This window comes from Toxotes jaculatrix, chromosome 22 (genome assembly GCF_017976425.1).
Source record: "Toxotes jaculatrix isolate fToxJac2 chromosome 22, fToxJac2.pri, whole genome shotgun sequence".
NCBI classification, from domain to species: domain Eukaryota; kingdom Metazoa; phylum Chordata; class Actinopteri; family Toxotidae; genus Toxotes; species Toxotes jaculatrix.
Genome location: NC_054415.1, coordinates 9870344 through 10007015, shown reverse-complemented (window position 1 = coordinate 10007015; position 136672 = coordinate 9870344). Strand labels below are relative to the sequence as shown.

Sequence of the window (136672 nt, the reverse complement as noted above, 5' to 3'; positions counted from 1 at the left end):
CAGGAGCTCTGTGACAGATGTTTTCCTGGGACACTTCACTGGGACACTGGGACATATAATGTTTGACAAACAAAGAAGTCAGGAAGCCAAGGAGGCACAAATGGTACCACTGAGATTAATCTTCTGTATATAATTCTAAAATGAATATTAACTATTCCATAATGTAATATTGTTTTTGAGCATAAGCTCAATATGCTGGGAGGTTATGACACACATGGGCATTCATGCTGATTTTACAGATTCCACCCAACCCCATACACATCTCCACACCAACAAACAGGAGTTGCTATTGGGTAATGCAGTGTTAGATCAGTCTTTTATTATTATATCATGGAGTGTTTTTGTATAGGTAGTATATTACAGACTTAACAACATGATTGCATAATACACTAACTCAGACTCAAGCACCTAAACTTTCTGTTTTATAAACCTTAATCACAAAACCTGGCAAGGAGAAAACCTGTGAGACGGATTTTACGACACCTGTGCTACTTTAGGTGATGCTGACGCCCACCAGCATCGATATCATCGCTCCATTCACTTTCCTAAGCTCCTTTGTAAAAGGTTCATCTCAAGAAGTCATGTAAGGTTATCTCCACCAAGGTACAATACCAACCATAATGAGGCTCAAGCACTGAGTGGAATAATAAGGGGTGGAATGCTAAGCTGTGCCCTTAGTTGGCAGCAAATCAGCTCTTACTCTCACATTTGCCATGTTAAGAGATGTCTTGCTTAAGCAGCCTGTTGACAATCCTCATATCATGCAGTAAGACATTTGAAGGAGATAATATAGCTGCTGTGATTCTATATCACAATGTAATATATATCTACTGTAAGCCTTTAAAGTAATGAAGGGTTCTATTCTGGATTTGCCTCTTTGTTAGCTTTTGTATGTCCTGCATGATTTTCCTGTTCTGCCTTTTCTCCGCTGCCATGTTGATTTAGAACACATTCATGCTTCAGTTGTACTGGACCACAGCAGAATGACTAGGCACCCAGACCCGTTCCCTGATCTGTTTCTTCTCCCTCTACTCTTTCTCCCTCTCTTTTGCTGGCTAGGTTCTGTCCTTGGCTCAACCTGCCCCCAAAACGAGTATACATTTGCATGCATTAGCGCTCTCCCGTGGCTTGCCTGCTACCCGCTGTGCCGTCGAGTCTGATTAATGATCCGAGTGTGCCACTTCTCACAGCAGCCGAGCAGGCCGCCCGCCTGCGCTCACATCAAATATCCGAATGCAGGAAAAAATTTCAGAATTTCATTTGCTATAACAAAAACAAAAACATATGCATGTTGCCTACATGCATTCACATGCGGATACCTACTGTATATAAAAGCATGTATGCATTTATATCTGGACACACTCTTGTGCATAATTATGAATGAGCACACACCGCTGCATGTCATGCAGTTACCAATATTTTCTGTATGAATGAACACACACTCACCTACAGAGAGCGCTGCCTCAGGCCATCACATTTTAAATATGATCACATAACTTTTTCAAAGACACCATTGCTCAGTGGTGGCGAGATCGTATTCTACCTATCAGCTCAGCTTACCTCTATAACACAGCGATAAGGACACAGAGAAGTTGAATATTACATTTCGTGGAAAGTTTTCTGAATCATAACCAGAGACACTTTATTCACTATATACAATAATTGCACATGAATTTGTCCTGGTGATGCTGCTTAAGTCGTATACGCATGATAAAAGGCAACGCAACATTAAATGCGCCGCAGGAGAAAAGTACTGGACATATTGTACACTGGACAGAGGCCTGCGGTCCACATGTAATTTTATAAAAACTCACTGAGCATTAAATCTCTTTGATTCAGGATGCTTGGCATAGAGAGTGGATGCAGCTGGAGAGTGAGGGGGTGGCGACTGTCCAACAGTGCACTGGACTAGTGTGCCATGACACAGCGTAACTGAGTAGATTGACATTTAAAGGACCTTTTTAGCCTCCACTATGTAAATTGAAAACCTATTTTATTAGATACACACACCGTAGATCATTTTTTACTGCTTCTGCGTGAAGATTATCACTTGATGTCAAGATTATATAGGGTTTAGTCTGTGATAGATCCACATTGTGCATTTAAAATTTTGAACAACATAAGTACATTGCAGGATCAGTTAATACAGTGTTATTTATATAATAGCTTCAGGATGTTGAAGCTACCAGAGCATCATTTTCCAGTGTGAACAAAACAAATACAAGAAAGAATACTCCACAGATCTGACATCAGTCACGGGGAGTGTGTTTGTGCATGTGTGTTTGCCTTATGTCTGTAGCTGCGTGGGTAAATCCAGACAAATTGACCAACTATGGCGGTCATTTGGAACAGCCACGCACACTGCTGTGTTTATTAGCCATTTGACATTTATTCCAAGGCAGAGGAGAGGAGGACAGAAAGGAGGAGAGAGGGAGGGAGATGGAAAGGACTGATGGGAAGGAAGGTTGGGGGTAGCCGTGGAAACCCTCCATGCGTCGGCCAATGCGTGAGCTGCTATTGGCGGAACGCTCGCCGTGTTCCTGCTAAAAACACATCATCTGATGCATGGAAGACACCTCTTACGCTCTCTCCCTCCTTTCTCTCCTTCTCTCTCTCTCTTTTTTTTTTGGCTCTCTTACTCAAGCTGTCTCCCACGAGCAATGCAGAGGCTTGCTTTTTCAAATGGAATCCCCACCCCCCTCCCCCGTTTTCAAAATGAGGGCAGAGAGAAAAAGAGAACAAGAGAGTGAGGGAGGAAGACAGATTTGAGAACAGGAGTCATACAGACACATTTAATTTTTACTATCTCACATGCCACTCGTGTGTGTGTGTGCGTGTGTGTGTTTGTCGGCCAGTCACGGAGGTAAATGAGTGTTCTGTTATTGTCACCACCACAGTGGTGACATCTCATTTCCCCTGTGTTTACATACAGTGCCCTCAGCCTGCCAGGCTTGAGATCACTCTCCCCCATCTCCAGTGTCACAGATGCTGCCTGCTGAGCTTGGACTGAATTGAACCCTTTGTACTGGCAGTAAAGGTCCCGCCTGTGAATTTTTATGTCAACAAATATGACTTTGGTGGATGTGTGTAAATGTTTTATGTGTTTATGTCGAGACAAAACAACCTACTGTTGCATCCTCTCCACCTCTATTTGTGTTAATAGAGCAAAAAATATGCACATGCAGTATTTCAGTCACTGTATAAAAGGGCTGGAGCTGATAATAGAGAGGGGAAAAAAGGAATTGCAGAGACTAAAATGGTCACTTAGCTGGCACTCTTTAGGTGGTGACTGTAGAATGTTACACAACGTTGTCATGGAAATAGGTACAGGTACAGTGCATGAGACTCTAAAACTGATCTGTTACCATGGTGAAGGCTACATTTAACCAAACATTGGATTTGTAGTTGCATTAATCATGAAGCTCCCTGAAACATATATCTCATTATACACTGTAACACTGTTTGCGCGTAAAACACAAACATTCCCACTGTTCAAGCATCTGCTACAGAATAATCACCACGATCCCGCACTGAGGATCCTTTCCATCCGCTCTAATTCTATGATATGAACCTGCTAATCTTCCACACTCTGTCTTATTTTGCATCAAAGGCATATTTGATCAAAGGATAATTGGAATGACACATCATACAAGACCTTTCACTTTTATCATTATCTACTCATCAAGAAGGGATGAAAAAACAGAGGTGTTTGTAGTACAGTGAATGAAAGGGAACCTGGCGTCTGTTGGTTCTGATGCAAGGCTTTGAGACACGTCCTGTCAGTCATCAAAGACGACCTCAAGCTGTGTCAAAAGTCGCTGCTGGCTTGACATTCCAGCATCAACATTTTGTCTAAATCAGCTGCCTTAAACCATTCCAGGAATATTATTTTATTCCAGCAGAACAGGGGATGCTAAGTAGCCTTTCCTTTGGTCTCATAAAGAAAAGTGGACGGTGAAAGGGCGAGGAAAAAGGTTGCCCGTTTTTATATCTATGTGTGTGACCTTGTGGGGAGGGGGAGTGTGTTTGGTGTGTGGTTAAATTTGTGAGTTGTTGTTTTTACTAATACTTAACATGTGTGTGTGTGTGTGTGTGTGTGTGTGTGTGTGTACAGGCAGCGAGACAGAAAGCAACAAAGCCAGGAGGAGGAAAGAAATAAAGTATAACTGGGAGAAAGAAAGACGGGGAAGAGTGTAAAATCCAAGCATCTCTTTTCTATTGATTCAATGCAAAGACAGTCGCCATGGCAACACAGCAGTCCCATTCTAAGTGGCTTTCACTCTCCGCCCCCTCTTGCTCTGCTCGCCGACAAGGTATACAGGCACCCGCCGACGCCGAGCGATTATGATATGTTTTCTCTGATGGAGTGTTGACAGGCGGCTCCTCAGCTTCCCATTCATTTATTTAACTTTGTCTGCATTCTGATGCAGCTTTTAATACACCGCTGCTTTGCTCTGATCTGAGAAAAGAAAGTCTGTCTTCTTATTAAAGTGACCTTTTTCCAAACCTGATACCTGGTGGGACAGGAGAAAAGAAGAAGTATGACTGGGCCTCTCAGTTGTGTGTTTGTATGTTTGTGTGTTGGTAAAGAAGATGGAGCTTGTGAGTGTGTGTGTATGTGTGTGTGTAGGGGCAGGAAGAGGAAGGAGGGCATGTCAAAGAGAGAGAGAGAGAGAGAGAGAGAGAGAGAAGGAGTGGAGAGGCAGTTATTCACATAAGCTGACAGCAGCAGGCTGAGGTGCTGTTTCCTCTCGCCTGTCACTCAAACTATAATCAATTGCTGTAAAAAGCAATGAGGGAAACTGGACTCAGGCAGCCTGCTCTCTCTGACACACACACACATGCACACACACGCCATTCACTTCCAAGTCTCTCTCTCTCTCTCCATTCTTTCTTTCGTCTACTGTACACCACACACACCCATCCTCTCACATTTCACTAGCCTTGTAGCTAGTGAACCATAACAGGCCTGTCTCTCCTTCCTCTCTCCTTGTTAGCTGCGAGAGAGAGGGAGAGATAGTTAAAGAGAGAAAGAGAGAGGAAGGGAGCGAGAAATAACTACTATACATTTTTTGAAAGAGGAAGACACTGAAGAAGGGGCTATATGCTTATGTGTGCATGTGAGTTCATGCTCCCTTAGAAGAGGGATAATAGCTGCTTGGCTGGGATGTAATTTCAGCTCAGTGAAGAGAGACTTGAAGCACTTTATGTGATAACCAGGAGATGCCTGATGCGTTCTAGGCACTGCATCTTCTTCTCCTCCTATGCCTGCCTTTACGACCCTGATTTTACAATGCAGACACTGCTCGTGGAACCTGTGTTACCATGGTAACTTTAGGGTTATACTATAGTGAAACTGTTGTCAGCCTACAATACTAAATAATTGCAGAACCATTTCTGACATTAAGACTTTTTCGCATTTGAGGAATAGTCAAAAAATTTCAAAAAGTACAATGACAACATAAATAAAGAAATTATTATGAAATCACTTTCTATACTATCAGGTCATCCTCACTGTCCACCCCAGTGCGGGAATTCAGCTTCTCTGTGCTGCATATAGGCAAGTGTTGTTGTCTCAGACCAGTCTCCTGACAGGAGCTGAATCAACCAGTAAGCTTGCCTGACCCACAGGTCCTGCATGACACATTGTTGACACTTCATTAGCTTTTCTTATGGTCCATACTGTCAAAGTAAAATGTCAACTTCCCGCACAAGGTATCCCACAAGATTGTCGAGCAAATTGCTCCTTATATTAATCATAATATTTTAATATTAATGGCCACATGACCTTTCCTCTGTATCACTACAAACTTTACATTTCTCACCTTTTCCTGTTCATAATTCCAATCTTTCTGTTCCTTTTATGCATAAGTATAGGAAAACTATCAGTATGTTGCTTATTGTGTTCAGCACTTTCATATAGAGTGTAATGCCCATACAACATGTGCATGTGGGACATCTAACCTCTCTAAATCCAACATCTCCAACAATTTGAGACATTTTAAAATGCCAGAGAAGCAAATATTTGCTTTTTAGGAAACAGCCGTGAAAATGTATTCACAACATCCATCCAAAATACTAAAAGACTAGTGTTAAGCCCCTTCCATTATCCAGACATAAAGAGAATATCATTTTGAGTGGGATTGTTCCTGGGTGAGATAATTATGCATCACTCTGTGAGATGAACCATTCTTAGATGAGTTTTAAAAAATGAACACAATGACGAGGTTACCAGAATCTGGCTTCTCACAGTGCACTGAAGCACTTTAGAAAATGTGGTTTATATCTTGAGTGGCTGTGTGCAGTTGTACAGTAAACCATTTTCACATAACTGAAATACAAACTTTCTTCCACAACATCCAGTGAACTGTGATGAACCCCGTTAAAAGTAGTAGCAGAGAAATTGCTTTTTGAAGAATATAATTTTGAGAAAACCAGTAACTTTATTACTTATTGGTCTGTTATAGGACACCATATTCTTTTTATGCGCTGTGAAAGTATAGTTCAATCTCTGGTTCTCACACACACACTCACTCACTGATGGGATAACATATTACTGTGTAAAAAATGTCCTCTCCTATTGCCCTGTTAGCACTGGAGGCAAATACATTGTTAGCAGCTCCCATGCTGTACCCTCAGTATGTGGCAGCATACACGTGTGTGTGTCTATGTGTGTGCGTGTGTGTAAACCAAAGCAGAGCAGCGCAGCACATACATGAGTGTGCGTGCTGTGTGTGTGACTCCCATTGGGAGTCCTGCAGAGAGAGCATTAATCAGGCTCAGGGGACCCCTGGGTTCAGACTGGGCCTTCTACAAGATGTGTGTGTGTGCATGTGTGTGTGATGCGGGATGGGGTGGCAGTGTTCAAATTGCTGGAAAGGGATGTGTGTGAAGTGGATACCAATACAGTCACATAAGGGTCATAGAGTTGGTTTTTTTTTAAAGTGTGACTAAGTGAGTGAATGAGTTGTGTATAAGAAACAAGGATTTTTTATTGGGTGAGTTTTTAGTACCCAATACTTGTAAGAGATTTGTGTCACCATTAATCAACATTTCCACTCTTCCTGACAGCAGTGAAGTAGGGGTGAGTGCTTACGTGCACAGTGTGTATCTTCCTTCTCATTCTTCTTTCCTTCATGCGTTTTCCAATACCTGCGTTTTCTTTACCTCATGTTTCCACATGGCTTACAGCTCCTCATAAATTATGTCTTTTTCTTGCCTCCTTCTGGCATAATCCTCTATCTCCTGCCCTCTTAATCCTTCTCCTCAACCCCTGGCAGCCTGTTCCATCTGTGTCTTACTCTCATCCATTGTATGTCATTAACCTCACATTGCATGTGTTTGTGTGTGTGTGTGTGTGTGTGTGTGTGTGTGTGTGTGTGTGTGTGTGTGTGTGCATTTACAGTAGGTATAGTAGCCTTGTGTGACAAGTCAAGAGGATTATTCCTGAGAATATCAGTGGGAGGAAAGAAAAAGGTTAAAGGGAGAAATAGTGTGGTCGAGAGGAGCGAGATGAAAGGGGAGGTGAGGTAGGGACACAGGATGAAAAAGTGAGAGAGATGAGATGAGAAAGTGGTTGGCAACAAGAGCATTAAAGAAAGGATGGTTGTTAAGAAAGTAAATAGGAGTGGATAACTGGATATAACTGGATGCGCCTTACACTGAAAGAGAGAAATTCTGAGATGAAATGCAATTTGATATTTTATTACGTCAATATCATGACGTGAGTGAGTCCTACAAAAATTGCCTGTGCAGGGTGAAATGCAAAGGTAAAATTGTGAAAAAGAAAAAAAGTATTTGCAACAGAGAGAAAAAAAAAACACAAGTTGAAATGAAAAGAAAAAAGATTAAAGCCGAATCAAAACAGAAAGACAGATCTTGCTCCATGTGTGACCTTTTCCTCAAAAAGAGAGATACATAGAGCGAGAGAGGGAGAAGGCTCCACGATGAAACCCATTTGTGTGAGTCTGGCTGCCAACAATATGTTGGTTCTCAATATGGTGCACTCTTTGTGTAACTGCCCACACACGGCCATATAATACAGTACACAGGCACACATTCGTATGCATCCGAGGCACACGTATTCCACACATTCTGCAGCATTTCACACGCCCATACCCTCACACGCCTACACATGTGAAGCCATCGTTATGGGCACAGATACGCATGCGAAAGCAAAGCTTCGTGTATATACACACACAGAGATGCACAGAAACACACACACGCGCATACGGTACGCAGGCACGAAACATGACACAGTTTACCTTGGCTCCAGACTCACTGAATGAATCACCCAGAAATCTGTCCCTTCTGTCCAAAACTCTTAGCCTCAAAATCCAGTTCTGCTGTAAAGAGCAGGCAACAATATCACTGGATAATGTTGCTCTGTCTCTATGACTTGTCATACAAAGGACAACGTTGTTATATAACAAATGTGAATAAAATCTTGTTTTTTTCAAAAATGACAAATGCATTGTACAGTGAATTAGGAACCAAAATGAATACTGTTAGTGTTGTTTTGATACCCTCCACAGCAAGGTTTAGCAACGTACAAAGGAATGTTGCAGGCACTCCCCCGTTCAATTCCCATTTTGCTAGTCTTATGGGAGCCTCAGGGCCATCGAAATGAACAGACACCGTGAGCTGTGTCTGAGTGATTTAACCCTTTTGTTAGACCAACATCACAGAGGGAATGAGAAGGGATCCAAGGAGGGAGAGACAGGGAGAGTGAAAGAGAGTTATATGGTTCTGTCAAATGTTGCTCTGACATTTAGGTCAGGCCAGAGCTCTAAATGGCATGCAGACAGATTTACTGAGGGCTTTCAGAGAGGCCAACTGCTTGTCTTCGGACTGTCACACACTCAGGGCCTGCCTGGTCATCACTAAAGCTTTTCTTAACCCTTTGCTACCTTTGCCTACATGCCAGTGTAAACCTTAAAGATTATGCTTTTTTTGTCCTTGATTTATCTGAGTGCACCATTACCATAAAAAAGTAGTTTCTAAACTTAACTTTTATTTACGTTTATGCATTTACGTCTTTTAACAAAGTGATTTTGTTGCTCAGACAGTGCAATCCATTTGGCCCTCTTTGCTCCAGTGCAACAGCAGGAGACTCTCTTGGGATGTACAGGTTTTGAATTCAAGTTAGAAGGTTCTGATGAGGCTCAGATTGTTTAGTGATAAATTTGCACATGCTTATTTTAGCTTGAACTGAACCCAACGAATATTTCAAAGAGAGAAAACTGTCTTTGAGGTTTTGCTGTTTCTTGGAATAAACTTCAGTTCGTCTGACACTACATTAGTGTTAAGTCATCAGTCAAAATGCTGGTGACTGCAGGCCTTTTTATTGGAAATGCATTGCTATGGAAACAGCTTTGGTATAATTTACTCACTGCCAGCTGTGAAACACTGCAACTGGAAAACGAACTTAGACTCATTTACTGCGTAATGTCTGTGGGAGCCGGGACTGGTAGTAGATGAGAGAGTGTTTTGTGTGTCTGTTTGTGTCTGAACACTTCTACTGAGTACACATGATGTCGGCTGCATTAGTTAATGCAGAAATCTCTCACAAACTAAAACAAACAGAATCACAGTTTTCGTTTTTGCATAATAATGGGAAAATTTCAATGATGCCGAACTTGAATGTAACGCAGTGTGTTTGAGGATGTCCCGGGGAATTTTTACATTTACAGAATGAGTCTGGTACTTTAAGAAGCTGATGCATTATGGGTTGTTTGTAGCCTTAGTGTTGCTAGGCTAGATAGTTTATACCATGTCTGTCTAAAGTGCATCTAGTACAGAAGATATCTGTGAACTCATGTTCTGTGCTTTTCTGCCATTACTGCACATAGAGACCAGACAGGGTCATTTGTGAAGTGCTAATGTTAGAAGTTAAAGACAATTTTTCTGTGAGCCCCAAAGGTCCTCCTTCCAAGAGCTTGTCAGGACAGCCACACCACTTAAAGGTAAGATTTATGCTGTGTTGGAGGGACTTTCAAACCATATGTTCAGCTTTTACCAGAGAAAAAGCGTCAATAATGTAGACTTATTGACTGGTACCAACAGAGGTAGTCTAAACACATTTTGACATGTCTAAATAATTAATGATGGCTGAATTCCATTTAACAGCTTTGGTTTCACACTGTAGGGCTTACATGGCCATTCTACATTACCATCTTAACACATTACTAACAGTAAACTACAGTATGCATAGGTTTCTAATGCCAAAATGAAATAAGATGCCATTAATGAATGATGCATTGTTGATGCAGGCAGAGGTAGCTGAATGATCTCTACATATGTTTGTGTTATTGACTGCATTTTTTCATATTGTTTGCTTTTGAGAGAAAGAAAGTAAAAAGTGGATTTCTGGCCTTGAAAATATTGTTGAACAAAAGCCAGTGGCAGGGATGCTTGCTTTCGTTGCAAAGAACAAAGAGCTGCCTGGTGCCATGTTTTTTTTCTCCAAGGTTCAGAAAGGGCCGCCAAAGGGAAATTTTCTCAGGAATGGCATGTCTCCTTGTATTAGGTGGCAGAGTCGCAGGACAGCACAGAGAAATAGCTCATCGTGATTCACTCTGCACTGCAAAAAATGTCCATCTTAGCAAGCTTCTTCATCGAGCGCTTGTGCTACTTTTCAAGTAAAATGGGGTGTGATTTTTTTAGGCTGAAAAACAAAACCGATCGCAGAGCATTTGTCATCCACTGCTGCCATCCGGAAACCTTGCAGAGAACATAGCGTGCACACACTTTTTTACCACCTTTTTATCTGCCTCAGTGGGATGCACTTTGTAACTCTGTTTTGAAAAGTGTTACGTAAATAGGGTTTAATATTAGATTATTCACTTTCATCGTGACTCCTTAGCTTTTTAGGGGTACCAAAACGCACCTATGCGCTCGCAACCTCTCCCTCCTTGTCGGTCTCTTCTCACCATTCCATATTTTGTGCAAAAAGCGTGACTAAACCTAAGGCTCGTGTGAACGCAGCGTTCCTTATGAGTGAAATATCTGCCCCTCCTCCACCTCCCATGCTCATCTTTCTCCTCATTCTTTTCTCACACCTCCTCGTTGCGATGAAAGAAACCCAGCCGACAGCACTAAAGATGACAAACAACTCTGTCATCTCACAGCATTGGTGCAAATGAAAGCACAGGAAGTAGGAGCACTGTAATGAGCGCTATAAAAGCATTAGATATATCGTGCAATGTGTTGTCTAAAAGTGGAACATATGTGTAGAAAATGCAAAAAAAGAAACTGATTTCAAATATTAGATTGAGAAAAGTTATCAAATCTGTTTAAAGAGGTAAATGATTTCACTGGGAAACAAATTTATTATGTTTATGAATACATAGTTGATGTTAATTGTACTGGCTGATAGTATGTGGCTGCCATCAATCAGTTGCACCTTCTCTCTTTAATCTGACAACAAACGCATTAAAATGTTAAGAACACAACCTGCAGCCTCATGGTACCACTCCACTGCTTTAATCTCAGACGAATCCTCTAGCAGTCAGTATACTGCAATTAGTGTTGAATGGGAGGTGACTGTGCCCCGTGCACGCACAGCTTTCAAATGCCAAGTGGCAACAGCAGAAAGCCTGGCTGTCTCAGTGATGCAAGAGCCAGCGGACATCTGGGAATGTCGAGTCACTTAAGGGTAGTCAGAGACGGAGGCAAGGCTGAGGCGAGGGGGAAGAGCAGGCATATAGATTTGTTGGGAGAGAGGGAGGCAGAGATGGCAAGGGGAGGAGGTCTAGGGGAGATGAAGCTGGCAAGGTTGAAGGTCGCAGGAGAGGAGCACAGGGTGCCGACAGGGAGACCGCGAAGGCAGAATGGAGAGATGGATGAATAAAAAGTGGTTCCCTAGACCGGGGGAGAGTGTGGACGATGCATTCTGTCAGGTCTCCAATCTGTCAGCAGAGTGCCTCTGGTCCCCTCAGGCCGCATAACATGGCCCTGCCTCATTTTGCGCTCTCATCCACTCGCATACCATGTCCTCATGCACCCTCTTGTCCCCAGCAGTGCACTTCACTGCACAGTGCTGTTGCCACGGGGATAAAACATAGATTATTATGCGGTTGTCACCTTCTGTGTCAAACTACTTATCATGCAAAATTACATCTAAGTTTGGGATTATGCAGATGGTGTCAAAGGTTTGCTTGAGGTGATCACACGATCCCTATATTGTTTTAGAACAAACAAAAACCATTAGCCATGATTTTGGTTTCAGAGCTACTGAACATGCAGTGGATTCTTTGAAATGTGGAGCTACATTGTCATCTGCTGGAAGAAATGTAGCATTGCAACTATATCTTTGGAAAAATAGTTATTTTTCCACTCAATCCTGTTAGCATACACTTAAATCCAAAGTGTCTAACAATATCATGACAAGATGTTTTTTTTTAAATCATGGGTAGGAGTGGTAGTAGTATTCTCTGAGCGTAAACAAGAGTTTTTTTATCTGCCTTAAAGCCATTATGTATAATTTATTCCTCATTTTCTCTTTGTTGTAAAATTAAAACCCCCATATTATCACAAGACATCTGTAGGAAGACGCAGTAAATGCTTTAATCTCCTAAAGCTTTGATGACTGACATTGGAGAACCGGAAGATTGTGTCTAATATAGGAATGCACTCCTGAGAATCTCTCTCACATGATGAGTGCCATCCTTATTATAGTTTGCCTCTCTATCCTCACATATGCACGTACACAGAAACACATTCCAACAGACAAAATCCTGTATACACACTGTAATGTGAGAGGGCGAATGATGAGAGCTTCAACTCAGTGTGTGATGATAGGCTCTCGTTTTAGTCAAGGCGCAAGGTTCAAGTGTGATCCAGTGAGTCAATTAACTTGTCTTCCTCTGCCACCTCAGTGACCCTCAGCGACCTGATATAAACCACTCTAAAAGCTATCACAGTGTTTTCACTGCTGAAAATTACTGTTTTAAAAAGTCAAGTCTTGAGTTTTATGACACGTTTTTTCCTTATAATGTAATTTTAATTTAGAATTAAAGTATTTCTGTTCTTTTTTAAGGTACCATGTTACAGTTTGTATAAAGAAAATCAACATTGTGTTTCACGTAATCTGCAGTTTTATACTGAAATCTTTTCGTGTTAATATTTTTTAATATGACCAGCCAGGGAATAAGGCAGACAGATTAAATAGCACATCACTGTAATCACATGAATTTTGGACTCTAAAGTTACTGTACCTCTCAGTGCCATGTGGATTTATAAAACCTGCAACCCTATCCCTTTTCCTAGTGCAGTTAAAAATAAATTAAAAAAAGAAAAAAGTAAAAAAAGAAAAATCTGTATATGTATATGTATATATTTATAATCCTTACATGTTGGCATGTGAGCTAGTCTGTAATACAACAAGTAGCCTTGCACCTCAGCATAACTTCAGCTCATCAGCATTCTGTCCTTGTGTCTCACTTTCTTCCCGTCACCGCTACTTTTTGTCTTTACACACTACAGAAGCTGTGCCAGGTTTGTACTGTGCCTCCTCAGAGCAATGCCCAGTGAAGAGCAGCCTTCTGCTGTGCCAACACTGGCTTTTGGCCAGTTTGCTAAAGGTGCCAGCATGGGATTGGAGCCAGCTTACAAAAGGTCAACATACCCCAGACGGGATCAAGTGACTTCTACTGAACTGCAGTGTCACTCAAACTGCCACTTTATCGCACACAGTGTCACACGGTGAGACCGCTCTGCTTGTGGTGCTCCAGCAGATAATATGTAGAGTGATACAACAGGCTTAACAGTGCTGAGGCAGATCTGAGACAATGTCTGTTGACATTATTAGTTGTTCAGTGTATTATATTATAAAACTCCATTTCTGAATATAAGTGTTAAGTGCCATGTAAATATATTTTGTGTGTTTTTATGTTTTTTTAGGTCTGGACATGGCTACATCTGGCACATTGCCATACATCAAATGCTTGCAGGGCTGTTCAGTACATGCAGATGGAAGCATACACAGAAGTGAGTGCACACAACTGACAGAAACATTATCATATATAAGGTGTAATATATATTCTATTTTTGTTTCTAATAAAAGACTGACTGCATGAAACACTATTTATATGACAGGGTATAGAGGTATCAAAAAATTGAATGAATGCTATTGATTTTGCTCAATAACTGTAAAAATTATAATAATTTACCATCACAAAAATTCCCTTATATAGAGGGAATACCATTCCCTATTACTTGTTCACACTGGTTGAACTTGCATGATATATCTGGTCATTTGAGTTTCACTGGATGGATTTAGTATATTCAACATACTGTGTCAAAACTGTAACTATAAAGGGTTTCCCCAGTGGTGTATATCTGTTTTATAGAGGCATCTGTTAAGAGCCATAAAGTGGACATTACAATGTCAAATGGCTGAATTTTAACCTGTTGTGTTATTAACCTTGTAAAAAAAAGTATGCCTTTAGTAAGTCAAATGAGCAGCGGGATGAAATGAACTGTTTGCTATATGAAATTGACTGAAATCCAACTCCTGTCAGCAGGCACTAAAATTGAAACGATAAATGACTCCTTAGATACAGAGGCGAGGATGAGGGCGTGCTCACTTTCAAGACCTACTGCTAAGGTTCAAACAGTTTTAATCATTTTATAATCAAAGCGTAATTCTGCTGATAAAAATATAACATCACAGAGAACCACAGAAATGTTTGATTTGTACCTTCCTAAGATTTTTTCCTTTTTCTTAACGTTACAAGTTCCTCTACTAAACGACTAAATCACCTTTACAGAAATCTTCAAATCCAAGAAGAATGAACTGCTGACTGTTCCTCTGGTCTTTGAACATCATCAACTCAGGGTCAGTGAGTTATCACATGAGTAATACTGAGAGAGTCAGTGGCAGTTACAGCACAGTTTATCTGTGAACGACTGCCAACAAGGATTATGACTTTTTCCTATCACACTGCATGTGAGGAAACTGTAGATGAATACTGACCATTCATATGAGGTATGAACTCTTAAAACTGCACAAATCCACCATGACTGCACAGGTAGGAGTTGTTTTTTTGCAGATAAAAAAAATATTGTTATCTGGACATATGGTTAGATACAGAGCAAATCAAAGTTTAATAAAATATAAAATATTGAATGTAAAAGAAATTAGATTAACCGACAATTTATGTTGTGTGTAAAAGACCAAAAAATTAAACACTGTGTCTTTAGTCACATGTATTTTATTTTACTGAAGACTTTGTTCCATTTGGTACATTGTAAAGTAATGTTGGGCCCATAAAACACAGCAAATATACACACATCATTCTGCATTCATGAATCTGCATGAACTAAGACAACCACAGAGGGTCACAAGACAAATTTAAAGGGCCATGAGACGTAACAGGAGATGAATTAAGTGAAGAAAGAAAAAAACCAATATTTTTTTGCTGCACCAAATGATGTTATACTTTCCTCTAATCATTTAAATGAACCAAGAAAACAAAAACGAATCACTCTTTGCTTGAACTGGTTGTAACCAGTAGACAAATACAATGAAAGTCGGGAACCACTACACTAAATTCATTTAGAGTTAGAAAAGACACAACCAAATATAAAAACACACAACCAAACACACGCTGCTCTTGCTGATTTGTTTAGTTGCACCCATTTTTGTAGCTTACAATCACAATGGTCTCACCAGTCTGAACGTGTAATGAAAGTATGAAGATGTGGAAGACATTACAGTTCCTTTGACATCGATGTACTGTTGTTTGAAAAGTGCTACGCACTGCACTCTTTAACGCCTTCTCTTCTCTCTGCGAACTCTTGGCTTATCCCCTTGTTCATCGCCAGCCGATGTCTCCTCCACTTATAAAACCACCAGCACAGTGAAAATGTGTAGAGCGCAAAGAATGCTGGGAAATCATAGAAGAAAACGATGACAAAGAATCCAGCAACTAAAAGGGCGCAGATTAGAAGTCTGGTGATGTGACTGAGCGTGTATAATACACTCCACCACACGAGAACATCAGACTCTTTTAATTTCTCAGAGGAGGAGCTCGGGCGTTTGTGAGATGGGTGTTCTGATCGATTAAAGTTCTCCTTGTGGGCGACTACACTGCCTTCTATTTGTCTACCTGTCTCCTGACGGTTGACTGATCTTTCTTTTATTTGAGAGTAGTTTTCCTGATCCTTTGGAGAGCTGAGAGTTTGGGCTGATTCAGTCAATGACTGCCTATTCAGAGCAGCTAAAGTGGCAGCGAGATCTTGACTGAGATCAGCACTTGAATTCAAATCTGTGTGTAATTCAGAGAGAAAGTGGGTTTGCTCTATTGTGCCGAGCGATTGATTTCTTTCTTTTGGGGAGTATTCATCGCTATTAGTCACTGTGGTGTGCTCCAGGCCTTGACAGGGACTTATATTTGGATCCGTTGGTAATTCTGACAAGGAAAATACACCCGAATCAAAAGTGTCACTGAAGTCTTTCTCACAAAGAAGATGGCAATCACGTGTAATATCAGGTATATCTGTCAGCCTGCCCCCCATTCCATCAACATTAGTTGTGTCTCTTATAGAGGCCTGCACTTTCCCAGCACCAAACACCTCTTCCCAGATCCCCCTGACCAAATCTTCTCCAAATCTTTCTATGAACATCGCCTCCAGTCTCGACTCTATCACTTCAAGTGCTACAGTATTTTCTGCCGTAATAAGTTCTTTTGTTCCCTCTGACAATTTTTTAGATTCAACACGTGGAGAGCTCTCAGCTTCTACTGACAACTCTTGTTCTTTCAATTCAGCGGGTGCGTTCTTCCTCTCCCTCTGAGGGTCCTCCACGTTGCCCATCAACACCCCCATTGCTTCTATTTTCAGCTCTCCAATACTCTCTCTCTCATCTTTGTCTGTCTGACTCATATCTTCCTCTATTCTTTCTATTGTCTCAGGTTGGTGTTGAAGTTCTTTTGAAGTGTCTTTCTTTGCAACATTCTCCTTCGCCTTAACTTCTTCTGGTCTTATTTCACTGCCTACATCCTCCTTCTGACCCTTCGTAACGTCCTGTGATGATATCCATCTCAGTTCTACCAGCTCAGTGGGGTCTGGGTTGCATTTATCTTTTGGAAAAGGTCTGAATGTATCACGGTCACTTTGGAAGACTTTCATCCCTTCCCTTGATTCCACAGTGTGTCTTTTCTGTGATGATGGGTTTATTTCCTGTTGCTCCACATTTATTCCACTACAACTCAAGCTTTTACCTTCTTCTGTCTGATTTGAGACTAATACATGTTCCCCTGGTTCAGATGTCTCTACATTTTCCTCTGCTTGTTTCAGTGTTGAGTCCTCCTCCTCTTTCTGAACATCCAATTCCTCCCCTTCTAGGACTGGCCGCAAGTGTTCATTATTTACTTCTGAAATTATTGATGTGTTTCCCCTCTGCCAGGCTGATGCTTCCTCATCTAATACAGCAATAATTTCAGCTTCTGCTCCAATTTGTCTCTTTGGTTCTTTTCTTTTTTTCCAATAGTAATTTTCCACCTGTGTCTCTCTGAATCCCTCCAAGTCTTTGTTATTTGATGCCATATCCTTGTTTTCTGATTCATCCAATTTGAATTCACTTTCCATTACTAGGCATGGTCTGAAATTTTCCTCACATGTTTGGTTTGGATTGAATTCATGTGCACGTGACTGTGCAGGTCTTATTTCATTTTCATCTCCCTCATTATCGTGTAATGGATTTTCACTCTTTTGGTTCAGCCTGAATTCCTCACGTTGCTTTTCATCTGCACACCTCTGGGAGATTTCACACTCTTGTGTTTTATGTGGCCTAAATATCTCATCCTCCGCTGATACTTTATTTTCCATGCAGTTCGTCATGAGCCTTTCCTCTGCTCTTTGTCTGGATGTGGAAAAGACAAACCTCTCCCCATTCTTTGTCCCCTGTCTGATTGTCTCACTAAATGCCAGCGTGTCATCCGTTGCATTGTGTGCTGTACCTGTAACCTCCCCTTCCCCGCTGGAAGAAAGACCCTCATCCAGCCCTGCTCCCTGTGAGATCCTATCAACAGTGTTGGCATTCTGAGACTCTGGCATTGCTGTCATGTCTGTTGTCTTCGATTCCCCTGAGCTTGTTACTAAGTCAGCTGTGTGCGGTGTGAAGGGCTCGTCTCCTCCTATTCCTTCTGCTTCTCCTATTATTTCTTCTCTTTCTCGCTCACAGATTGCATACTTGTGACACTCAGCTGTGCTGTCAACAGAGCCCTTGGACACAGGCGTTGCCCCCTTGAGGCTAAATTCCTGCGAAGTGTCTGTTACAGAGTTTGTCTGTGACCTTTGGGATGCATCTTGTGTCGCTGTGTTGTCATCTCTTGGACTGCTGACACATGCCTCTGCTGGCTGGTGGTCTTCGGCGTTCAAGGTGACATTAGCCAACGGTGTTTCGCGTTTGCCTGACAGCAGCTGACATGCAGCTGAGGTGTGTGCGTGTAGGGTGGCGGGTGTATCCGTGCCCACCTGAAATTCTTGACTGCTTGCTGCATATTGGGTCTGAGGCTCCTTATCATTTGAGGGAGACACTGACGCTGCTGTCTGCAGCCACTCTGACTCTGGAACACCAGAATGGTCCTTACAGCTCGGCCCATTAAGAAATTCCTGCCATACATCACTCACTGAGGTTTCTTTATCTGTGGTATCATCTGTGCCATTAAGAAAGGTCTCCCACATATCATTAACAGAAGGTTTGTCTTCTACGTTTTCCTCTGACGCTTTTGACAAGGTCAGTTTTGCTCTTCCAGTCCAAATGTCATCCATATCAGCAGCCCCCCACCGCTGCGGTTTGTCATTGTTCCAGTCCAGTGTAAGCAGAGGAATCTGATGGTAGGTGAGGACCTGTGGACTCTCATTGAGTTGTTTCTTTTGGTTACAGAGAAATCTGGCAGAGCCACCCCACAGGGCTGGAACGGGCTGAGAAATCTTCTGGCCGTTGGCTGAGTCATGTGGATAAGCTTTCGGTACTTGTTGTCTCCTCCGGGAGAGGCACTCCTGCACACGTGCCAAACGTGTTGCTCTGTGCCGGCTTTTTACGCTATCCACCTGTCAGAGAGGCCAAAGGTCAAGCCAAGTGTTTATGCCTGGATGACTTGAACCGTAACCAGAGGCTACCAGCACAGTGTATTGTTAGTCTGTAAATCCTAATATTGTATACTTCATGATAAAAAATTTGTGTCACGGCCCAATCAACGAGTATTCTTTGATTTTTTAACATCACTGTTATGATGCAATGATTGGCAACAGGGCTGCAACCTAAGCACATAAGCCTATTTTTGTTTACACCATCAATTTTACTGCAAGTTTACAAGTTGCAGGTTGCATTTATTATTAATAGTTTGCACGAGTAATTGCAGACATGTTCTCGAGTGTCAGGTTAGCTGAAGTTCCATATCCTTTTGGGACTCACTCAGCACTGTGCAGTATGACATGCATCTCTGGCTCAGTTGTCATTCATACCTTTGAAAGAGCTCACTGATTTTTCTCATTTAATATCCACAGCTTACATCTATCTGGAGACAAATAAGAGCAGTGTTTGTGTGGCGCACGACATCGGACTAGCACTGATCACTAGTTTGGTGAGCAGTGTGTGCTTCTGCGCGACGTGGACTTCAAGAAGAGTCTGCGACTCCAAAAGGTAATAAATGAAGCTCACCAAAGGTTTGTGTTCTTCACGGTATAAAAATGATTGTATCTCTGCACTGTCCACTGTCTTTCTGTCAGCCTCCTCTGCTTTATGAGTGGCCTGTGCTTCTGCAAAATAAATGACAAACGCAAGGGATCAAAGTTTGCCTGCACACTTAGATAAATACGCACAGTTATGTACATGCACACATGCACACACATTGAGATAGTAAGTATACACACCTGCACAAACTGTTGCTGTGTTAACGGTCTCCTTGGTCCTCTCCTCTGCGCTTCCCCTCCTGTGGTTCAAAATAAGTAACAGTAGCAAGCTCACAGATACTTTTACAGATAATACACAACTATTAAACGGCTGTTCAGGTGTATTTTCTTCTGTTAAGTGGATATAAAAAAAGAGTGGTGGCGGTGGAGACGGCTAAACCACACCAACTTTTCAGATTAAAAGGGTCACCCTTACTGGCACACTCTCTCCACTAACCACCATGCCCCATAATGCCTCATAATTGTTTCTATAACTTTCCCATTTCTCCTTTAACTATAGTACATCTCGTCTTTATGACCATAGTTTAGTGAAATGGCAGAGTAAAGAGGGGGTCAGTGCTTTCATCTAGTCTGTGTATTTTATCAAAGAGACATCCTTAGTACCTTTTATACTGTTGTTCTTCTTCATCTCTCCTGTACTATACCTGCATCACTGTGATACACTTTAATAGGCATCCACAAAATAGGCATTGTACTTGTTTCAGCGCAGTCAGCATGTACTTGTGCCAGCACCCTTTGAAACGTGTTTGTCTGCTGCATTATCATATTTCCATATCTTTTAAACTGCAGCAAATCAGAACCAAACATGCATAAATACAGAAAAAAAGAACTACTATGCCTAAAGCAGGAAAAAGGTGTTATGTAAACTGCTGTCAAAGAGGATAAAATACGCATATGTGTCTCTCTCTTCCACACTGTGACGCCATGGAAATCTGGACAGACATCTGACCTTAAATGGGGAATATGTGTTCCACAGTCCAAACCATCCATTGCTGAAAAGTTACATAACAGCTTACTGTAAACACACAAAGGCCCAGCCAGAAAGCAATATTAGCTTGTGCTTCCACTTAATGAGAAGAACAGCACAGTTCAAAGACTGACATAGTATTCCTACTACGGCAAAAGACAATTATTTTGAGTCTTTTCCTCTTTCTGGTTGATGTTTGCCAGGCAGTGACAGTAAGATATTGTAATAATTTTGTGTCTATGAAAAGTTTCCCCCTGATTGATCCTGGCTCCCAACCTACATTTCATTTGAATATTGATCACCATGCAGCGACATCTATTGTTGACGTACGAGGGGGTGACGTGACTTCCTTCAGCAGTGGCATGTTTAAAAAAAGATTCAGCATCAGATTCTCTCACCTGTTAGCTTTGAGACAGCTCCTCTTGCTCTTGTAGCTGGTACTCTCCTCTTGCATTTGAGGCCCCGGCTCCTTCGCTTGTCCTTTCTGGTGGCAGAACAGCACATAGTTCATTTCCTGGTTGTTTGCCCAGAAAGTTCCCACCGATGTTTCATACCGCAGGCAGAAATCCACCCTGGTCCCGTCTCGTTCAAAGGAAGGAATCAGAGTATACTTGAAAGTAAACCTGTCTGTTTTCCTGTCACTCGATCCAGGCACATATTCCGCCAACAGGTCGAAGTAGCTGTTCCAGCAATCCAGAGAGATCCGGGCATAAACGGACTTACTGTAGCTGAGGTTGACCACCCTGACGATGCCGCGGAGCGTGGTGGTTCCTGGGAGAAGCTCGATGCTCTCCAGCTCAACCTTCTGCACCTGTAGCCTCTGGTCCAGCTCCTCTGGGGACAAAGGGACCGTAAACAGACAGGACAAGTAGACTTCCTCTAAAGGATGGGTTACTTCCCTCTCAGGAGACTGGCTGACCTCTGACTCTGTCCCTTCAACATTGTCAAACTCCTTCACTGATACCAGGTTGAGGCCAAATGCATCAGCGAATGACACTTTCCTGCGAACAACTGGAGGGGGCTCAGGTTCAGAGTCCTCGTCTGTTTCCTCGTCTGTGGTGGAGCCCATGGGAGACGAGGCCTCAGTTCCTCCCTCTTCCTGATCCCTGCTTTTTTCCTGCTCCTCCTCCTCCACCATCACCCCATCCTTTTCCAAGGGCTGGAGATACAGAGCCTCCATAATGTGCTATGGTCTGAGAGGCAGCTGTCTGCCTGTCCTGCCGTCTGTCTGGCTTGGAGGGTGGCACAGACCAGAGTGCCCCTAGCCTGGCTGCGGTGATACTGTAGAAGGGAGAGCAGGGAGAGGACGTGACTTGACAGATGGAGTTCGGTTACAGCTGAACATTGTGAGTCTGAGCCAGGTCTATTAATAGGACACATATAACTAGACCATGGCAGGCCGGTTATCCTCTCAGTTATCCTCTCACAATGTGTTTGCTAGTTACAAAATAAATATGTGAAAATAGAGTTTTGACAAGGCACTGTAAAGTAAAACTAATGTACTTTAATGTATTGCATCATCATCTTTGTTTTGTGACTTCAAATGTGAAAAAATTCCAAAATCCAAACTAACAATTTGCATTTTGACTTCACTATGTTTGTGGCTGGGACATGAATTTTGAACTAAGTGTAATGGTATGATACAGACCAGTGATAACACAGACTATCATATAACCAAAAGTTTGTTCCTTTATTTTACATTATTTTATTAAATTGTGATCTATCCTGTGTGTGTTCATATACAGCCTGGCAGCTATAAGCTTGATGAAGATGGAGCTTCTTTCATGACACTGAAATACAACTTTCTATTTTTATTCATTAGCTTGAACAATATTTTTTATTTGATTTTATTGCATATTGAATAACAATGCAGCAGTGATTCTAAAGTGACAAAGAATGTCAAAAATTAAACTTCATGTTCATGTACATTTCTAAAATACATATATAAAAAAAAAAATTGGTTTCAGTTTCCTGGTCCATCGAAAGCCCTTACATGAAGCCGGAGCACGAGGACACTGTAGTGAACAGGTCTGCAATTGGAGGACCACAGTTCAAGCACTTGTGTTGTCAAGGGTCTGCTCTGCTCATGTGCAAGACAGTGTCACCCTCTGTGCTGCAGGGGAGCTGATGCTGACCACTGACTTCCACATGCAGAGTGCAACAAAAGAGAGAATTTCCCCATTGAGATCAATAATGTATCAAATGATTGTGTGTTGGCATTTTCAGTATGAGTATCTACGGGTCCTCTCGCATCATTGCCATTAGAGACAGCCTTCATTTTTTAGGTTCACTGCATCTTGGAACAGAAGACTGAACATTATTGTGTTCTTCCTAGCAGACTGGACTCTGTGTGTGGGTGTGTGTATGTGTGTGTGTGCACCGGTGTTTCAGATAGGAAGTTCAATTAAACTAATCCGTGATTTGCAGTGTAACTATACCCCTGAAAATCCATTATATCTTGTAAATAGACTTTAGTGCTGGATATACAATCCTTCACAGGTAGGTTTTGTCCTGAAAAGACCTTTTGTTTTGCTTTTTGAAGCCAAAGAGTTTCCTCTTAGGACTTTTAACTGCAGCTTTTAGTCTTTAAATAGTATCAGAAGTTTTTCAAACAAACCAGTGTTAAAAAACAAAACACAAAATATGTTTGTTTTTTCCCTTTTTGAGGGTAACTTTATTCACATTTATCAGGAACACAACAAACAAAAACAATCAAAGCGCTGAATCCACGCCTTTTCAGTGGTCTTAACAAAAATGTTTTTGTTTCTGTTATTGTGTCGACCTCTTGAATCATCCAAAGGACAACTTGCATGTCTGTAGTTTATCAGTAGATGGCACTATGTGATCAGAATTAAATACATCAGACTTCCACATTTGAGCCCAGTGAATCTGCATTTTCAGTTTGCACTTTCTGTGTGATAATGAGCTGCAAGTGGTGCAGATAATGTTAGAAAAAAAATCAGTCAGTCAACATGGAGGGAAAAATGAAGAATAAGAAAATTTCCATTCCATTTACTGTCCTTTGTCTAAACTGTTCTCTCGGACAGGGTCCATTACCAGCGTTGATCAGTAGGTGGCAGCAAACGACCACAATTCCTTTATGCCTACTTTCCCTTCCCATCCTCATCATTTCCCAGATGCTGTTTCCTCCTGCTTCTATTCCTGATGGATTTTTTTAAACAACAATTACGATTTGTAATACAAAAAATGCAAAAATCTAAAAGACTAACTACAGTGGACATAGGGTAATCTGACTGACCTGTCCTTCCAAAAATTTTTAAATTGTCCAATCAAATAGAAAACAATTCTTTTGCAAACCTTGGTGAATTTGAAGACATTTTGGAAATAAGGTAATGGTTCAGGAATATCCAGCCTGTCCAACAATGTGAGGAAACACTTTTACAAGCAGTGCTGGGGAAGGATTAACCTATAATAATAATAATAACTAATAAGAAGAATTTTATGTTTTTAGTGTCTCCAAAATGTTTGGCCTTATTAACGTATTTAATTCTTACTGACACACAGAGTAATACATCCCGGCTGCAAACTGTGTTTCTTTCATTTAAAGAACCAACTAAAAGCGTCTAATCCACACAGAAACCACATATCTCACAATTAGTCATAAGCATAAGGCACAAATAACAAATTAAATATGATATTTTAAAATGTTGACCGATGAGAGGATGAGTCCAGACACTTCTCGCGTTTCTTACATTTTTAAAAACTTGACACCCCCCCCCCCCCCCCCCCCCCAACACACACACACACACACACCCTCTCCTCAGCTGATAATAATCTGATCATTCATTTCTTGACCGTGAACGTCTCAACGATTTGAAAAAAAAAAGATGAAAGAAAAGAAAGACGAGATAGAAGAAAGCAAACCATTTTAACCACAGCTCAGGCTCAGTGTATGACTGGCTTCGGATCTACTATTAAATGAATAAACAGGCTTAATTACCTTGTGAGGGTAGAATGACAGAAAGGGTAAGAAAAATTCCTTCAGTCAAACTGTGCATCTTGTTATATCTTCTTTTTTTTCCTTTTAACAAAGTCTGTGTTTGGCTGTGATTTTATTTGACGAAATTTAGAATAAATTCTGTGTAGCCTAAACTTACACACGTTTACATCAAAATACGTAATTGCGAATTTTAATACTATTAATCATAATATCATTTTTCTGTATGCACACACTTCTAAACGACTGTTAATAAGAATATTTTTCTCTGCAAAGCTACAAATAAGTAAGGTCCATGTAAAATGGTATTTAAAAATTAAGTCTAATTTAATATGTCACAAAAAAAGAAAAAAAAAGCCATTGCTGGTGCTGAACGTACGGTTTACAGTCTGACCTGAAGGATGCTGAAGCTATAGTCTGTTCAGCTTCCTGGTGATGATATTTACAGTTTACACACATTTGATCTTCATTTTTACATCGATGTCATTTCCACGATTACACATTTTCTATATGCAGGATTATGAAAGTCTTAGAAGAATATTTGAAAGTAGTTTCCTGTACGAATATGACAAGAAAAACACAACTTTTTTTAATAAGAATATTTTATAAGAATATTAAAGAGTAAAATAACGTTTGATGTCAGACTGTGTGTGGTCGCTATGGAGAAGGCTACCGCGGAAAAAATAGAAGTTCTCGTAGAAATATTACAGGCACATTAAGGAAATATATATATAGAGAGAGATTTTTTAAATATATAGTTCCCAATAGCGAATGTCTTTGCAATAAAGCGACTTCTTGGCGGCTTCCATCATATGAAGCCAAGTTTCTCGGATGCAGCACCGAGCGTGCTGATCACTGAGGTCGGAGGGACCGTCCCGTTACTGGAAGGTGACCGGTTCAATCCCCGTTAATAACAAATACGCGAATATCTCTCTACGAGACGCTTAACACTCCGACGTGCGCGGCCGCCAAGAGAGTAAATACTAAAGCCCGTGAAACGTTTGAGGTGGGGACAAAAAAAAGGAAAAAACAAACTTTTAAAAAATACTTTTGTTTACATAGTAGGTGGCCCTGACGTCACACGGGGTCGCAGTACGCCCAAAAATAACAACACCTCCGCGCACAAGCAAGTGCCTCCCCTGGGGGGGTGGGGTGGGTTGAGGGGGGGGGGTTTCTAGTCCCAAATATACTTGCTTGCTGGGATACGGCTTGATGTGTGTTTGAATCGTAACGAAAAGAAAAAAGAGAGAAAAAAAAACAAGCCGCTTCTTCCTCGCATTGCGCGTCATTCAAACAGGACTAAGTGTACTGCTTTTCCCTCTGTTGCATTAGTAATAACAGCGGCGTTGACGGGAGACAGCAGGAGAGAGAGAGAGTGTGTGTGTGTGTGTGTCTCCGACAGCGGTGCCCAGCGGAGGAATATTTGAGCTTTTTATTTACTCTGCAGCTTGTTGTTCATTTTCCCTGCGTTATGGTGAACTTGGACAGTCACGTGCGAAGATCTCTGCAAGTATAGAGGACGACGACTTCTCACCTGGTGTGTCCCTTTGACTTTTACCGTGAGGGAAATATACCTGCCATTTTTTTGCGGTAAGTTTTTCAGCCCAAGAGCTTATTTCTCTCCGCACTCTTTGACTTTACTTGTCTGTCCACTGCACTTGAATTAGGAAGTGGGACCGCCGGCCACAAGTTTGTCCTGTGTTGTCCTGCGCGTTGCAACTTGGTCTTGCAACATTATTATATTACATTATAGGTTGCGTTGTGGACTTCCTGTGCTTTTTAATTACCGAGCAGCTGTTAACGTATTTCACCTGGCAGAGTGTTCGCCTGTGGGTTTTTTTTTTTTTATGTCAGGAGCCTCAGACCAGCACTGTCCAAGCTTTGCCTGGTCTGGACGCTGAACACTGACTTTGAGGGGGGAAAAAGCCGTCTTATTGTCTCCTGCATATTGTGACCTTTAATTCAGTTTATAATTGCGGTTTGCAAATTGTAGCCCGCAAGCGATTGTTTATTATTTACCACCAAGTGCTTAATGATTTGTTTGAAAACAAATGTTTAAAGCGTGTTCTGTACAGATATGGGCTAAATTAGGTCATATTATTGATAATTGACCAGTTAGATTTTTATTTGAACTCAACGCGCCTTTAACAACATATAATGCCAGATTACGTCTATATTAATGTTACTTAAAGTTATTTTACAACCTATTTAGTGTTTGCTGTAATTCATTGCTATGTTGCAATAATGGTTAAAACCAAAAGTAAAATGGGAATAAATTACATGTAGTATATATCGTTATATATATCTTTATATATATATATATATATATATAGACAGATAGATATTAAATCTAAGTGGCATCCTAATTTTCTTATTTATCAAGTAAGCAAAGATGAATGCAGTTTTTTAAAAAATCCTTTAGTGTTTTATCCATGATGCTATCACCTTTGACACACTGGGGTTGAATATACTTTTTTCTGTTAATGCTCCTAGTTTTAAAAACCACTGTCTCGGTTTCTTGTGCTCAAGTTTATACACTAAAAAAAAAATGCAATTAGATTTCAAAAGCGTAGGCTGTAGTTGTTTAAAACGATCAGTTTTCAATGTTTTATCTGCATCATCACAGTATCTGCACGATCAGTAGCTATGGTTATCAGCAGTCAACACCTTACCGTGCTTGCTTGCTCCATTTTTATATCCCATCTTTTTTCGTTGTCCAGAAACAAACAGAGTTGCTGGTAGCATATCGGTTTTCATGATGATGATTAACCTAAAATTCTGCCTAATTAAGCGTAACACCAAAAGCTCATAAAAGCTTCTGCTGAGTTCCTCAATTTCACTCTCTGTGTCTTGCCACTGTTCTCTTGCAATCACTGTGGCCCCCAAAAAATCAATAGATGTAACTTCTTTTTTTTTTTTTTTGCAAAGAAAGGCTAACAAGGTAGTGGGAGCTGCTGAACTCTTCGGGCCTGTCCTCTGATCAGCTTTCACCCCTGGATTAGCTGGATCGACCCTCCTTGTTCAAGCCGCAGGGTGCACAGGTGTTCCCTCCTCGGTTATGCAGGTGTGGGCCAGTTCCCCCCTCACTCAGTAGCTCTCACTCTTCAAAGGCCAGGCGGCAATAAATGCCCCTAGTGAAATATGTCAGCGACAGTGCACAATCAGCCCCTTTGTTGAAGTTCCCCAGTAATCATTTCTTAAAGCGTGTTTGAAACAGTCCATACCTTCTTGTTTACTTGTTGTCAGGGTGGCGTGTGCGGTAAGTAAGGTCACTTGATTTTGTAAAACAGGATGCATTCTTTTTTCCTCCCAAGGCAATGAGAGAGATGGAGAGAGACTTGCCATTAGTCTCCCTCCAAGACTGACCGTTGTTGGGAGCAGTGCACTTATTACCCCGACTCTCCCCACTCTGCGTCCATTTTTTGATTGCTGCATTCATCATCGGGCGGTCGTGCTCTACATTATGGTAATAGGAAAATGAATGTCCTCCACAGGATTAATGTGTATACCCTGTCATACGTTTCAATCATTTATCAAAATTAAGATTCAGCTTTCAGCTCAGTGAACACTGGTTGATGCATGATTTTTATCTAAGATGTGGAAATTGTTGCTTGCAGCAGAGCTGAGGCAGAAAATGCTTTGTGTTTGGAATTCTCAGGGTCTCGTGAAAACTTTGCTTGCGTTTGCTGTGAATGCAGAAACTCGCCCGAACTGACAGTACAGGCTGCCTGCAAGATGACAAGGTGCAGTTAAGGAAAAAGTCCAGAAAGTGGATTTTATGCACAGATCACATCAATTCTGTTTTCAGTCCTACTACTTCTAAGGCAATGAAACACTTGCTCACTTTTGGATTAGCTTTTGAATTGCACCATCACCCATCCCCCAACACCTCTGTAATGAAACAGACTGCTCGCTCAACCCTTGAGGTGTTGCTGCTTTTGGGTGGGTGGGGGGAATATGGGAATGGGTAAGAAAATCAGGGGAGTGGTGCACCAGCGTCACTTTTCTAAACATCTCGCTGAGCCCATCCACATAACCTACACAGTGTACTTTCACATATTGCTAACTTGGCCCTGTTACTAAGCTTAAGGCAATTAGATGGCAAATGTTCAGGTTTTATCCCCGTCAACTTCATAGAAATGTTTCCATGACAACCTCCATGCAAGTTAAAGCAACCAGAAGTGATCAAGTCCTTTCTTTTTTTTTTTTCCTCCTCCCCTTCTCCCCCTCCCTCCCACTTCAGTTCCCTCCCCCACGTAAGAATGGAATCTGTGTTGACAGTTTTGGCCTTTAATGGCACTTTTGTGCCGCGCAAAAGTATTTGTTTACCAGGATCATATGCTGCAAGCTGTCAGCCTCGGAAAGATTGACTTCTCAAGATAAAAGAGTGTATTACATGCTTAAGAGGCCACCCTTTTGCACTGTAATTATCCACATCACAGTAATGATGTTTTGTGTGCCCCAGTTACTAAGAGTCTTGAGACAGCTCAGACTTTTTTAGTTACGCTCTGGGTCACTTCTTAAGCCCGACTTCGACACTGTTGTCGAGCAAGAGACGTTGTGACTGTTTGGCCGGAGAAAGCTGTGCAGGGTGGGGTCAGGGGATGAGGATTAGAAAGGAGATTGCAGACTGCCCACACAGGGGTGAGTTAAGACCTATCTGAGGAAAGAGTCAGTCTGTTCCTTTTTCACACTGGCCATTTGTTTCATCTCAGTTCATAGCCACATGTAGAATTTGTTTGAGTTCATCCTTATGGGTTTCATGTTTACTTGTCCTAGTTTAAAAAAAGACCGTGTGGTTATATGTTTACCTAGAGCAAAACAATCAAGTGTCAAAATATCCTGCAAATATCTGATGATTCTAAAGCTGCAAACAAATGACCCGACTCACACAAGCCAAAGAGTGTAGCTTTTGGCTTGTGCGTGTGTCAGATTCTGAAATGGAGAGAGGGATATTCATGCAGAGTTATAAAACAAACTTTTGGTTTGCGTGAACAATATTTCTTTAAAGCTATGTAAAATAATTCATGCCTTCTCTGAAGGTTTAGAGTTCACCTCTTGGCACCACAGTCTTGACCGTGACCTTGTACTTAATAGTCTCCCGTTGAGCTGACACTCCAAACTGCCATAAGCTTGGCCTGTAACACTAGCTGACCTATGAGTCTGTTTATCCAAATAAACTATGTACTCATTTGAATCACAGTACACCGACAGCAGCCGCAGACCTTGCATCGTTTTTTGTTATTTTTTTTTTTAATTTTTTTTGCCATCATATTTTTTTTTTTTTTTTTTTATCCTTCCTTGCTGAGTTAACAATTGCATGTTTACTTGCTGGTCAGTGTGGTGTGAAGGCATGGCAGCTTTTATTCAAGTCACGGTCAGATGGACAGTGTTCTGCTGTGAAAAAATGTGTTGGTTTTGGGGTCTTGCCCTGAATTAAAGATAGAAGGTCACTCATGGTAAAAGGCAAGGTCACTGTGGCTCAGACTGCATTCAGCCATCAGCCTGTCACTTGTAAACACCTCATGTGAGACAGCGCTGAGGCTCACAGTGGCAGCCGTCTCAAGCAGCATTTAAAGGGCCTTTTTATTAAGACATCTCGTGCATCTTTTAGCAATGACAACATCATTTGACTCTTAGTGGTGTGATAGATATGTCGCACGTTTGACAATACAAGTGAGGAAAAAGTAAATGATGTTTCCAACCTGGTTAATGTCTCAAATTGACAACCACAGTAAAATGATCTAGAAAAATGATAAGTTTTTAATGTACGCATGACCCTGACAGCTGAGCTTCGGCCACAGAGCATCGATTGACGAGTTGTATCCTGGTTAGAAACTCAGTTAGTGTGTTCACTGTGCCTCACATCTCCAAGGACCTTTCCTCTTTACAAAGAGAGACACAGAGAGAAAAGGAGGAAAAAAATGTTTATTTCAAACATGTTGTGTAAGGAAAAAAAAAAAACATGTTGGGGGGGGGGGGGGGTCGTGACAGTAACAGTTTTTGACAGGCACATTAGGCTGCAGAAAGAGCATCCAGCTCGGGGCTGAGGGCATATGGTGCTGCCTTCTGCTGGCGTAGCTCTAGACCAGGTTACAACACTCACGCAGGGTCACGACTGTCTCAGGTTTGTTCCTTCTGTCTCGCTCACCTAAATAAAAACAGGAGATAAACTGGGGGGTTGGGTGGTGGTGGTGGTGGTGGCAGTGGTGTTGAATGGGCTCGGCGGGCAGGGGTGTCGTACAGTAGCTTTGTCTTTCAGCAAAGGACAAAAGGAATGTTTCCAGTAAAACCCTGTGGGTCAGGACATCATTTGGTCAAAATGTGGAGGGGAGACATTTGACATTTTCAGGAACGCATCATTTTATGTTTGGGTTGCTTCAGAGCCACGTGCTCCACTCCGCAGTTTTTGTGTCTGGCATGGAAATATACATTTGCATAAATCATAATTGCAGTTATCTAGTTACAGGCAAGTATAGTGTAGTGATTTTATCTTCTTTCACCATCTGAACACCTAGCTCGTGCTCTTGGATGGCAACCCATAATCCTACTCTAAACAATGGCCATGTTTTCACCACATTGGCTCTACTAGGTTTTCTCGTCTGTAATGTGGAGAGGATGGACTTGGATAATGTGTAGGATGACGCAGGGCTCTGGTCTCAAGACAGCGGATCGGTGGGAGGGTAATTACAGGCTACTGTGCGGCTCTCTGGATTTTCCCTGGATCACAGCTATGGGCCTTGAAGCTCAGCCTCCAATGCTGCTCTCTGAGAACGAAATAAAATGGCCACAACATATGGACCCAGCAAAACAATGGTTTATTTTTATTATATTTGATGAGTGGTTTTTAATTTAGATTGTCACTTCTGGCAAGCAGCGGGGCAGATGGTGCAGTCTTGAGTGCTCATCAGAGCCTAAATACCTCCAGGCAGCTGTTGGTCATAAACTTTTTCTTTTCCTGCATATTTTTTTTTTCTCTCTCTGCATTTTGTCTCTTTAACGCGGCTTGGGTCAAAAGGAGTCAAACCTGTTACAACACCTGTTTCTGCATATGCAAATCTGTTGTTTTGTCATTTCATTAGGCAAGGCAAAAAGACAAGGGTCCCTTGTGGTTGCAAATGCGACTGGCACTGGGCCCAGTTGGCATGCTACAAAGCAGAAAGATGCTCGAGGCGGGGTGAGGGGAGGGACGAGGAGTGTCTGTAGCAAAGCGACTCAGCCATCGGATGCCTTCACATTACAGCTCAATCTGGATGGGCTCCTAAAATTCGGAGTCAGAGTTGTCTTGGATCTGAGGAGGCAGTAACTCCTCCCATTATCTGTCTTTATCTTCTCTGTGAAGAGTATGTGCAAGTGAATGACAAAGGACGTGCCCAGTAGCCAAAAACTGGCACACGCGTGTCTGGCACACGCCGCACGCCTCCCTCCCTCCCTCCCTCCCTCTCTCCCTCCCTCCCTCCCTCTCTCCCTCCCTCCCTCCCTCCCTCTCTCCCTCAGTGTCCTCTCCTCTCTCCCCCTCCTCCTCCTTCTCCCATCCTCATCCCTTCATCATCTGGCGCTCTCCCGCAGCGCACGCCTCTTAACCACATGTGCCAGTGCCGGGCGCGCTCTTGCTCCGGGGCTAATTGTTCACTGGTAAACTGCATGCTCGTTGGTGGGGGTCTCCCCTTCATCCAGACACACTGCTACAAAGCTGGATGGTGGCAGTGATGATGGCGGTGGGAGGGTGGGGGGTACAGATCATGATCTCTCCATGCAGTTTATTTTCTCCGTATAAGTCTAAAGATTGTCGGTTGTAATCCGGCCTGTGCGCTGAATGCAACAAATACACCATGAAATTAAAGGTTATTGCAGGAGCGTAATGCAAAAGCTCTGTTTGAGATTACCAAAGCTGTTTCCAGACCTGGGGAAAATGAGAAGGGGAGTCAGCAGAATAAGTTTTTTTCCCTATTTAACAGTCCAAGAATCTCTCTCTTCCTTTGATTACCGGATTGATTTGCCATTTTTAACACACACTTATTAATACTCTTTGATTTCCTCACAGTACAGTTGAATAAAAAGCCTTAAGGACACTGCATTTAGACTTAACTTTGAAGGTGTTCCCTTAAAGTTGAAATGATATGTTGAATTTTTGGCTCCGTTTGGTTTTCTTTTCTAGTTTAATAGTAGAACTAACCTGTGGCCGAATCCAGTTTAATCCATTGTAACTTGTTCTAATCTAGTGCTATTGTGGTCTTTTTATGAGTGCTTTCCTCCACCTAGACTTAGGAGATAGATGGATGAATGGAAAGACCTAAGACTAGTCCCTGTGCTGAGCTAATCTCATCTGATAACTGAGGCCTTCCTCCTCCTCCTCCTCCTCCTCCTCCTCCTCCTGTTTCTCCTTTCTTTTCTCCCCCTCTCCGTCCTCCTCCTCCCTTCTCTGCTGTGGCTTGGTGAGTCTGATTTGTAGGCCTGCTCCTCTCTCACCACACAGACGGCATTAAAGCCAGGCCCCACAAGCCCCCTCTGATATAGGAGAGTTCATTAGAGATGTGCCTTTGATGGGCAGCCTTTTCATGTGACTACCGGTTTTTCAAATACCTTGATGTAGAAGCTTAAGAAGGCATTGTGCAGTAAGCCCTCCTTTTGATGCGACTTATTTAGATCTGCATAGTAAATCAGGGGGGAGTAAATAACCAGCCAGCAGATGGAAGCAAGGAGATAAGGCACCAGCGAACAATCGCATTTGTATTTTGTTATGATGTTGACAGCAGCTAAAATTCACTAATCTAGAGCCACTGATCTGCATTTCAAAGAAATCTCATTTAGCAGCGGGGAGGATAAAGTTCCTCTCATTGTGTCTATTTTATTGCATTCTTCACTAATTTATCTGCCCACAGATTTAACGTGCAGGGCTTGGTGGTAGGAGCCGGCGTCCGCGCGTTGCATAGGGGGTCTTAAATACTGTGAAAGCGGTTACGTCTAGACTGTGAGCTGAGGGTAATTACACGTCTGACCATGAATAGAATGAGTTTGAAGACTCATCTTTCTTCGGGCGGGCCTGAATTGCTCGACTAACACTGATAAGGAGCATTTGGTCCCTACAGAAATATTGCCAGTGACTTTCCATAATGCCCCCCCCCTTTTTTCCAACACCAGGGATGGTATTTACTTTTAAGATAAAGTTATTGTGTACAGTAATCTGACTTGTTAGCATAATGTCCTCTTTCATCGCAGGACCCTCCTTTTTCTGCAGTGTGGAGGTATTTGTGGTCCGGGTCTTAAATAGTTTATCTTGACTTAGTGCGCGAGCGCTTTATGTAAATATCAGCCTATAGCATTATTAGGCCTTCATGAATACTTGAATGCCTTTGCCATATTTATAAGTTGATAGAATTTACCAATGGTTTTATATTTGGCATAAAGGTATGTGTGGTATTTGTAAATCCCCACGAATTGGAGGTCATACAGACTAATAGCATTCCTAATGCTTTTCCAGTGAATAAAATATGACATGTGCACAGCCCAGAGGTGCTGTGATATTGAAGTCTACTCACCAGCAAATGATTTGAAGTAAAATGGCATTAACTTGAAATAATGTTTTATATCTAAATTGTTTTTAAAACTATTTGTTTTGAGGCTTTTTGCAAAATCTCATTTCATTTTTTTTAGACTTTTATCCTTAGAACACTTTACATAAATATATACTTTATTTCTATGATGTGCAGTATGTATATGTGCACAATATAAATGAATCATATGATTTCATAAAGCCCTATTTGGTTCTAAACTTGTCAAACCTTTTCATGTCTGTTTTTCCTCAACATACAGTTCATTGGTTGGTGCCCACCCCCACTCCTCAAACCCTCTCACCCCACTCTGAGTAAATGTTGCACGGCAATCTGTGCAACATTTTCCACAAACTCAAAACAGTGAAAAATTATAGCAGTTGGCATGTTTTGTTTTCAGCTGTGCTCTTTGAGCTGAGGGCTTTTTGTACAGTTCAGAGAGCACATTCCTTAGGATTCAGCAGTCGCTGGTTGCCTGTAGGGGTCATTGGAATTCTGGGAGAATAAAAGGGAGGGGGGAAAAAAAAAAATCTCAGAGAGGAACATCCAGGCCATTTTGTGCCCCTCATGCCCCCGGCAGCAGAAATGTGCCTCCACCACCCTCCTCTGTGAGGCGAATTAAATTTATTTTGCCTAATGCTCTAAATGTGATGCATGTGCAATAAAAATGTCCAAGGTAATCTGTAGCTGCATTTGTGGTATTGTACGTTCTTGCTGTAGTTGTGTGATTAACACAAAAAATCATCAATACTAATGGTCTGTAAATTATACGCATGCCATAGGATGTGTACTCAGATGCAGACAGCTCAGTGGAAGTACATGAGAAATCAATTGTGTCAGGTTAACAGTGTGATTTACTTGGCGTTGAGAGCTTGAGCCTTCCAGGCACTGCACCTTTTCAACTTGAGAGTGTGTGTGTGTGTGTAGCTTGTACTGTACTGTACTTGCCTGTTTGTGCATGCACTCACACACACACTTATGCTTCACAGCAAAATCCAGGTGCACTTTGTTGTTCCAAAGTTTATTGCTTTCACCTACAAGCCATACAGAAAATAGTTATGCAAGACACAGTCTAGCCCACACATGTCCACACCAGCACTGAATGTGCCTAGGAAACATTAAAAAAAAAAAAAAGATCAGAGTGTCATGAAACAGATTTGGACTAATGGTATACTTCACTGTTTTGTCTTATCTCAGATAGCTGACATCGCTGGACTCCTTCCATTCCTCTGACGGACAACAACAGCAAGTTCTCTCCCTTAGGGTGAGTATTTGAACATGGTTTCTTCATGTCCATCTGTCAAAGAATCCTTAACCTTGAGAAAGCTTAGAGTAGCATTAACAGTGTCTCTTCAAGGATCAGTGTTAAAATTAACAGTGACCTACAATATATTCTGAAGCTCATTCAGCTTTCAAAGTAAAAGTCTTACAAGAAGTAGTCTTTCTGGTTTGAATAAAATTATAAACGGTAATTTAATTTTTTTTTTCATCAAGACACCAACTGTGTCTCTGGTTGTGGTATTACAGTACTGTTAGCCCGACTGTGTGTTGGGTTATTGTAGTAGCTAGTGGAGGTCAAGGGGGCTCCATTCCCCCTCAAATGTAACAAATCTTCATCTTGTCCACCTTGATAGAATTCCCCCTCCACTGGGCAAGCTTTCAGTTGTGCCTGTTTGGTTTTCACACCCCAAGGATTTTCAATCTACTCCAGCTTAGAAGTTATGATATGCATTATGGCCGACAAATGTGGGCAAGCTTGGATAACAGGTTTTTTATTTATTTTGTTGATGTCTTGATTGAGATTTGTAGCAGAACATAACAGGATAAAGTGAAGAGGGTTTATATTAGCTTTAACCTGATGTTATTGTGCCTTGTGTGTGTGTGTGTTGCTTTATGCTGGTTATACAGAAACTAGAGGAGGCAGATATGCAGCTTTCTTCAGTGTCCTGCTGTTACATTTGGTCCAAATGTCTATTTTTCCTCTTAGGATGAAATATGCACATGCACACACTGCGCCCGTAGAAAAAAGCAGACGACACACACTGTAAAGTCTAAAGTGGTAAGTGAAAGTAGTTTTCATTGTCCTTGCATGCCTGGTGTTATGTTTTCTCCCAGATTATTGTATAAACTCTAATGAGCCACATCAGTCATAACTGTTGGTGGGGTTTGGCTTTAGAGCAACACAGTCCTGGGTGCTGAAATGACAAAACAGCAGAGCCAGGTACTAAAAAAAAAACATTGATTATATGGTCTGGAAGGTATTAATCTGACTCTGAGAGGAAGAGAAGAAGGTGTATACAAGACGTTGCACATAATTTACCATTTTGCATAATATAATGTGTTTTTATTCAACTCACATTTCAACTAGAAAGGGTTGTGTTAGGACCTAGACATGTATTTCTCAAGCACACTGTTGTTTTATCTGAATATTAAACTATGGACACACATGAGTGAAGTTAAAGATGATACCAAATAATAATATCTTTTAAATATTAATTATTTGGTTGATCTTGCATCTTTGTAGATCTGCAAAACCTGGACATGATCAAAGACAGCTCCCTTTATAAAGCTAATCATACAACATGGTGTTTGCCACCAGGTCACTCTGCAAATGAGTGTGAAGAATCTCAGGTCACATAATGAGAATCACCAATTATATCCAATGAGTGAAACCTTTCATTTGAATGGTTAACATGGAGGTGAAGAATGTGTGTGTTTGAATGGAATGATTTTCCACAGGTATATTTCATGTACTGTTGGTCAATAATCAAACATTACAGCAAGAGTGATTTCAATTTGTTTGTCTAAATATTCAAACGTAACTTTGTTTGCATAGGTTATTTTGGGTTTCGGTCTGAAAATTGCTGTCCACTTGCTTCGAATCCATAGGTTTATTTAGATAACCTGCCTCCAACCTGAAGGAGAAAATCAATTTGTCTTACCCCACTGTCGTGAATTAGTGCCTTTGAGGTAAAGATATGATTAAAGTGTTTGGGCAGGAGCAAAGATGCTGAGTAGCTTGGCTGTAGAACCAGGTCCACCTCCCCTAGAGTCCTATGTTTCCAGAGCGAGTCCAGATTTCCTTTTCCACCTAAAAGAGATTTAAATATTAGTTCTTAATTTGTCTAGTATTCAGTTAAATCTTCAAAGATGAACTCTTACTGCATATCTGCTGGCCTAAAAAAAAAAGTCCTTCTAATCATTACAAAAAAGTGTAATTGCCCCAACAGTGCAAGCTGTACTTCCAGTGTAGACATATATAAAAATCTACAGCAATTAAGGGTATCTCTGGCTGCTTTAAAGAAGCTGCAGTTCGGACTGAACAGCCCTCTGCTCACATTTCCAGTTTGAAATTGATTTCTTGTCATAGATCAGAGACCTCTTGTCATTCCATTTCCAATCCTCAAATGGTTTCCCTGAGCCTGCCAACCGTCGTCCCTGTGAGTGGGCAAACAGGAGGAACCTCAACGGGTCTTTACCCTGGGCACTCAGAGCAGTCGAGGGGGTAGAGGCAGAAATCAAAGGGACTTGGATCATTCCCCATTGGCAACCTCCATTGTCTAGCTGATTTGGGATTGGTGGAGAAGGTGAAAACTGCGGGGTGGGGGACGTGGGGGTGGATGGAGATCAGGCAAAGCAACCCCCGTTTTTTTTTTCCTAATCTTTATCCACCATTAACCCCAGTGCCCCAGTGTGTGGCTGAGATCAGGGCCATTGGTCAATCCCCCATTCACTGCCACCCAGAATATTTTAAAGTTAAGCCCCCTCGCTTAACAAAAAAAGTCTTACTCATCAAAGGTTTACTTTTCCCTCTTTCCCTCTCTTCCTTCCTTTTGCTCTCAGTCCTAAGGATCTGCTGCTGTTCTTCATGCACTCTTCTCTCTATGGTCCGCTGTTTTGTCTTCACACTTAGGCGAGGGGGAGGGAGAGAAGTTGGAAGTTTTGGAAGTTCCCCAAGTTTCCATATTTCAGTTTAATGAGGTTTGGTTTGGGGTCTGATAGTGTCGTGCTGTGAGCAAATTGGAGCAAAAGTGGATGGACGAATGACGTCCTGCCCTTTCCTGATCTCTTGGATTAGGAGCTGTCCCGTTTTTAAATAGACTCCGGAATTGTACTTACATTATTTCCACTAAGGAAATATTTTTCACACCTGATACGTATATTCTAAGCTTTTTTTTTTTTTTTTCCTTTGGCCCTTCTTTGCTACCCCATGTGAAACCCATCGCACCTCCAAAATAAAACCATAACTAGCCTGAATTCAGTCCAGATTTCCCACTTCAAATGAACATTTCAGATTCTCAGTCTTTCTCTACGCTATATCTTTTCTCAGCAGTTGTCAGGTATTTATATTGCACAAATCTGATGTGAAGGAGAAATGACTGAGGGACAGAACAGAAAAAAAAACAGAGTATGTGGAGATGCAGGGTGGACGACGAGGAGTGAAGAAAAGAGATTGCATGAAGAGTGTTTGTCCAGAGTGCACAGTTGCCATGAGAATGGAGGTAGAAGGAGGGGAGGTGAGGAGGCTCAGAATGAGTGCTGCCATCATTCCTTAAGGAGAATATAAAGAGGCTCAATGAGTCTATTGATCCTCATGGCTGTCTGTGCTATTCCTCTTTACCCCGCGCTGTCTTTCTTTCTCTGTCCAGTTGTTTCTATAATGCCTGAGCTTCATATTTTGCAGACGAATGTGTGATTTTGGAAATTATCATCAGAGCAAAAATGTAAATTTGCCCTCAGCAGAGGTGGCCTCAGTATACATTGGGGCCCCTCCAGTGTTTGTGTATATGTACACCTCATATTAGAGATGACTGATACTCTGGAAATGACTGATTGCAAATACTGCATGCACCAGCTTAATTTCTATAAACCAGTGGGGATCTAGTGTTTCACATGTTATTCTTTCCCTGCAATTTAATTGGAGAATTCTTGGGTGCAGAAGCTGGACTCGATGGCATCTCTCCAAGAGCCTGAGATTATTGTGAAACCCAACCTGAGGCAGGCATGACATCAGAGCGGCCTGACATTAGTTTGAACTCCCTATTTCAGGTGGGAAGAATTATGAGTGGCTTCATTCGCAGGTGATCGTGTCCAATGAATCAGTCGCACACAGTCGTGCATTCTTCTCCCGAGGTCTAAATGCTGGTTGTCTTGACAGATTGAACTCGTGTGTTATCACCAAACTGTCATGCAGCCTAATTTTTCAGCCTGCACACACAGCGCTACGTTTATGTTAGCCCCTTACAGTCAAGTGTGTTTTTTTAGGGATATTGTCATTATGGCATAAAATAAGTCTTGACCATTTTAACCTACTGATGAGCACTGGTGAGTTCTGTTTATCTCGAGGACTGTGTGTTAGGTTACGGGGTATATCCATCCGGAGTTGCCAACGTATCAGTGCTAAATTATTAAAATCTGGGACATTTTCAAAACCAAACGTTAAGTTAATATTGTCACATAGCTTCAGAGCAAATTTGGACAATGGGATTTTGGCTTCCAGTGATGAAATAAGACTCACATGGTTTAACTAATCAGATACAAATAAGGTTTGCATGAGTGTAAATGCTTCTTTACTCTTTTCCATGTTATGTATTTAATGAGATTTTGTTTCATGTGCCTTTAAATGGAATGACAACAGCATGCAAGATGGAATACATTTCTTTGCACATTAACTTTTAATATATTTTATGTTTTAGTTATGGAAACAACACATTTTATTATTTTTTACATTAAACTGCTAGATGAGATGGAGCCCTCCTCCACTGTAGCACATGCTTTTACTCTTTGTCTCTCTATTTTTTCGTCTTTTTTTTTTTTAAGTAAAAGTTTCAAATCAAGCCACACGGTCACAGCCACTGAAAAAGCTTTTACTCCAGAGGCAACGAGCCAAGTCCTTTGTTCATAATGATCATTTGATCACGGCATGAAAAGGGATACAGAAGGCAGCGAAACCCTACAAGAGCTTGGAATCTGACTTCCTCATCACAAACCGCAAGCCTAGACAGTGCAACTGTTACTACCTGGTTGGAGGCGAAATGGGCAGAAAGCATCCGTGTGTGGGGAAAAACACACACACTCACACAACATGCTCGATTTGGGTCATAGAGCTGACAGACAGTGGAATGTGAATGTGTGTATGTTGACAAACTCCACTGCACTCTGAATGGGGTTTGTGATTACACCTCATCATGCGTGCTGCATCGGTCCTGTCCCCGGCCCCCCCGATCCTTCTCCCTCTCTCTCTCTCTCTCTCTCTCTCTTTTTCTTCCTTTCTCTCTGCCATTCTCTTCCCTTTCACTCCCTCTCTCTCCCCATTTCTCCCTCTCTCACCGCAGTGCCTCTTGGGCAATCATGTGGTCACACTACCTGACTCCTTGCTGCTCAAGAGTGCAGTTGACAAAAACAGCCCGAGGCCCGTCATGTGGAAAAGATTCAGTCGGCACACAGCATACATTCTACCCCCCACCCTACAACTCCTCACTTTCTCCCACTAAGTAAGTGAAGCACCGGGGTGTTTCCTTCTTCTGCTCACCTGTGAAGGGAAATGGCCTGTCTTTCCTCCTGTCTGGGTGTGTGTGTGCGTGTGAGAAAGTGGATATTTTTGTGTTTGTAACGCTCTGGCCACAGAGCGTGGATGCCGCTTTAAAGCGCTGTGTGTGCACAAGTGTGTAGGGGTGTATGTGTGTGTGTGTGTGTGTGTGCTTTCGCCAACCCCTCTCCCTCCCACACTGTGAGAGGTGCAGGCAGTTTCTCTTTGTCAGTTGAGTTGCACTCCTCATGTCATGTAACATAAAGCTGGAGGTCAGTGAGAGCTCTCAGCTGTCAGTCAGCTTGGTGGTCCTGGCCTGTCGAGCTGCTCACCTGTGTTTATTGGACAAGACCTGCTCCGTGCTACCCAGGGAGAGCACCCTGTCTCCCTTCCTTTTCTTTTTCTCTTTCCCTCTCCCGTGTTTTCTCATTCACTTTGTTTTTGTCTGTTTCTATCATCCCCTTTGTCTGTCTTTCTCACCCTTTCTCCCTGTCTCTCAACACAATATCGCTTTTCATTTAGCTTTTCTCTTTTATTTTCTAAATCCATCGCTACTTTTCCCCCCAGTTCTTCTCCCCGCTGTCCTGTATAGTTTATTTTTTCTGGCTTTCTTGCCTGCTTCTCTTTTTCTACTATCCTTTTGTTTCCCTTCTCCCTCTTCTCCTGCTGTCCGTTTTTATTTTGTATTATTTTGGGACCTCTTTGTCAGTCCTTCGGTTTAAAGCCGCTCCGTCTCTTTGGCGGCGGTGTTCATCTTTTCTCTGCACCTCGCTGAGCACACGCACGAGCATGCACTCAACGCAGCTAGACCACTGATTGAAACTTGTGTCTCAAAGTTGCTAATGTTCACTGAAGCATTATATTGTAGATAAAGTAAATAAACTAGGTTACTTTGGGAGAAATCTCTGGAATAGACTGCAGTGATTGGGCAGATGGCACACATGTAGCCAGGCACAGAGGCTTTCTCTCCATCTCTCTCACACACACACACACACACACACACACACACACACACACACACACACACACACACACACACACACACATATAAACAGACACACGTGCATCAAGTGAATGGCTGAGAAGGTGTCAGTGATGTTGAGGTGTGAGGGGAGCACAGGGTGGGGAGATATTTTCTATGGCTCAGGAATTTCACAAGTTTAATGTTTTTTGAGGAGCTCTCTAGAAAAGCAACAGTTTGCAGTGGAGTGGCTGCTTATACAGTCAATATACAGTCTATATATAAGCTTATAATGCAAAGGGCATTTATTTTTTGCCACACTTAACCAGATAGCTTTCACAGATCAAAAAGTTATTAATGCACCCTCAGCCCAAAGTCCTGATCATTTAAACTTCTTTTATTCACACTCTCTTCACTCTGAACTCTGTAATTCTGCTTTTCTTCTCATAAGTTCCTTCGAACCATTGTCCGTCAGTTTAATTCAAGTGAGGCAGGTAAAAACTTATTAGCCGGGCTAGTTAGCATACTGGTTAAATGCGAGGGCTGGCTCTTTGTGGTGACGGAGTTTTAAACCAGTGTCCACTGAATGATCCCTCAGTTTAGAGTTCTAGCGAGGCAGTAAAGCCACACATCGAAAAGAACCCCGCATTCATATTTCCATCTGCTGTTATATAAAACTCCCTTGTATTCACCGTGCTTCCATTCTGTGCCCTAAAGTGGTATAGGTGACATGGTAATACATTTGCATTGTGCCCAGTGATAAATACTCTACCAGGTCTTACTCACTCTGCTGCTTCCGAATGTGTCCGGACAGCGCCTGTATTGTCAAAGGCACGGGGGTCATTCAAAACTCAGTCTCCCTCCCTTCAGCTTTTTGTCCAATATTTCTGCGCGGGTGATAGTTTTCTCATTTATTTAGTGAATAGTCGGCGGGTGAAGAAGAAAGAGAGTTTTACATTATGGAAATGATGGAATGGGTTATAATCTCCCACATATTCATCACGGCAGACATTGGACCCTTGTGATACCGTCCTCCATTTGGCTATTGTTCCCGTTCTCTTTCCGCGTACTGTTCCCCTCAATGGGCAAAGCAGGCTTTAATCCTGTCTCTCTTTTGGAATGACAATGTTTACTAGCTATCTTTCAATAAGGAGCTAGGAGCATGACACACATCCCTCTGTCAGTAAATGCTGCCTGAATGTGCGAGGTCTAGCTACAAAGGAAAGGTATTGTTAGTTGTCTGAGGGTAGGATGGGAAGGAGAGGACAGTCCGACAAAGTGACTGGACATTTGCGTGTATGTTTTTTAACCCCTAAACCTTCTAAAACTTTTACACCTGGCCTCCCTGTCTCGTACTTACTGTACACATTATATTACAGTTAAAAAATAAGCCCTGCACAGGCCTGTCCGTAAGACAACGCACTGACATGGCAATGTTGGGTAATTATTGTATGTAAGTAGGGATTAGGGTTGTGGATGTTGACAGTGAAGTGGCTCTCAGAGCGTGTGTTAAACACACCTTTGTGTGGATCAGGCACATTCTTGCAAAGCAGGAAGATGTCTGTACATAAACCCCCTCCTCTTCTTCTTTCACATTGCCCTTGTCATATATTTACAGTTCACCAGTTAATATGGGCTTATTTTTCTCACTTATTTGTCTGTTATTGGGAAAAGGAAGTACAAGCTAATGAGATTTCTAAATCTATTGTGTGTGTATATATATGTATGTGGTTGTGTATATATACATATATATATGTCTGTGCTTGTACATCTGCATGTGTGTACATACATATATGTGTGTGTGTGCATGTGTGTCCGTGTGCACATACACATACGTGTCTATATAAGGTGTTTGTCTTGCTTTATTTTCCTCCATTTCCTTGACAGCATTAGGGATTAGTGCCATAGCTGCTAACAGTCATTAGTGTGTTTTCTCTATTGTGTCATGCACTGTTTTCTACCACCACCACCACCACCCCTCCCCAGCCGTACCTCCTGCATGTCTCCTCCTTTCATGCCGAGCGAGAAATGAAAAACAATCGTTATGACCTCCAGCGACCCCCCCTGACGCACAGTCAGTTAAATGGTTTGTAAGACGTTTAATTACCAAATGGTATAATCGTTATTCATCTCATCATTAGATGTATGATATTAAGTGAATTGCCTCCCCTGGGTCTCTGTGTTTCACAGATCAATAGATTTAGATGGAGCTTGAAGGGGGTGGGGGGCTGGGTGGGCAGTTAAAACACTTCTGAGGCCCCTGATATGAACACATGCATTGTTTCTGTGATGCACGGTGGTGACATTCACTCATTTATTTATGCAATTAGCTTTTATATAGGTTTAATTATGCTAATTTCTATGTCTGCACCCAGGAATGGCAGTACGTCACTTTTTAAAATGGATTTACGGCTCCTGGGTTTATTTTGATGGTGAAAGGACTTGAAACAATGGACAAGGTTATGGCACCACCGACTTCCCATCGGCAGAGTGCTTGCGTTTGCACTTTGGGACACTTTGTTGGTATCACACATTGTTTGAAGGCTTTGTGGAGATTGCTAATGCAATGTATACACCTCTGAGGCCCAGTAGCCTGCAGCTTGATATCGCCCCTATTCCCTGTGTGAATATGGCTGAGTGGTGATCAGGGAGTTGCTGCACCACAAGCTGCTATTCACTGCAGCCGGCACTACTAGCCTGAGTTAATTGTCCATTATCTACTATTATCTAAGCTTTCTCTCTCTCTCTCTCTCTCTCTCTTTCATTCTCTCTCACTCATGATTCTAGCCGTCACCACCAGTTTCACTCGCTCCGTATGCTGTATCCTCTGCTTTTTTTTTCTTTTTTTTTTTTTACCTACTCTAGCAGCCTTATATCAGTGTTGTAGCCAAGTCCTGAGTTCAAATAGTAATAATGATTCCCTTTGTTCCTGTGGTACCTCGAACAGGATTCTGAACATGAAGTCAGTAATGCACCATGTTCACTCCTTGTCTTATCATCTAACTACTTGAGTGGGTGGTGCTCTTGTGTCTAATATTCCCATACGCAGATGTACAGAATACATTTGGATTACACCTTTTAAAAAGTATATTTAATAAGTGTTGGGTAACAGTGATGAGGTGACTCTTTGACAAGAAAAATGTTCTCTTATTGTGGATAAATAAATGCTATTAATCGAAGTTTAACCAAAGACGACCTTCTTCTTCTGCTGCCTTCAGTTTGATAAGGTGATAGATCTATCTGCTGAGGTGTTTGAGGAATCCTCAGAAATTTCACTTGATGGCACTGTTTTCCTTTTTGCTCCAGCTGAAGCAACAGGGCATGTTTTATGTATGCTGGGCACAATGTGAAAAGCCTGGCTGTGCCACAGATATGTGTGTCTTCCTTTCTCTTCCTGTCCCTGGGCACCAGGAAACAGGCAGGAACCCTGACAAACAATAAAATCATGTGCTATATTATTTTTTTTAAAACATTTGTTATAGTTCAGATAAAATTGTTGAAAAGCAAGTTCATGCTGGCACAGTTACTTTACAGTGCGTTCATTTTCTGTGTGTTTTGGAGCACTTTTGTTTTTTACTTTTGTCTTTTCTTTGAAAAAAGTTGGAGGGCTTCTTTAATCTTGTCTGCTTGGAAAATATAATGTATATTTTAATGTAAATCTAAACTTAAAAAAAAAAACAGGAATTCTGTCACTGTTCAGGTGTGTAAATTGATTAAATTGTATTTCTCCTGTGCTGCCAGGCGTTGCTTTAATAATTGCATCAACAAGATGATACATACTATAAGGCCTGGAGTGTTTCTGCAGTTGATTTAAATCTACACCTCCCTTGAACTACTGCTTGATATAGTTGGATCTGTTCCCCCCAAACACACACATGCACTTACACTCAGAGTCATTCATGCATTTTAAAGGGCTTTCATTTTGTTATAGTTTATAGTTTAGAAATAAATTAAAAGTATTAAAGCATAAAACAGTAGTTGAAAGGGACAAATGGCTGCCCTTTGTCCATTACTCTCACTGCTGTCTAACAGGGAGGCGGGATTAAACTGAGTTTAAATAGGGATTGGATGGATGGATTGGGGGTGTGTAGGGTGGTGGGGGTCAAGATCATATTAAGTGCTCACAAAGCAAATGGTTCAGCATTAGGAAGTGTTGTTCTGGTGGCCCTGCCTCATGAGCAGCCTGTAAAGACGCAATACATCACAGTGAAAAATAACCCGAGCTTGTATTTCAGCATCGTGCGCATCATAAATAAAGGTGTGCCTTGTATAATTGAGGCTTGTGCATGGGGAACTCGGCTGGAGATGAGAAATGGAAATCTGTGTACTGGTAAATAGATAATCACACAAAAGTAATTGAGGTTTTCAAACCCCAATCTAGTCTGCCAGCATGAGCTCGTTTGCATGTTAATCACGTCAGTGATTTCCCTTCATCACAGGGAAGTCCGCGCACACTTCCATAACCAGCTTTTAATTGCATTTAAAATGTCACAGAGGTGGAACACATGTAATTTAGCCAGAACTGTGTCCAAATTAATGGGTACTACTGAGACGCTCCATTGGACAGGGTTGGAAATGAGAGAGGCTGTCCATTGTTTGGGTCTTTATTAGAGATGCCTCCAGTCTTCCAGGCTCTCCATGATAACATCTCTACAGTACCTTTTGAAGTTTATATCAAGACCTCAAAATGAAATCTGACAAGCATTTTGTGAACGACTTAACACTACAATAGATGCCAACTTCTTGCAAAATAAGCCAAATGGATGGACATTAAAAAGGTGGAAAAAGAAACATCAAAGGGAGAGACCGCAAAGTCAAAGTGTTGGGTTTTAAATGGGGAAAGAAAGGGAGGAATAGTTTATTTTCTTTCATCACCAGGTGTTCTTTGGCGTATAAATTACCGAGATGATGTTTCCATAACACAGCTTAGGGCACTCTAGAGAGGGGAAACCTGCAAAACAGACCTATTTAATTTTTCATAGAGGTGGACCATCAGGAGCAATAAGCCAATATTCCTCTTCCCCTTTTCCAGATGCCTTCTACACCACTGTATCTTACCAAAACCCAAACCCCTCTTACTTTTTTCTCTTTTTTTTTTCAAATAAGAAAAAGTTCTGCCGAGACCTACATGAAAGGCAGGAACTGTTGAAATGTTAATTTTACCATCTGCTGTCGAGGCCTGCTACCTTTTTGTGTGTGTGTGTGTGTGAATGTGTGTGTGTGTGTATTTTCTTTTTTTTCCCTGCCTTCTTTAATTCCCAGTAGTTCTGTTCTGTTTCATGAATGTGCTGCTATTTTGGCTGTTTGAAGTCATGGGGTCTCTGCGAGCATGGCTTTGACTGGCTGGAAAATACAATGCCACATGGTGGATGGCGGAGACTGTCCCATTAGTTTCCTGTTTAGAGCCCGGTCCCTCCTAGTAACCCTGTTTCGTATACCAGTCCCAAGGTTCCAGTTACGCTCCCATGCCCACCTCCAGTACACAGAGTGTCAGTCTCTCTTTCTGGGTTGAGCTTGCCCTCTCTCTCTCTCCTCCCTGAGTCTGTACGTCTTTGGGGACCTATTTAGTCTGTTTATCTTAATGCTGAGGATTTTAATCACTCGTTTACAAGACCTCTAGCACCTTTATTTAATAAAAGTTTTTTTCCTCTCAGCACACATTATTGCTAGTTTTTCTGTAAGCTCAATAAACCCCAGCAAATCCGAGCTAGAAATGAAATTCTCGACAATTGTGTTTCTCCATCTTTTCTCGTCCTTTCTTCTCATCACAAAAGTTGACACTTTTAAAAGCAAAAGTATATTGCCAAGTTTGCTGTGAAAATTTTGCCAAATGGATAGATTCCATTGTGAGATTTGATAGTTGGCAATTAGGGTGAGACATCCTGTGTGCAGAGTTGCTTAGCATTTTCCTTGGCCGGGACCAGATTGTTTAGTCTGCTCTCATTGTGAGCTGTTTCTGAGCTGCAGTTGACGGTTGTTTGCAGAGCGCTGGGGGAAAATGTGAGAGGGGCCAGTGCCTTTCTCTATTTATTTATTTTCCCCGTCCTTGGAGCTGGAATCTGATTTGTGTTCATGTTTCTCTATTCTCTCTGAGCGGTTTTTAAGTGTGGCTGCTGAAATCTAGACTCTGTATGACCTCACTGCGCGGCCTGTGTTTCATTAATGACCAGCCCTGTGGTTTGGGGAGAGGAATATTTTTCATATGACACCGCCTTGCATTAGCGTGGAGCGGCAGCTGCACAACCACAAAACCATCCAATTTTGTGGCTTTGAAAGGTGTGAAAAGTTCAGCTCCCTATAGCAAGCCTTGCATTTATAATTATATTCAGCGTATGCAAGAGTGCGCGTATATGTGTCAAGGAGCGGAACTACTGAAGACTTGTAAAAGAAACAAAAAAAAAAAAAAAGTCACCTGCTAATGAAACATTTGTCTTTCATTCTCCTTGGCAACTTGTAAAGTAAATAGTGGAGATATATTTCAGAGTAAGACATTTACACACTTACAGATTTGACATGCTACGCCGTGGAGAAGCCACCTAAAATAACAAGCAGAAATTCAAAGTGAAATAGGTAGCATTTTGACAGCTTGATTCATTTGTAATAAATATTTCATTTCAGCGTGGTTTTATGCTTGTTTGGACCCTTAGAGTCTCTAATACAAGCAAGTCTTTTTAAGTCTTTTTTTTTTTTTTTTCAAGTGCCACATCTGGCATAAGAGGTATTTCTTCACAGATTGATTGATTTCCCAGGCTTTGTTGGGAGGGACTCACGCAAGCCACACAGCAATTGACTAAGAAGCATGCAACAATTCACAGACACACGTAGCAAGCCTCTGCACCCTCCCCTCTAAAAAAAAAAAAAAGAAAAGAAAAAGCCCAGACACTAGACTACTGTAACTGTTTGGTACCTTGCAGGATATTGAATATCCAAAAGGAAACCTCAGATTTGTCCCGTCCCAAAACAAAGAGCCCTTGTGCTGCCGCTCTCCTCTTCTCTCTCCCTCTCTCTGTAAAACCATAATGGTACTGTCATCATAACACAACAAACACAACTTCTCTGAATATACAAGATAGCTTGTGTATATTTCCAGATAATTCCTAGCCATTCATCATGGCACTTCTCTTATAGCCCTGGCAGCGTTAAGTGTTGTGTTTGTCAGCTTGAAGGCTAGAGGTGGAACAGGGAGAGATTGAGGTTAGTCACCAAGGCTCAGGGAGAGTGAACAAAGGAGAAGATTACCTAATAGTCCTGCTATGTATTTGAAGTGGAGCCTGCTGTTTGTTTGGGGAGGTTTTGGGGCTGGATGTGCAGGGAGATGTCTCACAGGCAGCTGATGGGTACTTTTAAGCTGTCAGAATCATCCCCTTTGCCATTTGTCTTCCTGAATAGATGGCAACCGGCTACGACAGAGGAAAAAGGCAACGCAGAGAGAAAGTTAATGATGTTTCCTAAGTTCGCAAAGTGTTGAAAATGTTGCCTGTAAGTATAATTGTGTGCCTTTGTGTAAATTAAGAGTCACCCGTGATGATGGCTTGACAAGCGTTTTAAGCTACTGATGCACGCTCCACACACTATTTTTGGGGTCTAGTATTATGAGATCTTTAATGAGTCTGCTCTCTACTTGTGTATGTTTGTAAACAACAGTCTTGCAGATTGTCACTGGGAAAAATGTTCTGTCTCATGCTCGCACCAGAAACTAATTCATAGTCACAGCACAAAAATCATCAGCTTGGTGTAAACCACTTAATTACATGCCAAGACTGCATAAAACAAACTGAAACAGGGATACTTGTGTGCATCTGTGAGTAATTTATTTAATTTGTTGTATAATTTTCTTAGATTAACCTCATTAAGAGAACGCATTAAAACATAGCGTCAGAAAGGTACACCAATTTCTTGATAAAGCAACATACTGTGAATGTCTCACAAGACGAGTCAATTTTGTGAGCAATACACTTTTCTTATTTAAATTTCTTAAAGCCAATTTTTGGACAGTATAACACAAACTGTATTCTGTAAATTGCAGTCTTCCTTTCTCCTGTGATTCTGAACAAACAGTTACAACCCTTGATTCTCTGAAATCCCTGCCAGCCGTGTCTGTTTTGATAAATTGTACATCTAGTCCTATTTTCAAAGTCATCAGCGATTGCTTTTTTGCCACTCAGAGCACTGAACATGGACAGCTTTTAAAGGTAGTGAGTACGTCTGATAAGTGGCTCAATCCTTGTAATAAACCATTTTTACTGGAGGTTTAATAGCTACTGTATAATGAATTATAATGTATTCTCTCCAATTGCAAATTTCCTCTAATATTGTCCTTCTGCCGTAGCAAAAAAGTCCATCTGAATATTATTGTGACCAGCTTTTTAAGAATACAAATCAATTGCATGATTTTAAGTAGTTAGATTCATACTTTTGTTGTAAATTCCCCCCAATGCCAAATGGAATGGTGCTTGTATAACTGGAATAGCTAACCAATTTCAAAGTAGAGACATTTTTCATCCCAAAGATGATTCACTGTGTTTGTGGTACATCATGGTCAGTTCCAAGTCAACTGTATGTGTTAGTATAAAATACAACTGTTCATCCGAACATTTCAGCCTAGTTTGAACTCATTGAAAAGCAATAGGCTTATGAATCATCTTGCTGTTCCAATTTAATGGAACATACCTTTCAGTGACAGCATGTACCAGCACATCATCAAAGTGAAACTTCCAAAGTTCCGCTTAACTTGTTGCTGAAATAGTTTCTCGTTTTCAAGAAAATTGCAGTGCGCCAAGTCTCAAGAAGTGTATCAGGGAATCTTCCCTGAAGGAAAAATTGCCACTTGCATACTTGTCTTTGACCAAAGTGAAGCCCTCACCCACTCCAGGGGAACATCTGCTGTTTAGGAAGATATAAAGGAGTAATTTTATTACTCGGTACATCTCCCCTCAGAAGCCATTTCATTTCTCCTTTCAGCCTCCACAGAAGCCATTATTTGATCTCATATTCCAGAGTATGACTGCCTCAAACTGGTTGGACTCCGTTTATTTTCATTTGGAAAACACATTTAGTGTTGGAGGGGTGGCACAGGATGGAAGTGGAGAGCAGGGGGCTCTGGTGTGGAAGGGACTGAGGCAAGTTTCTCTATCACATGTTAATGTCCTCCTGTGGGGATTTTTCACTGTGCCTGATTGTCGGAAGCCAAGCTTTATATTTCGTTCTCTCAGTTTAATCAGCGTAATCAAGAAAAATCATTCAAATATGTCGACTTCTGCTCCTCTCCTCCTTACAAATACTTCCTTGCAAGGAACTGTTAAGTTTGCATCCATACAGTGAAACTGATACAGCTGGATACCCTTTACTTTAGTGCTTTGAAACTGCAGATCATTGGAAAACTGTGCCATTTATTAGGGAGCCCACTTAGGCAGCCCAGATGTAGCTGGTCACTTGAGAGGGAGACGTCCTCATAAACTCTGAGCCTTTAGAGCGGGCACAACACCTAACTGCAGAGTCTAAAAAAAAAAAAAAACCTACCCTACCGCCCCCACCCACCCACGCACTTCCTTAACTTCCACATCTTTGGCTATTTGCTAAATCCTGAACCAGTGCAGCTGTCTGGAGGAGCCCGAACCTTATAAGAGGTCCCCTCATTTCCTGAAAATCCTTCTCCCTCTTTTATTTATCAGCGTCTGTGTCTGTCTCTAGGCCTGCGCCTGCAACACCTATATCCTCTCCAGCCTGTGCCTGGTGACAGCACAATGAAAACATTTTTGTGAAAAGTGTTGTTTCAGTGCTCCGGAAGTCCCGCTCACCTAAGTAGTTCCTTCTCCATGTCTGTCTGTCTCAATTTTTTTTTTCTTTTTAAACAGGGGGACGGAGGGGAATCATAACCTCCACTGGGCTCAGTTCCACACAATGAATTACCTCCAGATGTAATTCCTATCCCCCGCCCTTCGCCCTCAAATTAGTGGCTAGTAAAAATTAGGTTTGAATTAGCCGCGGTGTGGAGAATAGAAGAGTTTGAAATTTCCATATAATGAGTTTATTATTCTTTGCTGGAATGCCATTTTCCTGAATTAATTTGATCAGGGTTTTTTAGGTGTAATTGGTGTCTAGCTGAATGGTGTTTTAGTCATGAATGGATAGCCACTGTGTCAGCAGTAAGTCAGAAGGCCGAGGTAATCGGAGGACTCTGAAGTCCGCTGTCCAGAGTTAAGAACAGAACGCTCCACGTCTCAGTTGCTTCTGGAGATGATTCCCAAACTTTCCCCCATTATCTAATTCATGGTCAGTGTTTACTATTCCTCTCATCCTGAATGGAAGTATTTTTCATTGCTACTTGCAGATGCATTGACAGGATCCCTTGGACCTTAGATAGTGGTTGTTGCATAGCATATACAGGTGTTGTGCGCTTTTGACTGCCAGTGGAGCTTGTCTTGCTGCCATTCAACTGTGTAGCCATGGTTCTGGGAATGATAATCTCTTTGGCAGAGCTGGAGCTGTGGGATCCTCAGACACTACAGATCACTGTCATAAACGGGTCTCAGATTCATCCCAAACAGGAAATCTGAATGCATGGGACGACTATTGTTTCTCACATTTCTTTTTTTTAGCTGTTTCTTCATCTTAATGACATCTCACTGGCCAGGAACATTAAAAAAAACAACAACTGAGTAGCATGTGCTTTTCTCTAAGTAGGAATCTAATTTAAAGTGCAGCCGCCTTAACTGTATGATAATATCTACTACTGTGAAAAAAGGGAAGTTGTCCGCCATGCTCTGCTCTTTCATCTAATTCCAATCTGCTGTATAACAGGTAAACTGCTGTGAGCCGCACTTGCTTGTTTAAATTTACCCGTCTCAGCCGAGCCTTTGATTTCAGCAACTCGTTTAATTCAAATACGCTTTTGAAGAAAGGCTATTTTTCTTTTTTTTCTTCTTCTTCTTCTTTTTTTTTTTTTTTTTTTTTAGGAAGGGGGGTTGGGCACTGGAGGCAGCTGTGGTGTTGGGAAAATAAGAGGCGGCACAGGAGGGCCAATTTAACCTGGAGTGTCTGTCGCTAGTCTACAAGCTCCTTCGTTTCAAGAGGCCCGGTCAGCTTGAACTGTCTGACTTCTGTCATTTCGATCTCTTTTTATTTTTCTGCTGTAATGTATACTTTAATTCCCGCCCGCCTGCCGTCTGTGTGTAGCGGCGGTGTCGGCAGAAGCAGCTGGAGGGGAGGTGCAGGTATCATTAAGCCTTGGAGAGGCACCAGCGGAACACTGCTGAGTGCTATACGTGGCTCCTCGCAGCGCGTGTTGATATTTCTGGGCCCAGTGAATGTACAGCCTGGTTTATTTTCAATAGGAACCCGAGGCCGGGCTTGGCCGGAGAGGGCTCCGGAGCCCCCCCCCCCCCCCCCACTGCTTACTCGGGCTGTTGATATTGAGTCAAGCAAACACTCTCTCAGGGATGTCCTGTTGGGCTCTGAGCCAAAGTCGCAAATGGAAGTCACATGTGGAGACTCCCAGAGGAAGGCAGTGAGGCCTCAATTCACACCCATTGCAACTACTTTTTTTTTTTTTTTCTTGTATAAGTTTTATTAAAAGCAATACTTGTACACATATTAATAATTTTTTACACCAGATTACTAAGCCTTACATTTATGTCTTATTCACTGATTTCGAAATTGAATATTTCTTAAGATAGCTATAATTTTACAAACAACAAACATAATAAAATCAACATATTTATTAATTTGATCGAAATCAGCCCCCCCCCCCTTCATTCACTGTTCAAATTTTTTTTTTTTTCCCCCAGCAGTGAAATACATATGCAAATATATTTGGACACTGTCATTATCAGCCACTTAATAGGCATTTCATTAGGGATTTTCTGAATGCACGGTGCAAGGCAAGTTGCCATGGATACCCTGGTGCTTAAGTACAGTATATTAAAATGGTGCTGCCTTCCAACCACTTATATAATCACCGGTCCATAATGGTCTCTGCTCTCTGGCCATAAGCAACATATCGTGTGATCAGCATTGCCCAGGACTAAAAAGAGCCCTACCCCCTCATTATGCCTTATTTGGCTCTTTAATTAATTTATTTATTTGTAGTGGCTCGTGAATTGTGCTTGTGGAACATTTGTGTGACGACTAATGAATGGTGCTGACGTGTGTGCTCTGTTTCATATGTGTGGTGCTTTGCTCTTTGGAAACACCGGTTATCACTGTGTGGGAGTTGTTAGGGGGGGGAGTTGAGCATATTTTAGCGGACGGTAAAATCACTTCATTTTTTTTTTTTTTCCCCGACTGGCACTTAAATGTGAGAATGGACGAAAGAGGAGGGAAGTCAAATGGATAACCTCCCAGTGCAGAGTGAACATCACTGATGTACTTGGCCTCCAATAAATACAGACCTCGCGGTCACAGGAAAGCCACAGAGTCTTCTCCTCTGTGTGCTGTTCTCTTTGTCTTTTGTGCTGATTCCACATGTGTATGTTAACAGGTCATACATGTTTACTTAACTCATTCTAGATTACACTCATTTATATCATGAGTGTGCACCTTTTGTTGACTGGTTGTGAAAGGGTTAATTTGGAGTGATTCACACTGCTGAAGGCTGGGCTGACACTGACTGACAGATGTTATGGCAGTGCTTGTACTTTGTGGTGGCTTGGTAGCACTGGAGTGATGGTGGCAGGAGTGACGAGGGAAACCGCTGCGATGGTCGCTTGACTTTGTCTGATGCCCCAGAGGCAATGCACTTCATGGTGGTTTTAATTGAAAATTAATAGTTAGCTGTAGTGTGTGTGTGTGTGTGTGTGTGTGTGTATATGTGTGTGTGTATGTGTGTGTGTGAGTGCATGTGTATAGACTCTGGAAGTGATAGCAGTGCCGGGAGATGGGAAACAACATCCGTCGCCAACGTTGTCATGGCGTTGCACTGCATCTCAGATCACTGCTCCCCCCACTGCTGCTGCTCCTGCCAGGGTTGGTAACCAGCTGCTGCCACCATCACCCCTCCCCACTGTACCCACTACACATGTCTAACCCCCCCCCGACTCCCTCTCCCTTTCTCCTCTCACTGTTCTGTTGCCACCACATCAAGACGCTGGTGGGCCTGTTTGTCTCCGTTGACCTTGGCAGCAGAAAGCACTGGAAGAAGAGACATAGGGAATAAATACCTGAAGGGAGGAGGCACACAATTGTCACAGATGTGTAGAAATAGGCATAGCATTCCCCCTAGTGAAGCGAATGTTTCTAAGGCCAGGGGCCTCTTGTTTGTCTTTTCCAGTGAGGCGCTCTGAGTAGTTTATTAAAGGGGCTGAAGGAGCTTTCTAGCCTGAAGCCCTTTGCGCTGAAAGAGAAATGGGAGAAATTACTGGCATAATGTGGATGCTTAGAGCAATTAACAGCAGTTGTTTAATGTTAGCCTCCTTTGCCTCTCTCTCTCTCTGTCGCTGTTTTTTCACTCTTGCTTTTGCGCTCTTGTCATCTCCCTCTCCCTCTCCCTCTCTCTCTTTCTCTCTCTCTCTCTCTCTCTTTCTCCCGCTTGTTTCAACTCCCACTGTCTCTCTCACTCTGCCATGATTGTTTAGTGTTTACCCTCTCTGCCTCAGAGCTCAGACAGTTGACAGTAATGAAAATGCTACATCTTTTGGTCTGTGTTGGTCTCTTAATAATGATATCATACGGCTGAAATATGCTCCAGCGGAGCCGGGGAGATAATGTACTATTCAGAGCCTGTTAAATCATGCCAGCGCACCACTCAGAGCTGCAAGTTCAAGTGGTCTTTACCCTGCGCTAGGGGCTACATCTTTTCCTAAATAAATCTGTCATAGTTGCCCTGGGCGCCTCTCTTTAAAACATAAAAGTTCTTGCACTCCCTATAACCTCGTGCTGTGGATGCCTGCACATGTGTGTGTCTGTTAGTGTGAATTTAATTTTAGAGTTGCATCTCTGCCAGATTTAGATGTGTGTTTGCATTTGATTCTGTTGTGGATATGGCACAAACTTATGTAGGCAGATGTTAAAAAAAAAAAAAAAAAAAAACATAAAAAAATAGTCCCTTCTTGTACTAAATCTCTCAGGCCCATGTGGCACATCGAGTTGGTGGCAGATGGACTGGCTTTCTGCATCTGCTGTGTGCAGACTGGGGGCTTTGTACTCCTCTCTCCTGGGGAAGACCGAGCCTTTCTTCTTGCCAGTAGATTCCTGTCTGTTGGAGCGACTAAGAAAAACATCTGTGGCATGCAAGGGAGAGAGAGGGAGAGAGAGAGAGAGGGAGAGAAAGGAAAGGAGAGAGAAAGAGGAGGGAATTTAAAAAAATGACTAAAGGATTGGCAAACACCATTAGCCCTAAATGTTTCATCTCATTGCCTGTTGTGCATTGTTTACAGTAGGGGAAACATGTCGATACATCGCATTCAGCACATCTGAGCCCAGCCCAGCTTAATTCAGCTCGCTTCAGCTTTCATCGGCTTCTTTAGCAGGCGGTGGGGACTGGTGGTTTTTGCGGTTCTTGTTAGAGATACTGAATTCATTAGGAGAGACTTGTTCAAATATCTGAATCTTCATGTAAGACATCTGTACAGACACGTTTGCCTTTTATCCAAGCTTTGAAAAACTGTGACTGTGGGGGAAAGCTGCGAAATGTTTGTCAGCTTGTGTTTCACTTTTTAATTTTTTTTTCTTTAAATTTAATACCTTCCTTTTCCATAGAGAATGAATTTTTAGTTTGGACAGGCAGATTGTTTCAAGCTTAAAAATGTAGAATTGACAGCTGTGTAGACAGTGGCGATAACACAGTAGCAAAAGAGAGTGGAAAAGCATCATCTTAGCATTTTGTCTAAGAAAAAGTGAGGGAGCATTCGGCATGTGGAGGTCTCCCCGGTTCTGAACCTTTGTGGTCCCCCTCCCCTCTCAGATTCCTCTACAAAACGCCTCTCCTGACCCCCCCCCCATACACACACGTACACACACACAGATACACACCCCCCAACACATACACACACACACACACACACACACCAGTCCTTTGCCAACTCTCACCACCCTCCGCCCCCTCCACTCTCCACTCCCCACGACCAGCCCCCCTACCCCACCGATCAAGCCACTGGTTTTTGTGTACTATTGGTCCTCGGGCGTCAAAACAATCCAGCGGGGCTGCCTGACTTGTTTTAATTAGGCAGCACTGAAACGGCAACTGTCTCTCAGACGTGACCAGGCAGAGGTGCTCTCCCCTCTCACTACTGTAAATACCGCTGTAAATACTTCTCTGGTGATGTCTTTGACAGTAAGCGTCAGCTAGTTTCTCTCTACTTTTTTTTTCTTTTCCCCTTTTTTTCCACTTTTGATGCTCTTTTCTACTAGTGGCATTTCCCCCCCTCTCTTCATTTTTGATACACACTAATGCTTCCAGTCTTCTGAGAATATTTCTTCAAATGCTTCTTACGGGGGAGAGTGGATTTCTCTCTCATTGTTTAAAAGGTAGGTCATTTTATCTGTCACTCTCTCCTTCTCTCCTTTTGCAGTACTTGTGGTATCGTGGCAGTGCTTTGTGATAGCGTGTTACTTGGTAATGCATGGATGTGATACGGCTAATTGTTTTTAAGAGCCCTATACACTCTGCCAGAGCACAGTGTGGAGGCTACCGACTGCCGCTCAACCCTTTACTAATCCCATTCAGACGCTTTACATCTACACACACAGACACACACACACACACACACTCTTTGACATGCTCACAATCGGAGCTGAAAAGAAAAGCAGTGAACTGCACTAAAATAAAGCCAGGCACACATACCTTTGTGGCAAATGCACCTCTCGTCGCGGCATCCTCCAGCTCTGCTTCTGTCTCCGTTTCCCTCCCGTCTCAGCGATGCCGGCTGCATAGAGCAAAGCAGAGAGCTGGTCCGGCAGGTTGTGTGTAAGAGTGTGTGTGCGTGCGGTGCTTGTGTGTGTATGTGTGTGCACTTGCACAGGAGAGAGAGAGAAACAGAGAGAGAGCGTTCAGAGAAGCAGATGTGCGATTAGAGTGAGAGCAGCGCGAGCAGCCTGGTAAGCATGCAGGCGAGGTACAAGGGGAGAGGCGGCGAGCATCCTGCGAGGAGTCACGGTACTCCCCGTGTGAAGATCCCCTCGCACTCTCTCTCACATACACACACTCTCTCTTTCACACACAGGACCCACCCACACACACACACACACTCACAGAGTACTTACACTCAGTCCCTCTTAAAAATTTGCACCCAAATATACAGATAAACATTTTGTTTTCTTTATACTTAACTTTTAAAAAGTAACTGATCTAGATTTGTGGAATCAGATTTAAAGACAGTAAAATTGAGATCTAACAAGTAATTGCCATGTGTCTCGTCCTCAGTAAAGTGGGGAAGGAAATAATAAGTAGTGTTTTCCAGTAATTGTGATATATTTCATCAGTGGCAGGCATAAGAAATGATGGTCTAATTATTTCCAGTGTTGAGAGAGAAAGAAGCTACCGTGTCTCTGTCATAAATTTCCATTTTGTACACTACCCCCCCCCCCACACACACACACACGTACTCCCTCCACTATAACCTCTCCCACTCTTTTCCTTCTCTCCCCCAACTCAAGCCTCTCCTATTGGGCCTGCATGTCCGACCCACACAGGGGGCCCCGGTCGGTAATTGCCCCGGTGACAACTGGAAATGATAGAATAATTGTCAGGAGAGGCGTCTGGGCTTTCTTTTTTTTTAATGGGACGAGGGTGATTTAAGTATGCATGAATGGCACGGTGGTAGTGAGGCGGCGAGAGAGGGAAAGAAGAGGAGAGGAGAGAGAGAGGGAGCGGGGGGAGCTGGGGCGGGGGCTGGGTGGTGGGTGGCGGGTGTCGGATGAGGGGGGGGGGGGGCTGGCTTGTTTATGATGCCATCCCCCATAAACACGGCTGAAGTGATGACACAGATAGTGTTGCCTCTCCACGCGGTGACACCAGTCGACTTGTGGCCGTTGCTGCTACACACCCTCGGCTGTGGCAGAGGCAAGCACTCTGTTCTCTGGTCAAGCTCTCTGGCACTCCTCACTTCCAGGTAAAAAAAAAAAAAAAAAAAGTCAGGCAGACTCTGTCCATCCATCCATCTCTCCATCCATCATCCATCCATCCAGCCATCCACCCATCAATCCTCTGTCATCCGTAGTCGACTCCAGGCTCATGGCTGTGTTTAATGGTTGTGTTTTATTGCCGGGCTGTGTCTCCTGCCTTCCCCGCTGGTCGTCCCACTGTGTAACCGTGCAGCCTTGGTCTGCGGGCTCTGTTAATCTGCTGCTTAATTAGTGCTGATGAATGGCTCAGTGTGTGTGCCCGTATGCGTGTGTGTGTGTGCGTGCGTGTGTGCGTGCATGCGTACAAGTAAGGGTGTGCGTCCGTGCACAGATGTGGCTTTGCGTTTGTGTGTGTCTGTACGAGTGAGTGCATGCGCGTGTGAACTCACTTACTGTGGTATTTCTGTTCTTGTAGTAGTTGGTCCGAGTGTTTTTTAGATGTTTCTGCTTGCTCGCTAAGCTAATCATTGATCATTAAAATCAAGAGGGCAGAGATTCACCACTATGGTTAAACAGAATAAAAGGGCACAGCCACTGCATAACCTCTCATAAGCTAATAACAATCAAATATTAATCAGCTGCAGATGTGTGTTTTGAGAGGGCAAAGCTTTTACTTGAAGTTTGACTTATTTGTTTTTCTCCTGTCTCTTGGTTTGAGAAAAAAAAAAAAAAATCCCAAACTCTTTGGAGCAGATGTTTAGTTTGAAGAGGAGAGAGGTCACAAGACTGATAATCGGTGAAGCACTAATTATCTTTATCAAAGGCGAGTGGGATAATTTGTTTACTTAAATATTGATGAGGGTGAGCAAGGCATGGTATTGGGCTATTGTGGGCATATTATTAACATTTCATAGGGCTTTGTGCAGGAATGCGAAAGGGACTCCTCTTCATAATTTAATACCCTAATGCATAATGAGCTATGTGATTAGTTCACATGGAGAATTGGCCAAACTCCATTTTGAAGGCAGATAATTTACATTGTTCTCTAGAGTCTGGCATATAATAGGTTCTTTAGCGCAATAAAATTAAATGCTACACATTTTATATTTCAGCTTACAAATCCCCCTGGCAATATTCAGTTTTGAGTCTTCTTTTTCTTCTTCATTTTTTTTTCATCTGTCTTTTTTGGTTTAAAAAAAAAGAGGAGAAAATGAATTTTGAAATTGTTTAACTAAAACACATGTTTACCTACATGTTTTATTTAGAATGCACACTGGCCAATTAACACTGTTCATTAGCAGAGCTGCGTTATTTGTTTTGAAAGTTTAACCAATCACTTTGTTATGCTAATTGTGATGTAATTTAATTTGAGTTCCCGTAATGATGATGCCGCTATTATCCACATAAATGATGCAGTTAAGCAGCACGGCCTCATTTGCATGTGCTTGAAGGGAGAGAGGCTGAAAGGAGTCGGCTCCCGTATCACTCTGCTTTAATTTTCCACCTCTGTTCACTCCTGCCCTATGGGTCTTCCTGGCCTGTCGCTGGCTATTGATGATCAGCACTTTTATCTGAATTTTTTTTTTTTAATGACAAAGAGGCCTTTATTTGTCTGCTAACATATTCCTAGAACTGCAGTGTAGGGAAATTAAATAATGGAAATATGAGACTATTAAAAAATGCAAATGATTATTTTATTTATTTACATTTTTTTCAGTCGATGTATCACATGTTAAGAGGACAATTGATTTGTATGCCCCCACCACACAGCTACACACAGATGCGAGCCCCTTCTCATTTTTATTGGTTCTGTTTTGGATGGTTGTGGGGGGAAGAGTGGCTTCTTGAATTTAACATTTCCATATCAAAGTGGTGCTTTGTTGGCGAGGGCTTAATTTTTAATCTGTTGATTCCATCATCATCTTTGGTTTGGACGTTATTCAGATGTGGGTTGAATAGTCATGTGTGTTTTTTGAAATGGAAAGGTGCAGTCAAGCAGTCAGGCACTCCACACTCTCAACCAGTCTCTGTATATTTTTGTGAAATCAATTTCTTAATCCTACGAGGAGCAGGAGGGATCCTTTCTTCCGAGCAGTTTTAAAGTCCCCAACCGGGCATGGACAAAGTGTGACTAAGCCGGTGGTAAAGGCTGCCCATTATCTATTTTGTCGTGGGTTAGACTTTGGTAATTTTCCTGTGGAAAGATTATTTTTTCTCCTGACCAGTCCCCCCTCCTGTTATGCTCCTAATTGGTTACATAAATCTTGTCTGGTATGAATGAGGAATGTTGCGGTGTTGTCAACTGCAATCTTCACCCTTATTTACCAATTCATTAAGATCTATCGATGCAGGACTGCTGAGGGGGAATGACAACATAAATCAGAGCTGGAGACATAATGGCCCTAATCAACCAGAAATAACTGGAAACGTCACAATGAGCTATGTCTCTGTAGCTGTGCCGGCCGCGGCTGGCTCCCCTGCGCCTGTCCGCTGGATGTGCCGTGCTGTGGAGAGGACCGGAGAGTCAGGCCAGCAACTGTCATTAGCTCCTCTGATTTTTCTCTTCTCCCTTTTCTCTTCTCGACACCAGACTGGTGTAAAGAATTTGTCCGTTTTCTTCTTTTTGTTTTACAGCTCGCACGCTCAGTCCTGATCGCTTACAGAATAAACGTCTTTTCTAAGTGGAATACTTCCACACATGAGGTCTATAAATACAGTTAGGTCGGAAGTACCCTGCATTCACCGGCGCACCTCCTCTACACTTGGTAAAGATGATTGGATGAGACAATGAGGCCTCCCCTCTTTATAGGTCAATTAGCCCTGATTAGGTGGGCCGAGTTAATTAATGGAATTGGCAAATATGCAAATGAGAGCCGACTGATCGGCTTTCGTCACTGTCTCCTGCTTCAGCGGAGTGAGGTGCCTGATGGGTAACATGTAAATGATATGGGACGAGCCTAAATGCTGGAGAAAACTAGTTTCTCTCCTCCTCTCCTTCTCCTCCTGTGAGGGGTGTGCTGTGCTACAGTAATGTTTTTAAGAAGTGTGTATTTATTGCTGCAGCAGTGGTTTTGTTCAGTTTTTTTTTGTCAGGCAAAGGCAATTGGGCAAACTCTTAATTAATCTTATATTAAATTTTATCCTAAAATATTTTCTCCCATTTTTTACTGAATGGGTCCTTGTTGGTTTTAATTTAATATTTTATTGTTAGCCTAACCCCCCCCCCCCCTTTTTTTTTTTTATTAGTAATCGGATAGTTCGTGTACAGTAACTGTTGTGCCATTGTCATATTTCAGAGCTGGTTGTATTCATATTAAAAAATGAATTTGTATTAACATAGTATCATGAGCACTATTCATGAGTGCCTCTTGCAGTTGATTCTGAGGAGACATTGTGCAGACCGCACAATTGAACATGCACTTTACACTCTTTCCTCTGGTTTTCTTTGTCATTCCCCCCCCCCCCCCCCCCCCCCCCCCCCTTTCTGTACTCCACAAACACTGACTCTTGACACACACTCACACTCCATTCAGGGACACTTACACACTGTGGCAAATAGTCTGTCTTTTATCTTATTCTGTCTCATCTCCTTATTGTAAATAGAAGAGAATTAAGTTCTGAACGTTCTTGACTGAATGTCTCCTATCACAGAACTACAATTTATTGTCAGCTCAAATGAAGAATTGAAATATGACTGAGGTTTTGTCAATGTAGGGCTCATTGGACAGGAGATAACCACATTTGATTCTGTTGCTTTGAATAATGTTAATCCTGAAAAAAAGCAAAGTCCATTATTCATATTCATCTCTTTTCATTTGTCCCCACTCCTGATTTTGTAAATATGATTTCTTCAGCCCCCTCTTTTCCAAAGCAATCTTTATTCACCGGTGAAGCACTTTTGAAATTCCTATATCTGAGAGCAGAAACCATTACCATACACGGGTTTATAAGAAGTAGTCATTAATGCTCTTTTATGGTGGCCCTTTAGTGCCAAAAAGGAAGCTTTTAATTCTAAGGCACGACAGTCTGGCTTGCCTTACTTAATCCGGGGGACTGGGTTTTGTCGAACATAGCTTTCCAAGTGGTCGTTTTTCCATCACCGACTCCAAACTCACTGCTTGAAGCAGAAGGCTGTAATAAACTGTGTGTGGTGTCCCTATGCTGTGACAACTCACTACCAGAAGAAATTACAGTACACACCCAAGTACAAACAAACATATGATCATAATCAAAGATTTGTTGCAGGCATAAATTTATGGTGCCCCGTGCGTAAATGTATGCAAGGCTCCTGATAAAGTTATTTAAAACTTTTTTTTTCTTGCTCTTTATTATTTAGTCTTAGATTAAATTTATCACTTTAAAATGCAGTGGTTTTAAGCACCATTTTTATAGTCAGCACATATGTGGCATTTTGATTTATTAAGCAATCTGAAGTATTGAATATGTGAGCCCTTGCCCTTGCCCAGTTACTTCTTTATTTTGTATGCATAGCAACTTATGGCAATGATGAATTAATTTCACTCAAGCACAGAATCTGTGATTATTTTAAATGGTAACCATATCTTGACTTGATCAGAGAGCTGTGAGGAGTCAGCAGACTGTGAAATGTAATTTCTATTATTATTATTTTTTTTTTATTTTGATCTCACAAACCAAAAGAATTCCAGCCAGCCACCTGAAATGTGAGCTGATAATGAATGGACGTCTGGGATCACAGATTTACCGGTCACTTCTTTCTTTTCTTTTTCTTATCCCCCCTTTCTTTTTTGTCGTCCTAATGAAAATATTTTTTGCAACTCATGCATATAAGATGAGGGAATGGATCAGTGTTCTAGATAGAGACACAGCGGAGAACATCCTCATACTGAAAATGGATAGCCCAGAGAGTCTGAACGAAACCAGTGTCAAGCCTGTTGTGTGTTAACAACGTATCGTGTGTGTGTGAGAGTAAGTGTGAGTGTGTGTTAAATTCCCCAGTGTTCCCTAGACAGTGTTGGAGCACAGCAGACAGCTGTGTATTCCCACTAGATGGATGGCCAGTGTCATAGTGTGTGTTTACTGCACATGATAGAGCGGGAGACAGGCCAGGTAATGAGGCTACATTAAGGGCTTTTAGAGCTCGCAAACAAAGATGGAGGGCTGCTTCTTTCCCCTTTAATGATAGGTGTGTGTTTGGTGTGTATATGTGTGTGCGAGAAAGAGAGAGAGTGTGTGTATGTGTGTGTGAGGCAATGAAAGGCTCAATTCTCCTTACACCTTTGTTGTGTCATTTCTCGGAAGAAAGAGGAGAAATTCTCCCAATCTCTGGGCCAAATGCGTCGTCAGGACCCTTTCTCAGATTCCGTACCTGATGGAGGAGACAGATTTGCGTAGTGTAAGATTGAAGTGTAAATATTTGCTCAAGCTGAAGAGGAATAGCAAGCAAGGGTATGGTTGCACAAGGAATGAGACAAAAGCTGGAGTTGGTCTGAAGCTTTGCAAATAAAGTGTCTGTGTCTGTCCTTGCTTCATCAGGAAATACCTTTCTTTCTACTGTGCCTCCACCTTAGTAGAAATGTTGGAGCCATCAGCGATCGTTGTCAACAGTAAATTTCGAGAGCGCGGAGTTATCTCCGTCTCTCGCTATCTTTCCTCCACCCCACTACCTAAACACTTAGTATCACTATCATCTTCCATCCCAAAGCTATACATCTACAGAATTACCAGCGTATTACCAGGGCAATGACAGCCTTCCTCTCTGTTTCCGATCATGATAATAAGTAGTTTAGGTTCTCCCTCATTGGAAGATTGTGGCTTGAGGAAATGGCATCAAATAGCGGGTGTGTTGAAATGCAGGACACCGGCAATTTATGGGATGTCAAACACACGTGCGGGCAAGCCGGCAGCCTCACTCATGCACCGACTCAGATCAGAGCCAGGGCCCCAGTCGATATTGTAGCTCGGGGTGGCGTGGCTCCTTCCGACCCAATTGGTTTAGGACAGGGCTGAGCCGGGGTCAGGGCTGGTAGCCCTCAGGGAGAGAGGGTACGGGGCATGGAGAACCTGTGGTAGGAACACACATACACAAATGTAGATACACACCGGCATACAGTCACACCCTCAGGTGCTGAATATTGTCACTATCTGTCTCTCTTGAGTATTGAGTGTGCGTCTACGTATATGTGTGTGTGTCTCTGTCTGTGACAGTTCCATCACCCCCACAGTCAGATCCGCAGCTCGGTAGCCCGCTCATCATTGCAGCCTGGCTGTGTTTCTAATTGACATTCTAATTGGCAGATTTGAATGCCGCCTTTAGATGGCTAATTAATTTATCTCACCGCTGTCATTAAGGTTAAAGCACCATCTGATCTCTGCGAATATACTTTGCATATATCTGCATTATCATTATGCTGCAGTTAGACGTATTGCACAGATTTTATTTTGGAGGAGGGAGTGAAGATTATAGCGCAGAGACTATTGTTTGTGTATGAAATTCAAATTATGCCTCTCATTTTTTTTTTTTTTTTTGACTCAAGCTATATTGTCTAATTTCTTTAATTTAAAAAAAAAAAAACTATTTCTTTAAATGATATTAATGTTTTATACATCGGTAATCACATAAAAACACATTAAAAGCAAATTTCATTGGTTTGTTAATATCAAAGTAGCAATTTTCCTCGGACTTCCACGGTAGTTTGCATTGCATTCAGATATTATTAAAAATCCTTATTTCCTTGTCTCATATATCTTCAAGTTTTCTGAACATCCATCGCCGGTCTAAGAAAGAAAGCACAAAAAAAAAAAAAAGGGAGAGATCCAGGCTCCATTAGAATGTTCATAAAATCGTAGTAAAGGCAATCAGACAGTCTTTCTCTGAATATTTTAAACATTGGGCATGTAAAATTTATGCCTAATTTGAATACTTATTAGCCGGCTGATCTCGGCTGCAGCCTTGAGTTTCTTATGCTGAGATTCATCACCGGATTGGATGTCACATTGTGCCAGTCTCTCTCTCTCTCTCTCTCTCCCCCCCCACCTCCACGCACACACAACTACCTTCCTCCCTCCCTCCCACTCACTCTCCTTTTCTCTCTCTTTCACTCTCTTATTCTTTTCCTCTGTCTCCCTCCGTCAACCTCTACCCTCTCCTTTCTCTCCCTCTCTCTGTCTTTTTTTTTTTTTTCTGTGTCTCTCTCCATCAGTAGTGAGCGGTGTGGTGTTAAACAGGGGCCTGTTTGTTCACAAGCACGCCTTGTCCTGGCCTCTTCCCTATTTACTTGTGTCCCGGGCAGCTGTCGCCCTGCTCTGTGTAACTGCTCAGCCCTGTTTGTTCTCCCTGCCTGGATCCTGTTTATCCTGGCTGTAGACATCCTTTAAGGCCTGTCCTGTATCTGCCCCTCGTCAAACACACACACACACACACAAGCGAGCACACAAACACAATGAAGGACATGTACACACTTCTATTAAAACTGGTCAAAGAATACACATGATACCCATGTGGGCTGGGCACAAATGCACACAAACACACACACACACACTGTCTTAATCATCTGTCCCCTCTTTTGTTGCGTATGTGTGGATTATCTTGCGTTAAGTTGCTCTTGCACATAAAAAAAAGAAGCTGTAAAAAAACATTGTTAATGTGAAAGTGGCAAAACTGCTGTTGAAATTGGGGATGAAAATAATGACGTGCCTCACAGCTTTTGAAACTTCCTCCATAAGGTAGCGATAGTTACTGTATTTTTTTTTTTTAATCATTTGAATTTTTTATTTTAAACATTAAAAATAATTATTTTCATAACAGAGAAAAGCACAAAATGCATAATTTTGGGGTGCATTTTGAAAAGCCGTTTGTTGGGTCTGAGTGTCTTTTATTTATTGTGAAAGTGTCGACTGATGTTGGTGGGGCTCCTCTCTGCCCCGATGAAGGTACAGAGCATTAAATGCAGGGGAAAATGATAAAACATTTATTACTGGAGAGAGAGGAGGTAATATGCATAATTTATGCTGTTTTTAGCACAATCATTAGTGATATTTGTGATAGATTTTTTTCCCCTTTCTTCCCTTTTTCTCTATCTCGCATCAGTTTTCCATATCTAATAAAATATCTTGTATTTATTTACTGTTGTTTAAAAAAACATTTTTGTCTTGGATTCTAAATTTCTCACCCCAAACTTTGACTGCAGCTCAACATCTGGTTTAATTGTGTCCTGTTGAGAGCAGCAATTAATTTTTTTTTTTAATGTCACAAAATAAATGAATATATGAGGTTTGATTAAAGAAAAGGGGGGAACAAAAAGGAGTCGAGCCAATAAATGACACATGAGCATCCTGCCTCTATGGAAGCCTGCGAGGCAGATTTTATTTAGCCACAGCAAAGATGACAAACCCATTATGGTGTTCATCACCAGCCTTGCACCATGTGATTTGGTGCCTCCTCCTCCTCCCCCTCTTCCTCCTCTTTCTCCTCACCCCCTCCCCATCACCAAATTTTAATTTTGCATGATTAGCTTTGCGTCATTAAGCAACTTCATTCAGATGCGACACTAAAAATCTGACAGCTTGAAGACGTCAGATATTTTAGGATAACCCACGCTTCTGTTTTTCTGTCTGTGGTGCCTGGCTGTCTGAAAGTGTAATGGAGATATTAAGAAAGCATATGCTTATTTATGAATCACATATTTGATCAAGCATATTTTTTTTTCTTAGAAATGTATTTTTATTTTTAAAAAAATAGTAATGACAGCAATAAGAAAACTTTATTTCATAAAGCCATATGCTTTGATGATTCATGCCCAAATTTTAGTGGATAAAAACATTTGCCATGTTTAGGAACCCCTCCCATTTCAAATAGCACCAGGACGTGCATCTCTTTGTATTGCTTCATTTACACAATGAATGCATAATTGCTCCTCCTGCATCCCCCCTTCTCCTTTCCCCCCTCCCTCTTCTTTAAATGCTTTAATTTGCAGAGGGGGACTGAGGGCTTGATAATGGAAGCGTAAAAAAAAAAAAAAAATAGGAGGGAAGAAGGGGGGAATTGTAACAAGAAGAGCCCTAACCGGTGCCTCTTAATCACTTCTAGGTTTTAAATCATGATGATGCAGGAGTCGGCCACAGAGACAATAAGCAACAGTTCAATGAGTCAAAATGGAATGAGCACCCTAAGCAGCAGCCAATTAGAGGCTGGCAGTAGAGATGGGAGATCAAGCGCTGGTGACACGAGCAGCGAAGTAAGCACAGTCGAGCTGCTGCATCTGCAACAACAGCAGGTAAGTTGTGTTTCTCCCCCGTCTCGTCTCTGTGCCGCTCTCTCTCTCTCTCTCTCTCACTCTGTTTTCCCCTCGCTCTCCCACTCTGCTCTGCTCTGCTCTCTTCTCAGGCAGCGCTGGGGTTTTCTACATAGGCCGGTGGCACAATGAGATATTGTGTTTTTTAGTCTTGGTTTTTTTTTGTGTGTGTGTTGTTTAGTAGATGGAAAAAAAAACATTGTTTGTATAATCGGCTGTTTGTGTTGTTGGTAAATTCTCTCGTTAGTTTGTAGTGCTGTCGGCACGTTTTGCCTGAAGCTGTTGCCTGCAGAGTGATGAAAATGTGTTTTGCAGTGACAGTTTTAGTTGGCTGTGGATTTTGTTGTGTTTTTTTTTTTTGTGCTGGCATTTCAGTTTGTATTTATAGAGAACTCGTTGCAGCCATGTGAGGCCATGTGAGAGAGATAGTGTGTGTGTGTGTGTGTGTGTGTGTGTGTGCATTCAAGTGTGTGTTTGTGTGAGCGTGCACAAGAAAGAGAGTGAGATAGACAGAGAAAGGAAAAGAATGTATGTGTTGGATCGTTGTATGGACCTGTTTTGGTAGTGTGTGTGTGTGTGTGCGTGTGTGTGTGTCTGTCATGGCAGGGCTGTATCCACCAGAGGGCCTCCTAATTCGGCACTAGTTGGAGGCTCACACACACACACAGATACAGATGCTCTAACCACAGACCCACCAGTGACAGACTGTTTCACTTTGACCGCTTGACTTTTGAAAGACTAATTTGCACGCAGTCTCTACATCTCACTCTGCTCATCTAGAAAATCATTTAGTTTTTTTTTCACCCCACTTTGAGATCATTTCTTCTCTGACTGACTTGATTATATCCTTCCCTCCTTGTTGTTTATTTATTGTATTGATTTTTGTGAATTGTCGGTTGGAGGCTGATCCCAAACATCTGATGCTCTGTTCTCAATATATCTTTAACATTTCCTTCTTTAATATCATGCTTTGTTATAGTGACTCTATTCTTCTCTGTCAGAGCAAGTTGAGGATGAATGAACTACCGTGGGGGGGAGTGGGAGGTGGTAGTTGGGGGGCAGGAGTTGTGAAAGTCAGTCGCCAGCAGAGTAAAGGAGTCAAGTGTCTCTCGTGTCTTTTCACGGTGAATGATGGCTTTGACAGTTCGCCAAAAGAGCAGTGGGAGATGAGGTCGGAGGGCTGTGCTTTGGGGTGGATGGGGGACAGCGCCGCGGGTTTGTAATGATGTGTGCTGTCCTTTTGGCTGGATGGGAATTTTCATGCAAGCGTATATATTTGTGTGTGTTTATGCTTGTGTGTATTTTCGGCAGCAGCTGAAGCCCCGTGGTCAGCTGGTGGCCGGGGCAATACAATAGATGCCGATGTGTTTCTGTGTGTGTGTGCAACTCTGTGTGTGTGTGTGTGTGCGTTTGCAGAGGTGGGGGTATTCAGTGTAGCAAAATGAAGCATGTCCTGCAGGCCCACCACCACCACCTCTTCCATCCCCCATGCCCTGATCCCCTCCCAACACCCACCCTCCATCCACAGCACAACACCAGTATGTCCTGCTGGTGGCTGCATCGGCATCATAGTGCTGTGGCCTCAGCCCCCCCCCCAATTTATCACCACTCTGCCACTCTTCCCACACACACACTCACACACACCTGATTGGGGTCAATTCTCTCCTTCTCTCAGTCATCAGTCTTTCACATTTGAAGGTGTTGGATAGAGGACTGCTTTCTATCTACACTGATACTCCTCAGATAAAGGGTAAAATAGGAAGAGATAGAGAGCAGGACAGAAAGATACTGTCAAAGTGTTTTACCGTAGAACAACACTGCGGGTTGCATTACAGAACATGTACATGTTGTTATGGAAAGGGCTGTAGAAGGACTTTGTTAAAAAAAAAAAAAAATCTCTTGGGCATTTTTTAATTTTAGATTTATTTGAGTAATCTTCAACACAATTCATTTGAACTATTCTAAATTAAAATACATGTATAAATGAGAAATAGCTTTGAGACAACTGAGAAATGTTTGTGACCTTCATTTTTATTGAAAATTGTCTAGATCTGAGCAATAGATTTATTGATCTAATTATGAGACTAAATTACTAAGATCAGTCTATTTGAAATAAGTACAGAAAACTGTGTGTGTGTGTGTGTGTGTAAATGTAAACTCTGAAAGTCTAAAAACAATGAACGCAGCACAGTTAAAGATAAAAAAAAAAAGAAAAAAAAAATGCCACAGCACTGAGAGAGAAAGCGATGTAAGCATAAAGCGTCTAGTTAAGTCTCTGAGATGGACGTATGGTGAAGAGCCCATGGTAGTGGGTGGGTGGGGTTTGTGTGTGTTGGGGGGGGAGTATGACAGTGTGCACCTTGTAAAGAGGCCAGCCCAAGCCTTCTCCCAATCCAGAGACAGACACATTGAAATGAGCAGTCCAGCTAACAGGTCTCTGGAGGCTTTTTAAAACAGGGGCCCTGTGCTGTTAACTTCACACACACTTCCTGTGGCGCGTTCACGCTGCATCCCTTTGGAGAAAGAGCGTGGTCCGAGGAAGAAGACGAAAGCATTTGCTAGCGTGTTCATCTGAAGAAGGTGATTGTGATGTAGGGAGGTGTGTGTAAGTGACTGACAGCTTGCATGTGTGTGTATGAAGCGTAGATATGATGTGGTCATATATGCACGTGTCCATCCATGCTTGTAAATTTTTTTTTTTCTTCCTTTGCGCCTGCGTGCAGTAAAAATTTCCAGTCCATGTCTGCTCTGAGTGCATTTTGAAGGAAGGCTGTTGGGTTTAATTTTCCACCCATATTTGGAATGACATTGAGTGGTCCGGTGGGTATAGAAGCTCCAGTCTCTCATCACGCTGCTGGGGGGATGATTAATAATAAGCACTGATGAATTCTCCACTGTCCCTGTGGGTTGTGCCATTACCTAGCAGCTCCAAAATACCACCTGCAGCTATAATTAGAAAAGCAGCATCTTAAGGTCTCGTCGCCTTAGATTCGACCAAAGGCTTATAGGACACAGACAACAGACTAAGTTACACAGGAGCAATTTTTTTCAATTTAAAATATTGATAGTTGAGTTTTTACCTCTAACTAAACAAATAATGCCCTTGCTGTTGTTATTGAATCGCAAATCCTGTTTATAATCCGGACGAATTTCCAAGTGAAATTCACACACACTGTTATCCCATGTATCTGAATAATAACCATTGTGTCACAATTGAATTTCCAGCCCCTAATTTCTGTCAGGGTTTCATCACCCCATCCCCAAGGTTGTCTAAATAGACCTAATTTGATTTGAGATCACAGATTAGATACTCACTGTATCTGATTGCAATTTGCCAGCTGCAGATATGTATCAGAGCAAATGATGAATGTTGCACAACCCTAATTACTATGCTAAAATGATCACTATAAAAGCTCCCTTGTTTAAAAAAAAAAAAAAAAAAAAAAAAAAAAGGAGCAAAAAAAAAGTGTGCTGGGCTTATATTACCAATCAATTTATCATTGGCCCTAGTCAGTTCTGTGTTTTAATATTATATGCTGCTATGTACCTACGTGAGAGCCATGGATTGATCTTTTGGATCTATACCATAATGTCCATAATGAGCCTGTTAGTTGATTACAGTGGTCTGTAGACTTAATCCTGCCAGGGTTATCAGTTGGATTGATGAGCCAATACTCAGGACCGCTGGCCCCTCTAAATGGGCTCACCACTGTAGGAAGCGTATTGATATTCAGAGCAAGACGGAGGCCCCGGCTTACGTATTGTGGTCAGGTCAGTCGTTTTAACCGAAGACCTTTGGATGGCTGTGGGGACAACCTTCTGTTACTGGAGCCTACGACTCATCCAGATCACTCACTCATTAAATTCAAAAATAGTTGGAAAATGTTGGCTTCAAAGATTAAAAATATTGTTGTGCATGTTATTTAACAAACAACAACAAAAAAAATATTGTTTGCTTTTCATTTATTTATTTATTTTTTAAGTGAAATGAGTTCTTTCCTTGTTTGTGAGGGACAGATATTTCTTTACTCTTGCACAAAAACGCAGTTTATAAGTGACTCTAGCAGAGGTGTACATGTTGGTAAACTGGTTAGGTATGCATTTTAGTGTTTTTTTTTTTTCTGAGGCACATGATGCAGCAAAATGCAAACTATCCAACCCCATTTAAATGACTGCAACATCTTGACAGAAATTACAATAAGTGCGCCAAGGTGCCATCTTTCTTCTAGGCTACCCCTGTCGCTACACGAGAGCTAGGCAGTGGTCCAACTTGAGAGTGACAGCAATTAACCTGCCTTCCTAGCTGTTTAGCTGGAGGAAATAGAAGGGATGAGAAATCTGACAGCAAGTGATGGGAAATATTTAGGGTTTAGGGGCAAATGAAATTTTCCCCAAAATGAAAGTCATTAGGGAGAAAGTTACCCCACAGACAAAGGACAAAATGACAGTGTGTGTATTTGTGGGTGTGCGTGTGTGTGTGTGTGTGCGTGCACACTCATTTGACAGAGCTCACCTCCTTCTTATAACAGCTCAGGTTTGTTGTTTAGTGTGGATAAATACTCGCAGTCTCAAAAATACTGACACACAGTCTTCACCCATCGTCACCTCCCACAAACAAGCCTAAAGCATCTTTCACTCTCTGCCCTTCACCTGCCTCGCTGTCTTTCTCACTACCGGGTTTGAGAAGACACACACACACACACACACACCTAAGATGCAAATCTGGGCTTTGCCCTTGAGCATAATTTAAAGGCCTAATCACCCAGACTGTCCCTTTGGATGGAAAAGGGAAGGAGGGAGGGAGGATGGTGTCTCTCATTTGCACCCTTACACAAAGAAGCTCATTAGGTTTATCTTTCAGGCCTGAGATTGCCCCACTCAACTGTGTAAATAAGACACTGGCCCTGGCCTGATGCATCAATCACCTCTCAGGACAGGAGAAAGGCCTCCGCTGAAATATGAACGATTTCATAAAGGAGCCTTTTGTTAACCATCATCATCTGTGTGAAGATAAGGTTTTTTTTCTGTAAAGGCTGGAGAAGCATTAGGGAAGCAGCATGTGCTGTATGTCTTTGTAAAATTATTTCCCTTTTCATTGAAAAGAGCTCTTTCCTGGCAATCCTTGTGTCTGACTTATTTACAATGAAAGGCTTCCCTTTTTTTTATTTCAAGCCTGGCTATCGGCAGACAGTCCCTACAGAATAGTACATACAGGCCTGTGACATATAGGCCTGTAGTTTCCCCCTTTGCGATGACACTAAAGATATAGGGTGTGAATGACAGCATAGCTACTGTTTGCTCACCCTTCCCCAGACAAAACACAGTATTATTCTATTATCTATCTAGACACCACCTCTTCCTCCTCCTCTCCCTCTGTCTCCCCTTCTCCCCCTTTTTTTCTCCTCTGTCTCATTCTTCAGCTCCTTGAAACCTGGACTGTCCATCTATGTTTAAGACACATTACATGTGGCCTCCTGGAATTTACAGTGGCGCTCTCCCAGTAACTCCATTTCGTGCGGGAGTCCCCCGAGAGCACGGCGAAATGTCAAGCTGCAAGGCTTGAAAAGAGAGACGAGGAGAAAGGGACAGCAAGCGAGGGGGAGAGCGAGTGATGAAGGAATTAAGAAGAGAGGATGAGAGAGATAGACAGTGAAATCTGCTGGAAATAAACGCTTATGGGTATTTTATGCTCAAGCAGTTGGGAGCTGTGGTGAAGGCAGAGCGGTCTGCAGGTCGAGTGAAGCACAGGTAGAAAAACAGATCATACTATGAGTGTGTGTGTGCCTCTGTGTGCATACTTGTGTTTGTACACAGGGAATCAGATCAGGGCTACAGAGGTCACTTGCTGCGACAAGCTTTTTTGCTCCTTAGAAATCAAATATAGAGAAACACAGAAACCACATGTACATGAACATTTTCATATATTTTAATGGCAACAGTTAATGCATTAAATGGAAGTCAGTTGATGTTCAGAATAGATCAGGCCTTTTGTTTGACCTGACACATTTCTTTTTCTTTTTCCTTTTTTTTTTTCCAGTGTAGCACATTAGCTCGGTGATAAAAGAACTGGGCCAGGGTTAACCACCTCAGTGTAAATAAGAGGCAGTCATTCAGTAGCACATACTGCGGCCAATAGTCCTGCAGTCTCTAGCCATCCTAGCGCAGGCCAGGATCAATGGCCACTTCACAACTCATTTCCTTTTACGCCTCCCTAACTGCCCCGCTCCAGCTCTGGGAAATAAATGGCACTGGATCTATAAGTCCACTCACACAAGCACAAACACATATACAGGCACGCGTACACACTCATACAAACACACACTCTGAAGGAACTGAGCAAGTGCCTCAGCTCAATACCCTCCACAATAATTTATTTGCAAACTGCCTTGGTGGTGAATGGCGGATCATCTTTCGTGGCCTCACAATCGAAAACAAGCATTCTGTCATTGTTTGTTGCCACTCCCCTGTCGTTGGCTTAAACAGAGTACCAGTCATTAATATGGCTGGGTGGAGTTTTACTGTCACACACAGCCTGAATACATACATGTAAATGGCTCTGTTTGGCTCTAATGTGGAGTTAACAGGAGGATGGAGAAAACACGTGTGGCGGGGTGCTTTCCGATGCATGCAAGGTAACGCATTGCTGCCTGCTTCTTTCTCTAAATGGTTCCCTTCCCCCCCAAAAAAGGCAAGTAGCTTATAGTCATTTGATAGGCCACGACACCGCTATCCATTTAACAGAGCTTAAAAATCCTACATATGCATATGCCGGGGTGTCTTAAGCTGACAACCAAAAGACAGGATTTGCTAGAAGGCAGCTTTGGAGTGTTGTGAATTTAACAAGCATGTCTAGTATTACAGTTCCTCTCCGCTTTAGCCATGAATAGTAACAAATCAGACTCTGAAACGCATGCCTGATGGTTTGTTGTGTATATCCCCCCCCTCCCTTCTCTTCTCTAACTAATATTAAAACGACTTCAAATCTGGTTAAGAAGATGACTAGCAAGAAGTAGTAGCATCTTTAATGTCTCTGGTGCTCTCCTTCTCTAATGCGGGCCCAGAATCTCTGCTAAGAGATTCCAGGTATCATCTTTTTTTATGTTGCACTTGTTAACACTCTCTGCTGCTCCGATTACCTTCATCCCTGACCCATTTTTGAATATATAAATGGCTCTATCCTTCTCCCATGTTGTTTGTAGTTGTAATGCTACCAGGCTGCAAGGGGAGATGCTCTTTACGCATTGCCTCCAAACACTGTATACATATGTAAGAGAGCCAGCCGGGCTCTCAGCCCCTCTCCTCTTCACAGCTTTTCATACAAATGCAGTAAATAAGCTCAGGCCGTGGGGAATTGAAGGCTCCAAACAGACAAACTGACTGACATGTCACTTAGCGCTGGCTTTGGCTCTCTTCACTGCAGGCTTTAGAGCTGAAGCTGCTGGATTTTGTAGTGTATGAGTCAAGGTCAGGTCCTCCATTTGCTGTCAAGGTGGACTGACATCTGTATCATGGACAAGTTTACAGTAATGTCACACATATTATTTGCTATATTTTTGTATGTGTGGAGTTAGAATAAACAGTTTAGCATATAGTGAAATCCTTTGGGAGGAAAAGCTGAGTATTTGTTTCGGGCAGGTGCAGAGAATAAGATGTACTCTAGTCTGAGGCTAATGATGGAAGTCACACTAGGAATCCATTGCAGCAGAGATAGACAGGCCCTCCTCTCTGCAGCCTATGTTCCCACTCAAACAGCCTGCCATTCCTCATCAGGACCTAACCACTGCTTATTTACCCACACTCTGGGACTTAACTCGCACGAACTGATCAGTGATAGCAGTGGAAAGCTGCTTGTTCCACCCTGATAAAAGTGACGCCCATGAGCATATGCAGAACATGCTTTGTGGGCAAGGCGCAGCACTTCAAGCTTGACTAGACACTAAGCTGATACTGGTTTCACGCTTGAGTCCATGGTGCAGAATCTTCCAATGGAAACCCAGAGATTTGATTGTTTCTGCATATGCATTTATCAGAAGTTTACAAGATAAATATACATTAGCCAGGTGGCTTGACCATGCGTGGTATTATTTCAGCGATGCTATTCTTCATGCATTCCTTTTCACCTGTTTGGACTTCATCATCCAATTCAGCGTGAACCCGATAATCATAATTTGCTCAAAACTTCAAATGGATTTGGAGTTTTTTATACCGTTAGTCTTTCCCAGAAACTCTCTCACAGCGAGGAAATACTTCTTTGTTGGCAGAAGTTTGAAATGTGTGAGGAGAGAATCCCTCTCCAATTCACTGGAAACTGCTTGGGGTTTTTTTGGGGGGGGGGGTTGTTTTTTTTCTTTGTGCTCCTTCCATATTCTTTGTGTCAGCTATCAGTGTGTCTACCCGCTTGTGTCGGTACAATGACATAATTGTCAGACTCAGAAGTTGCGGTCTCTACAAAATGTGTAAAATAACCCCCATCCCCCTCTTGGCTTAGTTCTTGCTTAATTTAGTAATGCCTTCACCACAGTCCTAAATGATATGTCATTTATCTTTCATACAAATTTCAACTAGAGGTTTTATTTTTTTTAATAGCCACTGTAATTGTTCTGTCCTTGTATGGAGTGCTATGAAGGGAGTGATCATGCTTTTGGCACATTTATCAAAGCCCAAGAAAAAAAAAAAAATTACAGAAAGGAGGCCCTTTCCTCACATAGCCGGACTAAGTGTGCAACAGAGTGATAAATTTTCTTGTTAGGAGAAATTACATCCACTAACTTGAGCTACTTCAGCATGAAATTGAAAAAGAAGCATTTCTTGTGAATTTCCATTCTTGATTCAATGAAAGATGTAGATTAGCCCTTTGGAAAAGGCGGTGAATAAGAATGAAACTAAAGAAGTATGACTCTGCTCACGCTTGCTTGTTCTTAGAAGCGTGATATAGGATGCTGTTGGAAAAGGCTTTGTTTATGGAAGTAAGGCTCAGTCAGGCTTGTTGCAGATTAAAGAAAAAAATGTTTAACATCTCTCTCTCTTCTTCTGTGTGTGTGTGTGTGTGTGTGTGTGTGGTTTATGTATTCCCACAAAAACCTTATGCATTTTTACATTCTTATCACTGGGACCCTCCAAGCTTCTTTGCCCACCTTACCCAAGTCTCTGTCTGTGCCTGTGATAGCTCCCTCCCTCCACTTCTTTCTCATGTTTCACACACACATATAAAATGACAAACACACAAACACATTTCACCAGACCCAGCTCAGTCTAGCATCCTATTCTGGTGAGGGTGGTGTTGGTGGTGGTGGTGGTGTGGAACACTGATTGATAGACACCGGGTGTCACAGTGGAAGGCAGATAACTATATCTTCTACAGCTCACTTAAAGGTCAAACACACATCGCTGTAATTGGAATATTCACAAGACAACCACCAAGGTACAATGAGGTGAGGAAGAAAGGAGGAGGAGCAGAGGAGAAGATAGGTGTTACATGCAAAGCAAAGAGAATGAAAGAGGAGAGGGAGAGTGAATGTGATCCATGGCCCTTCCACAGGCAGATGTAGTGGCTATTCATTGAGTTGATCTTTGGGGGAAGTGTGGTATTCATTGAAAGATCTATCACCCTAAATGGAGCGCAACCTCACTGAGGAGACTGGAGGCTAATGGCAAGATAGAGTAGTCACATAAACTTGTATAAAACTATGTAACGGCCACTAGAAGTCCCGACTCGCTTCAGTGGCTGGAAACAAGAATTGATCTCCTTTTATTTCATATAAGAAAGGTTGAAAAAAAAAACCCACATCAAATTAAAAATGGTCTGAAAAATGCTCACAATTAAAAATGTGCTGTTTATAGTATGTAGAAATACGTGTTTTGTGAAGTGTATGTCACTAAAGCTGCAGGGAAAATTCAGGGCTGGCCATGCAGTGGACGAGGGGAGGTCTTTTACAGCTAAGGTCAGGGCGATCTCTCATCGACCCCAGAACAGGGGAACACTTAGACTCAGCACTTAACCTCAGCTCTGCAGGAAGAGACAGACAGACACTCATACTATTGACCTGCAACTGCAGATCTCCCAAGACGGGGTCTCATACACATGCACTAAACAGGCATACAGGCTTGGGTTGCTTGTGTCAGTGCACAGGCAGATCCAAACAGTGTGGATTATAAATGACATCAGCTCCTTTTTAGCCAGTTTTGGGTGTCAGAAAGATGGATGACAGTGCCACTCACGAGCTTTCCTGTTTTTCCTAATCACTGTTTTGTGTTCCTGTGTAGGTTTTGAGTGTATATGTGCCTGGTACCTGTTTTGTGTGTGTTTATCAGTGGTTTAATGAAGGGTAAATGCACTTAAATGCAGTTTACCTACCCAGAGTGCAGCAGCTGACATGAGCCTATGCTTTCCCCCAACCTTTTATTTGCCTGTCTTTGTTTGTGCATGTGTCTTATGTACAGTGCACACATGCACATATTAGCGTCTGCGCGTTCATCTTTTCAACAGCGTCTGTTGGTATTTGGCATTCTGCACAAAACCGACTCTTCCGCGGCAGCTGCTCGCTCTCTGGTGCCACAGTCAGATTACTAGTCGCCCCTGGCCATGTTTTTGGAGTGAGAGCCTCTTAATAAGGCCTTGTCAACAAAGACAGACACAAGCTCCATGAAAAATAGTTTCATTCTGTGTCTGATCCTCTGACAAGAGTGATGAGAAAGCTGTGTTTAAGTTCACTCGACAGCTACAGCAATATGGTTATTTTTTTTATACTTAGTGTCATAGTGTCATAAGTTACTTGAGCATATTAACCTTACTCAGTTTGTAAGTGTTCAGATAATTAGTGTACTACTTATAAGAAAGTAGGTCTAAGCAGCTGAGGCCTTCTTCCAATCCCACAATCCCAGTTTTTCCACTGGGCTCAGCCTCTCTTCCAAATGAACTATGGCTGGCCTGAATGCAGCATTTCATATCAGATATTCATCCAGCTGTGTGACCTCCACTCGCCTGGAACTGTGAAAAGGAGAGGGATCATAATCACTTGAAGAGGAAATCAAGCGCTTCAGTAGAGAGAAAGAGTGTGTAATACAGAGAGAATGTGTGTGTTTGTGTTTTTTGTGTGGCTGCAGGGTTGGTGGGGGGGCTGCACAGTTGAACACTCATACCTCATGCCAGCTTTGCTTTTGCAAAGAGAACACTTGACCTCATACACACACACACGCACACACACACACACTGTCCGCCTCACACAAACACACACACACACCTTCCACCCACACAAATACCTTCCCCCGGTCTCTTCTCTCTCTGTCTGTCTCTATTTTTCTTCCTCTCCGTCTCTTTGTGATAGTATATTGTGCAGGTTCTCAGTTGTCGGGCTCTAAAGGACTTCCCTAAGAGCAGCAGTAGATAAAGAGCATTGCTGAATGGGGCCTGCTGTCACCTTATCTAAACGTAGCAATACAGCACAGGTCAAAGTAAAGACTTGCTAAAGCCACCAGCAGAGACAGGGAGTGAGGGAAGCAGGTGCATTGTTGGGGCAAATTGGATTTCATAGGTAATGAAGCATGGAAGAGGTGCACTGAGACAATGGACATAAGAATGTCTGAAAACAGAACCAGTTATGACTTTTGTAAGACTAAGAGCTAATAAGGATTTATATAGTCATACCACTTCATGGTCAGTTTTATCCTCCAGCTTTCAAACTTGATAAAAAATAGTCAAAGTACACTTTTTTTTTCAATATGAAAAGGCGGTCTTGTTTTAAATTCCATTCCAGTTTTTGTGCTCCGTGTCAAAGTTCAGCTTGAAGGTTGCTGAAAATGTTCACTCTCTCTCACTAGAACAGATATATCTTTGTATTTGCACAGAATATTCATGGCGATAACAGCAGGAGGCAGGATGTTAGCGAGTGTTAGCGGCTGCAGTGAACAACACCGGGCCGTGCTCTCTGTTATTGCTGGCACGGCCTCCCAGCGTCTCAGCAGACACATACGTATTGGTGTGTACGCACTCTTCAACTCTCTCTCTCTCGCTCTCTCTCACACAGACATAAACACACACACTTTATCTGTGATGGGCAAAACAGACCCGTGTTTTGTCTTCGTTAGTGGAAAAATAAGTGCGAGGTTACACAATAGAGCTAGACACCCCCGAGCCCCCTCCTACTACCACCACTCTCCTCTCCTATACAAGCTTTCTTCCTGGGGTAGGAGCGAGCAAATTCATCTTGTCAATCCTCCCGGGAGGGTGTAGCTATGCAGCTCTGTTTACTGTGGCAGAAAGTTAATATAAATTTTCATCAGTGGGGGAAGTTTACACATATGATTCTATTTGTCCTTCATTATTAGCACCTGAGTCTGGGGCTGGGTAGGCATAATTGTCTACAGACACAGGCCAAATAGATGCAAGGGAAAGGCAAATAAGCACACCCCAAAATAATTTGATGCTTGTGTGTTACAATCCTCCACCCTAGGAATTTTTAATCTAGAGAATCAATAAACAAGGGGCGAGAGACGTGGGAGAGATGGAGGTGGTGGTGTTGGTGGTTGGGGGGGGGGGGGGGGGGGGGGTGGAAACTGAGTGGAAGAAATGAATAATGTGATATGAGCGTGTGGAGAGCGGGCGGGAGGGGAGAGAGGTGAGAGAGAACGAAGTTGAGTTGAATTCAAAGTGCAGCAAAAAGGTGGAAAGGAGTTGAAGAGAGCAAGTGATCAGTATGCAAGGTTTAGGGAAAAAAAAAAGACACCAAGACAACAGAAATGAGCGCAAGACTGAGCCTGATTTTCATTTTTGGATGAAGCACCTTATATGTAGTTACAGAGGAAGCTGAAGTAGCTGAAAATACCGAGATAGAGATAGCAGAGCGGGACACAGAAGTCCATTGTTCTGCTGGATAGTTTTACCTCCGTCCTGAGGTCCAAGCAGATTCTCCATGGACCTCCACCTCCCTTTCCCTCCCTCCCTTGTTCACTGCAGACTGTTGATTTATTGAGTCATACATTAAAATGCTCATTACTCCTACATACTTTCCAAATTCTCTTTTTCTCCCTTCTTTCTTTCTTTCTCTTTAGTTTCTCTTTTTCTTTCTAGTTTCTCGTGGAAGCACCATATGAGAAATCACCCAGAGGCTTCTGCTGGGACTTTTGGTTGCCCACTTACCACCATCCTATCAGTCATTGGATCTAGATGATCAAATGGGGAGGGAGCTTGGGTAGAGCTGAGGAGTGGCAAAATGACACCCACCATGCATCATTTTGATTTGCTTACGCACTTGTCAGTCAAGAAAATGTAGCTTCTTTAAGCCATAATATTTTTAAGTGCACCATAAGGCATTTTCACTTGCATTTGACCAAAAAAAAAAGACTGCACTGAGCAAAGGTGACTGAATCCACATGTGTATTATGCTCTGTGGAGGCTTTTGTGGAGGCAGTAAGGGAACTGAATCTGCAGCCATTGTTGAGGCACCAGCACGTCATCACCAGCTCTGACCTTTATGAAAGGATAGGAGTCTTTCTGCTCCTTTGGCTGAGTTACTCAAATTGAATGGAATCAGTAGGAGCGACAGAAGCCAACACACATCAAGCACTGGCCTGATCACAAACCAGTTGTAGTAACAGCTTTAATTTACCAGTGAATATCCAAAAGATAGAATCATCACATATATTTCTTTTCCATGCGCCTTTTTTTCCAGTGCCTACCTGTGCTGGAGGAGTCATTGTTGCCCTTTGCTCCACAGCCATCTCCAACAGTGTTTACAAAACAAAGAAAGATGTGGAACAAAACTCATCTCACATTTTAGCTCTTATAGACACATGCTCTATTATCAGTAGTGCAATAACACTTCTGTTTCTGGACGGTTTCTATGATCTCAGCACCACCCAGCTGCATCCCTTCTGTTCCTGCATGAAGACTGTTTAGAGCCTCTGCTGTTCAGACGATGTTCCCTGGTCGCACTTTGCTTGTTTTCACAAACTCAGGACCCACTTTTGTATTCAGACATTGTATGGGACGTCTTATCCTTCTCCCCTTCTCTTCTCATTTGTCTATCCTCTCCAGCCAGCCCCTCCAAATCCGTATCCATCCATCCATCTGCCCTGAATCCACTTATATAAGAAGATAGGGTGTAAATATTTTGGTGTGGAGTGTCAGCGCATATCTCCCCTGCCAGCGGGCCAGCAGACTCAGTCCAATCAGCCATGTTTGTTTGTTCAGCTTAAACTGTTTGTGCCTTGTTTTTCATGGCGTGCAACCCCCCCACCCCCCACCCGGCTTGATAAAGTGTCACACTTTTTCTTTTCTGCCTCTCGTTTTTCCTCCACCCCCCCACTCCCTCTTTGTCTGTGTTTCCTGGAAGCAAAGATAGATAAGCCTGGTGGTGCAGTGCTGTGTATGTATGTGTGTGCACTTATGCACACACCAGTGTGTGTGTGTGTGTGTGTGTGTGAGTGTGTGTGTGTGGGAGTTGTCAAAGCTGTCAGCATGACTGGAGTTGTTCTGGCCGACAGCCTAGTGTTGAACAGCAGCCCTTTACTCCCTGTAACAAACACACAGATGTGTACACACGAAACATCTGTTCTGCACACCACAGAAAGACTGTGTCATCACGATGCCACCCATTTCTTATTGATCAGCAATTGATATGCCATGTTTACGGCTGCTTTCTGGAGCATGGGATCATCCTGTTGAGGCCACGGTGCTGTGGAGATGTACCTGTTGAGGGCAGCTTATTTCACACCTGTGTCATCATTCCAATATGTGCTACAGCCCCTAATAACGACAACTCCCAACGTGACCTGAGCCAGGAAGTGATCTGCACTGTCCAAACATAATGTCACAGCCCCTCAGATATATCCAATCCCGATGTCATGGCTGCATATCGTTCTGTCTCCAGGTGGATTTGAAAGAGTGACATTCTTCGTGGATGGTTTATTTCTTGCTCGCACCCCACCTCCACCACACACAATAAGCAATCTGGAGATTCGTAATGGTTGGGCCCAGTATTGCGGGGTCTGCTAATGTATTTCATGCTTGTTTAAGATCTTTGCATGCTCCTTACAAAGGTGCATTGTGATATGCGTTCCTTATTACCCTGCTCTGTATAGACTCCAAACACTGGGACATGGGAGAGTGGAGGATAGAGGGAGGGATGAATGGGTGGCTGATATGTTTTTTTTTTTTTTCCAGTTTCCTCTCTCGTCCCCTCTCTGTCAGTCTCCTCTCACTCTCTCCTTTTCTCCCTCTCCAGTGATCTCTGCATGCCTATTAATGTAGCAGAGGAATGCCTGTGTAAACATTCTTGTTTCTCAGTCCGTTTCGCATAATAGTTGCCTGTATCGCCTTTCTCCTGACCTCACTATCTGAAACCAATTACACCAGATCCATTTGGGCTGAATCTTATTTTCATAAGGATCCCCGTGTTGCGGTCTCGGTCGCTCTGTGTGTTATTTTCCCTCGTCTTATTTTTTTCCTCTTTTCCAACCTCAGTGATGGATATCAACATCAAATATGCCTCTGAGTGCCTTGTTATTTATATAGCAGGGCCTGGCTCTTTTTCTCTTTCTCTCTCTCTTTCTGTCTGGCTTGCTCTCTCATTCTGAAGAATGTGTCACATTGTGCTGTTTATACAATGTGTGCATTAATAGACTGGGGATGTCATTTTTCCGTGCATAGCAACCCAGGTTAAATAGACGCTGCTTCTGCACTCATCTGTGTTTTTGTCCGCTCCAGCAGCTCTTCAGCAAACTTTTGATGACTTTCCTTGGCATTTGGTGCTTTTTGTGCTTTGAGATGGGCTTCAGCTTGCCATCTCTGTGGAGTGGGAAGTGGGTGGCACAAATTGGTGCTTTTTACTGTAATGGCTGAATACTCAGAGCCACTGAAAGTGAGGGGACAGGACTTTTTTTTTTTTTTCCTCCCTTACCTTTCACACTGTCACAGACTCTCAGAAAAATGGCTAACCCCACTTCCACAGGAGAGGTGACAGACAGTTTCAGGCATGACAAACCACTCTGGAAAAGTTTGCCCGGTGTTGATAAGGTCTGTGTTATGTTTGGAGAAGTACTCTTTATGCAGTCTGAGCAGACTTCTTTTCTAATAAGCCTGGTGTAGTTGATCTCTCAGCTTCACCCCTCTGCGTCACCTCTCATACCTTCACCTCCCTCCATATTTACCTGGCATGGACATTGGAAGTGCAGTTAAAAACATCTCTTTCTTTGTACTCCTGCCTGTGTGTAATATATTGAGTGGCTCTTTTGACTTTGGGTATAACACAGCGAGTCATTATTGATTCACACATGGATAAACATTTCCTCCAGACAGCTACCTTGGGCTGCTCTCATCAAGCAGCCTTCCCTTCTAACTACAGTGTGCAGGACTCAATAAGCCTTATAATTACTTTGATTCACCAATCATGGTGAGATTAATTAGGCCCTGTGTTTTAATTAGCAAAGTGATTGGCTGCATTCAAGGAATTTGTTTTGTCTTTTGTGTTCAGTTAAAGGAAGCGAAAGTCAAGCAATGTTTGATTTTTAAAAAGTCCACAAACAGCAACGCTTCACGCCTGTGTGTGTCTGCGTGCTGCAGGTGCTCGGGTGTCATTTAGTGTGTGCTACAAGCAACTTTTTCTATCTGTGTGTGTGTGTGTGTGTGTGTTCTGAAGAAAGGCCATGTCTCAGCTTACAGATGTGACAGTACACACACACACACACATATAAACCAATGGCGACTAGGCTCCTCTTACCAAGGAGACAGATCAATGCAGTTAGGACCCAGTGCCAGTGTAATGTTTGTTTACTTTAGTTCAGAAAGTCTGGCTCCTCCTGAGCAGCCAGACAGACAGACCCCCCACCACCCTCAGCACCACCACCACCTCTCCAAGCACCTACCCCCCCAGCTCTGTCTTTTCATAATTGATCAGGGGGGTGGCTATGTTCCCTGAGGGGTTAAGACGTGGCAACTTTTTTTTCTCTCTCCCCTCTCTCTCATTTTTTTACTGCCTCCCTCTCGCTCCCTCTCTCTCCTGTCTTCTCTTCCTGTTTGCTCAGGATCTCAATGTACTAGTTCAAACATTGTTCCCACCAGCTGGCAGAGCTGCGCCATATGCACGCCCTGTCAAGGCAGCTGTTGTCATGGATACTGGCAAGCACCAGAAAATAAAATGAGCACCCCTGATTCCTGAGGAAGTGTCACTCTCCATCTGAGTTTTATTTTTTTTTTCTTATTTCTTGCTTCTCCTCCTACTCGTCCTCTTCTTTTTTCATCAAAAACAGAAACACCTGTGAAGTTGTTGTGTTGTGTGTGTGTGTGCATATGTGTGTTTTTTTTTTTTTTTTTTGTACCCCTCCTCTCCCACTTGATGCTCGTGGGCCTGAAGAATACAAGGTATACGGCTGTGTGGAGCCGCAGCAGTAGTGCACAATGTTCTTTTCTGCCAGACTCTTTCATCCATCTGCTCTTGAAGAATTGGAGTGAAGCTGCTAGCCCAGCTGCCACCGTACCTGTGAAGCTGGAGCTCGCTCGTCACACGCATTCAGTACACACAGCCAGGCAGGAGGAGATCTGTAATCCCATCAAACCCTAGAGAAATAAATTACGCCACATCGCAGCCTCTCTGATTCTTATCGTCTCCATGTCTGGCAAACACATCAAAGGGTGTTGATGACAAATTTTACAATTTACAAATATGATTTTTCTCTTCGTGCCATGAGTAAACAGCTGTGAACTAATTTCATCAAGGCAGGGAAAGGTCTCTCTTTCTCTATCTACCTACCTACCCATCTCTCTCTATCTATCTATCACCCATCCTCTGCTCATAAGCACCCTTAATGCATAGTGTAAAACCTGGGCTGCTAGTTAATTCACTCTAAATGTAATCTGATGTTGATTTTGTCAACTTTAATTACACCTCCCAGAGACACTTCACATGGTGCTGCCTCTACTTCAAATTGATATTATGAATATGCAAATGTGGAAGTAATTTGCAGAGAGAAGTGGGTATTTCAGTTGAGCACACACTAGACAGGTCAATTCTACTGACGCTCTGCCATTTTTTTTTTTTTTTTAGCCCAGCAACCCTCCACCCTCTTCTTCAGGGGTGCTCTAGACAAATTGTATTTATCCTTGATCACAGCTCTGTGAATTGTTACTAAAACGTATCCTCATCGTGGTGTTAACCACACCAGAACATGTGGCGGAAAATACCAGGTGATATTTGACAGGGTTTTCAGTCAGAGATGACTGTTTTGTCCCAGAAAAATTTGAACCATCTCTGCTGTCAGTTTCAGGAAATCTAATAGTTTATTTTCAGTGTCTCTTTTCCTCCCTCCCTTCTTCCCCATCTCTCTTTCTCTCTACTTTTTTTCACACTGTCTTTTGTCTTGTGCTCTTTTCTTCCCAGGCCCTACAAGCAGCGAGGCAATTACTCTTGCAGCAGCCAGGCAGTGGCCTGAAATCTCCAAAGAGCCAGGACAAGCAGCGTCCACTGCAGGTAAAGCAGCTCCCCGTCTAATCTCTTAAGTCCATCCATAATACATGCTCCTCCGAAAAGAAGATTTCCTCTGTTCCACAAGTGTGTTTGATTTGCCAACGCAATCCTCGGACCTGTCATTGGAATCCTAAAGCTGGACAAGCCAGTCCCCGGGAAACTAAGCGTCACATAGACACAAGAAAAACACAACAGAGACAGATCAAATCAGAGAGCAGGGTTTTTATCCATAGGGCGTCTGTCCATTTTCAAGTATTCATTTTATGGTCTAAAAATACTAGATGTATATTGTCCATCAACCTGGACAATAGTTAAGACTTCAACTATGTCCAAAGGTTATATGGTGGGATGACAAATTGGTGGACATTTTTGATCCATATACCTTTCTAACTAGATCCATAGTGCTGTTGACACGGAATATCCAGAGGTTAGTTATTATTTGCAAAGACATGTCAGCTTGACTAGTGGGTTACACAGACAGCTAATTTTAACTGCCTGTCAATTTCACTCTTCGACGCTAATTTACCTTATTGATTCGTAGAGCTGTCTATTTCTGTTGTCAGTGATTTGAAAAAGGTCACACTTGTACACATATGCACACACACACACACAAGCAGTTGCACGCGGAGTACACACTCTCACATATATACACATTAACACATAGCCTGCGATCCTCCTTTCTTCCTGGTGTTAAGACTTTTTTCACACCAGCAAGGCTTTCCATTCTGCTCGTTTAAGTCAACAAGACAGTTAGTTGGTTTTCCTGCCTCAAATTATGTAAGGCCCCTTGACATCTGCTCTGTGTTTTTATTATTAGTATTTTTTTATTTAATTTATTTTTAGCCATTTGAAATTGAAGTGTGGGGAGTTTGTGCCCTCCACTCGGCTAATAAGTAATATCAAGGAGCAATGGTTTACCTCATTAGAAGCTCTGTGCATTTCATTAATGATGGGAAATTGGCGTTAACCTCACCCGTTGATATTTTCACAGTCTAACAATGGCGACACCTTCAATTGGAGTCACACCCCTGTGTACCTAATTACGCACTGGCGAAGAGATAAGGTTGGCAAAGACTCAGTCATGCTTTTGCATTTAAATAATTCAACCTCATCAAGCGTTGATATTATCAGTATATTCCCACAAAATGGAAACGGAATTATGAACATATTTTTAAAGACTGTTTATTAGAGTATATATATATATATATATATTTTATTATTGATTTAGCTGTGGGAAAAAAAAAAGAAGTGTTCATTAAACAAGCGCTCTCTGCAGCCTCTGTTTGAGGTTCTGTATGCCAAAGTGAATCGATTCAAACAAATGGGATCCTGATCTACAAATGCCTCCATAGTCACCAAGTACAATACATACATGGTAGGAAGAACAATATTGAATGAGAGCAGTGTGGGTGCATGATAACCGTCAGCCCATGTCCAAGCCCCAGCCTCTAATAACACCAGCAGATGGTAAATATTGAATATTTACATTGCTTACTCCATCCTTGCCTCGTGTTGGTGATATGAATCAGTATGAATCAGAGGGGCCTGCTGATCGGCCTGTCCTCAGCTCCCAACTAATCCATCTGTTGATCCAGCCTTTATTAACATCCTCACCTCTTTGTTCCAAAAAGTCTCCATGCACAGCATCATTGGAGAGGCGCTGCTGACTCTCTCTGTGATACACACCAGCACAAACAGGGCTTGATGCATTCTGGTTCGAGATCATTTCTACAGTGGGAATGTGCTACTGCGTGCCCTTGAATCCACTCATTTCAAATGACATTTTAGCTGTAATACTTCATTGTGCAAATATCAGTATAAAGCGGTAGAAACTCTTACTTGATTAAAAACCCTTGTTTTGCTATTCTTATTGTTCTATTTCTTCCTTCTTGTCAGTACCACTTTTTTTTTCTTTTATTCTTGTCTTGAGGGAGTTTACCCAATAAAGCTGCATTATTTACCTGGATTATGAGGCCACAATGGCTGCTATAGTGCAATATTTTATTAGCTTCATGGCTTGATAAGAGTCAGCGGCAATCAAGCTGCATGTTTTCCACTGGAGAAATCACGCGGATTGATCCCCTTGTATGATTAGCATAGTAGAAAGTGTGAAAGGGATTAATATTACCATGACATCCTGCTTATGGCAGAGACACTGATAAATCCTCTGCCAGTCTTTTTTCTCTCTTCTTGTTCTCCCATCTTTGGTATTTAAGTGCAGGAAATGATCCATAGATCATGGCATGTAAATTATTTAGTACACAAGCATCTAAGTGCCTCAGCTTGCAGTTTTAATTACGCGTATTAGCGGCTAAAGGCTCTCGCCTGACTAATTCTATCCGCTTGCTCATCGCTGCTTCTCAGGAGTTGATGATGCGGAGGCAGGCAGCTCTGGCATCCACATGCACGCACACACACATGTAAAAAAAAAAAAAAAAAAGAAAAAAAAAAAAACAGTCCCACAAACACACATACAAACACACACACAAGCTGCTTCTCCACATTTGCGTAATGTGACAGGTCTATTATTACACAGTAAGCCCACGGGAGCACTCAATAAACACCTATTTCTCCCTGTAAATCCCCGTGCCTCCGCCATGCTGCTTACACGGCTCTCCCAAGGCACACAACACCCTCTCTTCCCTGCTCCATTCTCCTCTGCTCCTCTCTCCCCTCACTCTCCTCCTCTCTGTGGCAATATCCCCCCTCTGAAAGGCATTTATACACTGACATTTGGAATACAAATAAAGAAACGCGGACAAGGAGAGGCGGAGAGGATTACAGAGGCCTATGAATCTGACAGTTGTTTCGCTCGCACACACACACACGTGCATAATGCATCTACACACAGCCTGCACTCATACACAAACACAAGCACAATGACTCTTGCTTAAAGTTCTTACACTGCCAGAAGTGACTTAGTGCAAGTCGTTTGTTAGTGGCTCTATTGATCATTATTGATAAGGAACAGGGCAGAGTTGGACTTCAAGCAGCTTAACACTTGGTGGGCTGGAGGAAGATTCACTAGAACTCACTTGAACTGCAGCGAGGGCTAAGGCAACCCAGACACCACCCGGCCACCTTACCACATCTCCTCCTCCTAACATGTCACCCTGAGGCTCTCATTGTGACGCAGCCACCACATCTATATGTCAGGCAGCACATATAAAACAGGTGGAGTGACCCCCTAACCCTGTCTCATGAGGGCTTGACAGTGTGAAGGTTCTCCCTGACCCTTCTTTCTGTTTGCAGTTATTGTCCATCTGATCTTACCCCAAGTTAGTATTGCGACTGCTGCTTTGCCCCTTTCACACTATCAAGCTGTGAATACCTTTTTACGAGACTAATAACCTCCATCCCATCTGTGCAACACTCGACTTTAAGTATGAATGAAAATATTTAAGGTTTTGTGGTTGGTTTATGGATAGGAAGAGATTTAGCCCTGTTTTCTGTGAATTCTACAGCTTCCTGCCCAGGCCAGTCACATTGGCTGTGGGCACTGGGCCATCCTAGGAAGTGTCACACTTTTAAAGGTCAGGTCTACACGTCTCACCACTGAGCCAATATTATCTCCATAGCAGCTCTCATCTGCTTATTGCCGTTCATCCGGAACACACACACACACTCACACACAGATGCAGGGAAAAGGGCTGCGACGCTAGGTTTCAGTATAGCTTAGCTGACGCCAGCTCGCATGGCTAAAGGATGGTAGTTCACATTTACATTTATGAATATATCTTTCCACTGCATCCCCTCTGGTTGGATCTGAAAATAGAGAAAAATTATCACAGCGAAGGGAAAAAAGAGAGGGGGAAAATATTATGTTATTCATGAGGAAAACTTCTGTTGACTCTGAGAGAGAAAAAGAAAAAAAAAAACGTCAGCACATTTTAAGTCAAACACCCTTGGTTACTGCTTTTGTAACCAGAAAACAAGATTTTTTTTTTTTCACTCCCCATCTCCCTCCCTACCTCTCTTTTTTTCCTGCATTTACAACACCTACAGGACAAGATTGCTAAATTGCGAGGACAGAGCAGGTTCATCATTGTGATGCAAAAGAAGTTGAAATGCAACCCCAAGGCGAGGTAGCTGAGTTTGGGGGATCAAGAGAAAGTGAGAGGGAGGGAGGGATAAAAAAAAAAAAAGTAGCTCAGACCTTTGATGTAGCAGCAACAAATTTACCTTGTGACAGAAGATACATGGGTGCAATAAACGAGTTATACCAGCCCTTACACATGCAATCTGATGATTCTGGCCAGGGTGTTAATTGGATCCTAACCGGCAGATCTGATACGCCTGGGCCCCGGTGGTGAGGGGGAAAGCCTTTCCAAGTGATGAACTATAATTCACTGAGCTGCTTGAAGCACTTGTAATTTACTGTGTGTCACTGATGAAGAGGCTGATCCAGTGGAGGCCATATTACCTGCAACATCAGAGGGAAGTGCCCCCCCCCCCCCCTTACTTGTGCTCTCTCTCTCACTTTCTTTCTATTTCAGCACTCTCCTCTCTCTGCACTTTCTTTTTTAATTCTCTCCCTCTCACACTCCCCCTCCAACCGTCGCCCCCATTTACTCTTGAAATATGTACACCTGCAGGGAGGCATCAGTCGGGAGTGAATTGTGCCAGTTTAATGATAAAGGTGTGACAATTTGTACTGATAATGACACAAACAATGTGCACAAGCTATGTCGCCCAGCTACACTGGTGTACACCACATTCGAGAGGCTTAATCAATGACTATCTGCATGTAGGGATAAATCAATATGGAAATTGTCCTAAGCCCATCTCAGTCTCCTCAGGCTTTTTATTAAAGGCTTTTACATGATGGGTCTTTATGTTATGATAAATTGCACTTCCCATGCACTGTTGCCACACAGCTATGGAAATTGATTTAGGAAAACATTTAGTAATCTACTTAGCTTCAGTCCTGACAATCCAGAGTATTGATCTCCCTAAGCTGAAAACATGACATGCATTTGAGTGAGTGTAGCTTGCACGCATACATGTGTGTGTGTGTGATTTGTACATAGTAAGCACATGTACTTCTTGCGTACCGCACACTTGAACTTAAGAGTGAGACACTTGCCAGGCCAGCTGCCCTGTAGCCTTGGTGGTCCTCCACTGGAGAGTCCAAGCTATCAATAATCGTGTGGCAGTAATTGGCTAGTAAATGAGCAGTGTCAGCTGAAAGGGAGCTGAGAGGTCAGAAGTCCACAAGCTACAAGGGGTAGGGTTGGGGGGAGTCTGAGTTTGGGCCCTGCGCCCCCTGGGATGCTCAGGAGACTGAGATGAAATAGGGAACGGTGGGTGGCTGTGGCGAGGTTTCTCCCTTTTTTTCCCCATGGTTTCTTTCTCTCTCTTTCCGTGTGTAAAATGAAGCTAGTGGCTTAATTAGCAGTGACTCACCCTGCCAAGGATCCACAGTAATTACCGACTAGGACCCTTCCATTTTTCATTGCATTTATCTTAGCTGTGTCTGTAGCGCAGCTCAGTCCCTTGTCCAGTGCTACAGGAACAACTTCTGCTGTTGATAACCGCCCCGTGTTCGCTGCCCCCATAATGTTTATGGCCGACGCGTAATCAGCAGTTTCCCCACGTGCTTATTGCTGCTAAGTGAATTGTACAGAAGGAAATCGAATAAAAGGAATTCCTCAGTGCTGGACTTTAATTGTTTAAGTTTGAACTCTGATACACCACTTATCTCCTGCTTTAGGTAATTTGTGTTCACTCATAAAAACTCTTTGCTCTAAAGATAAAGCACCACACAGCGGAATGCTTGTAATTGCTGGAAGTTTGTCCATTGGTCCGGACAGTTGGAGGCAGGCGGCTGTGTTAGCCAGCCAGCGAGCACCGTGCAGTAGAGATGTGATGTTTTGCATTTAATGCCAGAATGCCCAGTTTAATCAAACATAACAAGGAACTTGGGTGCCAGCTTTGCCTGGAAGAGATACCTGAGCTCTCTGCAGAAGAGCTTGACCTTTTGCGAGCCTTTGGAGAGGCTGGTTACAGGCTGCGGGTGTGACAAGAGTGGTGTAATGATCTGCTTGTTCTAGTGAGGGTCCCACCAGTGTTTTCACATCAGGAGCCAATTTAAAGGTCCTTTGTTTTGCTCTCCAACTCTGAGGGCAAACCACATGACTTCAAAGTTCATGTCAATACAGCTCATCCTTCACTTTAAGACAAGGGACATAAACAAATAAGGGTTCAAATGGTGAGCACAGTTTAAAACGACCATGTTTCTTACAAATGTCCTTTTATGCAAGGGGTGGCATTCAAATGACTTGTCCAAAGCTCATGTGGAGGCAACTCTTTTCTCTCCAAATTTGCACTATTAAAAACAGGAGAAGCACCTTTTCTATTATTAAGGTTCCCAGTGGCCACATCAGCTGCAGTTAATTTCAAACAATTTAATAAATCACATTAATATTTTTTGTGCACCAGCACTGGAAATATATCCTTTTTGACTACAGAGAAACAGAGCCATAGCCCAATTGGATATCATGGCTCCTCTTCTATGAAAAAGAGTCTATTCACGGTGTGTGGATGTTTATGCCATTGCCATCGTCTAGTAAATGCTCATTAATTTTATCCCTTCGTGGCAAAATCATTTCTAGGAGAGGCAATTCAGCCTCCTGTTCCTTTCAATTCACCGCTCACGTCAATCAAGCCCTCGTGCAGTATCCCGCAGAATGGAGGTGTTATATTCCTGCAATTATCATGTCATATACTCGAAAATGTAAATGAACGTGTGTGTAAAATTAAATTTATGGGTTGTCAGTGAAGAATAAGAACCAGGAGAGCAATTACTTATCTGCTTTCATCTTGGAGCCTCTGATACGTCAAGCAGAAAAGCATGCAGTTAAATGCTGGAATTAGCATTATGCTGCACTTCACAATGGACGTGGGCCAGTGCCTTTTCTCCCCTCTCTTTCTTCCTCCTGCCTTTTCTCCCTTATTCTTCCCCTCTTTTTGTTTGGAGCAGTCATGAAATGAAGATGATTATCACCCATTACATCTCTAAAAAGCTAATGAAAGTGTAAGAGGAACTTCCCACTTTCAGAACCTAGTTGTTTGCTGTGTTGATTTTTTTTTTCCCCTCCTCTTCTTTGTTGAAGTCTTGTTTGGTTTTTATTCATTGTTGCTGAAATGCTGCATTATTAATTTACAGGTATCTGACTACGAATGCTCACATTTCACCACTTAGACAAAGAAGAAGCTGTTTGTGAAATTTATTTTTAATTCCACTCTATATATGGATGTGCATACATTTGTGTTAAATCCAGCATGTCTTAAGCGTGCATCCCTTTTGTGAACCAAAACATCTTTGAGCCAGCATCCAATTAATAGTCTTAATGAGTGCATCTCTCATGTTGTTTCTCAGCTGCACTCGTCCCATTGTCATGGCATGCAACACAAAACGAGGAGTGACTGCAGGGGTAATTACTTACCTAGCAAATGTACCTTCAAGGGTTAATAACATTGAAGGTGTAAGCACAGCATTTGCATAATTACACACAGACTGTTTAATTTGCAACTTTTGACGGCTTTTGTTCAGCACCTCGCTTATTGTGAATGCATTTTCTTTTTTGCGCTCTCGCATTGAGGAGTCCAGAGAAGAAAAGAGATGTACCACAACATCCTCCTCCTCCTCCACCTCTTCCACCTTAGATGGAGTCCCTTCTCTCTAAGACCCTAATGAACAATGGAGGCAGGATTTGTTTGAATATGAATATGAATGTGCAGCGGGGCCGGCTGGAAGTTGACCTTCAGCTGTGATTTTCAGTTCATCAGGATTAGTCAAGGCGGGCGATCAGGAGCCACTAATGCATAATGACTTCTAAAATGAAAAATGTGTAGTGACCATGCAAATGTCTCGGCTAATCAAAGAGGGGGGAAAACCTGGGGTGGGGGGTAGGCGTTGAGGAGAGGAGAGCTAAACAAGGACGTGTCAAGGCCTGACAGAGAGAGAGAGAGAGGGAGAGAGGGAGAGAGAGGAGGAGAGAGAAGGAGGGAGGGAGAAAAGACATGCATGGAAAGTAATCAAGGCAGCTTGATTAGATGGCGATGAGGACAGGGATGTTTTATTGGCCCCTTGACACACCATATAGGCTAGTTACTGTCATGGCAGCTCTGTGCCAAACACTGTTGCAATTAGCGTCAGTGAAGGTGTTACTACATGTTGACATTTTAATTGTCTTATAGTAGCATAAAACTTGTCTGTCAAGATTTTTTTGTTGACAAGATGCAGAATCCAGGCCTAAGAAATGTTACATTAGTCCACTGTTAGAAACATCAAACCAGCAGGGTATTGGATGCTAAATCATTCACTCAGTGTTGATTTTATTTTCTTTAACTCAAAAATAAACACAAATCAAAAGTACTGTTTTCAAAGTTCAAAAGTTGTTCAATTTTTAAGCAGCCACAAGGAGCTGAAACTGTGCAATACGACTGTTAGCCCGCACTCCCCTGTTAAAATGTGTGCTCACAATCAAAGACCGTGGAGAAACGTGTCTTTTTCGATTGATCTAAAGCCTCAGAAGTCGCTTTCGCTGCCTTCTTAGAAGAATTTAGCAGAAATATAGTATATGTATATATCTTTGTTTTGTTTTGGTGAAGTTCTTCTACTGCGATTTGACAGCTCGTATTTTAATGATTATCACATACATTTTTTTGAAAACGGCACGTCAGCAGAAAGGAAGAAACAACTGTGCTTTTGACTGCTTTTGTGAGAAAGTAAAAACTTGACAAACTTCACTGCAGAGGGCATCTAGTAAAAAAAAAAAAAAAAAAAAACGCATTAAAAAAAACTCCCTACTACTTAAGTAGAATTGTTCATGTCTTTTTTTTCCATATTTCTGTCCCTTCCAACATAAAAATATTGCTTAGGGTGAACCCCCAACCTCCCAGCCACGACCCACCACATCACGCTGATTGTGCCTGCCATGTGTCCACTTCATCAGTGTAGTTTTAATCAACTTTAGAGTTGTGCATTTTCACGCTGTTTTACAATAGCAGCACTAATAGGCATGCTAAAGTGGGGGAGTTCAAGGGTCCTGCTAATTAAGGTCTACGTCTATTTAAATCCCTTACTTTTCCCAGCGGGGTGGAGGCAGGAAAATAAGATGAGCAACACAAAGGCACAGCACCCATCTGTCCTTCAGCATCTCCTCTAGGCTGCCAAGCGTCACGGCCAATGGAGGCCTGCTCTCCCTACCTCTCAGTCACCAATTACCACACTCCCAGTAGATCCATGCCAGTAGGCCTGACGCACTTCTCTGATGCTCTATTTTTCTCACTTTCTCCCTTTTTGCTCATCTCTCCATCCGTCTCACTCCTGTGCTCTCATTGTTTACTCATCTCTCCTGCCCTTTGTCACTTTTCTCACCCATTTTACCTCTCCATTGTACCCAATCCTGTTTATCACCCCCTTACTGTCTGTTTCTGTCTCTCATTCCACCCTTTCCTCCCTCATCCTCCCTGTCCAGGTTCCAGTGTCGGTGGCCATGATGAGTCCCCAGGTGATCACGCCGCAACAGATGCAGCAGATCCTCCAGCAGCAGGTGCTTTCCCCCCAGCAGCTCCAGGCCCTGCTCCAGCAGCAGCAAGCTGTTATGCTACAGCAGGTACACACACATTTACACACACACAAACACACTCACACCTAAATGCATACACACCTAGACAAATATTTAGGCACAAACCCTCTGGCGCATGCAGATGCACACATGCCTAAATGCAAGCCGTGCCCCATGAGCAGTTTCTGAAATGCAGCTGATGCAGACAAACACGTAGTGATGTGGGTGCACAAACAGAAACTTAGAATTGGACATGATTAACCACACCTGCACACACATACACAACCATGTACAACAGTAACAACACACACATCCAAATCTAGTCTTACAATCACACTTTATTATTTTATTACCTCTTTATTTCACCCTTAAAACACCCTCATTTGGTGTCACTGTTTGGTTTGTGTGCAAACATGTACGAAAACACACACATACACACATACACCCCACACATCCCTGAGTCACTGCTGTGCCTGCGTGTGTGTGTTGCAGCCACCAGTCGCTCATGCCAACTCACCGCAGCCCAGTGTCCTTGACACGCTTACCGAGAGGAATCTGAAATTGACGCACTTGTTCATGTCACCTCTAATTAACTGTCTCTAGTGTGTTGCTGGTTCAATTCCCTGACAAGCATCCATCGGGGACTGAGAGAGTAGGGCAGAGTTGGATTGAACAGCAGAAGCTGAATGATAGGTGATGGATGATGTAATATTTGGAATCAGCTTGAGAAAGCACACACTTGGCACAGTCTCGTGTCAGAGTTGAAATACATTTCTCATTCATAGATTTGATTAAGGGAAAGAGAATTGTTTAATTAAGAATGTCAGTCATCCTGATTATTCCTCTTCATTAAGAGTGCTCAGACTCTACATTTGGTTTCGGTACAATGCCGTGGCTTTGTGCTCCTTTTTTCGCAGACACGTCAACGCACTTCAGATTTTACACTTGAATTTTTAAACATGGTCAGTCTCAGCATAGAAAAGTTTATTATATTGAATTAAGTTTGTCATATGGAACAACCAACGGGTGGTTGATTGATGTTGATTAACTGACTACAGCAAGCGTCACAAAACATTTTTCATTTGCTCCTGGGGCTCCTGTTCATTTTTAATATTAGTGTCTGTTAAATCTTCTGGATATTTCTGTGGCAGCTAGCCGAGAACTGGACCGTGCATTCCAGGGTCCTGCTTCGTGAACTTCTCCTTCAGGCCAAACAGCCATGTGAAGTTTACATGAAATAAAACTAAAACCATCTTTTAAATAGCTGCCACAGCCTGTGTGTTAAAGGAATCAGTTCAGTGTTGCGAACCTGTTCCTGAGAGGGTTTATTCTGTTTGTTTCAGCCACTCCAAAGGAAGTCAAAGCACTCTGGCAGCCAAATGTGTAGTTAATATGATGAATTGTTGCCCCCTACAGAACTGTGGGACTATTAAAAGCCCATATGGAGAAGACTGTGAAAGACAGCAGAGTTACAAATGCCAGAAGCAGTAGAAGATATAATTTATAATGTGCAACAGTTTCTGCATAACTAACATGTGAAGTACATCTGGAGCTGAAGCAGTGCAGGCAAGATTAAGAGAAAATGTCTTGTTAATTGTAGGGGATCTACTTTAAGGGTTTTTGCATGTGAATCTAAATCAATTAGATTTAGTTATACAGGCCCAGAATGACTTAAAGTCTGACTCATATCATTTTGAAGCCAGGGTCTGTAAATGCTCTCGAGTTATTTAGGGTTATATTAAAAAGAAAACAGGGATGTGCACTTAGGTAAATATGTGCATGTGCATTTCCTTAATCTTGTCTTGGTCCTCTGTCTGTGGGGTGTGTGTGAATGTGTGTCCACAGCAACACCTGCAGGAGTTTTATAAGAAACAACAGGAGCAGCTTCATCTGCAGCTTCTCCAGCAGCAACACCCTGGCAAGCAGGCTAAAGAGGTACGTGCACCACATGTACAGATTTACACCACCTTTAGTTTCCACACCCAATCAAAGATGTTAACAACTCAGAGGAGACAGACTGTGAATGTAGGGTGTGTGCATGTTGAAAATCAAACCCTCTCCCATAGAGCATGTATGCCTAATTCTCTCTTCATTTCAGATTTCTTGTTTTGGAATTAAGTTAATTAAGCTGGTTATTGTTTAGTAATGATATTAGTTTGTCACCAGTAACTAACCCCTTAGCACAATGCCATCTGTACTCTTGCAACTCTTCTTGGGAATGACTCCATTAATGAACTGTTCCAAGGGACGATGACAAACACTATGCATATGCACATGCTCACACATACTCACTGATTTATTGAAAGGAGACCAGAGACAAAGGGTCCTGGGTCCAACTCGTTAATGAACTGTTTCTGTGGGCGTGCAAACACACACAAACACATGCACCCCCCGCTAAAGTTACAGTATACCATAACGCTCATAAATCACGGTGACAGGCAGACGGTCGACAGACATGGCTCCGTCTCGTTCTCTTTGGCTATCAGAGAAGAGGAGACAGGCATGACAACCTTAGCCACATTTACGTAACCGTGCTGCTGCTGAACCCTGAGAGCCAGTCTAGAGACACATCCAGACAACACTGTACGTGTAGAAGCAGTTAAATTGATCAGAAAAAATAGAAAGGTATCACATAAACACGCACGCTTTGTCCTTTTTCCTCCCTCTCTGCGTTGCACCTCTCAGTGTCTCTTCAAGCAGCCCATTATGCTGCCCCTACAGGAAGCCGCAACTGACCTCCCGGCGGCTTTGTTTCTGTTTGGATTTGTGAATAGAGTTTTTCAGGGCCCCCGCCATCAAATATGGAATAGAAATTGCTCCCTTATTTCTCTTGAGGCAGGGTGGAGGAGTAGGGAGGGCAAACTGCCTCCCTCCATCACTCCATTATGCAGCCTGTTTTCCAGTGAGCGCATCACAAGTTTTGCCCCCCCCCCCCCCACACTCTACCCCCTGCCTCCACCTCCATGCTTTCCCAGGTCCACACTAATATAAACATACAGAAACACTTGAGTGTGACATGCTGTATGCATGTACACATGTATGTGAAGAGGAGAGGAAAAACATTGAAATTAGAGTTAAAAATTTACCCATATGCATCCACCCCCTTTTGACCTGAAAGACAAAAAAGATTGAATAAATTCACTTATTACCTGAGTTTTCTGTTTAAAATAGACATTTGTCACATGGCACTGTGTTACAGCTGAGAGCCAAAGCTTTTGTTTCTTCCTAAATTTCACTCCTCCTCTGACTTGTTTTGCTGCGGTGACTGAGCTTGATGTTTTTCATTTTGTTGTTGTTTTTGTTGTTGTTTTGCACTAAGCTTATGCAATTGCCTGTCTGGCCCAGCGATAAACAACTCTGTGAGGCAGCGAGGAGAACAGAGAGGGGGGGGGGGGTGTGGACGCTGTGCATGTGTGTGTGTTTATATTTGCGTGTGTGCATTCACACGCACATGATGCTGTAAATCTCTCACTCTGCCAGCTCCCTCTGGCCACATAAGCTGTAACAGACCATCAGTGAAGGCGAGACAATTAACTATCAGTGGTGGAGGGGTGGGGTGTGGGATGGAGGATTATACCGGAGGCTTAGTATCATACACAATCACAAGCCACATACACTGACAGGCTTGAGAGCTGGTATATCAGCGCGGCTTTGTGCCTGTTTGTGTATGTGTTCTCATGGACGCACGCAAAGAGACAAGAAGGCAACAGCGCTGTGGTACAGCCCAAAAAACAGGAGGGTAGACTAAGTGAGCACAGACAGAGAGGGAGAGCGTGCAGAGAGGCAGAAGAAGAGGCAGAGAGGTATAGCTAAGGTCACGGCAGAGGCGAGTGAGTGCAGACTCTCCACACACACACACAGAGCACAAACACCGCTCCGTCTTCTCACTCCTCTCCCTCTCTCTCAGTTGTTAATTCGTCTGTAATTTTCCCTCCCTCCTCTCCTCTCCGCTCCTCTCTTGCTCCTCTCCTCCTCCTCCTCCTCCTCCTCTCTATAGCAACAGCAGCAGCAGCAGCAGCTGGCCGCCCAGCAGCTCGTCTTCCAGCAGCAGCTCCTGCAGATGCAGCAGCTCCAGCAGCAGCAGCACCTGCTCAACATGCAGCGGCAGGGCCTGCTCTCGCTGCCCGGGCCCGCTCCCGGCCAAGCCGCCCTGCCCGGACAGACCCTGCCCCCGCCAGGTAAGAGGAGGGGGAGGAGGAGGAGGAGGAGGAGGAGGAGAACCGGAGGAGGGGAAGGGATGAAAGGGGGTGGGAGGGGGAGGGAGAAGGGAAGTGTTGGATTTGGTCGTGTTGATCCTGAGCACGTGACTTGCAACAGAAGTGGTCACATGCTTCCTGTGTTTTGTCTGCAGGTGTGTTTGTCACTGTCTGGACGTCTTTCACTGTCCCTTCGCGCTGTCAGTCTTTCATCTTGTGTCTCCAAGTCTGTCTGTCCCACTCCTCCTCTGTCTTTCTGTCCTGGCTGTCTTTGTCTTTTCTCATTGGTATGCACCTATGTCCCCTCTAAGTATGTTCATCTCTAATTATGTTTGTCTGTCTGCCTTCCCCTCATTGGTATGCTCTTCTACCTTCCACTTTTTCCTCTAACTCTCCACATGATCATTTTGTTTAGTCTTCCATTCTTCCTCTCTCACTCTCCCTCTCTCCTCTTGTCTGATTATGGCTTTCTTTGTCTACTGCCGTTTCTCTCTCAGCTCTGCCCTGCCTGTGTTTGTGTTTGTTGTTTTTCCATCTGTTCCTATTCCCCCGCTCCCCAGCCCCCTCCTTTCTTCCCCGGTTGTTGTTGTTGTTGTTGTTGTTTACTGCCTTCACTGAGAGCCAGGGAGAGAAGAGTAAAAGGACAGAGAGAGAGAAAGGAAAGCAGGCTCCATTTTCTCCTCCTGAGCCAAGTAAACACCTATGTTTGTTGTTTACCACCAAAATGGCGGAGACAGAAAACAACAGCCAGGGAGATGTTAGAAGGAAATCAAAGGAGTGAGTATTGCCTAATTAGTTGCCAGGCTGAAAACAACCAGTGGACAAAGCTTGTTTATCTCAGATGCAACATGCACACGTTCACTGTAATCAATGTTTTATAGCTCTTGCTCGTTGAAAACACCCAAATGTTTGAGACTGAGGACTACCTGAGTAATCTGTTAACAGGTAGCATCAGTATCTAACTGGACAGAGTAGACGAAGAACAGTTTTATTGATCAGCACTGTATGAGTTTAAATTCAGGTCTGCAGTGTTGTAGCAGAGGATGATTTTCGCTTAGTGAGGGTAAGGCCTTCAGTCATGCAGCTTTATAAAACTTTTCAAGGTGCTGAATAAAGTTTGGGATTCAGCTTTTGCCTCACACTGGATACTAGGATTTGCATTTAGTTGAGCAGCCTTATTGATACTGTGTACACGAAGTTTAATTGTCTCATTCTTCTTCTCTTTCTTCCTCTCATCCTCTCCCTACTCAACCCACTTTTGCTTCCCACTCTCTGCTCTCTTCTCTGCCTTTGTTTCTCTGTTTCTTTTTCTTATTTTTCTCTAACCTCTTCATTTCTGTAGCTGGCCTGAGCCCCGCGGAGCTCCAGCAGTTGTGGAAGGACGTGACCGGAGGCGGCGGTCACAGCATGGAGGACAACGGCATCAAGCACAGCAGCAGTGGCACTGGCACCGGCGGAGGTGGCGGCGGTTTAGACCTCTCCACCAACAACACTTCTTCAACTACCTCCTCCTCCAATCCCGCCAAAGCATCACCGCCTATCTCTCACCATTCCATTGCCAACGGACAGTCCCCTGCCCTCAACCACAGAAGAGAGAGGGAAAGGGAACGGGAAAGGGAGCGAGAGAGGTACAATAACTGAAATGTCATCTGCCCACCTTTTTCGATACAGCACCACAGAAAAAAAGCAGAGGAGATGAAAAGTTTACAGAGGCATGTTTGTTACCCATCACACAAGCTTGTTGTTTTTGTGCCACGAATAGATGTAAGAACATATTAGAACACCGCCCTCCCATCCAGAGTATTTGTCCTCGTTTAAAATAACAGCATTGCTACTACAGGGAAGACATGATGTTTTGTTTATTTGTTCAATAGTTTATTAGTGTCTTGGTAATATTAAAAAAAAAAAATTGCCTTGTACTCCCAGGGGACCGTGTGTGCCATTGAACGCACTTAGCTTGCACACAGATATCAAAAGCAGGCAAAGGAAGCCATGCAGGCAGGCGTACTTACAACAAGCCTCTCTGGCAGGCAAGACAAGGTAACCTGCTTGTACATTAAGTATTTAGTGCTTTCTCTCTTTTCTTTTCCCCCCCTTTTGAAAATTACCTTCCTTGCTTACTTGTCATGTAAACAGAATACGTGATGCCTTGAGTGGCGTTTCCAGGATGTTTATCCTTGTGATGGCGTCTTTTATAAATGCACCCCGCACCAAAACACTGAGTGTTCACATATCTGCCTATCTGGCCCATGCATTATTCAAAGGCTTTTCTTGGGCGATATTATAATAAGGACTTAGGGTAGCGGTGTGTGCGTATGTGTCTGTGTGGATGCTTGGTAGAGACTCACACTGGAGGTGGAAGTGCTGTGTAATTGGTTTAAAGTAGATGCTATCTCTCCACTACCACTAAAAGGAGGCTTGAAAAAGATATCTTTAGAAGGAAGACAGAAGGAAAGAGAGAAGTAGGGAGGGAATGAGAAGAGAAGGAAGAAAGGCGGGGAAAAAAAAAGACTTTTTATCTGCCTGTGTCCCGAGGGGTGTGTGGTGTCTCATAATGATCGAACAAGGAGTATTGTCAGGAGCACTGCTTACTAACATGCCACAGATCGATGTGGGGGGAAGCCCCACTGTAAAACACAGTGTGAGCTGTGCCAGTGCTAACACACACACACACACATATTCATGGGCCACACACACAGACATGCATGCACATCGTCATCAACCATACACAAACGTGCACAGACATAACCTATAAGTAGACAAACATGCACACACACATCACGCAACACACTCTTATTCGCATTTTCACACACAGACAGACGCGCACAGCAGTGCCAAGACGAAAGGTTAAACTGTCATCTTTAATAGGATGTGCTGTCTAGGCAGGGTCGTAACTTATTTGGGTGCCATTTGAAAAACGCCAAGCACCCCTGCTCCCCTCGTCCTCAAAGAACATAAGTTACACACAGTATTAATCTCCTGATGAAAATTATATGGCTGTCTGGATTTTTAATGTTTACTTGAAAGCCTCCACCCCTCCTCCCCATAATAGCTTTACAAGATGGGATGGTGGCTGTGGTGGAGACAAAGCTACAGTTCACTGTACTGTAGATTTCCACTGGGGATGTTAGCTGAACTTATGTTCAGCTAAGATGTCATAATGTGGTTGCATATAATGATTATTTAGTTCGACTGGACATGAATAGTTAGAAATGGGAGCACACGGAATTATTTCTCTCACCCAAGTTTTCAAAGCATTTCTGTTTCAGTCAGCCGTTGTCAACGTATATGTACAGTTCTCTTTCATTCTGTTTCTCCTATAGAGCCTCAGCTATTGAGCGGTTCACCTGAACTGACCTGGTTTCGCCTCTTTCTTGCTGATAGTAACGTCACACAAACTCACAAACCCCCTGCTTCTCTTTGCTTTTTTGTTTGTTCATTTCTCTCTCTCTCTCTCTCTCTCTCTTTTTCATTTTTTTGTTGCTCTGTCTCCAGTTCACTACATGAAGAAAGTGGAGGGACCCACCCACTGTACGGTCACGGTGTGTGTAAGTGGCCCGGCTGTGAGAACATCTGTGAGGACTTCGGACAGTTTCTGAAGTAAGAATGACCCAGATGTTATACTGCTGGAGATGATGTCTGCTCACCTGTCCTTGTTAATGTCGGGTTTTTCTTTTTTTGTGTGTGTGTGTGTGTCTGTGTACAAGAAGCCAGTGTGTATTTTATTGTGAGACACACAAAAGTTATCCCTTACACTACAGCACCTCCTCTCTGTGGGTACAGAGGAGCCTAACAAAGAAAACATCACTGCCTTTCAAAGAGCACATTTTGACCTTCCAGACAGGCAGTTGACAGAGTTCAGCTCTAGCAGCGCAGGATTCAGACCAACTCTGATCCATAACAAATCTCCTTCCTGGCGTGGAAGGGCCTGATAGGTTTGTGAAAAAGCGTCAAAAGCTAATGGCAACTCGCACGGCCGCACACTTACCTCCACAACAAAGGCCCCCATTCACTGTTGTCATGGTGCAGGCGCCAGAGCGAATGAACTCTTCATGCTCCATCAACAATTTAGTTAATTAGCTCATTTGTAATTGGCCGGCTTTGTTGCCAGGATGTTAGTGGGGGGACATCAAAGGAAGAAGGTGTTTGCAGCGCTGCCGATTACAGGTTATCACATTGCCACTCACTGAGAGTCTCTCTCTCTCCCCTCTCTCTCTCTCTCTCTCTCTCTCTCTCTCCTCACTATCACTCTTTCCCTGGTTCCCTGCTCTCACACAGAGAAGAAAAGAGAGGGAAAGCTTTAATTTGAATATTCTAATTAGATTTGTAATTAACTGTGAAATAATGATCTGGCGAGTGTTTTTCATGGGCTGTAAATGTCCATGTGAATTCGCATAAACTCTTGAAATCAGGACATTGTTCCGGCATATTTTCCAAATTATGCATTTTTCTACAGTAGCGATTGTAATAACTTGCAGAAAGCTAAAAAAAAAAAAAAAAATTACTGATACAAGAAACTAGTCCACCCATGGGGATGTGCTGCACGATTTAGGTCAGGCATTTGCTAATACTACAGCAGCAGCTTGTGAATTAAAACTAAAAGGTGTATCTGTGAAATGAAATGACTCCAGTAAACATAGTGTTTACCAGTCTTTCTAAGGCACAGCCAGACAGGACATTAGGCTGCATTTTCCCACTCTGTCAAGGTGTACAATACACTCCACGCAATCATAACTGACAGCGATGGATTTAAATGAATCCGAGGTGAATGTAGATTACAACTATAGCCTGACAAGTGTGTTTGCTCATCCCCTGTGGAAAGCGTGCCACATACATGTTAATGTCAATATCAGTTTTCCAGTGCGGGGCCCAGCACATCCATAGGCATCATCCTGTGTAAGTTTAGGACTCATTCTTATGAAAAGCCACTTTGCTGTGTGCGATCCATTGTCCGACCTGGTCTACATGTATACTAGTCCAGGTAGAAGAGTTTGCCTTGCAGCTCGGGAACAGATGTGTGTGTGAGAAGGCAAGTCTGTATCGGATTAGCAGGTTTTCTGATATCTTGTCCTATCACCTTGGTGCACTTACTTAAAGAAGACATCAGTCTATCCGTCTGCACTATACGCTCTGTTCACACACAAACACACATAAGTCTGTGTGCTCTTAGGATACTGTGTCTTGGTAGCTTAGCTGGTTATTTAGGTGAGGCACAGAGATACGCCGTATAAAGCGATGTGCCTGTGAATCCGGTAAGCTGGTAAACCAGTGCAAAAGGACACATGGTTGTAAAGACAAACTGAAAGAGCGAGAAAGACAGACGGAGGGAAAACAGGTAGATTTCATACTTGAAAGCAAAAGCACAGGTTGGCAGACGGTTTTGTAAGAACGCTTGCCAGAACATTGGCTGCTACAAAACAGAGCAGTTTCTTGGTTCAGCTTCCCCCAACACATCCCTGCAAGTCAGAGGCTGGCTCTGTACTGTAACCCAGCCAGCACATGAAAACAGACACCAACAAAGAAGGCAGACTCGTCATCAGAACAAAGATGGCTGCTCTGTGGCGTGCCTTGGAGCAGTGATTGTCGGTGTCAGAGGGAGTCCTTTTATGTTTCAGGAGATGCCAGTCGACTACACACACACCGACGCGCACATGCACACACACACAGGCACAGTTTAAACGGGGTTACATAAAGCGGGTGTCAGATTTAGATGACAGTTTAGATGTTGGTAGTTGGGTGTGGGTTACGTTTGCGGGGGGAGGCGGGGGGACCCAAGTCAAGCTGGCGTCTCGTAGCTCGCTGTAGGAGCTCAGCTCAGCGGCAGTGACACGTTTAGTCACCTATTGTTTTGTTGCATGAAGAAACTTGTCAAGATCAGCATTTAATAGCTCTTCAGTGTGCTTTTAAGTGTTCTCACCTGGAAAAGGTAGCCGCAAGGTGGCTGGCACCCTGAATTAGCTCTCTGAAGTTCAAAAATGAAATAATATTGCTGGGAATGTTTCTTGAGTGGTGGGTGTTGGAGTTTGTGTGTGTGTGTGTGTGTGTGTGTGTGTGTGTGTGTGTGGTAGTTACACAAGATGAGAGGGAAAAACATTAACGCTATTAGTCTATGTGCTAGAGCTATTATTGTGCTGTGAGCCTTTATGGTAAACATAAAAAACAGAAAATGCAATAAATGCTTGAACATTTAACTTCTTCATAAGGATAATTTTCAAAGCTTTATGAAGCCATGGTTTTTATAGAGCACTACACTTATTAATTTAAATTATTCCCGATTTCAGGAATGAGTATAATGATTATATAAAAAAAGATTATACGAGACCAGTATATACAAGTCTTCTTCCCCATACTTTGGCCTTTTACCTCATACGCCCTCTTTTAATTTGATGTCCTCCCACATCAAAAACATACAGTCAGTCTACACATAAACAGATATTTGCTCTCACACACACACACACACTTAACTCTTCCACTCTCTGTCACCACTCCGCTTTCCTTATTACTGGCAGGAAGGCAGGCTCCATGTTAAAATGGCAAGCTCAGCCGCTAACCTGAACGCTGGTGTCTGTAACCCACTGCTAATTAAACCCACAAGGCACCAGCCAAGTGTCTTCGTCTCTATATAATGTACACATACACACATGCACACACTGTGGAGGCAGACAGGCAGGCAGTCAGGCAGGCCCCTGGCCCCTGGATAGCTGAGTTTCCCTCTACCCCTCCACATGTCTACTGCTCTGTGACAAGACCTTTAAAACGGAGGGCATTACTTATGCACCACCACCATTGGGAGAGTGTCTGTGTGTGTGTGTGTGAGTGTATATGTGCTGATGCCGTACGTGTGTAGCTACATATGGCTGTATGCTTCTTCAGTTTCTCATCTGACTGAACTGGTGTTGGTGTGTGTGTTTGCGTGTCACGCGTAGACAGTTAGAGGGCCTAACTTGCTGTTCTCTGCTGGGCGTTCGTAGCCCCTGATAATACACACAGACAATTAGCAGAAGAGCATCATCCATATATGCTGGCTTGAGTAGATTTATTATTGGGCCCTTAGTGGACGTTGATGGCCTATACATATTCATACACACAGCTGCAGGGAAAAACCTTTGAGATGTTTTGCTCCCTTCTCTTAAAGAGAACTGAGAAACTGCAGCATCCAGTGAAAAGAAATCTTTATCTGGTGGTTGGAAAAACAACGTCTGTGTGTCTCACCCGTCCATTCCTGTCAGTCTTTATTTATCAGTCTCTTTGCCTCTTTATTTGCTGTTATTTGCTTTGATTTCTCTACCTTTGCTACGTCTCTCGATCACCATCCTTTCTTCCACGTTCTCACTTGGCCTTCATCACATGGGTATTTCCCTCTTCAGCGCAGAAATCAATGGGCCTCTAAAGCGAGATTTGAACAGTAAACATAAACAGTAGACGGGCCTGACTGTGAAACAATCATCCTCCACCTCTAAGTTTAAATGGTTGCACCTGGATGCTACAGTTAAGATGAATCTCTTTGACTCCTTCTTCTTTTTGTCTCTATTTCTTCTTTCTCTTTTTTGCCTCTATAATTAGAGGCAACCAAAAGGTAGCAAAGATCAGAGCTTTGGTGTAATGACAATTTTCTCACATGGATGAAAAAAAAAATCATATAAGAGCAAAGGGCTTATAAGGAAAGCAGTTGTGTAATTAGAGATGACAGTTTTGTACTTCAGAGAGGAGAGACATACTTAGTATGTTTGTGCCCACATCTCAGTAAATAATATGTTCTTTATTATTGTTTTCTGTCTGCCCGTCTGTGTCTATGTCCCCCCCTCCTCCCTCTTCTGTCTTTGTGTGGCATTATTAATGCACAGTAGGACATGCTGCCATTTGAATATTTCATAAATGCATGTAGTAATCTGCCTGTAATCACCTTGCTAACTGGCCAGCGGTGGAACGTGTGTGTATGAAAATAGCTGGCTGGAGGACTGTCGAGAGGCCTTCATGGACAAACACACACACGCACACATACATTGACAAAATATAAGAAAAACAAGCTGCTTGTCGATGAGAGGCAAACTTAATAAAGATTTTTCCCCCCCTCTCTTTTTTTTGTAATGAGGTATCTTCAGGGACAGCGAGCAGCCCGCTCTGTGCTTTTGAAGCAGCTGTAATTCATGACACACGCCATACATCAAGTGCATAAGATAGCATTATGGGCAGTGAAATGAAAAGGGTATTTGCAACATTAGTTCCCTCATCCTTCGAGGGACGTGATTAAATGATTAATGAAATGCCCCCTTTTTGCATGCGCATTCTGAAACAGCAATTAGGCACAGGGCTGGAGAAATCCACCCCGTTCGTCCCTCCCCTCTCCGCCGCTATCCCTCATCCATTCCACTCCCCCATCTCTCCTTTTTTTAATGCTACCTCATTCTTGATTTATAATGAAACATTTCTGAGCATTAGAGCTGAAATGGTTACAAAAGTATAAGCAGGGATGAGATGGAATGGTTTTAAATGTGTGCAGTGTAATTGAAAGGTACAGAGCTATTGTGATTACAAATGTTCTATTCAGCCTTTTGATTGGCAGGCCAAGAGAAGCCGGCTCAATGAGTTGTCTTGTTTTGCACATTGCAGATAAACAAGAAGTGAGGGGTTTGGAAGAGAATTGGGGAATATGTGGTGGGAGTGTGTATTTCTGTGTCTGCCTGCACGCTTTTTTGTGTGCCAATCAGTGTTTGTTCATGAAAATGTAAGCGAGTGTGTGTTCTTAGATAAAGTGAAAGCCAGGGAGAGAGAGTGAGATTTTGTACTCCCTCTAATGCACTGGAGGCAGCGCTGTAAATGATCATTGAAGGGTCTGCAAGCTAACCTATAATTACTGGAGATAAAGTGGCAGCTCTGGCATTTCATAAGCATGCCTCCTCAAAGCTTGCTTTGTGAGTTTGTCACCAATGATCATTTAGATAGAGGCTCATTACCCAGCATCACAACACTTTAGAAACCCCTTTTTGCCCCATATTTGTGTACTGCCTTTTTGTGTGTGTGTGTGTCTATGTGTGCGTTATGTGTGCTTTACCGGGAGTAAAGGTCTATCTTAATGGTGAGGCTCTTTTGTGTCCTACAGACGAAATCCAATCAAGACAAAAACCCTCATTGACTATTATGGCTGTCTGGCTGCCTTTTTCTTCTAATGAGGCGAACACACCAGATACATTTAATATGTCTGCTGCAGGATAATGCACCTTCAGTGGAAGAGCAGCTTTTGTGTGTCAAATGTTGCTGGTGTTAAATTGCGTGTATTGTTTTCGGTAAACGAAGGAGACAAAGCCGTTCTGCTGGGCTAGCATCTTTTATTCTCTATAGAAAGCAGTGCTCGGGGTGGCACTGAAGTTAGCCATCAGAACTGGCACAGGCCTATTGTCATGTTAAACATGGCACCACACACCGTCATGTTACTTCTAATTACCTCATTTCAGAGTGGAACAATGGTTCCTAACAGGATCCTATAGATAATTGTCCCAGTATAGAAATATTATCATAAAAATAAAACAGTGGTGAAGTTGATACTGTAATTATCATCCTCTACAATTTTGATCATAGTGAAAATAAAAATAAATTTGCTGTCTTCTGCTAGCTGTGACATATTTGATCGATTTTTTTTCTAAGTGGTATGTAATATCTCTCTCTCTCTCTCTCTCTCTCTCTCTCTCTCTCTCTCTCTCTCTCTCTCTCTCTCTCTCTCTCTCTCTCTCTCTGTCCCTCCACCTGCAGGCATTTAAACAATGAACATGCCCTCGATGATCGGAGCACAGCTCAGTGTAGAGTCCAGATGCAAGTCGTACAGCAGCTGGAAATACAAGTAAGTTTTCTTTGAGGTAACAAAGAGCTCCTCAGTGCGTAGTTTGAACAAAGCTATGTGTGCTGTTACATTTTTACCATTGTCACATATTATGAGAGTGAACTCATTTCTCGTTTAAGTCACCAATCACCCAGTCAAAACTTTATTTTTTGAAAGTTGTGTGAGCGAGAGAAAGGCCACACTGTGGTCTGCTTAATATTTCCAGACAAGCAGGACCTGCTGAATTCAACAAAGCCACTAAACAAAGGAATCCTCAGGCCTTACAACGAAAGCCATTATGGCTGTTTTAATTGAATTAAGCGTGTGCTTTATTTTCTCTGCTTTCTTTTTTTTTCTCCTCTTTTTCTTTCCAATTAATAGCGAGTGCATCTCTCCCAGTCTGCTGTGTTAATTAACTGCACTTTGCACCTGAAGAAAGCTCAAAAGGAGGGAACTATTTTCAGTAGGTGGAGCGTGACCTTATTAAGAAGTCATGCTGGCTAGATAATGAGAGCGCTGATTGAGCGCTCTCATTATTACTCAGCACTGCTGACAACCGCTCCTCTTCCTTTAGAAACAAATAGATATGTATGTTTTAAACTGGGCTCCAACAGAGTGACAGCTGGAAATACTCAGTCTGCCAGTTGAAACCAGGCCCCAGCTTCTTCAGGCTTTGCACAGTATCACATTTTGGCTCACAGCTGACCAGTTCCTCACAATGAAGTTATTATTATTATTATTAAAACTGGATCACAATACTACTAGAAACATTGAGAATATGAAGTGTGGTGTACAGTATAAAGAGCTCCAGCTGCAAACTTGTGTTCTTTCCATTTCTTGTCCTGTTCTCACACACTGTTTTTATCTGGTCCGATAAATAGTTTGTATAAGGCATCTGGAGTGTGTGTGTGTGTGTGTGGTGGTGGGGGGGGGGGGTTAAAAGTAAATAAATGCTGATGCATGGAAAAAAATAAATAAACTATATGAAATAATGCAAGTCATTTATTTAATTTTATCTCATTTCCCGTGTTTTGTTTTCCATTGCAAAACAAAGTTGTTGAAGCTTGCTCTTTACAGTGTGACCAATTACAGTGGTGCACTTGTGTTGTCGGCCCTGTCTCTTCTCTTCTCTCCTTTCTTTCATTCCTTACTCCCACCATCCCTCTCGTCCACTTTTTTTTTTTCCACAAGAGCCGTCACTCGTAATGAGGCCCAGCTCTGTGTATGTGTGCACCTCTGTGTGTGCATGTGTGTGTGTATACGCCTACTTGCTTGTCTGTTTCTCTCTGTGTGTTTGGTCCTTGTGTGTGTGTGTGTATTAAGGGTGTGGGGGGGGTTGATCCTTTCACATGGTCCAGTCCCTGTCACTCCCTGTGAATTAGATTGATGATAGGCGATGGCTGGGGCCACTAACTGGACCAGGGAGGCGGGGCCGCCTGGCACCCTGTTTGGAAGACCCCTTCACCTCTCAGCAGCTGCTGGCTGCGCTCCATCCCCCTAACAGTGTCCACAGGACTTTGAGCAGACACTCAGGACCACCTAATTTATGGCCCAAGTAGCTTGTTACTGTCAGAGCCTCGCTGACCTAAATTCTGCTATTGACAAAAAGATGAAATGCTATTTGTTTTGCCTGACCTGTCTGCACCCTCTCCCCTCTTCTCCCCCAGCCTCTCATATTCTCCTTACATCATGAGCAGAACTGCTGTCCCTTCTTCACTTGGTTTATATCAAACCTTTTCTTTCTCTCTTCTGTTTTCTTTCCTTCATTCTTTTTACTCTGCCACCCAAACCTTATGTCTCATATTTTATTGTCATTCTTTTGTCTATTCCTCTCCTCTCTTCTCCTCTCCTCTCCTCTCCTCTGCTCTAATCTACTCTAATGTACTCTCTTCTTCTTCTTCTCTCTTAACAGCTTTCTAAAGAACGTGAGCGTCTTCAGGCGATGATGACCCACTTGCACATGCGGCCCTCGGAACCTAAGTCATCTCCCAAACCAGTGAGTGCATATTGCTCTGGCTACCGTAAACAGGCTTGGCTATGAATGAGGCCCCAACACAGAAAATGAAACAGTTTAACTGCCATGCAGTTGTTTGAGTGAGTGACAGAAGATGAAGCGGGTGGGGGGAGGGGGGGGGCGTACGATTTGTAATACCAAGTTACATCTGCTTCTTATCAGGTATTGTGCACCGTGAGAGGACAATAGAGTTTGGAAGTGTATTAGATGGCAGAGCGGTGGAGTCCTTGGCTAAAACGCAGGGTTATTTCTTTGTGATAGATATAATAGCCAAAACAACCTGTTGGCTGCTGATGACTGTTTGGCTCGGTGGCCGCAGCGGCACTCAGAAGTGGAATGAAAGAGGAGAAGATATGTCATTTTAACAACAAACACCTGAAAATTACAGCTGAGTGGTGAAGACGGTGTGGTGTTGACATAAATACCCACAGTGCTGCTGAAATTGGTTACAGAAAAAAAAAAAAAGAAAATCCAAAATTGTGAAAGGGGTCATTGAAGAAGGAAAATGATGTCACTCTCCATCTTCTTTCTCTTGCCTTTTACTTTTAGATTGAATGATTATAAATGCATTTCTCCCAACCAGTATTTGAATTTAATATTAAGATGATACATTTTTGCAAATATTATTTTCTCCCAATTTTAGACGTTTTGAAATATTTGAGAGCAAAACATTGTTAGCGTGTTTCTGCTGCTTAGTAAGTGCCTACTTTCAATAGAATAATTTTCCTCATCACCTCTCATCATGGAATGTAGATAATCACAAGATAGCATAATTATCCCATAATTCCATCAGGAATCAAACTCGCTTTTATTATTCAATCTCTCTCTCTCTCTGTAGCGTTTTTTTTTTTTTTTTTTTTAATCTTCAAAACTCCAGAAGCTTGGTTCCATCTCGTCCAATAAAGAATTTGCAGCCTATAATCCATTCCTGAATATGAATGAATGATGCTAATGAAGTATTGCATTACATAAAGCACACTTGAAAGAGCAGCTAATTGCATTTGATGGTGGGGGCAATTCAGACAGAATTCTTAAATGAACAGTTAAGTCTTCAGTTTTAAGGCTCCCCCGGTTTTTCAGGGGAGGTAGGATGAAGATTTGGTGCAGGGAAGAACATGCGGGCTTGTGTATCCACTCCGCCAAAGTGAATAGACATAACCAAAGAGAAATGGTTGGTGGATTTAAAATGGCAGCATGGTTTTACACCTGGTAGAATCACAGGTGCAGGATAGAAACAGCCCAGCCATTTGATAAATATGAGTTATCTGTGTTAGCCTATCAGGGCTGAAAATAAGTCTTATTTTTTTCATTAGTGAAAATCACGTACAACCAATGCCAGGGAAATACAAGACACAGGCTCCAGTATGACACCATTTGTTCTCTGAAACTCACTTCATTAAATGCTACCTTTTGGCCATGCCATGGATGGATGACAATCAAAGTTAGCAAGGCTTTAAGTTCTGAATAATAAGATCTCTCTCTCTCTTTCTCTGTCTGTCTCTCTCCTCTAAATCTTGAGTGTGTATTCAGATGAGCGAGAGGTGGCAAAGTGCTCACTCCCCTCTCCATCCGTTTGACTGTAATCAATTCTATTCTACCAAAATGGGATTGCATGCCTGCAAACATGTCACGCTTGTTGCTGTGTCTTGTAGGTGAAAAGGCGGCAAAAAGGACAGGAAATTATGTTTTAACATTATAAATATACATGCCCATACACACATGAAGGCATGCCTTTTGAATTTGATTAGCATATATTGAGGTGTTTTCTGCTGTTCAGTATGTGAGCGTTTATCAAATTCTCCTTCTGTGGAGTCTTCAGTTCGTATTCCACAGTTCAATTTCGGGTTTGTGTACATGCGGCAGGATCCATAACACAGAGATTTTTCCCATTAGATGTGATGTGCCCAAAGCTGCACAATTAAAGTACATGGCTTTATATACATTCATGTTTTGGGTAGATATTTCTGAGTATTAGTTGTGTATAGTCAATCAGACATACATATACAGATGAATAGGTGTGTACACGTGTACTTTCCATAACCCGCTCCAATTGTCTTTGCAACCAGCCCTCGTCCCAGCCCATAACTGTAGCAGCTCATTATAGCCAAGTGGGCATATAATTATCATCTGAAAACCCCTACATCCACCGGAGTCTCTCAAACTTGACATTTTATCCTATTTATCAACACATGCCACAAATGACCGCTGATACCTCCTCCTCACCCTCAGCCCACCATCTCTCACTGCCTTTGGGCCCACCCCTCCCGTTCCCTTCCATCTTTCAAGTCGGTTTTAATTCAAACTCTCACAACGGATGCATTCCACTTGTAGACTCACAATTAAGGCAATTTGGTTTGAATATGTAACGATGTCATTACCATTCCAAGTAAATTAGTGCTGAGACTAAAAGGTCAGTTAAGAATTTTCCAGTCGGTTAGAGCCTCTCACATGAGATTTGGGTAGCAAACGCAAAAGTGGTGGAAAAGCCGGACGATTAGTAGGCGAGGTTGGCATTCGTGCCATACGCAGCTAACATTCTCTGGTCCCTAATGTTGAAGGAGTGGAGATGAAGACTGAGTGTGTGTGTGGACTCACCATAAATGTCCATGCAGATTATTTTAAGTTGAAGTGTCTTTTCAACCTTACCCTGGGAAAAGAACTGAACTCCTACTTTCAGTACTTCCTCTTGCACTGGAGATCTCACTGGATTAGGGGCAATAATGTGTAGCTGATTTGATGAAGTGTCATCCATGAAGTCATTACACTGCCATCCTGACTACAGTCTCAAACTCTACCTATAAAATGAGGCTTTTAAAGTTAACAAATTAATACTTGCTTCTCATGTTTAACAAATTAGTTTGCATGGATAATTATCTACAGTGGCTTTTTGCATAGCTGGCTGTCCTAACCAGGTGCCCACTGTCTTTCACACTAAAATAGTGACCTTGGAATTTTGCTGTTGCTGTGAATGAGGATAAATCTAACCCAAGTCTGTTAAAGGTGGCTATGACGAAGGCTTTAAATTGGCTGAATACTGCTGAGCTTTGGTATGAAATGGGGGCCATGAGTTTCTATAGTAACTACAGGGTTAGTTCAGTATTAAGGATTTTAATAACTGATAGTATAGCAGCTCTGTTACAGTACATATTCTCACTTCTCATACTCACTGACTGTAATAGCAGGATTTTTGGCTATAGCCCAAGTCACTATAGTAACCCTAGGGTACTATAGTGACTTGGGCTCAACCCTTTCAAAGTGGAACATAATGTCACAAGTAGGGTTGTGGTTCTGGACCAGGGTCGTATAACCCATAACTCAAGCAATTCACACCAACAGCAAACAAGGCTGTACCTTCAGTTTGAAAGGATTATGGGCGGTTGTAGTGGGGGAGTTAGAGAAGGAGGGAGGGAGCGAGTGAGGGAGGGAGGGAGTGATAAATAGAGAGATAAAGAGAGATGGGGCCGGGATAACACGGAGGCTGATCGTTGGATAATCTTGAACAGCGTGCTCTAATTAGAATTCTTATGATACAATTTGGTGGTTGTAATTAGTGGAGATGGGCTGGCTCCTCTCCACGAGCCTTGTTAGTGGAAACACAGCTGTGTTAGAGAAGAGGAGAGCAGACACTCGGCTCTGTCAGAGAAACCACAAAATAATGCCTTCCTCTCTCTCTCTCCCTCTCTCTCTCTCTCTCTCTCTCTCTCTCTCTCTCGCTCTCTCTCGCTCTCTCCCTCCCTCTCCCTGTTTCTTGTATCTGCCTCCCACTCTCCACCCACGCTCCTTTTTCCCCTCACCCCAGCTCAACTTGGTGTCCAGCGTCACCATGTCCAAGAACTTGCCCTCAGCATCGCCCCCCAACTTACCTCAGACACCCACCACGCCCACAGCACCTATCACACCCATGGCCGCCATGCCCCAGGTGCCGTCAGTACTGGGAGGAGCAAACGTCCCCAGCATGGGAGCCATGCGCAGGCGTCACTCGGACAAATACTCCATGCCTCTGTCGTCAGGTAGGACCAACTACTCAGCATTATACATATGACAGACACACAGATATATTCAGTCAGTGCACACAATTCACTTTCAAACAAACAAACAAAAAAGACAGCATAAGTGATATTTGGATTTTGAGGAAAACTAAGTTCACACACACACACATTTAGAGGTTGGCGTATTTAATGATTCTGAATTATGTCACTTAGATTGACTTGAATTATGACTTAGATTAAAATCAAATTCAGATATTGCTGACTTTTTTTTCTTCATTTAAACTGAATTTCCCTTTTAAGTTTAAGGAAAAAATAAAAAATAATGTTGAAATTGCAAATTACATGTGATACATCAACCCTGAGCACTGCACCATAAATAGTGCTCAACCCATAATGGTGTCCCAGTTTTTTTTTTTTTTTCTTTTCTTTTCCTTAGCACAAACACAAATGTGAAAGTGCACACACACAGTGCACATACATATGCACTAATGTACTCTAACATAAACACACACACACAACCACAGAGTCTTGTTGGTCTTACCAATGTGAAATGTCTGGTGGGTTTATAAAAGCAAGCCTGTGTTTAATCACTCTATATGTAAATAGACAAGAACTTCCTTTGTGCATAAATATTACATGAATGTTAATTAAGTTCAAATAATGGTAAAAAAAAATACAATATTTATTACATTAAGACATTCCATGTATTAAGCTTTGCATTTTAAACGGTCTGTCTTTGATGTTTATATTTACTCTCTCTGTGTTTAGTGTGAAGACACATAAATTATTCAACTTCACCCTAACTAACTACACGGATCTCATTTTATGGATGTATTAGTGTTTAAGATCTCTCACGAGAGAGATTAATTAAAAATGCATTTTGTTAGACATGGAAAATGCTGATTTGATGTGCCCCCTTTAACCCCACCCCCACCCTCTTCTTTACCCCACCCCCCCACCCCCACCCTTCTCTCTCCCCCCTTTTTAATTTGATGAAACCTTGAGTAAATTCAATACCTAAAGGAATAAAATTTACCAATTATTTCAGGTGGTGACACAGTATTTATTTTTCCAGAGATTGCCCCAAACTACGAGTTTTATAAGAACGCAGATGTCAGACCACCATTTACTTATGCAACCCTCATAAGACAGGTGAGTGTGAAATAAATTAACTTTGCCTGATTAGATTAAAATTAATTGCTGCATGAATCATGGCAGCTCTCTCTCCCCTCTCTCAATCCATTGGTGTGTGTGTGTATGTGTGTATGTGTCATTTACGTGGTCTCGTTAGTAAACCATTATTTGATGTCATCTCATTTCAGGCTATCATGGACTCTGCCGACATGCAGTTAACGCTTAATGAAATCTACAGCTGGTTCACACGCACGTTCGCCTACTTCAGACGCAATGCTGCGACTTGGAAGGTAACTTTGATGGAACCTCACCCCCCCCCACACACAACCTCCACTGTCTGCACCCTTTCTCCTCTTACAGTTAAGACTACTCCTTCCTCTCCCTGAAGTCAATAACAAAACCTCAAGAAAGCATATATTTACTCCGCACCAAGCGATTGGAACTCATCTCCTATTCTTTCTAACCTTTCTCCTGAATAGAGCCCATTCTGTCTCTTATTTATTTTTTCCGCCATTCCGCCTTTTCTGTTTGGAAATGACAGTTGAAAGAATTATTCTGCCTCAGATATCGTTTTCTAATTTGGTGCAATTAATAGCGGAGGCTTGGCGTGGAGAGAAGAGGGCTCTGACGCACTAATTATACAGCAGCCACTCCATCATCAGCACCTTTTGTTAAGAGAGACACCCCTCCTCCTACTCCTGAAACCACCTTCTCTCGCATATCATTGGTTAATTAGGAAGAAAGATGGCTGTTTGCCTGTTAACCAGCTCTCAGCCGTGTGAACGGGCTAGGCCAAAGATGCATGCACACAGGAGCTCCCATGCACACACACACACTCACACTCACACACACACACACAAACACAAACACTGTCTAAGAGAGAGAGGTTAAGGGTGTGTTCATGTGGAACTAAAGCAGGGAGGAAAGTGAGGATTGGCCTGTCATGGAGGGAGCACTCTTTATTTATCCACACAAAAGGCCCCATTTGTATATCTGCCCCTACAACTTCATTGTCCTGTCTGCCTCCACAAAGATGGTAAAAAATGTCTTTCCCGCAGCACATGTTTTAACCAGAAGTGTGTCTGCCCGCTGATAAAGAAAGCCTTCAGTGTTTTATCCCGTGGCCCCTGCACGTCATTCGTTAGCCGCCTTTAGCCTTTGTGGCTGCACAGAGGACTGGAGGGAAAACTCAACCAGCCGCTCATCAGCATGCAAGACGTGGCGCGGCACTAGATTTAGCAAAGTGAATTAATTTGGATTTGGGATGCAAATGAGCACATGGGCGTGTGATCACCAATTCAGGAGGGCATGCAAAAAGATCGGTGCCCTTTTCCAGTTTGTTAGGTACAGTACGCAGCATGTTTTGCTGTGTAATAATGTAATGACATGATATGTTCTCAGAGGTTTTGTAGCAGTTGTTACCTTTGGCCACACAACCACACAACCACATGCATATGTACCTTTTCATACTTTCTTTTTTCTTTCTTGGTTTCCTGAGAAAAGTTTCTCCGTTCCTGTGATACAATAGCAATGCTATCACAGTGACATTAGAAATGTCTTGTCTCAGTGTCTCCCACCCTGCACAATAACCAAGGTGATCTATTTACATCTGCAGCTCCACAATTCCCTTTGTAAGCATTAGTGGGATGATCAGTGATGGGATTGTCATTTGATTAACACAGAGAATTTGTGTTTAAAAAAAAAAGGAAGAAGAAAAGAAAGAAAGAAATGAAAGGTAGTTTAATATCTCAGCTTGGTCTCATCAGCTCAAAAGAGGGATCTACCCCCCCAACCCCACCCCCCCCACTTTCCTCTCTCTCTTTTTCTCTCACCCAGAAGCTTATTAGTTCTAACTATATAGCATGCATAATAAAACTGCTCATTTGCTCATTAATATTAAAATTATCATATTCAGAGCCATGGGCATTAAGATCAATCAAATCCTGGGATTTTCAGGTCAGATGCGAGATCTGCTTATGAGTTTTTTTTTCTTTTTTTTCTGAATCCCTTTTTCTTGAAGAAAGAGCAGTACACACCAAGCAAGGGGAGACGATAAATATGAGAAGCAGGGATATTAAAGCCAAGGTTATTATTTGTAGAGTCTGATGCATGTTTTAATTATGGTCATATAGTCATATTAATATGAGACTTTCTTTTTTCTATAAGTTTTCCTTTATTTTGTAATCAATGAAAACACCTCACTGGTTTATTGTATGAAAGATGCATCCTGTTTTAATTTAAATGCAGCTTTGATAATAAATGTAAAACACAACATATGACATGAAAGCACGTATTCAACACTACACTGAGAATATTTGGACATATAGATGTCAGATACAGTTCAGCTTAATCCTCCTTACTTTTGCACACACACACACACTCACTCTCTCTCTCTCTCTCTCTCTCTCTCTCTCTCTCTCTCTCTCTCTCCAACAAACTCACACTGACACAAGGGCCTCCTGACGACTGTCTTTTTTTTCTTGCAATACTGTCATCTTTAAAACGATGTGTCCATTAAGAGACATGCTTTTCTGGAGCGGAAAGGGTTACTGACATCACCATTATCAAGGCCGGCATTACCACTTCTGTCACCACCATAAGCCATTCGCTATGCTGATTACCTCCTTTTAGCCTACTTACTCTGATTGATATGTACTGTGTGCAGGACTTGTAAGAGCATTCGCTCTCACTCAATTTTTACTAATTAAATCAATGGTGTGTGAATGTTAAGAATTTCTTCAAAATGCAAGAAAAAAAATCAATTTTCTAGCCTTCTTCTTCTTCTTCTTTTTTCTTGATGGATAATGAATGAATATGACTCATTTTACCTCATCCCTCTGACCTGTGTGTCATGTCTCTCTGCAGAACGCTGTTCGCCACAACCTCAGTCTGCACAAGTGCTTTGTGCGCGTGGAGAACGTGAAGGGGGCAGTGTGGACGGTAGATGAGGTGGAGTACCAGAAACGCAGGTCGCAGAAGATCACAGGGTACGAGTCCTGTCACTTCTCCTTTGATCCAGAACTGAAGGTCAATGACATCTAGAAGATCACAGAAAATCAGAGGAACCAAATTCTGTCCTCTTCACTGGAACATACCTCTCTCTGTCTCTTTCTCCATCCGCTTTCTTTTTCTCTTCTTGTTCATATAGACTTTGTATTCACACTGTGAGACAGTTAGCTCTTTCATTGCTAATATTTGATATATTGTCTGTCCACAGCAACTAATTCCTTTTCTTGTTTGTGTGTTTTTTTTATTTACAATATATCCAGAAGCCCATCACTTGTCAAGAACTTGCCCTCCAGTCTTGGCTATGGAACTGCACTAAACGCAAGCTTACAGGTACGAACCACGAGCCTCAGAGAACCTCTGACTCATCGGCTGCCTGTTTATTTGACTGACAGGCAGTGCGGCTGCCTGACTGATTGAACAGTTGAGTGGCTGAGCGAGTGTGGTTGCTGTGGTAATTGGACTCCATATCAGTACTCGCACTCATAAGAACAAGGGAGTTTTTATTTTTTCGAACTCAGGTTTCTGCCTCTTTCTCCTTTTGTGTGTTTCCCTGTCTCTCCTCTCACACCTTCTCGCACTCCCTCTCTCCTTCCTGTACACCGTCAGACTCAGAAGGCCACCCTGTGGTCGATTCAGGAAGCAGCTCTCCCTCTTTCTTTCCGTTCTTTTTCCCTTCTTTCAGCCGTGGCAGCCACCCTAGATTGATAGCGGCATGTGCAAATGCAAGGGCATGTGCATTAATATTTATCTAAGCTGTCATAAATGATTTGGCTTCATAGTGTACGCCGGCGAGGTGCTCATGGCAAAAACTTTAAAAATTTAATCACTGTATATAACTTTAATGCGCAGCAGGCGAAAGTGTCAGGAGTTTTTATTATTTTGAGGTAAAGTTTTTGGGGGACTTTTTTTAATAGCCACGCTACACAAGGGCATGTGAATGGCAGCTGGGGGGGAGGTAGTTGTCAGCAAGATGTCACTGGGGGAAAAATAGCCTGCAACAGAATAGAAAACTTAGGACTGAGACAATGTGTTTTAGTAATTACTATGTTAAATCTTTGAATGTCATTTTCACACCTGCCTCTGTTTCCAGTTCTCCTCCTCCTATGTGTGTTACCTGCTTCCTTCCCTTTAAACAAACCCTTTTGTCTCCTTTAATATAGTCATGCTATCTTATTATTCCCACATCTTCCTTCAGCCCTCATGAAAAACTCACACATTGCCAATATTCCTCATATTCAGTGTCCCATTTTCCTTTTTTCCCCACCTGCCCTCTCACCTCTAACTCCCAGTATTCATCCTCTGTGTCCCTCTCCTGCAGGCTGCCCTGGCAGAGACTTCCCTGCCTTTGCTGGGGACCCCCGGCCTCATGAACAGCGGCTCCACGGGCCCGATGGGAGGCAGCTGCCACGGCCTCCTGGGCGGAGACCCGTCCGGACTGACGGGCGGAAGTCCACCTGGACTGTTGGGCGGGAGCCCACCAGGACTGCTGGGTGGCAGCCCTCCGGGTACGCTGAGCGGCAGTCCCCCCACCCTGTTGCAGTCCGCCCACGAGGAGCTCAACGGCTCGCTCGACCACCTGGACACTAACGGACACAGCAGCCCTGGATACTCCCCACCAGTACATATGTAAGTTCCTGCGGGCAGAGGAATTACTCCTATGGCTGCATCATACTGCATCTGTGTGTGTGTGTGTGCTGCATACAACACAGCTGCACACAAGCATGCACATATATGATAAATACATGGTAATTAGGGCAGTTGTTATTATAAAACATGATGATTTTGTTGATGTTTATTTTTTATTTATTATTATTGGTTATTCAAAAAAATATTATTTCTCATTGAGGGCTGTAAAATCTGGTGAACAGGTTCTTCTCGAAACAACTGTTGGATGCAGGGTTAAATAAAATCTGGTTTCAAATTCTTTAAACCAACCTGCTCCTTAGGCAAAAAATTCACTTTTGATGGATATCAGTAAAAAATAGAGAAACACTGCCTTAATTATACAGTACACCTTAAAGGATCTACTTCCTCATCACAGTATAGTATTTGATGCATCAGAGTGCCTCTTTAAAGCCTAGAAAGGTTAAATGCGATGGACATACACTGAATCACATATCACACATTTTAATGTGTGATGAGTACTTATCTGAAAATGCAAGCGCCCCCTCCACCACCACCTCCACTCCTACACCGAATTCACTGGCTGTCCTTATGCCCTTTGTTAGATTAATTGCCTGATATTTAACCCACAGTACCAGTATTTTCTTCAGTTTGCCGTGACCGGGGAGCAAGGTTCAATTTCCAGCATGTATTGTATCATAAGCAGACGTTTCTTTGCCTGTCTCTGCTGTGGTAATTCCAGTGGCACTGTGCTTATACCTGACATTTTGGATAATAGTTAACTCTAGGTCTATAAATAGGCTCTATTACACATTCGTCTGTAATTACACCAGTGTCTGCATTATAGGGGTTTAGCTGCTATATTTTATGCAAGACTGTTCCCATTAATATTTAGCAAGTGTAGCATTAATTACTTTAAAAATCTCTCTCCTTTCCCCATCTCTGTTTTAATGGAACTGAGAGAGAAAGAGAGTGTTTTTAAAAATTGATCTCATGTGGGTTTCAGGAATGTCTGAAACAACCTGAGCCAGTGATGTCACACAGGTTGGCGTGAGCCCTCACTGTGGTGAAGGCCCCGCATGCAGGGAAACACACACACACACACACACACACACAAAAGGCCACATTCTGAGACAGATACACAGACATTACACTTTAATGATTCTTATCCTCTGTCCATCAAAGCTCATGTTGCAAAGTCAGCCGACATTAGCTAACCGCTCCTGTAATGGATAAAGGATGCACTCCAGCTCCATGCCTCTCTCTGAGTGTGTCTGAGAGAACAGAAGCATGTTTGGTTAGCCCTACCAGACGTCTATATATTAATCTATTTGGACGTGTTTACCCCTCTCTGAAATGGGGTGTTAAGTGGAGCAAATCTGCCCAGCTCTAGACAGAATCCCAGTGTTACCACTCCCTCAGGTCATCCAACTTTTAGTAACAGGACAGCACTGACTTTCTCTTTCTTGCTTGCTTCCTCTTCTCTCTGGCCACACTGCCCTGACACTGACATGAGTGGCTACGGAGGATGAGATGCATCCATCCATCCCTCTCTCCCTCCCTCCTTCTATCCCCGCCTGCCTTTACACAGCCACGACAACCTCAAAATGGAAGAAATGTGTTTTTCATGACTGGCTTTTCCAGGATGTGTTTAAATAATGGAGAGGCTTGTAGCACAGAACTAAAGTGTACATCACCTTGAAGGCCTTTCTCAGGAGAGGACTCCTCAGCACAACCAAGTCAATCCAACAATTAGACAAACCTCTCACTCCCCTCAACATCTAAAGGTTAATGCTATCTGCTTAACCGCAAACCAGATCGCCCCAGGCCACGATGGGCGTGTGTGTGTGTGCATGCGTTTACACGTGTGTATGTATGTGCAACACACTCATGTACACCCTAAGGGGTGTTCGTAAAGGAGTTAGCACTGTATACCAGGAACATCTGCAACTGTAGAATTTGGGTTTCCAACTAGAGCAAATTAGGAACTTCACCTGAGAATATTTATCCTAGTGACCAACTTCATCATGCACTCAGATAAAAGCAAATACAGTCTTTATAATGTCACTTTATTTTCTCATCTGTGTCTTGTACTGTCACATCTAATTGTTTGGTGACCGCCCCTCTTTGGTGTTAGCTAATGAATCATAGTGAGATGTTACGCATGTCTTTGATTGCCTTCGCCTCTCCTTCCTGCTCTGGCCCCTCTCCCTTCCTCACCACACCACCTCTCCTGTCCCCCAGCCTACCATTAGGCCCGTGGACTAATGACCTTATTTGCATCCCTGACATACCTCTGCATGATTGCTGGTGCTAATCTCCAGCTGATGCGAGAGTAGGCATCTCGAGAACACACACACACATACACGCGGAGCATCACGTATTTATTACACCGCAAAGTCCAGCGTTTTACTCCTGAGTGACTCAATAATGGCAGCTAGCCATTAAGTACTAAATGGCTCATCCACATATTTTAATAAAGTGTCAGAAAGCTCAGGCCAGTGAATGTGGTGCTGCATATTTTTCTTCAAAGCCACACAAACACCTAATGAGCTGCATATTAAAAGCACGTGAGCACACAGGAGACCTTTGGTTTATGAAACCGCACACATTCAGGTCTGTCAATGGATCGATGTGCTGAATTCACTCTTTGTCGTGTTTTAAGTAATGCTGACGAAAAGATGATCAGGATCTTTTTAATAAAAAACAGACGTGACAACATCGTCCAAATTTGGGTTATATTTCCCCAAATGAGGCTTGAATTCTGGTTGTGTAACCTGCTTTTCAAACAGACACAGAGAGGGTTCGGTTTTCTGCTGTTTTTATTTATCGGTTTGCTTATTGAAAGCTCCTAAGATTTAATGATTATTTATCTGCTCCAGTAGGGAATGTCAAGGGCGGCTACAAAAAAAAACGATATGTACCTGGTAACACTTTACTTTAAGTCCCCCTATTTAACATTTATCAGCAATCTATAAACATTCAAGATGTGGTTTACAACACACCATAATAGGTTGTTAGCAAATTATTGTTTATTAATGCAGTTGTCAGCTCCTCCTGTGCCTCCATTTATTAGTGGAGGCTGGAGTATAAACAGTTCAGTCAAATGATTTATTTACCAAAGTGGGGTCTTGATTTTGTCCAAAATCTAAAACTCAATCATATTTTAAATTTACAGTAACAAAAAAATAGCACATACATTCATTTGAGCTGCTGGAAACAGAATGTTTGGTATTTTTGCCTCATAAATTATATAACTGCTATAAAGCTGTTGTAAGTAAATTTTACTTTATTTTTTCAAATATACATTTTAATAAATCAGCTTATCAGTTTATCAGCCAGTTTTTTTTAGCATTGGTTGGATTCTCTTAAAGAATCTCAGAGTGGATCCCAGCACCTCTAAGTAATTAACTAACATTAAAGAATAAAAATCAGATTCGTATGATTTCTAATGTATTTCCCAAAACAACAACAGAAAATAATTAACTTGTACATAAAAAGCCTGTGCGTTGTCAGTTCAGAGGGAGTAGAGTTGGTGTTTTTCTGTTTCTCTAACCTCTGGCTGAGGGTTTTTTCTTTTGCCTCTGGTTGCCTCCATAAATCTGAGGGCCAGAAACAGAAATATTCATCGCTTCACTTGCATCCTGCGAAGATCAGCCTCCTCTCTTTATCCCACCACATCAGAATATTAATTTACAGTATTTGGCTCTGAATATTAAAGTCATCTGTACCTTTTAAAATGCTTTTCAAATTCAAAGCACCCCCCCCCCTTCCAATGATGAAGGCAGCCCAGGAGAGAGGCTATGAGGCGCGTCCCAACGTACTACCACTTGATAAGTCTCCCCCTCTCTCCCCATCCTCCTCTTTAAAGTCTAGGGGGATTTTCTGATGCATCCGATGTGTCAGGAATAATTAGGTTTTGTCAGATTTATCATCGTGGCACAAAACCCTCTCCCCGACTAGGGCCCCGGATCATGTTATGCCTTGTTTGTGTGTGACAGCATTATTATTCTTGTTAGTCGCCCCAACACTTTTTTGTTGGGCTCCTCTGTTGTTGTGAAGGGAGAGGTGTCCTGCTCACAGCGCCGCTGCTGCTTCCTGCCCAGCGCTTATTGACAGTGGCTAAAGATATTCATCCATTTAGAGTTAAAAACATGTATCATGGTGTCCGAGCGAACTGCCGGGGCTGAAGTTGATTAATGGCAGAACCTAGCTGCCGGTTTTTCCTCTTGAGGAGCGACATGCACAGCCCCTGCATATTAACTAGTGGCTGCGCTTTCTATTAACTAGATAAAAAAGCCTCTCCTCTGCCTTTGCTCCAGGGGGCTCAGGGATGAGAAATTCTCCATTATTTATCATGTGGCCTGTTTTTTTTCCCTTTTTCCTTTTTCATGTATTTCAACCTGGTGTCATCAGTAAACTTTTAAATGCCAAACATGTCTGGAACATCACAGCTTATCGGCCTTACAGGGGCCATGTTTTTCATGCAATTTTTATGCGCTTACTTACAGTAGACGTGAGGCATCATGTCAAATTAGCGTCTCGCAAACAACATGGTTGTTACGTCCAACTAGATAATGCATGTAATGGCTGTTATATGCTTGTTTTTTTGATGCAACAAAATATTTATCAGTTAGCTGAACACCACATTGTGTATTCCGTGTGCAGAAAAAGAAATTTGTGACCAGAAACCGTTGCCTTGTTTTACATATTATTCTATAGTGTGATGTAGTGATAATTTGCATTATTACATTTTACTTTCTGTCTTTATACTCTAGGTGTTTTCCAGTTACTTTAAGTTTTTCACATGACAAACTTAAGTGGTGAGTTCTTGATCAAACAAGTGAAGTGCTATTGGCTGCAGAAATTTCTTACAAAACCGTAAAACCCTAAAATTTATTGCCAATGTGACTGTGTCGTAGGCCACCCGTTCACGTGAAGGAGGAGCCACTCAACATGGATGATGACGACTGTCCGATGTCACTGGTGACGACAGCCAATCACAGTCCAGAGCTGGAGGAGGACCGGGAGCTGGAGGAAGGGAACTTATCAGAAGACCTTGAGTGACTAGGATACAGTTTTTGGTCGATGTATCCCTTCACCCAGCCGCACTGTTTCTCTCACACAGACCTCCTGCAAGACTAGAAACCACTCCACAGTCCAAGCAACCACAGCTGACTCTCTCTTTGTCTCTCTCACCACTGGGACTATTTATTGAGCATGCATCCGGATGGAGACCGGTCCAAAGGAACTCTTTGTTGCAGCCCTTTGGGATCCCCAAACATGACAGGCATGAGATGTCTGATTAAAAAAATTAACTCTCTGAGACCTGTTTCATTAGAGATGGCGTGGCCACATACAGTACCAGGATGATGGACTCATGGATGGGGAAAAAAACATGAAACAAATGAGCAAATCATGTTCCGTTGAAAGCTAGCGGCCTCATATACTGCCAAAAAGGAAGACGTTTTATGTTTGTGAATAATCCAACCCACAGTAGTTGTTAATGTCTAGAGACAATTGCTGGTTCAATTCAAGTTGTTGCTCTGTTATCATTTGCACAGGAGTAGTCTCAGAAATTTGTGTCACTGCCTGTATGTTGCTACTATTATAAAAACCAGTATATTATTTTCAGCTTTTTTTTTAACCATCATTAATTTCCAAATATGATTTTAGACACCACCAACTGTAAATGCCATTCCCTGAATTACACCAGTAACAGAACTGCGGTACCAAGACTGTTGTTGCAGCTGTCCAAAAAAAAAAAAGCAAAAAAAGGAAAAAAAATAGAAAAAAGTTGGCTTCCAGTCTAGTATCTGTTTGTGATTAAAAGTAAAAAAAAAACTGGAAATTAAGTTGGGGAAAGAAATAATAGTTTGTGTAAAGCACCATTTACAAAACAAATGCATTTCTGCATAATTTTCTTCTTGCTGTTCTCCTTACCTCCTCGTTCTAAAGCTTTGTCTACCTGCAAACAGTCACAGGCAACAGCTAGAAACCAAAGCCAACACTAGCAATGGCCAATAGCTTATAGACAGAAGCCACCAAACTCCTCTTGGTCCGCCTTCTGTGACTTTAAACTAGTACAAAGAGAAGCTTTTGTTCCGCAAACTACCTTCGAATAACCTCTGGGATTGTTTCATTTTGCCCTATACAAAGATGATCACGGGAAAGAGAGACGGGAACTAAATGCTGATTTTGATGTGTAATTTGAGAACTCATAGAGCGTCCACTTTGGAGATTTTCTGCCAGACGTACTGTAGGTAAAAGGTGACGTGATATTTGAACTGCAGGCATTTCGTGCTGGTGATTTGACTCGTAGAGAGCAGCTAACTGTAAAAGTGGATCATGACCAAAACAAAACATTTGTGTATTCAATGGAAGTGCAGAAACATTGTGTTGTTGTGAAGATTATTTTATTTTTTACTTTTTTTTTACTGCATTACACATCAAAAGTCATTAGGATTTTTTTTGTTTTTATTTTTATTTTTTCCTAATTATTTTTTTTCTAACCTGGTGAATATGTAACGTTCTAAGTGGGACTGTCAAAATAATGTCACGTCTTATTTCCGTGGCGGTTTTGTTCCGAGCCGCGCCGAAACCGAAACTGAAAACATCGCTAACCAAACATGAAAAATATCTAGTGAAGCCAAATAAGTCATAATTTCAAGTTGATATGAAATGATGTGGCTTGGTTACCATGTAAAAGCAAATAATAATAGCCATTGCAGAAGAGGATATCTAAGGTGAAAGGTAACCTTTTCTAGGTGATATTTGCTTTAACTTCATCGAACATCAAATACTCATTGTGTGGTTCATAGCTTCTAAACTATATAGATACACCTGGTGTTAGCACTGATGTACTCTGTATAGGTAGCCAGCTTTTTATAACACACTTGGTATTTATAGAGACTAAAGAGAAGTAGTAATTGTGGAGACTCCGTCCCATCATTTCCCGCACAGCCAATGTCATCTAGAAAAGTGTTGTTGCTTTAATGGTCATTTCTGTTTTCAGTAAACCAAAGTTACACAAAATTCTGCCTCCTCTTGTATGGGATAAAGAAACGCTAAAACAACCACACACCACCTGTCAGAGACTAACATACATGCGTGTGAACACACACACACGTACACACTCAGACCCCGAGCTTTTGGTCTGCCAACCTTCTTGTTTCGGTTAAATCTCCAGCTGCAGAAAATGTATGCTGTCAAAGAACCGACGAGCGGCTTTGTATCGTGCTGTAATGAGCAACGCGTCTGCCTGCTTTGACCAAAATGGAAACACACTGTGCATATGTTGTTTTCAAGTGTTGTGCCAAGTCGAGAAATTGGCTGTAAGAGCTTAACACGCAGACACGTGCAACACTGTACAAACGCACAGCATGTAAAGCACATACACACATACACACACACACACACACGTGCCAGTTCCACGTCAAGAGGGTACTGGGCCCAGGAACAAAGCTTATCCCTTCAATACTTAGCTGGAGTCAGCAAAACGACTTGAAGACGACGTTCTTAATAATCTTATCACACCAAATAAAGAGGACGCTGCGTCTTTCAAAAAAAAAAAAAAAGAAAAAAAAAAGGGTTCTCCCACTTACCCAAAAAGGCTTTCTAAAAGCTTCTACCTCTGCACAACAAATTCAGAACAATTATGACAGATTGCACGAGTTATTAGAATGCCACAAGAGCTGTTACACTTTACTACGCTTGTCTCATAGGACGTGGCTCAAACCAACGTTTACATTCCCTGCGTCAAGATATGGAAGATTTGCGTTGTAATAGGTTGTCCTCAAACATTTGTAGAATGATAATGTATAGATTACCTGTAAGGGAATATTGTGTTTTAAAAATGCATGTCTAAAAATCATTTGGTGGACTGGAAACAAGAACTAATAAAAAGAATATAATAAAAATCATCGGGACGATGGCCTAAATGTACGTACATTACCTCAGATATACTGTTTTGGGAAGGATAAAACCTGTCAGCCACAGAATGCATATTACCTGTAGATTTGCATGGGTTTTGTATAAATTAAGTAAAAAAAAAATGTCTAAAATAGTTGCTTGCACATAATACCAGAAAGACCTCCAGAACTGCGATCTGCTCCTCCACTAGATTTTAGGATTGTCTGGATTTTCTGGGTTGATTTTGTCTGTATTTTGATAACTGTGCATACTTATGTAAAAAAAAAAATGTTGGTGGACCCATAAATTTACCAGACTTTTTTCTAAGAGGAAAAAAAAAATCTCAGTGTTTCTTTTCTGACTTACCTGAATTTTTACTGTTTCTCTCTCATTGCTCGCTAAGAATAGCAAACCTGCTTTTTCTGCATCTGCTTTGCGTAGCTGTAAGGCTTAACCTAATGTGTGTATTTATTGCTTGTACCTCTGTGCATACTTTATGAAGCATTATGTCTGGCAGTTGAGTCATGTATCCTTTCTACTGCTATCCTTCTCTAATAATTGGGAATATGATCCCCCTATGTATACAGTAAATTGGGACTGTAGCAAACATATGTTTATGTAATTGGTGAAAACTTTTTTTTGTTTGTTTGTTTCATTTCCTTTTGATCGAGATTCAACTACTTTTTTTTGATACTTTTCATTACTGTGTACTGTGTCCATACGTTAAAGGTTCTCTGACATTAGAAGGTCATGGTTGAGAATTGTAACAAACGTTATTATTTTCTGTATTCATGGCATTTCACTGCTGAATAAAATAAAGGACCAAAACTTGGAATTTGAAAAACAACTGTCTACCTCCAGGATCAGAGAGTAAATTTTTTTTCCCCTCCACTGTTACACATATATCTTTTATTCTACAAAGGCACAGCCATGAAAATCTAGCTGGCATTACACTTTTAACGTTTCAGGAGCTGCTACTTCAGAGATGTGAAGGAAGGGGTTGGAAAAAACAATTAAAGTTTAATGTATATGTTACAAGGCTTTGTTCCAGCTTCCAGCACCTAGAGTCTTGTTTAGAGGAGCGGGACAAGGCACTGTATTGCCCACCCCTCTGGACCTGTAATGGGTTTAGCCTTTGTATGATTCAAGCCCACTGCTTTCATGTACCACCAGCATGTCCCAGTATACACGGAAGTACTGGTGTGTACCTTTGAAAGGCTTTTGTAAGAAGTGACTTACCCAGCTAGGCTTCATTTCTGGGCTACACGCTGCAAAAGTGGTTTTGGCACAAACCGCATTATTAAGTCTGCTGTCATGCTCATGTAAAAAATATCTGCCTTATTACCATCAGGGTTCTGCATCATGTAGAGAAAACAAAGATGTGAAATTTCATCAGACATCTTCCAATTTCCATCCATCTTCAAGACAGCAGTTTCCTCTTGACACTTCAAAGGAAAGAAAAAAAAACAACAGAAAAAAAAAACATGCCTTTTAGCCTTTCGATTGATGGATGTTGACTGGTAAAATGCTATGACAGGCCATGTGGCTAAATCAACTCCAGCAGGCCTACCACACCTTGTCGGTCATGGAGCAGCCACACACTGACACCCTCATTGAGATTCAAACTGAATCTACCATGACCAATAGGTTGCCCATTAGCTCGTCTGTATGCCGAGAGCCTCATACACGTTCCAAAGGGTGCTCAGGGACATCGTGGGACCCTTTGAATCATGTCCGCTGGTCATTTAATCGTAACGCTGATGCATGTTCCTTTTCCTTACCATATGATGTCCCATGAGAGGTCAGAAAACAACAGCATTTTTCATAAAGGCACGCAGACACACTTCTTTTTCTCTTCCCCCCAATGACAGTCCCAGGCATCAGCCATGGCAGGCTCCTGTTATCTCCTCAGCAATGGCGTTCCAGAGCATTAGCTAGCTCGCAAGGCACTTGTCTTCTGTGCTATTTATGCACTTGGAAGTGTTTGTGAATTCAAGTGAGGGATCGCATACGGAGTGCAACAAGGGCCGCTGTGTACTACACAACATCAGAGGGAGCTCCGACATTAAAGTGTGAGAGCGCCTGCTAGAGACCCTTCTTTCAAAGGCCATGAAATAATAATGGGTTGTGGTTAGAGAGGTATCCGTGAGTCACACTGGCTGCTTTTCATAAAGTGGAGTTATTTACAGTGCGATGAATAAAAGAAAGGGTAGCTGGTGGTGCAAGCCTTTTCCACATGAATGGTGGGGTGAAAGAAGTCCCTCTAATATACAGCGGCAGTGCAGTATACTACATGAGAAGCTGGGAAAGGGAGAATGCTCTGTAAGAGGAGTTAATTTCTGAAAGAAAATGTGTTACTGAAGCGTTAAAGCAATATTTGACATTTTGGGAAATGCACTTATTCACTTCCTTGTCAAGAGATAGATGAGAAGATACTGCTCTTGTATACAGTAAAGATGAACCTAGACACAAGAGCTGAGCTGAGCTAACTAAACTTAGGTAGAGCGTGTTGTTTTATGAAAATCAGAGGTGCTGATAGGATTCTGCAGTTAGAGGCAGACTAGCTGTTTCCCCTTGTTTCTGGACTTTATGCTAAGCTAAGCTAACTGGATGCTGGTTGTAGTGTCATATAGACCATACAGACATGAGAGTGGGATCGATCTAATTGTCCAACTCTCAAGAAGAACTTGCATGAGAGTATTTTGCGCAAACTATTCCCTCAGACTCTTTGACATGCCATAGATCTCAGTACAATGGTAAGAGGCCAAATGGCTTCTATCCTTCCTCTGAATTAGACAGTGTGTCCTGGCATCATTTATTTCATCTCCAACACTGACCAATTAGGTCAATTTATGAACCGTCGCCTTGTGGGATTGGGTGGTAAATATCTCTAGTCTTGCGGTTTATTGATTAAGAGTCCGGACTCTCTCTCTCTGTCTCTTTCTTTCTCTCTCCACCCCTTCTGACCTGACCATGCATGTCGGCTCCCTAGAAGACCCTCGCCCCCAGGCTGCAAAATTGCCTGCTAAATAGTCCGAGGCAATGGCAACGCTAATTGAGATCATCATTATTATAATTGCGCGCCCTGAAAAGCGCGTCTTAAATAATTTGCATTGCTCTCAAGTTGATATTGGACGCAGTGCAAAAATAATTGCATAGCTCGGAGGCATGACGCTCGGTTTGGTGGTGGGCGAGGGGACGCTTGTGCCCGTTTCCCCACCCCACCCAGCCCTTGTAACAGCCCAGCCGGTGCTGAGTCGGGTGCCACGAGGTGTTGTGCTCCATATCGGATGCCATCAGAGGAGTCATGTGTTTGTCACCTCAGTGGTGTTCAGGGCTGACGTTTTTGGGACATTCTTCCAGTAAATCATGTTTTTGCCCACATTTATGTAAAAACCTTCCTTGTTGAAGTTTCACAGACAGCAAATGTTTAGTCACATCAGAAAAAGACAGAACAAATCCTCCAGGAGATCAGACTCCTTTAACGCTTGGTCCAGTCATGTGTTTTCCACCGGCCCCTGTGTTTTAAAGTGAACCTGACTCCAAAACTCACCTGCCCCGTCTCAACACGTCTGAGTTTCCACTCTGTGGAAGGAGCTGCTGAGATCGACAAAAAAGTGTGTGACCTCGATACATAAAACTTCACTCATCATTACATCAGAGGGTCCTGACGTAAAGAAGGTACTTTTCACTTTGTGTGGATGTGATGTGCAGGCACCGGTGTAATGTATGCAAGAGGTATGCCTATTTCTCCAACTGAAACAAGGGATTAACCCAACAAAATGGTGAGAAACTGCTGATATTCATGAATTCTTGCCTGTGGCATTATCTGCCACATACACACACACACACACACACATCCTATCAGGATCTCTCTCCCACTGTCTCACACACACACACACACACGCACACACACACACTCACCCCCACAAGAACAGAGAGACGTCACAGTAGCCCTAATGAATGTGATATGGTAATATGATATGGCTCATTATTTGTTTGCTCTGCGCCTTAACAACAACAACAACAACAACCCTTCTAGGCTGCTGGTAAATCTTTTGCCTGTGAAAATGAGCACATCAAAGAAGAATGAAAGGGTAGAATCAGATTAACTAAATCCTCTTAGAAACAACACTCCCCTCAAACACGCTCCTTGCCTTTATCACCCATGTTTCCCCTCTTTTTCACACATTATATCTCTCTCTCGTGTTGCTTTCTCCCCTCACATGTTAGTTGTGATAAATCAAACTGTTTGAGGTGGATGGTGTGCAGGTGGCTGGAGAGGTTGTGCTAAAAAAAAAAAATCCCAACTATCATCTTTAATCCATGGTAATCACATCTGGCCTTAATCACCAATTCATAATGGAATTTATAATGGAATGATTTCAATTACCTACCACCACCGGCACCACCGAGTTCTGCAATTAAATTAGGACAATGCAATTGTATGTCTTTGTCTCAAATCCTCAATGTGTTTGTGTTTAAAGAGTCTTGTGCCCTTTTTTGTTTGTGGAACTTCTGAAGGAGAAGTTTGGTCTGGGTCTTGTGGAAAAAAAAAAAAGAAAAGATCTTTTTCAAAAAAAGAAAAGGAAAACCTTGGGAGTTGATCATATGGGGGTTGGGGGGTGGTAAAGAAAAAAAAGAAGTATCTAGCATTAGTGAGGAATGGTGGGTTAAATCACTTACTGAAGATTTTTAATGACATTTCAGTGTTCCTTGTATAATTACTCTTCATCCGAGATGGGCCGTAATGCTGTTGGACAGTCGCGGTTCAGGCTCGCTAGCTCGCTTCATTAGCGTGTCATTCCTATTTCACATCAGAGGCTTTAATTGTAATGCTGAATATGCACAGCTCTCCACAGAAGCCTAATCAAAGTGGATCCACTTGTATTATTAATATCAGAAATCAGCCCGCTTGCTATTTTTTTATAAATAAAAGAATACAGACGCATAAATCAGCTGTCATTTATTAGCATGGCCCTGGCATATCCGCCAGACATGCAAGAAGAGCAACCCCACCCCATCTCCGTTCCTCCCTGCATCACTCATCAAGATTTAAAAAGAATAAAAGACAGAGAGGAGAAAAGAAGAAAAACTGCATTAAATATACATACTAATTCCGCCTTGAAGTAATCAGATTACAAAGCAGGTGACACTGGGCACAAAAAAATTCAGATGGCTGGCAATAACAAGGGGATGGAGAGGTTCACAGGCAGAAAAGATGGAAGGATGGATGGACAGAGAGAAGGGACACGTTAGGAGGATTAAGGATTTACATTCAAAAGCAAATACCACGAGAGAAAGAGAATACAGTGGAGAAGAAACGGTGTCTTTGAAGAGGGCTGGATGAAGACTGAGTGTGGCCCCGCACAGGTTGTGCTGACCAACCATAAAAAGCAGCTGTGTTTCGAATCCTGTGGCGGTGAAAGTCAAAGTGCCACGAACCGCTAATCCACATCGGTGGAGGGCTTTGGTGCTGATGCAGATGGCACATGGAATACTGCAACTGAAAACTTTCTCTCTGAGCTTTGGAAAATGAACCCTCACTTTGTGGAGGAAAAGGTGCATTTCTGTAGATGTGAATGGATTTTTCTTTAGTTGAATTTCATGCTTGCACAATGAAATGATGTTCATGCGTTTAGCGCCAAAGACAGAGTGTTTGTTGATTTAAAGAACAAAGGGCATAGGAGCCTTGACTTTTCCTTCCTCACATGAATCTGTTTTGTAAAGTTTGCTGTGTGCTCACCTTAAAAAAAAAAAAAAAGAAAGTGTCTTGATGTGCAGAGCAACATGCAAACAGGCCACTGCCAAACATCAGTTCAGTGTCAACACGTGAGAGGGGAATTCGCCACCGCTTTGAGAGGAGGTTTGTGTAAACTATGCATTCACTGGCCGATGAAAAGGCTTTTTAAACAGAGGTTGAAGGGAACAGAAAGGGAAGAAAGGCGCTGTAAGGAGACGCTAAATTACTTTCCAGTACTGTACATGCTACAATCCTGGGAGAAGGCAGGTGGGAAAATGATAGTGGCAGTGGGGGGCAGTGTTCAAGTACAGGTCAGCTCCATTACCTGGGTCCAGCATGTCTCTCTCACATCCTGAACATACATATATAACCCCAGTTTGATGATATTCTCTCCCAATCTCGCTAGTTTCCATTCCAAACCTCTTTGATCTGTGATTTGCATTTTAGCACCCACGGGGTAAAAATTATTTGGATGAGATTTTTTTTTTCTTTCTCCCTCACTGCCTTCTTTTCTGCATCTTCTCACTCACCCATTCACCATACCTGGGGCTTGTAAACTCATCCCTCCCCTCCCTCTCCCTCCTTTTCCCTCCCTCCCTGACTCCCTCTTTCCCCAGCTCCCTCCATCCCTCTTTCCCCGCTGCCGCGCTGCTCAGGATCTCCTTTTAATATCAGCTGTGCCCCGCAACGAAACAAACAAATTAGTCGACAGGAGGAGCGAGTTTCAATCTTGGTTCCTCACCTGCGTGCGATCCTTGGGGTGAACAGGAAGCCTACAAATAACGTTTTGCTGATAAGACTTAAACAGGATTTTGAATACAAGACTTTTACTTGACAAGCAGAAAGGCCCAGAGAGAGACAAGCAGTGACACCGAAGAGCCATTTTTTGTAGAGTAGTTTTGTTTCCACCAAAAATGCGACTCTGCATCATCCTCCCACTGAAACTTCCTGTGACTCAACCACTCAGCCGAGAGCCTGAGAATCGTCCCAAGCTCGTGGACAAGCGACAAGATCACCCCCGAAACCAGACATCCATCTGTTTCCAGCTCACTGCCCATTTGATGTTTTTAAACAATTTATATTTGCTATCACATCAAAGAGGAGGCGTGTGGCTATCAAACACTAGGTGCACACTCTCAGCCGAGGGGGCCCTCTCAGTCGGCCACGCTGCATTCCTTATTCTATTTTATCTCTCTTGGTTTTTGACTAATGTCAGTAACAGCTACCGGTAATAAAATGCTTGTTAGAGTTTGTGCCGTTGCCTCGGAG

The 136672-nt window shown here is 42.5% G+C and overlaps 2 protein-coding genes across 7 annotated transcripts; one reads left to right on the top strand and one right to left on the bottom strand.

Moving 5' to 3' along the window:
* Positions 1 to 15199: 15199 nt before the first annotated feature.
* Positions 15200 to 21990, bottom strand: ppp1r3aa (protein phosphatase 1, regulatory subunit 3Aa). Its single transcript, XM_041029845.1, has 4 exons — positions 21067 to 21990; positions 19882 to 19940; positions 19670 to 19767; positions 15200 to 19059 (listed from the first exon to the last, which is right to left on the bottom strand). The coding sequence occupies exons 1-4, from the start codon at positions 21846 to 21848 to the stop codon at positions 15757 to 15759; spliced, it is 4242 nt and encodes a 1413-aa protein (XP_040885779.1). The 5' UTR covers positions 21849 to 21990; the 3' UTR covers positions 15200 to 15756.
* Positions 21991 to 26107: 4117 nt separating this feature from the next.
* On the top strand, positions 26108 to 130474 carry foxp2 (forkhead box P2). 6 transcript variants are annotated; one of them, XM_041029847.1, is made up of 20 exons: positions 26108 to 26216; positions 35375 to 35441; positions 36165 to 36236; positions 67733 to 67919; positions 86309 to 86398; positions 95881 to 96018; positions 97816 to 97905; positions 99968 to 100148; positions 101509 to 101794; positions 103662 to 103766; positions 109914 to 110001; positions 111893 to 111976; positions 115794 to 116004; positions 117059 to 117135; positions 117306 to 117407; positions 119983 to 120104; positions 120387 to 120456; positions 121445 to 121752; positions 126528 to 126572; positions 126672 to 130474. In XM_041029847.1, exons 4-20 carry the CDS (start codon positions 67743 to 67745, stop codon positions 126814 to 126816), a joined length of 2319 nt encoding a protein of 772 aa, XP_040885781.1. In that variant the 5' UTR covers positions 26108 to 26216; positions 35375 to 35441; positions 36165 to 36236; positions 67733 to 67742; the 3' UTR covers positions 126817 to 130474. The 6 variants fall into 6 exon arrangements, with proteins under 6 accessions (XP_040885781.1, XP_040885780.1, XP_040885783.1 ...); XM_041029846.1 differs by having other exon boundaries at positions 117032 to 117135; XM_041029849.1 differs by lacking the exon at positions 67733 to 67919 and having other exon boundaries at positions 117032 to 117135.
* Positions 130475 to 136672: the final 6198 nt, after the last annotated feature.

Excerpts from the sequence above, each read along its gene's own strand:
- foxp2 (XM_041029846.1), top strand. The coding sequence starts at position 67,743 with ATGATGATGCAGGAGTCGGCCACAGAGACAATAAGCAACAGTTCAATG. Across the intron at positions 117,408-119,982 it reads GCAATGCTGCGACTTGGAAG|AACGCTGTTCGCCACAACCT; the intron begins GTAACTTTGATG and ends GTCTCTCTGCAG. Across the intron at positions 126,573-126,671 it reads TCACATGACAAACTTAAGTG|GCCACCCGTTCACGTGAAGG; the intron begins GTGAGTTCTTGA and ends ACTGTGTCGTAG.
- ppp1r3aa (XM_041029845.1), bottom strand. The coding sequence starts at position 21,848 with ATGGAGGCTCTGTATCTCCAGCCCTTGGAAAAGGATGGGGTGATGGTG. Across the intron at positions 19,768-19,881 it reads CACAGCAACAGTTTGTGCAG|AAGCACAGGCCACTCATAAA; the intron begins GTGTGTATACTT and ends TTTATTTTGCAG. Across the intron at positions 19,060-19,669 it reads GTGAAGAACACAAACCTTTG|GTGGATAGCGTAAAAAGCCG; the intron begins GTGAGCTTCATT and ends CCTCTCTGACAG.